General features: G+C 37.1%; 5 protein-coding genes, 2 long non-coding RNA genes, 3 other non-coding genes and 1 pseudogene across 19 annotated transcripts; 6 read left to right on the top strand and 5 right to left on the bottom strand.

Moving 5' to 3' along the window:
- Positions 1 to 13,983: 13,983 nt before the first annotated feature.
- On the bottom strand, positions 13,984 to 14,135 carry LOC143891488 (small nucleolar RNA snoR2/U65). Its single transcript, XR_013255370.1, has one exon. It is a non-coding gene; the product is annotated as a small nucleolar RNA snoR2/U65 (small nucleolar RNA).
- A 992-nt stretch (positions 14,136 to 15,127) lies between these two features.
- LOC143889358 (uncharacterized) lies at positions 15,128 to 18,098 on the top strand. The gene is made up of 2 exons (XR_013254814.1): positions 15,128 to 15,212; positions 17,493 to 18,098. It is a non-coding gene; the product is annotated as an uncharacterized LOC143889358 (long non-coding RNA).
- Positions 18,099 to 26,074: 7,976 nt separating this feature from the next.
- LOC143890105 (putative galacturan 1,4-alpha-galacturonidase SALK6) lies at positions 26,075 to 40,075 on the top strand. 4 transcript variants are annotated; one of them, XM_077394662.1, is made up of 12 exons: positions 26,075 to 27,110; positions 34,537 to 34,643; positions 36,191 to 36,455; positions 36,566 to 36,886; positions 37,473 to 37,762; positions 37,941 to 38,106; positions 39,042 to 39,137; positions 39,223 to 39,298; positions 39,387 to 39,485; positions 39,603 to 39,691; positions 39,793 to 39,897; positions 40,037 to 40,075. In XM_077394662.1, exons 4-11 carry the CDS (start codon positions 36,806 to 36,808, stop codon positions 39,799 to 39,801), a joined length of 906 nt encoding a protein of 301 aa, XP_077250777.1. In that variant the 5' UTR covers positions 26,075 to 27,110; positions 34,537 to 34,643; positions 36,191 to 36,455; positions 36,566 to 36,805; the 3' UTR covers positions 39,802 to 39,897; positions 40,037 to 40,075. The 4 variants fall into 4 exon arrangements, with proteins under 4 accessions (XP_077250777.1, XP_077250778.1, XP_077250774.1 ...); XM_077394663.1 differs by having other exon boundaries at positions 26,075 to 27,180; positions 39,603 to 39,640; XM_077394659.1 differs by having other exon boundaries at positions 26,075 to 27,180.
- On the top strand, positions 39,815 to 43,152 carry LOC143891253 (uncharacterized). The gene is made up of 5 exons (XM_077395874.1): positions 39,815 to 39,820; positions 40,037 to 40,174; positions 40,855 to 40,960; positions 41,357 to 41,556; positions 43,084 to 43,152. The coding sequence occupies exons 1-5, from the start codon at positions 39,815 to 39,817 to the stop codon at positions 43,150 to 43,152; spliced, it is 519 nt and encodes a 172-aa protein (XP_077251989.1).
- Positions 43,153 to 47,238: 4,086 nt separating this feature from the next.
- On the top strand, positions 47,239 to 59,584 carry LOC143890103 (protein disulfide isomerase pTAC5, chloroplastic-like). 5 transcript variants are annotated; one of them, XM_077394657.1, is made up of 7 exons: positions 47,239 to 47,943; positions 50,318 to 50,413; positions 50,620 to 50,712; positions 54,513 to 54,756; positions 55,492 to 55,529; positions 55,629 to 55,733; positions 59,062 to 59,584. In XM_077394657.1, the coding sequence occupies exons 1-6, from the start codon at positions 47,299 to 47,301 to the stop codon at positions 55,728 to 55,730; spliced, it is 1,218 nt and encodes a 405-aa protein (XP_077250772.1). In that variant the 5' UTR covers positions 47,239 to 47,298; the 3' UTR covers positions 55,731 to 55,733; positions 59,062 to 59,584. The 5 variants fall into 5 exon arrangements, with proteins under 5 accessions (XP_077250772.1, XP_077250771.1, XP_077250770.1 ...); XM_077394656.1 differs by lacking the exon at positions 59,062 to 59,584 and adding an exon at positions 58,709 to 58,972; XM_077394655.1 differs by lacking the exon at positions 59,062 to 59,584 and adding an exon at positions 58,347 to 58,707.
- On the bottom strand, positions 59,571 to 60,981 carry LOC143891252 (basic blue protein pseudogene; annotated as a pseudogene).
- Positions 60,982 to 70,215: 9,234 nt separating this feature from the next.
- LOC143890102 (ATP citrate lyase (ACL) family protein) lies at positions 70,216 to 82,906 on the top strand. Its single transcript, XM_077394653.1, has 12 exons — positions 70,216 to 70,572; positions 71,204 to 71,314; positions 71,902 to 72,013; positions 73,539 to 73,603; positions 77,144 to 77,221; positions 79,851 to 79,925; positions 80,085 to 80,237; positions 80,366 to 80,500; positions 80,726 to 80,890; positions 81,188 to 81,310; positions 82,413 to 82,484; positions 82,596 to 82,906. The coding sequence occupies exons 1-12, from the start codon at positions 70,471 to 70,473 to the stop codon at positions 82,671 to 82,673; spliced, it is 1,269 nt and encodes a 422-aa protein (XP_077250768.1). The 5' UTR covers positions 70,216 to 70,470; the 3' UTR covers positions 82,674 to 82,906.
- A 2,742-nt stretch (positions 82,907 to 85,648) lies between these two features.
- LOC143890101 (long-chain-alcohol oxidase FAO2-like) lies at positions 85,649 to 100,599 on the bottom strand. Of its 3 annotated transcripts, XM_077394652.1 has the most exons (5): positions 100,394 to 100,599; positions 96,482 to 96,485; positions 92,065 to 92,135; positions 91,545 to 91,823; positions 85,649 to 87,555 (listed from the first exon to the last, which is right to left on the bottom strand). In XM_077394652.1, the coding sequence occupies exons 1-5, from the start codon at positions 100,532 to 100,534 to the stop codon at positions 85,807 to 85,809; spliced, it is 2,244 nt and encodes a 747-aa protein (XP_077250767.1). In that variant the 5' UTR covers positions 100,535 to 100,599; the 3' UTR covers positions 85,649 to 85,806. The 3 variants fall into 3 exon arrangements, with proteins under 3 accessions (XP_077250767.1, XP_077250766.1, XP_077250765.1); XM_077394651.1 differs by lacking the exons at positions 92,065 to 92,135; positions 96,482 to 96,485 and having other exon boundaries at positions 100,310 to 100,599; XM_077394650.1 differs by lacking the exons at positions 96,482 to 96,485; positions 100,394 to 100,599 and having other exon boundaries at positions 92,065 to 92,355.
- Positions 100,600 to 103,277: 2,678 nt separating this feature from the next.
- Positions 103,278 to 103,429, bottom strand: LOC143891487 (small nucleolar RNA snoR2/U65). Its single transcript, XR_013255369.1, has one exon. It is a non-coding gene; the product is annotated as a small nucleolar RNA snoR2/U65 (small nucleolar RNA).
- An 11,580-nt stretch (positions 103,430 to 115,009) lies between these two features.
- LOC143891455 (uncharacterized) lies at positions 115,010 to 121,077 on the top strand. Its single transcript, XR_013255338.1, has 3 exons — positions 115,010 to 115,207; positions 118,797 to 118,844; positions 120,341 to 121,077. It is a non-coding gene; the product is annotated as an uncharacterized LOC143891455 (long non-coding RNA).
- On the bottom strand, positions 115,986 to 116,137 carry LOC143891486 (small nucleolar RNA snoR2/U65). The gene has a single exon (XR_013255368.1). It is a non-coding gene; the product is annotated as a small nucleolar RNA snoR2/U65 (small nucleolar RNA).
- Positions 121,078 to 144,179: the final 23,102 nt, after the last annotated feature.

The following is a 144,179-nucleotide window of genomic DNA, read 5'->3' as shown; positions in this document are numbered from 1 at the left end:
CCGGAATCAATGGGGTCGGATTTCGAAGTGGGTTTGGAAGACGATGAAGAGGGGTTTCGAGGGTTTGATGGATGATGGCTGAGATGGGTTTGGATTAGGGGTTTCTGAAAAATGGAGGTGATGGTGGTGGTGTTGGTGGTAGATGGTGGTGGCCGGAGATGGGGATGGAGAAGAAGAAGAAAAAGAAGAAGAAGAAGAAAAGGCCGGAGATGGGGATGGGTTTTGGGTGGTGGAGGTTGGTGGCCGTGATGGAAGGTGGGAGATGATCGGCTCAAGGTGGGTGGGGCTCAAGCTTTCCCAGTTCTCCCTCCCTCTCTCTGCTATTTCTAGAGAAAAAATGAGGTGCCTCCCTCTGTTTCTCTCTTTTTCTTCCTCCTTAAGAAAAACCTCTCTCCCTTGAGAGCCCTAATCGATGGGTTTTTAAAGAAGATGAGAAACGATATATTTGCACCCCCCCCCATTCTCCCCAGTACAGCCCTCTCAAGTGTATTAATTACTCTTTTAATCTCAGAGGGGGGGGGCTGGGTAGAACAGACCCCTGAGAGAAATGATATATTTGACCCCATTTATTCCTTGGACAACCTTCTATAATGCATATTTTCTTCTTTAATTCACTTACAGGGCACTCCTATGCATTTTATTCACCCCACCCTGCATTTCTTTTATATTAAGCTCGGATTAAACCCAAGACCATGGGTTGGGGTGCGACTTGGGCCAATTTGCCGAGCTCAGGGGTCACTCGCGCTTCAGAAAGGCTTTTAGCAATAACTTGTAAATGGGCATTTTTCAACTTCGGGAATTTATTCATCCATGGAAAAAAAAAAAGGGGGGGTAGGTCAAAATGGGGTGTCTACATGGAGGATCTGCTATTCTCTTGTGGACGGAAAGAAGAGCGAGAAGTAAAAACGAGTAAAAAACGACGGCTGGTCAACTTCTTCTCGTCTCTTGGCTACAATTTTGAAGAAATCCCGGATTCTAAAATCAGCATATCCAAACTGCCCCTATGTATTTTGTGTGTGAAATATCATGTTATTTTTTAGTGAAATATCATGTGCTTGTTATTTTATATGAGTTAAGTGAAGCTACACATACGTGTAGCTAACTTAGCTACACCGACGGCTTAAAATACAGTGGGCCCACATTATTTGGGTGATCCAAACCATTCTTTTGATAGGACCTCACATTGATAGGGTGTGCCCAAAAAATCAACTCCATTGGATGATCTCAACCCTTCAAACTGTGGAGGCAAAAATGGACAGATTTGTGAAGGTTTTTACACGTCCATTTTTGCCTCCACAAATCGTAGAGTTGGGATGATCCTATGGAGCTGATTTTTTTGGCACACCCTATCTATGTGAGGGCCCATCAAATGAATGGTTTGCATCACCCAAACAATGTGGGGCCCACTGTATTTTAAGCCGTCGGTGTAGCTAAGTTAGCTACACGTATGTGTAGCTACACTTTTCTCTTTTATAATATTGTGTGCATTTAATTTGATTTTTTTTTATCAATATCATGTATTTTTTATTAATATCATGTGTTTTTTAATTTAAATTTAAAGAAGATTATGTGCTTTAAAAAGATTCCACAATTATTTGCTATTAATTTGAAATATCATGTTTTTTATAATATCGTACGCTTTTAATTTGATTTTTTTGTAATAGTTTGGAACGGAAATGGTATAATTTGTTTTCTTAATGCCTTGAGTTGTGAGAGGTGTCCTTAAAAAACGGATAGGGATAACTGTAATACTTAGGGGCCGTTTGGATACGCAGATTTTAGAATCGAGGTTTTAGTTTGAAAACGGTGTAAAAGAGGGTTCATGATCAAGGTGTTGTATGCTGTCTTGCAGCATTTCTTGGATTTTTAATTAGTAAGAAATCCAGGTTTTAGAAATCTCTCCCCCATAGATTTCTAAAACCTGGAAACATGGGACGATCTTTTGCTCTCTTGCTGTCAGAAAGAAGGGCAAGAAATTAGAAAACGACGGCTGGTCTCTTTCTTCTCTCGTTTTCCATCTACAATTTTGAAAAAAATCAAGTATTCTAAAATCCACCAATCCAAACGGCCTCTTATAATTTCCAAAAAGGATTATATGTGGTGATTTTTACCAAATCTAGTGAGAGAATGAGAGGGGTATTTGGGACTTTTGAGACCACTTAAAATGACTGCTCAAAAGAGGTAAATGTTAAGTCATTTTAAACCAATGAGAGAGGAGAAATGGATTAGAATTAGATAGAAGAAGAGAGATTTTAGGAAATATATAGGAAACTAATTAGGGGACTTTTTAGGTCGATAAAGTTGCTTTGGAGAGAGTTTTTAGTTGCAAGTGTTTATGGAAAACTCAAATCGATTTTAAAAGATGGGTGGAATTTCGTTGGATGAAAATATATTAAGTTGGGTGGTTCGACCAAAAGATGGACATCAGATAGGTAGATTTTAGAGGAAAATTCATTTTTCTCCCTACCCTTTTAGCGAGCCAAAAATGGCCTTGAGAAATTAGTAAAGTTGATTTGCTATTTCTTGTGGGAGGAGTTTAAGGATTTAGGAAACTTAATATGTGGAGGATTTTCATAATTTACAATAATGCTAAATACGTATGCATTGAGGAGGGAGAGTTTTTGGAAAAAATTTAGGAATTCTTTATACAAAACGATTTACAAGAAATGTAGCCAAAAAACCTCTATATTTGGCCCAGAGTGGGAGAGAATGAGAGAAAAGGAGAGACAAAGAAGAAAAGTGAGACTGTCACGAAGGACCTTAGGACGCCGAAGAAACTCAAGGTAAGGAAAATGCTTGGAGTTCAGTTTAACATCAAATATTATGATTTCGAGTAGATTCATCAAAATTTCGGCGAGTCCGTTGGGCTCTTTGGAAACCTCCCGACCCGAGCCCAACCTCGTAAAATTCAGATATGTGAATCAACGAACCTAGAGGCTATTGAAATAGTGAAAATTTTGAAAGCAAAATCGCCTCGGGAGAAAACTCCCGATATCGTGCCCGATCGATCGTCGGGCCTGCGATCGACCGTGGCGATGGCTTGGGGTTTTTTTAATAAAAAACCTGAGATTTCATTCCCAGTCGACTGCACACGGTGCAGTCGACAACGGCAGGGTTTGTGGATTCTTTTTAAAAATCTGAGTTTTGGGACTTGGTCGATCGCGCCAAGGCTGGCCGACTGAGCATGGCTCCACTCCAAAATTTTGATTTTCCCTCTTTGGACATCTTAGACATACTTCTTGGAATCAATGCCATCACTTGAACTTATTTAATTAAGTCATATTTCCACACCGGATTATAGGTGATTGAAGTTCGACTTGGAAAAAGGGCATTTGGATTTCAGACCGAGGTGAGTAATAAGAGATTTCTTTAGTAGTTTGACACCAAACTCCTTTGATATCTCCCAGGACTGATTGTATTGATATCTATAGCCTTGATATATGTGATCTTATCTATACCCACTTTTTATGAACCTTTGGTCTAGCATGCATATGTACCTCAGTGATTTGTATTCCATATATTGCAGACTTGTCACATCATTGTTTTGATCATGAAGGTGTTTGACTAGTTGTCATATTGATTCATGTTATTTATAGTATATGCTTTTGTTAAGACTGTGAATGAACACACCTCCATGTTTACCGTGATACTGCATGATTGACGTTAGGTTAAATTCCGAGTCCCGCCAATGGGGCATTAATGCATGGGCAATTCTGTGTCCCTCCAATGGTAAATAAAACGATGGCCCTGTCAACACATATTTCCGTAGGAACGAGGTCCGACACCATGGGCCATCGGTGACAAAATAACAAGCTTTTTGTTTCTAGACTAAGCCTATGATCTTGAGGTGTTCTAATTTCTAGTTTCTGACCTACTTTTGTTCTGATCTATTTAGGTTTCAGTTCCATCTTTGGATTCAGTTTCAGTGCGTGACTTATGCATGATTCCTTACGGATTTTCTATTGCTTATACCCTTATTTTATTGAGCTTTTATTGAGACATCTTGGATTTTCTATTTATATTATTCTGACATTGTTCCCTTGGTATGCTTAGACACTACTGTAATAGTACCTTATTACTTCATTGAACGTTAGCTCACCCGTGGTAACATTTACAGATCCTGAAGTTTGTTCCACACGGATCTGAAGAGGCGGAAGCGTAATTTCTTTTGATTCTGGACATTTTTAGAATTTCTGATTTTACATAGAGTGAGTATTGGTTTTGGGACTGTGAAACAGATTAAATATTCATGGGATGGGTGTGAGGCCATGGCATTATTCTATTATTCATTGTGATTCGATTTTGATTTATATCTATGGAGTAAAGATAATCGTGGTTCTGAATAGTATTCTGCTTAGCCTTGCATGCTTGTAAGGTTTACTTTGCAAGTGTGTAGCGTTTGTTGCATACCGAGCTGTAGTGTCAGTTCGGATGTGACATGTGCATATAACTTTTTTAGATGAATTTTACCTATTGTTTATTTTCCAATAAAATTATAATATGGCGAGTTGATTTTGTAAAAACAGAAAGTAGATGAGATTAATTTGACCTTTTCCATGGATATGAGGCACGACGGACTAGGTGTGAATTTGCGTCTGTGGAAGAACCTCTAGTTCTGCGAACTCGAACACAATCACTCCCAGGATACAACAGCCTGACGCACTATCGATCTCTATTCGAGCTACACGTTCAAATAGATTTGAACAACCCACGCTAACACTGATTGCGCAAATAAAAATATAAAATCCAAGAAGAACATTAACAATGACCATTTACAACAGAAACAAAAAAGTAAGAGAAAACAAAGAACGTCATTGCTTTTTTTTCATATATAAAGAATGAAAGATAGCCCGTTGATACATAGCCAAAATGTTGTTGTTCAAGTGGTCCCTTAAAATCGTAAAGACACCATTTCAAAGCATCTCGCTATTAAGAATGTTTTCAACAACTAGGTCAAATAGACAATGAACAGTCTGAAACCTGCACCCGTGCCCACGACCTGACCCGACGCGTGTGCGCGTGTGTATTTTAGTTCATTTTAAAATAGGCTTACTCAAAAAATTCAATGCCTCTTGAAAGGCTCAAGCCTTTCCCTCCACACTACCTCTTATAAGGATACAAAAGTCTCTTCCACTTTCCAATGTGGGATTAAATGTTTTAGGAATGAAGAGAGCAGACTCAATTTTTAGAATTTGGGTGGCAAAACTGTAAATAAGAGGAATTTTTTGAAAAAGCAAAATTTGTTTTTATATTAAAATACTAATAATCTCCTACTTATTTTAATAGAAAAGTAACAAGCATAATGAAGGTGTCTATGACTTGAACCTTCACTCAGTTTTAGTGTATTTTAACTCTAAAGATCTTATAGTGACTATGCCTTGAACAACAACCTTTAAATACAGAGAGACGTATACTACAAATGATTCTAAAGTGTTCAATTTGGTTCTCAAAGCTTGCACGTTATGGCCATGTGCTAGATCCTAGTGGCCATGTAAGCAAGAGCACAAGCCCAAATTCTCCTTAGAAGCGGCCCCACATCATTGCATACATGTATTTCAATCTATCAAGGATAATCATGTCGCCTAGACATCCCACTCATATGAGCTATAGAACTCACTAAAAGTAAACTACTCACTTACAACTCTTCAAGATAACATGCTCAAGTTACACCATGTGGATGGACATTGAGATAATCTCATAACTAGCAAGATTGTCTATCAATTACTCTATAACTCATTTTTCGCATTTAACTTAGTTCTTAGATCTCTAATCCCCAGGTTGGGTATCCGTCATAGGCAACCCTTGCATATGGGACTAAATATTGCAGATTTTCTTTCATAATAAGGCCTTAGCTAAGGGAACTGTTATATTATCACTGGATCTCATAACGACAATGGTGACAGATCATTAGAGATTACCTCTATCACAACATTGTGCTTTTGATGAATCTGTCGAGACTTTCTACTATAATACTTATTTTGTCTCTTTTGATGGCTATTGTGTTGTCACTATGAATCAAAGCTGCAGAAACATGTCCTTCCTAAATAGGTATGTTAATTAAAAAGTTTCTCAACCAACTACCCACTTCACAAGCATAGGTTAGTACAATCAACTGTGATTCCATAGTGGATTGAGCATTTATAGTCAGTTTTTGGGATCTCAAAGTAACTGCACCATAATAAGTGCATAACCAGTCTTGCCTTGTAACCTTCTAACAGTCAGCATTGGCAAATCCTTCTTTGACAGTAGGAAATATATGATAGTGATCCCATTATTAACGCTGCATTTAAGATATCTCATAATATGTAATATAACATTCCAATGCTCTATACTATGATAACTATAGTACACCTGCTACATACGCAATATCAAGTCTAGTGCAATCTGTGGAATACCTTAAACTATCAATTATGTTAGCATACTTATTTTGATTAATTCTATCATCTTCAATAGTATAATCTAGTACTAGAATCAAAAGTTGTACATACAAGATTATCATCAAAGTACTTATATTTTTAAAGTATTTGCTCTATTAATGAGATTCATCTAAGGATATACCATTTTCAGTTCTTATTATTTTGATTGCTAAAATTACATTTGCTCTTGTAAGATCTTTCATGTCAAAGTTTTGCATAAGTAGATTTTTGGTCTCGTTAGCTACTTCAAAGTTAAAAAAGAAAATCAAAAGTTTATCTACACAAGGCAAATGATGCTACATTGCTACAACAAAAACCAAGATATTTATAAAAATGATCGGAAGCCATTTTAAGTAGGGTTTCCGAACTCGCCCAAGATTTCCCATGATTAGGGAAAGGTTTTTCTGAGAAAGAACATTTCCTAGGTCCAAACATGCCCAATGGCTTCAAGATAAGGTAGCTATCACGTCAACAATAAAGAGATACGGTTTCCATGTAGGTCGGACCTCCTGCCGCTTTAACCAAGGAGTAGCAGAAGATAGTGGGTCCGCATATGCAACGAGCTATGGTAAGTGAGAGCCTACTGGTTAAGTCTACCACTGGTACATGATATTTAATGAATAAAGTGAGACAACCCTTCCGATGTGTGTAAGCCTAAATTCAGGGAAATGTCTAAACATTCTAGGAATTAATTATGGGAAGTCATATATCAACACCCCCCCCCCCCCCCCCACGTCCCCTGGCTCTCTACCCTTGGCCACCCACTCAAGTGAATTATGACTACTCTTTTTCCACTACAAGGGAGTGGCCTGGGGAAGAAAAAAGGGCGACCTTACCATTTCCCTTAATTATATATACTCTTTTTATTAGTATATCATCCAAAGGTGTTTCACAATATATATGGACTGGTCTTGTTAATTTCTCTTGTATCTCCACTGCTCTCTTATATTAAAAAGAGGTTTACTGTTGACAGCTGATGTGGACAGTTCCCCTTTTCGCCATGTTGGAAGCCATTTCGTACGTGGCATCCAAGAGTTCCAGGTATACCTATTGTTGCTTATGCCTACTTTCCATTTAATGGATATCGGTTCAAATTCTTGAACGTATTCTATAAAGGGTTTTGCTAACGAGTGCCCTTAAGGTGTATTGGGAAAGGAATTTTACAATCATTTTACACGTACTTTCAGAATTTTACACCTGTTTTGAGACTTCTTTATAAAAAACAAGTGTAAAATTCCTTTCCCAATGCAGCTTAGGGCACGCGTTAGCAAAAACCCTTCTATAAATTTTGAACATTTCCACCTCCACCCAAGCAGATCGTTCCAAATTCCTGAACGTTTGCTCTAAATTCTGAACATTTCTGCATCCACCTAATTAATTTTTGTCATGTTTCAACACCCCACTCAAATCCCTTTTATATCTATATTAAAGACCCATTAAATCCTAAGTATATCCATTAAATCCTAACGTTTCCAATTATTCCAAGCACACCCATCAAAAACCTTTTATATCTACAATCATCCTAACGTTTCCAATTCTTTGGGACAAACCTGGTTTGACCCATCCAGGAAGCCGTAACCTCCTCCCGCTAGACCGTCTGAGCCTCGAAGCACCCTTGCCGTCACCGACGGTAGTTCTTGTGCAGGTGAGATTTGGATATAATCTTCTCTGTTTCGAAATGCTTTTCTTTCTTTTTTATCTTCCTTTCTTTTAATTTGTTCTTACTATTTTCGTTTGGGTTTTCTAGAATCTAGATAAACCTCTTTTCTTCATTTCAGCTTATATGTCACAAGAACTACTGCTTGGCTCGGTAAATTCCTACGAAAAAAGGTCATCACAGAACCAAGTGAAATGTCTTTCTTATCAGTTCATGTATATTTATTAGTAGAATATGGTAAACTATCCCAGCTTACCATGTCCTTTTTTATTACTCTTTTAGGATGATATTTTTTTATCACTGATCTTAGCCTTCCAATGAAATTGCAGGTATAAAACATTCTTACCTTTTTTCTGTGGCCTGTATAAACCTACACACTGTATTTGGAAATTGAAATTCCTCTGGAAGTATTTGAGGTATTATTTTAAATAGCTTATTACTTATGTTTCCTATTTTCAAGGTCTTCTTAATAAGGGTCTCATTTCTGACGTGGTTGATGAACATCACAACTTTTTCACACAAAATATACGTGTATAATGTTAATGATTTATTAGTGTTTTTCTGCTTGGACTTATGTACCTATGCTTCTTATGTTTGTTTGTTCTTTGTATCCATTTATTACATCTGGGTAATGTTTTTGATTTCTAGATTTTAATGTATGACTATTTTTTTTCTCTTATATCTTTGAGTTTGTTTTGCTTTCAGATTGTAATATGTTCTCATTTAGTGCACATGTTGGAAAAAAATTGACCCAGGATTGAATTTTTTGGTTTGTTGACCCAGGACTTAGGCCCCATTTGGATTGCAGGAAAAACACTTCTTGTGAAAATTTGTGCACTTTTGTTTAGCTGGATCCCATTTTAAATTAAAGGTCCCACTAAATAAAAACCTGAACTGAGGCTGTTCAAGGTACTATGGTTTCTTGTGTAATAAACCTATGGAAAAGTATGAAATTGTGGAAAAGTTTTTCTTTTCCTAGCTTTTCCAGAAGATTCCTGCTTTTAAAGTTTTTCTTGTGTTATCCAAACAATGCCTCAAGGAAATATTTTTTAAACTTAATTTTTTTTTGCCGGTAAAATAGAAAAAAAAGTAGAAAAATATGATTTATAAGTACAATCGCAAAAAAAGAAAAGAAAAGAAAAATCAGCGGCAGGGCGGAAATATTGAAAAGAGGGTGGACATATCATTTCTAAGATAAACATGCATATAAATTAAGAGGCAATAATCAGCTTCAAGGGTTCCCCTATTGACTGATTTTATGCAGTGTGGTACCGAAAAAAGGGGATGGCGCCGAAAAAAGTGGAAACAATGTTGACTTTGCAGAAATCAACCAATAAGGGCGCCCTTTAAGATGAGTTTTGCATGGGCGCCAATCGTTCTATCATTCTTAATGCACGGAGCTTAAGCTTTTGGATTAAGTGGTTGTTTCACAAAAAATTTATCAACAGCCAATTTTAAAAAGTGTTAAACAATGTGAGGAATTCCATTAACAAAACAAAAGAGTGAAGATATTACCCCATCTGGTATAGGATCCACACCCCCAGAAGCAAGGTAGAAGTTCTGAATGGCTTTGCTAGGTGGGTCCTCCTTGCCATTGACGTGGATATCATCTATTTGCAGAGATGGTATCAATGTCTCACAGATGGACGACACAGATTCCATCTCATATGAAGTAAAACCATGACTGTAACTCTCTTTTATCCTCCTCCCACTCAACAAAGGATGTCCATCCCTTCCCATATTCTCTCTTTCCACCACACAAATACTTCTCAAACTAATCAGATCTCTATCAATCTCCTACTTAAAAGTAGTCCGTTAATCTGGTAGGGCCCACTAAGATATTGCTCGCTGTCAATAATTGTGTAGATTAGACCCTACCGTCAACACACTATTAAATAGATGGTCCTTCTTATATATCAGTGGGTCCTCCTTTTTCTTCGATGAATGATTGGATGTGATAGCATGTTGCCCTCCTAAGGCCCTGTTCGTTTTAGATTATGAAAACCGATTGTGAGTTATAAACTGATTATTAGACTCAAATTTAAACGTAATTTTGCATTTAATAATAGGTTCGGCATTCACAATCGGTTGACATCATCTTAAATGAACAGGGCCTAAGTAAGGGGTGCAACTTGAGCTAGGCTCAACCCGAACCCGATGGGTTCAACCTAATTTCAGCTCAGGTTGGGTTTGATTAGGGTTGGGAAAAGCAAAACCAACTGTGTTTTAAATGGTAAGAGCAACTAGAGGAAGACCCATAGCTACAAAGCAAGAGAGGCAAATACAATTAAGAAGAGAAAAAAACTAGTCAACCTAATTTTGACTTGGGTTAGGGTTGAGGCTTTGAGCAACCTGACTTGACCCGGTCTCCCCAATTTTATCACAATTTCAAAATATTAGGATTATGATTTTATTTTTGTCCCTTTTCTCCTTTTAGTCTTTTACCTGCCCAACCCAACCCTAATCCGATCCAACTGGACCTAACCCGGCCCGATTTGGAAAATCAGGTTAGATAGCTTGGGTTAGGGTTGAGAGATTTAGAGGTGGTTGACCCCGAGTTAACCTGATACTCGAGTTAACAGGTTTTGGGTCTTCAGGTTGGTCTAGGGCTGACCTCAACCCAACCCAACCCAACCGGGCCCTAGTTGCAGCAGTACCTTGAAGCTGTTATTAAAATTAGGAAAAATTGCCATTGGGGGACATAAAAAAAGAGAATTGCCAACGAGGGACACTTTTGAAAACTTGTTAGAGAGAATTGAGAGCTTGATAACCCCATTTACAGGGTTGATAACCCCCTTTCAGAGATTTGATAACCCCCATTTTGTCCCTCTCTAACAATTTTTCAAAAGTGTGACCCCTGTTGGCAATTCTCGTATTTTGATGTCCCCTATTGACAAGAAAAATTGCCAATGGGGTACTTCAAAATACGAGAATTGCCAACAGGGGACACACTTTTGAAAAATTGTTAAGAGAGGAACGAAATGGGGTTATCAGTCTTTAAAAGTGGTTATCAACCCTCTAAATGGGGTTTCCGAACTCTCAAAAGGGGGTTATCAACCCTCTCTAACAATTTTTCAAAACTGTGTCACCCTTGGCAATTCTCGTACTTTGATGTCCCCCGTTTGGCAATTTTTCCATAAGTTATCTAAACCATTCAATTTTCGATCTCAGGCATCGACATGCCATGCCCAAAAATGAGGATGACCCCAACCCTTTGAATGTGAGTGTTATCAGTGAAAATAAAAGCCTTGTAAGATAATTAATTGACCAAATTAAGAAGTCATCCATACGTCCACATCATTCGGTACGAACACCTTTTCACCTATTTGTTTGAGTGAGGTGGGCATTTGTGGTACCACATACTCCGACCAGCCACTGGGAAATGAATGCAATAATATCGTGGGCATAGCTCAATTCTCACTACACATATGTATATTAAACCTTAATTGCAAATTAATGTGAATAAGTTTACCTCCGGCCATGGTGAATTAGTGATTAGATCTTCGGGCTTGGTTTCCGATGTGGGTTCCAATCCAGGAATGATAATTCTCTCTTATGCATCCGCAAACCATGATAGAATCACATGCGCTTTTCCTTCTCAAATTAAGGACCCCTTAAGATGGAATATTTTCAACTCTTATAAAGATCTTGATTAGAAAAAGTTGTGATTTCGCCACACTACTAATTTTGATTTTCTTTATTTATCTATAGGATATTGATGGAATTTATCATTTAAAACTCCTTTTCAAGGAGCATATGTACACATGCACCATAAAATTGTACAATTGGCCATCACAAGATCATCGAATTAAAATCTGAACAAAGGTCTCTAAATCCTACAGCGTAAAAGATTCAATCTCTCTCTTCCTCTCTCTCAACTTTATTCTGGCTTCCATCACCAACTTTAACATGGCATCAAAGCATGTATTTTAGATCTCTCTAAAACCCTTGATTATGTTCGAAATTTTCAAAACCCACACGAGTGTTCCAATGGGATGCCCTGCAAGGGCTCCCTTCCCTTTAGCATTCTTCAAAGATTTGTCATTTTTATAATTTAATTAGATTTCCTTTAAATGGCAGGGAACGTGAGAGCATTTAAGCATAGCTTGGTGAGAACCACCTTGTCATGTGCTTGGTGACATTAAGGAGGATAGCCAAAACAATTCTCAACCAAAGGTTGAGTAGGTAGCCCAACTGCCCAAAGCTCTTTTCGGACTGCCCAACTCTCTAAAAGGAGCAAGTACGGCTATCCGTTTTTCTCGTTCTCAACGCCCAAACTTGATACATGCTAAAAAGTAAGTACTTTTACGACCTAAGTTTCTGTGTGGTAAGAATAGAAACGTTTGACAAATGAATGATGGACCTACATAAGTCTGGTCACATCCGTAAGATCAATACCAATCGTTTACTTCTCCTTGGAGGGCTCTCAAAGACATCTTGTTCATCCATTTAAGGTGGAATCAACCACAATGAACCTTGGTAAGGTTTTCATTTTTCTACTAAAATATACCACGATATAATGAGGTAAAGGGAGATGATATTTCCACCCTCTTTTTTTTGTCCATTCCTCTTACAATAAAGCCAGAGGCAGAAATAATGCAGCCACCCTAGGAAAAAACAGAAGAAAAGGGGTGCAAACCAGGCCGAGTTTGGTTAGGCTGAGGACTATTAGAGGAATTAGGTCAAGCAAGAGGTTGCTTGAAGCATTACATCCAAGATATCTAGTTTGGAATACCAAGTTTGTTGCCTCCAGCCCCTATATATAGAGATATACTAGGGTTAATAACTAGTTAATGGACTCTAGCCTAAGTAGGCCCACTACACCTGTCCATTATCTTATTGGGCTTATATTAGAACATACATGGGTTATATCATATACCCAACAAGGACAACCCTAACCTAACCCGATGTGGCATTATTTCAACCCTAACCTGACCCAACTCGTTTAACTCAATTTTTTGAACCAGCTCTGGTCGGCTTCTGGTTGGCCTATGGCAAAATAAGAAAAAAGAGCACAAAAAAGATAAAAAGAGTACAGGGTTAGTTCAAGTTGCTTTAGACCACTAACCTGACCCAACTGAAGCTGAAATTAGGTTAAACCCATTGGAATCGGGTTGGGCCTGACCCAAGTTGCGCCCCTAGTGGACATGAAAAAAAAAGGGATGGAAATATCATTTCCGTAAATATATACTAAGTATATGGTCCTTTACTATAGTTGTTTCTTATGGAAGGACTTGATAGCTAAACAGAAATTTATATTTATATGGCGTTCCTAATTAAATACAAGAAATTTTCGTTTATAACATATCCTGTACCTATACATTTATAAGGTATTTTAATAGGTAGAGAGACATATATAGGGAAATTGGTTAAGAAAATTGGAAAATTGGGGGAGACAGAGACTATAAATAAAAGATAAACCTTACGTTCACGGAAACAAAACCAAGTAACTCCATGCTCTTGCTTTGGACATGGGGTGAAAGATTAAATCATCTTCTTTCCTCCGTATATGAATGTCATTTGCAGAATATCAGAAGTGAGGACTTAGAAGTTAGAAAATGAGAGTTTTAATATGGTGCCCGACCGTCAAGTACAGTAAAAACAGTACCCCCTCGATATTTGATCCAACAGCTGCCCACTTTTTAAGAGGCTGCTGTTCGATCAAATATCAAGGGTGTTACTTTTGAAGTACCACCTTCACGGTATTTGACGGTCGGGCATCATATAATTTCTCAGAAAATGAATTTTGACAAAGCGAAAACTGCAAAAGATATTTTCTTGTGAATACCAGGAGCATGGTAATTGAAATGCATAGGCGGCATTAAATGAAAGCTCCCAGGCACCAAGGCTTGAAAAAGATTAAAAAGAAAAAAAACCAATAGTAGAGTTACTTACGCATAAAAGAAAACTAATTGTAATCACAGAAATCAGATCCGTGGATACATAGAAATCGGTGTAAGATCCACAGGTGCCCATCAGAATGCGTAACAACAAAAAGTTTTGATATGTGCCTAATAATAGCTTCCTCGTTCAATGCACTCTTGGCTACCGTTACTTGTGCATACTTAACATATCTACAAGCTTCATGGTTGAATGCATTAATAACATGGAGGAAGAGCTGGTAAGCATCGATAATAAGAAATCAACGTTGTAAGCGAACTAGCAAGAGAAAAACAATAGGAAATCGCAATGTAGAATAATTTAATATGCTATTCACCATTCTTAAGAAGAAAAAAAACATTTAGTCAAAGGATGTCAGGGCCTCAATTGTCACAAGTGAGCAGAAAATAATAAGAACATGTACAATGTTTAATTCCTAAAAAATCTGCATTCAAACTCTAAACCTTGATCAATATTCACATATGTAAGGAAAAAAAAAAATACGACCGTTATAAACATTCCTGAAAGATCATTTTAGCCTAGGCCTTGTGTGGTCACATTTGGCCTTGGCATTTGTCTAAGAAACAAGATAGAGGTAGGCCCAGGCGTCCAGCACATCCAAGCTGACCTTGCCTCAGCTATTGACCCCTGGGTAGATTCCTAGGCAAATCATTTGACAACAATGATAGGGAGTTAGAGCAAGCGAGCAATCCAAATGTACAAGAGATATTTCCTGAAACTAAAAGATGATTATAGCAACAAGAAACCCATCGGACATTATTTTTTTCGCATAGAAAAGGGTAAGCAAGAAAACCAAAATTATTTAGTCTTCAAAGTTACACGAACAATTGGTTCTAATCCAATTAGGATTAGAAGTTAAAAGAAAGAATATGTACAAAAATATTGGTTTGCAGAAGGGAAAAAAAGCAAATTATAGAGAGAAGGAATCTGGATAAATGGAGGGGCATTCTGGGAATAAATGGAGTTACAGGCTGTAAGCCGTTGGATGAGAAATTATCGACGGTTAATAAGACCGATCCGCATCAATTTTATTATTCCTTTTACACCGTTGGATTGGTTTTTATGGACGGTGGTAAGAGTAGGACTTGTGAAACGGAGTATAAGAGCCTTAATAGTCAAAACTACATGTCTATATCTATATTCCCAAGCTGTTCGAGATTGGGCCTGAGAGAGAAGGGGGAGAAAAAAAAGAAAAGAAGGAGATGAGGAAGAAGAAACGGTGGAGTCCTTTTGAGAAGGTGAGGGTTTCCATTTTCTACTAAATCTGTCCATTTAACATTTGAGATAGCGTTTCATTCCTATTTTCATTCTCCCTTATCCCGATCTGTTCATTTTTAGGGTTTTTAGTTTTTCTCAATCGCCTTGAGATGGTGCTTTCTTCTATTGTCTAACTCATTTTGATTTCTTCTTTTCTGATTCTTTCATTTTACTTTGTCCTGGAACTTTCTCATTCACCTGTGAATGAATAATTATGTGTAGCTCTGTAAATTGGCTTAGGCCAAATTATGCATTTTGGATTGGAAATGGGCTTTCCTTTTGGCACTGTTTAGATTGCAGAAATTTTCAAGAAAAAGTTGGAAAAGGATTTTTCTTTTTTTGGCAAAGTTTCTTATTTTTTATTTGTTGGATAAGTATTGAAAAAGTAGCATGAAGCCTTGAACCACAACAGTTCAAGTTCAATAAAAAAAATTGACTTGAATTATTTCTTGCAATCCAAATAGGGCCTTTGTGAATCATCATTTGCATATTTAAGCATAGAGCAATATGTTTATTGTGTTAGATAATACATAACTTACCTCATCAGATTGGTGAAGAAATCAAGTTAGAAAAAGATTGGGGAAGAAATCAAGTTAGAAAAACAGATCACAACAAAGTCTATATTGCCTTCGGGGTAAAGTGTAATGCACTTGAGTTTATAATTTTAGATGTTGGAATTGCTTGACTGTCATAGCTTTTGAATAATAGTTGTACTATATGTATGTCTTTCTTTCTTATACCTTATTTGTGTTTTACAGTTATATATTCACACATGGAACAGGTGATATAGGAAAAAAGATAAGCAGGTATATTTGTACTTCTCTTTATCTTTTATGATTGGATGGAGTATATGGATTTTTTCATTCTTTTCTTCTAGAACCTTTCTAGAACCTTTAAACAATATCACAATTGAATCAGATTCTTTTGTTCATGAATGCCAAATATTTTAAGCTTGTATTGTTTATTACACTGCATTTTTTAAAGTAACTTTTAGTCTAGTTATTAGCAATATATAATATGACCAATCTTGTGACTAGTTTGCTGTCAATTTTTAGGAGTTATGCTACTTTTATTGAAAAATCTTATTCACTGATTTCTTTCTGGAAATGTTATCCACAGTATTGTATTTTGATGAGAGCACTCCTCACTTTATTAAAAGTACGGTATGGCCTGCACCATAGGATGATCCAAACTGTCCATTAGATAGGCCATAGCCTAAATAGGTTGCGCCCCAAAAATTATTTATATAGGTTGATCCTAATCCTCCAATCTATAGAGGGTTAGGATAAACCCTCTAATAGTTTCACATCACATCATATTGTAGATTCAGACTTCAGCTTAAATGGTTTCACATCACATGCCACTTGGTTATAAATGCATGATGCTTCAATAGCCATCAAATTTAAATCCTCTCTCCACCCCCTTTTTTTTTCTCCCTAACAGAAAACATGAAAATGAAAAGTGGAAATATCACTTCCCATTTCTGTCAATGTAAAATGGACGTAAAACAACATTTATCCCATTAAAAAAATATTCAATTTTTAGTTTTCAAATGGGCGTAAAATTTGTTTAACGCCAATTTTATGTTGAAAGAAACAGAGCCATAATAATATAATATAGAGGCAATTGGCCTTGCCAACCGTTTTTTTGATCATTTTGCTGCTCTTAAAATTCTTTCATTCATTCTAGTTAACTGAAGCTCTAACAAATAAGCTTTGAGTAAAAGAGAGATGGTAGAAGTAGTCAAAACAAGAGATGCAAATACCATTGTCTTTTTTTTCCCTCTTAAAAAAATAACCTCAGTTCATGGGTTTGATTTTGGCATAGATGTTTGGTTCTAATTTCGAGTTAATTTCTGTTGTGAATGGTTTAGAAGGTGATATCTGTTAAATAAATAGTAGAAATCAAATGATTTTCTTACCCCATGTTGTGGGTATAAATGGATGGATCGCTTGATTGCATGTTCTCTTATTGTTGTTTTCTTTTGTTTCTGGAGCATTTGTAAATTTCTCAAATTTGATATTTTCATATACTTGTTGGATATTTCCCTGTTGAGTTAACCCCTGGTTTTCATCTTTTGATATGAGAATGATGTGTTAAATGGAGAATGAAAATTTAATGATTACTGTGCCCCATATCGTGGGTACGAATATATCAATCATCTGAAATTATTTCTCTATCCCATGTCGATTTTATAAATAATCTTTCAAAGCTTTCTTGGTATTGTAATTGATTGAAGATTTTCTTATTAATTTCTTCAGGAGAAGGCTGTGATAGTTACAATTGCAAATGCCATTGATGAAGAAAATGAGAGATAAATGGAAATCAACAAAAATACACATTAGGTGTGGATGGATCGTGCAAAAAACAAAATGCTGGATATGGTGGCGTACTAAAAAATTTTAAGGGGGAAGTTTGTATGTTTTTCTACGGACCGGTGATGGAGACGCTTGAACCAACTTCTATGAATGGCGAGGCCCAGGCACTTTATGAAGGAATGTTATTTCTCTCAAAATTTAAACTCCTGAGATGTCACCGTAGAGAGTGACTCCGAGACCACTCATAAAGTAGATGTGCTAAAATTCGAAGTATAAGGAAGGATATGATTGAAGAAATATTTGCGATGGATGTTTACACCTCAACGGTGTTCAAACATCTCTCAAGGACTTATAATGGATCATCGCATTATCTTGGCGGCGTAGGGAGGGAAGCTAAATGTAAAGTGGTTTGCGAAGTGAAATGGGATGAGGATTACTTTCACTAAAGACGAGGTTTAAAAATGGTTCTCTATTAGTGCTGATCAGTTATGTGGACCAAGTTGATTGTAACCTCGTTTCTTGGATTTAAGTTTTTGAAACTTGCATGCATTGTTTCGTATTTTCTTGTTTCCCTCTTTTAATTGCTTGCATATTTTCTTGTTTCCCCTCTTTCAATAGTTATTACTCTTGGTCTTGTTGATTCTACTAAATTCGGTGTTCTAGGTTTAGGGTGTCATAATTTTCATGTGTGTTATTTTTGTTTCATTTGTTTTGTTGATTTCTGCTTACTGCCTTTTTGTTAAAAAAATTAGACGGTTCTTTGGAGAATTGTTAAATGGAGAGAAGGAGAAGAAAGGAGGTTCTAGTGTGAAACTATCGTTTAATGGCTTTGGGATATGAACAGGGACCAGAGAAAGAAGATTCAAGTAAAAAAGGTAGATCTGTCTCACCAAAATCCCATCAGAAAACTAAATCCCATCCTTCAAAGCCATCTATTGTTGATTGTAAATTCCAAACTAGATCGAGGGTGGTAGATGAAAAGCATGATCCCACCGGTTACCTTGCCAAATCTGCTCCTCAGGCTCCGACCCTGTATCAATCAATCACAGCAGCTTTTGAACTCTGTTGTAAAGTTCTTTACAATAGAGTTCAAAAGAAAAATGTATTTTGAATTCATCAAAGGAACAATGTGTGATATGTGCATGTTAGTGGGGTTAGTTAGATTGTGGTTATTAATTATGTGGTTATGGGTTTAAGGTTGTGGATGTTAGTTATCTCCTATGTGTTATGTGAGTGGGGTAGTGGGGTAGTGATGTAAAACTACCTTTATGCTTGTATTTAAGTTTGTATTTCAATGAAATGGAGAAGAAAAAGAAATTTACAGCAAATGAGACTTTGTTTAGGAGAGTCATGGTTCCTCTCGAATTGAGCTGTTAGGAGGTCCGGTTGCTTCGAATCAACCTTTTTCTCCCTCTCTTGTATTTCTTTTCGTTTATTTCCATTATGACCGATTAGGCACGTAACAAGTGGTATCAGAGTCATCGATCTTGTGCCATGGCTGCGCCTTCGGAGTTTTGGGAGTCTATACGTGAAGATCTGCAGGAGATCAAGGCATTGGTTTCGAAAATGATGGAAGAACATCGACGATTTGCAGAGGGCTTGGAGAAAATCAGCAAGGTGATCAAAGAAATCCACGAAGATGAAAAGTTCAATCGTGACAATGTTGATCTTTTAGTGAAGAAAAATATGAGAATTGATGGTGATGAAGATGATTCAGTTGAACGCATTGTCAAGGAACATCTTGATTTTGCCGACCCATTTGGTTGTTTCACCGTTTCAATTTGTATTACAATTTTGATCCCAACAAATTTTGAATGTAGAGTTCAAGAGATCGCGACCATTAAGATATGGGACCCCGGTAGATTAAAGTGTTTAATTCAATAATTCAACCTTGAGGGCAAGGTCGTTTCTAAGGGGGGAGGAATGATATGTGCATGTTAGTGGGGTTAGTTAGATTCTGGTTATTAATTATGTGATTATGGGTTTAAGGTTGTGGATGTTAGTTATTTTCTATGTGTTATGTAAGTGGGTTAGTGGGTTAGTGATGTAAAACTACCTTTATGCTTGTATTTAAGTTTGTATTTCATTGGAATGGAGAAGAAAAAGAAAGTTACAACAAATGAGGCTTTGTTTAGGAGAGTCATGGTTTCTCTCGAATTGAGGTGTTAGGAGGTCCGGTTGCCTCGAATCAACCTTTTTCTCCCTCTCTTCTATTTCTTTTCGTTTGTTTCCGTTACGGCCGATTAGGCACGTAACAATATGATTCATTCTTAAGAATAGCTATGCCATGGTTCGTAGGGAGTGTATTGTTAAATGCATCTCTCTCTCTCTCTCTCTCTCTCTCTGAATGGGCTCTGTTTGGATTGCAAGAAAAACATTTCTGATGGAAAACTTTTATTGGAAACTTTTTTTTCTTTCCACAATTTAGAGCGAAGTGACATGATTATGGTAATTTAGAGGGATATTATCATAAATCAAAGGTCTCTCTAAGTAAAAATTGAATAGGGTTAGTTAAAGTTTATTTTTCTTGTGTTAAAGAAGTAAAAAACTTTAGAAATAATTTTCTTTTTCAAACTTTCCTGTAAAATTCTTGCAAGCCAAATAGGGCCTTAATGTGTGCTTAAATATTTTTTTTCTTTGTTTTTGTACTCATGTCATCTTATGTGTTCAACATAATCTATCGATACTTTCTTTTAGTATTTGGAAATTGTACAGCTTAAGCTTTTGGAGTAATTGGCTGTGTCAGAGGTCTTAACATAAATCATTTGGAAAGTAATGGACATTGGTTAACCTCCATGGTTCATGTTATAGACCTCAATTTCGCTTAACATCCTATGGTACATGAAGTTAGACTAATCCACTATCTTTCTCTTTTCATTTCTTCTCCGTTTTCTCCTATGGTTACATGGATTGAAAATGTTGACCCGGTAGTTCTTCACTGAATTTAAAGAAGCACTACCAGTCATCAGTGCTGATCAGGCTACTATTGATGTAAGTATTAAAAAAAATTGCCTCTACTTTTTACAACTTTTTTTACATTGTTTATTGATTTATTATGTATATTTGTTTTGGCAGCCGAAAGATTGGCACGACACACCAGAAATCGCCATCCCAGAGAGGGGTTTGGTAGTTTTAGTAGTTGACACCAGCCTTACCACAAGCCATGTAGAGGTCATTCTTAATGATTGCAGACTCTCATTGCTGCAAAGAGGAACATGTCAGAGGGAAAATTTGTCCGGAAATATTTAATTCCAATAGAAGCTAATCTTCAAGATGTCCATTGTAAGCCCAATGGTTCCCACCTTGGCAATTCCCATCTTATTTTGATGATTCCAATACACAAGTGATTTATGATCACTAATGTGTTTGATTGTCTAAGTTGTAGATCACATTGGTGCTAAGACAAGATTGCTTGGATTAAGGCCAAAGAAGCTCGCATTTGATTGCTTATGAAGGCCAAAGACATCGGAGATCCAAGACGAATAAAGACTTGAAGAATCGCATTGAAGATCGAAGTCAATTTAGATTGTATAAGATCCAATCATAATTTAGATTTTAAGAGGCAAAAATTAAGTTAATCTCACACTCCCTAAATGTATAAGAGATTGTCTTTGTGGTGTTCCAACACCTTGGAACCCTCATAGCAATCTTAACTTAGTGTAGAGTTGGAAGCCCAAAAACAGAATTGAAAATCTGCTTGACATAGGCTTCTCGGAGCTCCGAGAAATGGTCCAGTAGCTTTTTTTTTCAATTTCTGTTTGTATTCCCGGAACTCCGAGATTTTTTCTCGGAACTCCGAGAACTCTATAACGGCCAGAATTATAGCCGTTGGGAATTTTCGCAGGAATTACCACAATGCCCCTGAACGGTCATATTTGGTGTTTCCTATAAATATGGGCATTCTAAACTTCAAGACTATCAATCCTAACACTCAAAAACTCTACTTGAACATCTTAAGAGTGATCAAAGCTTGTTTATGCCTCTTATCCCCTAAGATTAGGATTTGGATCATAGGCTTCAATTTGTACATCTTCTACAAAGTGTGTAAACCATTGTGAGGGACTTTTTGTTCTTTCTTTCTTATTCAAAGACCTTGTATTGGGCGAGTGTTGGGAGAAGCGCAGCCCACTCTCCGTGGTGAAGATTGCCACCAAGGTTAAAGGTGATCGGAATTGTAATCGGCATTGATCTTCGCCGAAGTTAAGAAGATCACATAGTGAAGCCATCAACGGGTTTGGTTGGTGAAGTGGAGTAGGCCTCGCGTTTTGAGGACAGAACCACTTTAAATCTCGGGCGCACTCTCTCTTAAACTCTTGCTCTTTATTTGCATTGCACCTTTAGATTTAACTTGTGTGCTTGAATTTCATTGTTGATCTCTTAATTTCCAAATTAGGTTTGAGGTTTTCAAAAGGTTAAAACTTGCTAGCAACCTAATAATTTTCACTCCTCATAGTTGCCATTTCGGGACCACCCTTGGATTTTCATCCATGCTATCCGTGACTCTAAGAAAGGCACGATTACTGTCACAGTCGACAGGCTTCGACTTCCTCCATGAAGGACACTTAGGATGGTTTTGAGTTCTATGGTTTGGAGTTCGATGATTTGGAGTTCGGTGGTTTATATGTTAGCATTCGACGTTGGACATCTAGGATGGTATGAAATTTGGTTTTTTAGGCATCTTTCAGTTTATTTTCAGTTTGCAATGTTGAACTATTGATCAACTATGGGAGTTGATACGGTTCCACATTAACTATCTTCATTTTCATTTAGGATGGCATATGAACAAAATGTTTATTGTTGACATTTAGGATGGTTTCATCTGGGAAAGGTCTTTTTGCTTGGGAAAGGCTTTCCGAGGAAAGCCAATTCTTTTCCTTTCCTTTCCACGGAAATCCTTTTTGTTGTTTGGTACAACAAAGCCAAAATAGAAAGCTTTTTCCTGGAAATGTATTAATCTCGTTTGGATGCATGTTATTTGGAAAAGAAATATGAGCACATTTGTTAAGGACTAAAGGCGGCCAATGGGCCCCACATGTATGCTATTCGGTTATACTAATGGGACATCTGTGCGATATTATGAAAAATAAGACATAATTTATCCTAGAGTACATCAAATGTAGACAGACTCAGTCAAGATCATAAGGCAATCTCCCAAAACGATTAGCAAACATCAAAGGAGATGATTAATAGTTAATATAATCTTAGAAAGTTGCACCGTTTAAGAAAACTCGGTTGTGGATCGACAAAAAGGACAGTTCACGCACTGGAGTTCTCAATGCAATAATACAGAGACGCTCAACACACTAACAAATATGATGACCCAGTTTATAAAACAAAGCTTTCAAAGCAACAAAAAACCCATCTTTCACAATAAAGTCTGAGAAGAACCCGAGGTCCCAATTTTAAATGAAACCATATATCATAATAACGTAAGAGGAAAAAAGAAGCAACCATAATTCTTTGCCTTTCCAAAAAAAAAAAGGAAGTAGAAGCAAACATTAGCAAAAAGTGGCGAGGGAATCAGAAAATAAAACACGATGAAAATCTGTAACGGCTAACCATTAATCTGAAGGGTATGGGGGAATATCATATGTATATTTGTACAGAGCAATGATAGATACAAGGGAGCCCTTGCATAAAGAGCCGCAAAGGGCTATTCATTGGATCCACGCCATTTTCAGTTACATTTTAAATTCGGTTGAAAATGTAAAATCAGTTACATTTGATGATGTGGATCCAATGAAGAGACCTTTTGTGGCTCTTAATGCAAGGGCTCCCTTGTATTAAATTTCGGTTGAAATTTCGGTGAAATATTAAATTAATTTTAAAAAAATAGGTTTTCTGGGTGAAATTTCGACTGAAATTCTGAAATTTCGGTCTAAATAAAATACCGTTTTGGGTTTTCGTCATTTCGGTGTCGGTCTCCACCGAAATTGGAAATTTTGGATTTCGGTCGAAATTTAAAACCATGCCTAAAACTCACCAACTTCATTTTTCTCCTTTAAAAATTTTAAAATGGCAAATTTACCCCCAACCCATTTAATCCGTTTTAGCGTTTTTTTATTTCCCTTCCAATATTTTCAGAAAAAAACTAGGAAATAAGCAACAATATTATCTCTTCCAATATTGACTTTCCCTTTGACATTCTTCCTTCTTCTTCTCCTAAGATTAGAAGCCAAACTCTAGTTCTTATTCTCAAAACAAAAGTTGGGAAAGGAAAAAAAAAATCTAAAATTTCTTATTTCTTACACATAAAAAAGATAAGGTAAACCAACCCTATTCAAATTTTCAGTTAGGGACCTTCAGTTTATGATGATATCCCTCTAAATCAGACATAATTCCTCAATGAAAAAAATTCCCATAGTAATAATTTTTCATGAGAGATATTTTCTTGCAATCCAACCAAGATAGGAATTTCTTAGAAAAGTTAGAAACGAAAAATATTCCTAAAATTTCTTACTTTATTTTTCTATGAAGAAAAGATAACTCAAACTTACCCTATTTAATTTATTATAGAGGGATTTTCAATTTATTTAATTCCTAAAATGTTTTTTTTTTGTTGAAGGTATTTTGACGAGAATATTGGAAGAGATAATATTGTTGCTTATTTCCTAGTTTTTTATTAAAAACATTGGAAGGGAAATATAAAAAAAATGGTAAAACTGATTAAATGGGTTTGGGGGGCTAAATTTGCCATTTTAAAATTTTTAACAGAGAAAATTGAAGTTCGTGAGTTTTAGGGACCTTTTAGCAAATATTTTCTAAAAGTAGGACTATTCAGCTAAGTTGCTTTTCTTAGGGACTAATAAGCAATTATTTTGCCATGTAGTGACTAATCAGCAAAAATCCCTTAATGGAAATGTTTATATTTGCAAATATAACTGAGGGGGAATACCATATGTATATTTGTAAATACACTGATTAAAGCAAAATCAGTTTTAGGGACCTCTAAGTTGAGAATATAGGGTTCATTGAAAATAACGCTCAAAATCATTTTACCAAAAGCAAACACAATACCCATGTAGTGAATCTATATCTGGTTGCAGGACACTGATTAAAGAAACCTGGAAAATGTGCTCTAGGCAGAGTTCTCCAACCATGTGTTTGATCACACATTGTTAAAAGCAAAAAATGCTTTGTTTTATTTACTTCTCTTTTAACTATTAATTGTAGTGATGTACACCTCTATCTGTTTATGAAAAAAAATCCATACTTGTTTAAGAAAAAGTTCCAAACCAACCTTAATTTTAAAGACAACACAAAGTGCCCTTAGGCGTGATATTATTTCCTTGATGGAGAGGTACAATTTTCTTTTCAACCGTACATTACCCTTGTGATGTAGATGGTTTATTTCTTAGCATCCATGGTGGCAGTTTGTAAAGATTTGTGATTTGATGAAGTCTAATAAGAGATTTTATATGAAAAATCTCGTCTAATAGAATCTGATGTGATACTGTAATATGCATAGTACATCGAGATACTCAGGAAACAGAAATTATATGGATAAAAATTGTTTCGTTAAATCTAAAACATATATTTCAGGTTACCTTTTATTCTGACAAAAAATTGATCCAAACCGTCCATGTGATGGGCCACAATGTAAATATGTAGTGCCCCAAAAATCAGCTCCATAGGATGATCCTAACTCTATGATCTATAGAGGTGGTTTCCATAATATGGAGTTCCTGTATAGATAGAAGGGTTGGGATCATCCTATATAAATGATTTTTTGGGCACAACCTATTTACGCTGTGGCCCATCACACGGATGGTTTGGATCATCCGATAGTCCTTGTTTCAAGTATCAATAAGATAGAGATATTGAAACCATTGTGTAGACACCCCATTTTGACTGAACCCTAATAAGCGTCGGTAGGATGAAAACCCTATCAAACTAGTGTTTTAGTGTCCCAAATTTGTTCCCAAGCTAGGTTAGGGTCCCACTGGAATCCCCTTAAAATTTCATCAAAATCCATCGTGGTCTGCCTAGCAGACGGACGACATTTGTAGAGTAGTGTAGTGTAGGAATAAGGGTGGCGATTCAGCCAGAAGCGGGGGTGCGCAGGAATCTAGAAAATCAGTTCAAATTTTTCGTAATGGATTGTCCAGGCAGAAACAGGGGGTATGCGGATTAGTGTGCAACAGAATTAGTTTTGGAAGAATCTTAGGAAGCTTCCTGAAAGCTTCCTAGGTGGTTAAAGAGCTCCAAATCTCCACCATTGAATAAAAAGGTGATTTGGATGGTTGAGATCATTTTTTAAAAGAAGATATTTTTGCAAATTTTTTTCCCCTATTTTTTACTTGGGCCACCTTTTATAGAATAATATTTGTCCTGAATTTGCCAAGGGGGCTGTCCTGGAGGGTTCGGGGGTATCAAATATATTATTTCTCGTTTTCTTCTTGGGCACCCCCCGTGTGTCAAAGGGTATTAAAAATGACCCGAAGGTGGTTGTCTCAGAGGAAAAAAAGGGGTCGGATTTTTGGTATTTTCGTCTCATAAAACCCCGAACGAAATAGGGTTTTAGAGAGCCTCATTTTCGTGGAGAGGAAAACCAGAGAAAGGGAGCCACCACCACTCTTTTCTTCTTCTTCTCCTTCTCCTTCGTTTCCCTCACCCACCGGCCAGCCACCACCGCCTCTATCCCACCACCTCAACCACCTCCACACCCATTTCCCCTAGTATCCAAACCCACCTCCACCACCACACCATCACCTCCGTCTACACCACCACCTCCATTAAACCCAAACCCTCTTCATCCCCCACCTCTTCAAACCCACTTCAATCCCCACCTCCACCACCAACACCATCTCTTATCTCAACCCTAACCCATCTACACCACCACTACCATTACCCATACCTTCAAACCCTCTTCCATTACACCCCTCTTTCAAATCCATACCAACAGATCCCATTCCCTTCATTTCTCATACCCAAGAACCCAAAACCCACTTCAATCTCTCTATTGCCCAAACCAACAAATCCTCTGCCACCCATTTCTATAACTTTTCCATCACCGGAGCTCCGGCCACCTACTCTCACCTCTGCAATTTCAGCCACCGTCATCCTCTCCATCACCAACACCATTAAAATCTAACCCCATCCCCATCAAATCCACTCCAATAACCATCTCAAATCACCCCATTAGGACCCATTTCAAACCTCATTACAAACCCTCTTCTCATTTTCGACCCATTTTCCGGACATCTTCTCCGGTGGCCATCACCGGAATCCGGCCACACCTTGAGCTACCATACCACCATTCCTTCCATTTTCATCCCCTTTTCCACTTATTTCAGCCATTATTAACCCAAAAACCCATTTCATCTCCCATATCAAACCCTTTTTCATCCCCATCTCTTCACCCTCACCACCAAAACCCTCCTCTTCAACCCCATTTTCTAATCATTAAAACCTTAGATCCAGGCCATTTCTGTCAGATTTATAGCTATGTTGTGAAAATCCGAACCTACTATCTCATCTTCCAGCTTTTTTTTTTTAAGTTGAGAGATCTGAAGAAGGAGGTGATTCAATTGGTGTTTCAATGAGCTAAGGTTCTATAAGGTAAAAAAACAAAAAAAAAAACGGTCATCATCTATCAGTTATTGTGGTAAAATCAAATGATCTAACTCAGGTAATTGTCTCAACATTTTCCTTTTATTGATCTAATACTCTTTATTATTCTTTGGTTTCCTGCATATTTATGATTTCAATTTCATGTTGTTTGGTCTGGTTTTTAGAAGCAAATGACGGACATGTGCTTTTTTTGTGCTTATACTTTTTAAGTGTAAAATGTTTGTGTGGTATTGAATTTTCATTTGATGTACTAGTTGCACTGACTGTGGTTTAAAGCACCATTGTTTGCGGTCATAATGCATTGGTTCATAACAGCCGGTTCATGATAAGGAAGGCAATTTGATGTCTACACTATTTTGGGTTAGTTCTGCCCTAGATTTGATATATGTATTATGCCTGAATTGTTTTGTATCTTTGTACGAGATATCAATACAATGCTGGGTTCTTCACTTTTGAACCGGATTTGATATTTGCACTAGTACGTGGGTATAATTGCTAGAATCATTTGATGTCATGTTCTTTTTCATGTTTCCAGGGCCTTTATGGGTGTCACTAGCTTGATATTCCCATAAGCTTGTTATGGCTTCCTTGTTGAATTAACCATTTGTCCTCACCTGTTGATAGGGAAGCGATACATGCCAAATGGGTAGTCGTGATTAGATGATTTTCTTGGCTCCATGTTGTGGATAAAAAAAAAAAAAAAAAAATGAATCATTCAAGGATTTCACATTTATGAATGGATCTAATCATATTTTGTCTCTCAAGATCATTTTGTTTCCCATCCCAAATGCCCGTATTGCGGTGTTCTTTGACGTTTTTTTTTTTTTTTCTTTCCCTTGGAATCCTGATTTTTGTTTGAATTTCGAAGTCTTTCAACTAGGAGAAATATGCGATCCTTTGGCTAGCATCATCATGTTTTAATAGTTACAGTCTCTGTTTATTTTAAACAGTGCTAGGTCCTCGCAACTAGTCAAAATAAGCTTTTGTCCTCTTTTACTCCATTTACCTTGCACATAAAGGGTTAAATTTCAGGTTTTTCTCAACTAATAGCTGTTCCCAATTGAATGGTATTGGATGTCATTGTAAAGTATAGGATGTAAGCATTTGAGGTTATCTTTAAAGTAGTTCATTTATACTTTATTTCAAGTAAGGCAGAGGAAGAGTGCTGCTGTTATGGCTGATTTTTCCTCTGAAAATTTGATTGTCATATCTTTTGTTTGTGGTTATTATGAAAGTAAATAAGGAGCCTGTAAAGCTGCCTTGAATTATTCACTCTTTCATAAATTTGCATTTTCCTTTTGGAATCTTTTAGGTATAATTATTGGTATAGCTTCTTGTGATCGAACTAGTATTTGGCTTAAAGTTTACTCATTGTGTTTTGATCATGATACAGTTTCAACATGTGTTTGTATTTGTCTGCCCAAAGCCTTTAAGAATGTTCATTGGAAGTTCCCATCCTTGCTAGCATGACCCTGTTAGAGTTTCATACGGAGTCTCTCTTCATGCTCTCCAATAGGAGCATTGTGAGGCCGTATTGAATTTTCATTATGCTGTATGCATTGAGATTATTTAGAATTTGGAAGCCAAATAAGCCTATTGGCTGCTGTCCATGAAAGGGCGTGCTAGATATTTGGCCATTTGTTTGATCATGTTTTAGTGATATCTTCACCATATTACATGGCACTTCTGAACTTAAAGCATCATCTTATTAGCGTACCATGACGCAGAGTATATTGATGTTAATTCCAAAGCATGGTAGTCCTATTGTTACTTCCCCAATTAAGTCTGGTCAGGTTTTTGATTGTTGTATAACCTCAACAAGGTAGAATAGCATGATGGTGAGGTTCAGGTTGTATCTTTAGCCCATGATGTGTTCATTCTAGCAGAGTGACTGGTCTCATTTCTGCCATCACTTGGGGGTTAAGTGAATAGAATAAGCAACAGTATGGCAAATTCCCGCTATAAGTGATAGTTTGTTTATAAAAATCCCTTGTAATGACATGGTTTTGAAGGTAAGATATGGTAAGTGGTATCTAGACATGGTTGTGAATAAAGTTAAATCCATGAGTTTTCTTTGTGATTACTTCAGTAATGACATGGTTTTAATAGTCATATCACTTATTATACCCCCTTCATGTCTATTCATAGGATAATCAGTTTTTTGTATGCCACTGTAGTAAAAAAAGTGATGAGAATGTTAGCCTCATCATGAGGCATTTGAGTTCATTCATTTCAAGTGGAAGGTGTCAAATTGAGAATATGATCTTACATACATGTCCAAGAATGTGTATTTTAACATCATTTTGTGAAGATAAATGTGTGGATAAGTCATAAAATTTGAAGGGTGAAACTAAATGTTCTAAATGCTAAATTTATTTTAACTATGGATATAGTGGCAGTAGCTTTAGATTCTCATTAAATTCATTAAAAAAAAAGAAGCATCTATTTTACTTGTTTTAAGTCATCGGATCCCTTTTATTGCGAGGGCAATGAGGGCGCTAGCCCAAGCCTATCTTTTAGGGGACTTAACTTTCTCCCTTCCCTTTTAGATGACTTTCCTAGTCTTTAAGGCGTGAGCCTTAGATGGCGGTTCCCTCATAGTGGGGGCGATGAAGGCGCTAGCCCAAGCCAATCCTTAGGGCACTTGCTCAGTCCAAGTAGTATACCCCTCCTTTGTATATATGAGACTTGCCCAGTCTCATCAGAACCCTTGTTTACGTCATTTGTGTCTCAGAGATATAGAGAGTTTCCCCTTTAGGAGGCTTACCTAGCCTCATGTTAGAGTGGCCTCCTCTTTTAGAGCGAGTCTTTGACTTGGTAGTGTTATTAGAGAGTCTCTGACTCATTTGTACTCCCTCCCTAGTGTTATTAGTTAGGAGTTTTTCCATTAGAGACTAGCTCAGTCATTTAGAGCCTTCCTTGCTTGGGATCTTAGATTGTTTTCTCTGTTCTTGGGACACTTCTTTACTTGTTGTAGATCGTCTCTTTGAGGCGTTAGTTGCTTGTTCGGGTTTCCCCTTTGGATTTAGGGCTTTGCCCTATTTTGTGGTATTACTTGCGTGTTCCCTTTAAGATTGAAAACATTTAAAGGTCCAGAGTATTGGAAAAGCTTTAAAATCCAAAAACATTAGAAATTTGAAACTCAAAAACATTTGAAAACTTTAAAAATATCAAAAACATTTGAAAAACATTAAAAACCCTTAAATCATTTGGAGTGTTAGGTTTTAGTTAGGAGAGTTCGATTTTCGAACTACGTTGGCTTGATCCTCTTCCACGAGGTACGTAGTGCAGCTTGGGATTCATGTCCCAAGTCCAGCCAAACTTTGTAAATAAATGTTTTAACCATTTTTCTTCAAAATCTTGTTTTCAACAAGATCTTCCTCTAGAGTTAGAAGTTTGTCCTAGATAGAGAGTTTTAGAGTTAGGAGTTTGTCTTTGATTTGTTGTGTGCTTGTTTGTGCTTGTTTTAGAGTTAGGAGTTTGTCCTAGCTAGAAGCGCCTCCGTCCGGTCAGTTGGCGATTTACATCGCCGACTGATGACTTGGTCTAAGATGCGTTAGTCAACCCTTTGTTTTCCTTAGGAAATACAGCCTAGTTACACATAGGTTGTAGGAACCACCTGCATTAGCTTAGGGCTAACCTGCATTTAGTTATGGCATATAGGGTGTCCTAAAATCTACAATTCACTGGAATTTAAATAATTGTTCAAGAAGCTTTAATAATTATTCTGGTCTTTTAGATCGAGTCTAAGATAGAGGTCTAGGTGTCTTAGGCATCCTAGCTTAGAATAGGTGCGAAGAACTACGTTGCCTTGATTCTCGTGGAGGCGGGGATACGTAGGCTTCTTTAGATGAACATCAGACCATCCAAAGACTCGGGCTAAATCGTTTAGAGTCTTATGATTTGTTGTGTTATATTGTATATTTTGATGTGTCTTCTTACTTTCTTGTACTAATCCTATACTTTTACCTGTAGCTTGCATGTGTATGTCCACCAGAACTTAGACACCAGTTAGGCATGTCACTCACAACCTAGTTGTCATTAGGTGACACATCTTTTATCTTACTTTATGTGTGCTTATTATTTCATCCCCGAGTCATGTATGATTAGTTAGACGTCCACTCGGGGATATTTGTTCCTATTTCACAGGATTTTTGCCCAAAACTCTTCGAGGTTAATAATAAATGACATAAGAGACCAAGTGTTCGCACTCGGGCGAATTGGGGGTGCTCTTCGGACCTTCTCCATTCGTCACCAGGCACGGACCTTTTGTATCTCTGGTTATCCATTGCAAACAGAGCATTTGTTTTTGGTTCCATGGTGTATCCATAGATGGCGACTCTGAGTTATTTTTAGATATATCTTGGTTTCGAGCCCTGGCTCTGGATCAGGATGTATCTCTTTCTTTTTATATCGCCACTCATGCTATGCTGTGAGGGTGGCACCCGTTTCGAGAGTTCCTTGGCAGAGCTCTCCTTCACGTTGTGGAGATCTGGAGGGTGTTGGGGGCTCGTCCCTCACATCATCTCAAAGATCGGGAGCCACACATTGTAAAGTTGTAAACCATATGAAATAAGAATAGGGTTATGATGTTGGGATTTTAATATCTTTACGATTTTAGTAACTATATAATCGCATTTTGAGAGAGATTTTCATTGGTTGGATTCCATAAATATAGAGAGAGAGTTGGAGGGTTTGTAGGCTTCTTCTTCTTCTTCTTTTTTTTGGGGGGGGGGGTGTATATAGTTTTATGAATAAGTTTCTATGTGGTAACTGGTAAGAATAGAAACCTTTGACAAATGAATGAGGGACTTACATAAGTATGGTCATATCCATAAGATCAATGCCAATCGTTTACTTCTCCTTGGAGGGCTCTTAAAGACATCTTGTTGATCATCCATTTAAGGTGGAATCAACCGCAATGGACCTTGGTAAGGTTTTTCATTTTTCTATTTAAATATACAACATTATAATAAAGTATACGGAGATGATATTTCCAACCTCTTTTGCTTGTCCATTCCTCTGCCAATAAAGCCAGAGGCAGAAATGCAGGACAGACCGAAGGGTGGACATTAGAGGTGTAACAAGGGTTGAGGAGAACCCTAACCCAACCCGAGGTAGAGCATTATTTCAACTCTAACATGTCCCAACTATAATCACGAGGGCCAACCCTAACCTAACTCGTTTTTTAATCTCTCAACTGTAACCCAAACCGTCTAACTCATTTTTTTAAACCAAATCGGGTCGGGTTTGGGTTGTTAAAGAGACGTGTCATGTTAAAGATGAGTCCATATCACAATCATAAGAGATGTGGACGTATCCTTTGTTGTTTTAAGTTTCCTATAGATATGGACTTATCTTTTGTACTTCTTATTATACTAATATATACAAGTAAATGGCCCTATATATATGATGCCAAAGGCAATAGGTAAAACCAACAACGGGATACTTTTAAATGTTACCACGTCCCGTCTTCATGATAGTTGCTTCTTATGTAAGGAACTTAATAGCTAAAAAGATCTGACCGTCCATTTTCATTGACCGAAAAAAGCACATCATTGAATGTTACGTAAGGTTGTGTGATTTGTTCCATTTTTTGAGCCATCAGACATTGAAACCAAGGTCCAATTTGTCATGTAGCTGCTCTCTATTGTGGATGTGGGTCCCACATCTCACGCCTCACAAAGTACACACGGGATTCTCGTGACCCACAGAAATAGTTAGTAAAAGCACACGGGATTCTCGTGAGCCGTGACTCGTGACCCGCAAAAATAATTATTAAAACAGGACGCGCATTCTTTTATAATGGTACATACCCAGCTTGTCTTTTCCTTATAGCTTTTTTGGCAACTATAATAAGGGTCGTGATAAATTCGCACCCCCGGTAGAATAATTCGCACCCCAGTTACTTGAATTGATGCGGCAGACTATCGTTTTTAGCTTTGTGTGAATTATCCTCATGGGGGGTGCGAATTTATCATTGCTCCTATAATAATCCTTAACAGCTCCAGTAGATATAAAGTCTTTTTAACCTAGCGCAAATCTCATCTTCTCTTTTTGAACTTTACCCTTTTCACTTTTCTGAAATTTCTCCTAGGCGGCGATCTAAACCCTAACCCTACCAAAACCTCTTTTGAAAAAAAAGAAGTCCTAATCCGTCTCTCTCTTTCTCCTCTTCTTGCTACTATGGTTTCCATATATTTGGTTGTTATTGGGAGAGAGGTTATGATAGTTTGCTCTTCTTTTGTTGAAGGTAAGCTTCATTACTACGATTTTCTTATGAATATGTTGATGAATGCTTGATGCTTTTGGTTTTTTATTCTTCTCTTGTTTTGCATTGTTTTCTTGTTTCTCCTGTGGTTATTCAAAATATTTGCTTGCCTAGCGTGAGAGGCAAATATGCAGTGTGTGTGGAGAGTATGTGACTGTCCTCACAAATCTCTCACCAGCCCTCTCTAACCTGCTTTCACCTTGGGTAAACAAATATTTCAAGTTTTTTTTTTTTTTTTTTCATGCTTGCCAAACATGCCCTTAGGCCTGGTTTGGATTGCAGGAATGTTCTAGAAAAGTTTGGAAAGGAAAAATAAGTATAAAATTTCCTACATTTGTTACACTTTAAGTAGATAGCTTGAACCAACCCTATTCAATATTTACTAGGGGGCATCAATTGTATAATTTCTCTCTAAATCTCAAAATGAAAAAAAAAAAATCCCAGGATAAACTTTTCCATAAGAAAGGTTTTTCTTGCAATCCGAACATGGCGTTGAGGTTTTGCATTCTTATCTATTTTCTGTGATGTTTACACTTTTCATCAACCGGGTTTGTATTATTATTAAACGTGACTTCTGTATAGTAGAAAATCTTGAATTTAAGGATATCTGTTCTTTTTTTTCTTCAACTTATCTCTTCATGTGACTCTTGCTTCATGGTTTATCAGTGATACGTGATAGTTTTGTTTCAACAAATCCCTCTCGTGTCTCTCGCTTTCTGGTTTCTGCTTATTATCTATTCTATATGGCTTGGTCTTTATCAGTGGTACATGTTAATTTTGTTTCCACAAATCTCTCTAAGTGTCTCTCGGTTTCTGGTTTCTGCTTATTATCTATTCTATGCCTTGTCTTTGTATGATGGTTTATCTTGATTATCTTTATTTCTACTTGCCCCTCTTTTACCTTTTGCTTTACGTCAATCATTTATTCTATATGGACTACTATTTAAAAAATGATTTTTGTGGATTATCGATTAATTCTTTGTTTATCCATACACCTCTTTCCCTATCTCTTTCTGGTTTATGTAGTAGATTGTCTATTCTATTTGGGATGGTTGTTTGCATGATTTTATTTTATTTTTCAAAACAATAACCTTAACTAGGAAGCTCACAATATTGTAATGTTTTCAATGTCGCAACCTACAGGTACACATGGCCATCAACCAATGAAGTCATATGTGCCAAGAGTGAAGATGAAGCAAGTATTTTACAATTAATATATCAATGGAACAGGTGATATAGGAAAAATAAAGGTAAATTCTTACTTAAGATGCTATTGTAATATTTTAGAAATTATATTTTGTGATTATGTTTTAGAGTAATCAATTTTGGGTTTTATATGTTTTTCAACACATGCATTAACAATTAAAGCACCTTCTTTTCGAGAAAGCACTACGAGAAAACACTACGTTTTTTCTTTTTTGACTGGCTGGAATAGTGGAATTAAATTGAATGATCTATTTTTCAAAATGGAAGGTACAGCCCACACCATAGGATGATCAAAACCGTCCATTTGATGGGCCACAACGTAAATAGGTTGTGCCCAAAAAATCATTCACATAGGATGATTCTAACCCTCTAATCTAAAGAGAGATTCACATTATGGAAACTTCTATAGATTGGACGGTTGGGATCATCCTATGGAAATGATTTTTGGGGCACAACCTATTTACGTTGTGGCCCATCAAATGGACGGTTTGGATCATCCTATGGTGCGGGTTGTACAGTCTATTTTGAAAATTAGAGGGTGAATTCATACATAGAAGGGGGTGAATTTGTCACCGCCCAAAATTGCAGGTTTCCCGCAGCCTGACCCAACCCATCCGCAACGGGTGTGGGTCACCTAAGTGATGACCCGTAGGGATGCGGGTCATTTTTGACCCGCACCGGCATGACTCGCGGGTAACCCAACCCAACACGCCCGTTTGCCAGGTATATAATTCAGCATTTTTTAGAATGTAGTGTACGGCCCACTTTGTAGAATAATCCAAATCGTTTATTTGTCAAGCCACAACATAAATACGTTGTGCCCCTAAAAATCATTTCCATAGGAAGATCGTAACCCTCAAATCTAAAGAGGAACTCCCATTATGAAAACTTCTTTATATTGGACAGTTAGGATCATCCTATGGAAATGATGTTTTTTGCATACAACCTATTTACATTCTGACCCAACACATGAAGGGTATGGATCAACCTATGAAGTGAACCGTACATTAGTTTTGAAAAATACTAGACTGTACGGCATAAAACTAGAGTTTTGAAAGAAAAAGAAAAAAAACTAGAGTTTTGAAATTCCATGACATGCACAAATGATCTATGATACGACTTAGGACTAAAATAGAGAAAACCCAACAACGCTAATTGTGGCAAATAGGACTAAAATAGAGAAGATTAGTTGTGTTTTGTAAGAGGGAGAGAGAGTTTGTCGTTGCACCGATTAAAAAAAAAGGGAAAACAACCGAGAATTGCCTTAAGATAGCAAAACCAAACATTCCCCTACGAAAAAGGCTAGCTTTAGGTTGAAAAATAGTTGCATGTTTCATAAATTTAGTGGTAAGGACGTAAGGAGAAGATAATATAAATAGCATAGATGGCTTTGGTTTTTCTCATTCGAGTTGGGGTCGATCTTGAGTCCCGTAAATTTAAATTTAAGGGGTTACAGGGCTGGAGTCCCACGTACGAGTTCGGTCCCGGCTCACAAAAAAATCATATTACAAAAGATTTAAAAAAAAGATGGGTTTGAGTAAGGAATTGAAAGCTATTTGCTTAATCTTTCTGCTTATTTGTGCTGTAGCAGAAGCATCTGCTTATTTGTGCTGTAGCAGAAGCATCTGATAAACGCAAAAAGGCAAAAAAAATCAGTAAGGGTGGCCATAAAGAAGTAAAGCAAGGAAAGATATCTAGTCCTGTTGGTTCACAGAAACCGGGTTCTAGCGATGATGGTGGCAATGACAAAGGCCAAGATGCTCCGGCGAAAGACTCAGGTGGCTCCGGTGGTCCTGCACTAGATTAATGTGCAAGCATCACTCATTGTGGATAAAAAAAAAGGATTATAATACAATGTAGGCAACAATTTTCTGTTATTCCTTGTTGCTATTATGAATATCAAATTGTGAAATATATGTAGAATGCCATTTCCATATTAAGAATGCCATTTCCTATATATTTGCAGGCTTTCACAGATGCTTGGACTGCTGCTTGTTCCTTCCCTGGGACTGCAACTTGGCTCGTCCCCACAGGTACATTCCTCGTAGGTGAGCTCAAGTTCAATGGCCCATGCGCTAATGAAGCCCAATCCCCAGCGGCCGAGATAAGGGGAACCCTAAGAGCTCCGGGGAGCCTCTCATCTTTCACTTCTGATGCCTGGGTCTTGTTCCGGAACTTGGACGGTCTCACAATTAGTGGTGGTGGAATGTTAGACGGTCAGGGAGCAGCAGAAGCCTGGCTAAAACCCACATGCCAATCTGGGGGGAAATGCAAGTTTATGCCTGTTGTAAGTACATATAAAGCCCCTTTTCCATGCCTCCCAACAAATTTTGGATACATGCATCTTTTCATCGTATAAACTAACCATTTTTCTTTCCATCGTCATTGGTTTTCTTTCCAAACATTTATACCCAAGCATAGCATGGGTAGGGCCCACCATTTTACACTTGATCTGGTGGGCCAACCAAATCTATCCAAACCCATGAATATGGTGGGGCCCACTATTTTACACCTCATGGTATGATAGGGTGGGGCCTGTCATTTTATGACCATGTCTAGCATGGGTGGGGGCGCACCATTTTGCACTTCATGTTATTGATGGGATGGGGCCCACCATATCTAAACAAGCCTATGCATAGGGTGGGGGCCCACCATTTTACTCCTAATGTCATTAATGATGTGGTGTGGGTGGGTCCCACCATTTTACAACTCTTGTTTTAATGGTATGGGGCCCACTATTTTCCACCTGAGCATAGCATGGGTCAGGAATGCTATTGCTAGTAATCTTATATGCAAATGGTTTTGAAGTCAAATTCGATTACTAAATTAAAAGAGAATGAAAGGAATGATTTTTGTTTTATGTGTGGGTGCAGTCTCTGAGATTCATTGGGAACAACAACGGGAAGATCCAAAACATAAATTTCCAAAACAGCAAGTCCTTCCTTTTGGTTATCAACAACTGCATAGGAGTGGATATCTCTGGTGTCCATGTCACAGCTCCTGAGGATAGCCCCAACAATGATGGCATCCATATCAGTGGCTCCTCCCACGTCCACGTTACAAATTGTCAAATTGGTGTGGGTGACGATTGTGTCTCCATCGGAGATGGCAACACTGATATCTCCATCGAGGGTGTCACCTGCGGACCAGGCCACGGCATCAGGTAATGTCAACCCTAACAAACTAGTTGAACTATTTGAAATAGTAAAAGAAAGTGAATTTGTTAATAAAATGATAATGAAACAACTTTAACTTTACCTCAATTATATTCAACTGATTGGTTTAACAAATATTATGACATTGAATAGAATTTGATGATAAATTTCTGCAATCTTTCGCAGTGTGGGCAGCCTCGGCAAGTATGCGAGGGAGACGGGTGTGACAGGTGTACACGTAAAGAACTGCGTCCTTACCGGAACCACTAATGGTGTTAGGATCAAAACATGGAACAGATCACCTACGCTTAAAGCTTCTAATTTTACCTTCGAAGATATCACCATGAACAAAGTCTCTTTCCCTATCAGCATCGTATTGTTGTTCTTTTTATGTATTGTACTTTTTTTTTGCCTGGTTTTGAATTTTTTCATCATGTGATTGTGGCATTCCATCCTACTAGTATTGGTGCAGGTTAATTCCTGCATTAATTGTTATTGGAGCAGGTTTGGTTCCGTATCAATTTTTTTATTATCAATGAACCCATTTGCTTGACTAGATCTAAGTCACATAATCTCATCTTTGTGTTTGAGTCATCCATACAGCATTACCACAGTCATCTCTTGCAGCCACGGTCAAAGAAACAAGTTGACATGGAGTCAGAACTTTCTTTGGTACTAAATTGATGCTTGAAAATTCAAGAGTACACAGTAGAGAATTTATACCCTATGCAAAAAATCAGATCAAGCCAATAGAAGGAGAGAGCTGCATACAAAGCTATATCGGACAGCAAAGTGAATCCTCAAAGCTAAAGAAAAAAAATCCATTAACGTAATGTTCTGTATAAAAGGCCTTTACAACTTCATAAAGTCCGTCAGTCCCTTACCTTTTCATCACGCAACCCAAACTTTCTGTTGTAGTTTTTACTAACTCTCAAATTCACCATAAATTCACTTTTCTAACTCTTCTATTCTAGATGAAATGAAAGCTATACCCCAAACCTACTATTTATGTGTTGCTTGATGGCTCCACCAAAACCAACTTAAAAAACATCCAAAAACTAATTTAACAATCACCAAAATTCATCAGAAATCAGAACAACTCATTCCACCAATTTTTTTCAGTAGATAGACCCATTTGGCCAACTTCAACACCTTTGCCTGCATCCGTCATCATTATTATTATTTTTATCTTTTATTTTTATTTTTGCTAATATCAGTCGATTGTACTTTCATAAATATATCAATATGTGGCTCAATCTGATTGTTGTGATCTGTATATTACCGCAGTCCAACCCGATTTCACTTTCTGAAGTTTCCGCTGCTGTATCAGTGTTACTCGGTTTTGCACCACCACCTCCACTTCCAGTCGAGTCGTCATCCAAGGTTTGTGGGATAACTCGTGCTAACCTCTTTGCTTAGCCCTCATCTTGCTTCCTAAGTTGGGTCAACTGGTGCGTTTTTCTCTCAGTTGGATGAGGTTCTCTTGCCCAACCCATTTGATAGGCCTCGTGCTGTTTTAATGCTGGAAGTAAAAGGAGTTAAAGGTTGGTAAAACTTGATCTCTAAAATGCTTCTTAACTGGTCACCTGTTTCTTTATGGTTATAATACCATGAAGTTTCTTTTACATGCAGATCCATCACTGTTTATTGACAACTCAAACTCCCAAGTTAGCAGTGCCTTGAGAACCAAGATTCTTCTTAGTTCAAGTAAAGCTGAAATCCAACTTCCAGGTAATCAAAGTGCCCTTATCTATCTCCTGGATGGGCTTAATTTATTAATTGCAGTTGCATGATTGTTTTCATTCTAACTAATCTGTAAATTTCTGCTTCACTTGTTTTTTTTGGCAGATGAGGATGAGGTTTCGTTGGTTTTGCTAGATGAACCCGTAAGTCTTGAATGTGATGCAGCTTGCACTGATACAGAACTTCGTGAATTTGTTAGTGCCGCATTGCTTGATTCCTTTTGCTGTTGACACCAATAACCTCTTAGGTCTTTATTTTGGCATTCATTTTAAAAATTATGAACAAATTTATGCAGGCAAATTGAATAGGTGGATCATATGTTGGTACATTGGAGTCATCGGATGGGGAGTTGACTATCCCCTTGGCTAGTGGCACGTCTTTGTAACTGCATATTTCAAAGGTGCTTTTCCCTCTTTTTTCTTTTTGATCTGAGTTTCTCTCTGTGATCTAATTTTGTTACGCTCATGCAACTAATCCGTCTATTTATGTATGCGTGATTTGTTTTGGTCTTTATTTGATGAGTTGCGTCTGTTTTACAGGAAGCAGATCGGGAATTTGCATTAGGTCTTGCTTCTCTGCTTCATAATCTTAAAAGGGCAGTGGAGATGCACGAGGATTTTGCTGGAAGCATGCAGAACCCAGCCGAATTATTGATGGGCTGTTTCACAGGCATTCAGGTATTTTAGCTTCATCTCTTCATTGGTTCTTTTTCTTTGGTAGGTTAGCTGGGTTTGGGCAGGATCCCAGCCAGATCATTATGCACAAATAATTCTGAACATTGGCTAATAATATAATTCGTTCAGTGCTTAGTTTTGATATTGTGATGCTAGTACATGTTGTGGATTTAAAACAAAAACGAAAAACAAACTCCATGTTGTGGATGTTTCAAGGAGTGGGAGGAGTTTACCTGAAATAAGCATCCAAATATTCTCCTTGCTCGTTGTGGCAGGTATCTCAGCCTGACAGGAGGGTTGCATGCACCGTTTCAGTGTTATTGTTTTGTGTTTTTCAAATGTAAACGTATTATTTCTGTTACTTTAAATAGCCAAGTGTTTTTCAATTGGAAACATGTTATTTCTGCTAGCTTTAAATAACCATTAATTGAGTATTAGCAAAGCTAACACATCACTATAAGCGATGCGATCGTGGTAGCAAGTAATCACAACACAACTAATGAGCTTCTTTTACCATTCAAAAAAAAAAAAAAACTAATGAGCTTCAACTACTGAAGTACTAGTTAGGTGTTCATTCCTTGTTTTGATTAGGGATCTGTTTATATTTTTTATTTATTTTCATGGTGATGTTTTCTATGCATTTAGTTCTATTTGGTCAATTGATTAACTTGAATTCGTTACAGGCTTTGCAGGAGCAATATGGTCCAGTAGGCATTTCTGAGCAGGGAATGGAGCTCTTTCTAACTGCACTGTCCAAGTTATTTGATTCATTACAGGTGGCTTACAGAGGTCAGCTGTTGTTGTAACCTTTAAAGATTCATTCTTGATAATTGATACATCAAATATACAGACAACTTCTGTGTATTCCCACACCCCACGGAATAACTTCAAAATAATGAAAACCACTTGAGTTTCCTTTCTTCCCCTCCATGAAATGACAATTAAGTTTTCAAAATGATATTCTATGAATTTTGAGAACAGCCCTGTGCTCACACCTTCTCCCAGTTTCCATGTGGCTAATGTCCTGCTAATGAGTGGTTTTTCACTTCTTGAAAATTTATGGACAAATCAAGCACTGGATTCTTGAAAACCTGTGATCATTTTTTTTTATTGTTTGGATGCATTTTTGTAAAGATTCTTAACTCTAAAGCGTTTGAATGTTTCAATTTGCACGAAAAATTGCAGGACTTGTCATATTCAACGAGAAAGCTTCTCCCAATTCAGGGTTGGTATTGAATGCAAAATCTTCAATGCGGTCTTCACGTTGGTTGGAGGAAGGAAGTCCAGAAAGTCCAATCGATTTAGCTACCCTGGAGATGCTATTGGTTAGGAAGGTTCTTGCTTGGATAACTGGAATTATCCTTCTCATATCAACTCTCATTGGGGTGAGACTAAACTTATTAAGATTACACAATTTGTTATGATGTCCCAATTATTAAAATGGTCAAATGTGGTCCTCAATTTCTGTTAAGCATTGAAAATTCCTGCAGTTCCCAAACTTAGTGATGACTCAATTATTAAAAATTCTCAAAAATGCCCCAAAATTTTTATTAAGCATTGAAATTCCTGCAGTTCCAAAACTATGATGCTTTCGATGCATTAGAAAATGTTTAGAACATTGATAGTTGCTAAACATCATGTTATGTGGAAAAGAAAGTACTATAACTTTTAATTATGAATAAAATAATTTTAAAATGTTTTGAGAAGATGACAGTGATTCCAGATCCATCTTGTCAGTCACTCTATTGTTTTCTCTATGTTGGTATTGTGGCCATCTTCTCAAAAGCAAAAGGTGTGCCACATGTTCACAAACCCAGATGGCCAATTGAGAATTCCTTTCTTTATCGGAAAAAAATGAACTTGATGTACTTGGCATAAGACAAAATCAGGGAACTAGATTTATTACTGATTTTATTTCTTCTTCAATATCATGGAACATTGCCCGTTGTTGGAAAATCAGGTTACATATTTTTCTGCAGTCTAAACTCGGGATAACTTATCATTAAAAAAAAAAAACCCCGAATAACTGGGATAAATACTTAATGCAAAAATCACATCTTTAGGAAAGAAACACAAAGAAGGTTCTTGAGCTGGTGATTTTGTTTCTTGAACTTCATTTTACAATTAGTGACTTATGAGCAATGATGTGTATGAGAAAGTACCGTAGTAACCAATGTTTCGTACTAAACAAACATAATCCATAATAGACGTGTATGTTGAGACGTGCATAAATTCCTGAACTAGGAACAACCACTGCCTCTTCTTCATGCAATTGTTTCCAAAACATGAGACGATGCATCTTTTAACTTTTCAAACAGGGGTATCCCTACTCGGTCAGATAGGGCACCCCCACTGTATTAAATATCTACCAACTGCTCACTATTACAGAAATGTCGGGCTTGTTTGGGTACCTTTAAAAAGTGTTCCCATATGATCCCTATATGCAAATGGTTTTGAGGTTAGTTATGATTATTTGCAAATGATGGTTATGATAGTTTAGAAGTGATATGTGCAAACCTTTCATTCAAAAAAAAAATGTGATATATGCAAACCTTTAAATAGTGTTTGCATATAATCTTATATGCAAATGGTTTTGAAGTTAGATGTGATTATTTGCAAATAGTGGTTATGATAGTTTAAAAATGATATGAATAGCTTTCAAAGAGGTCTTAATGTCTCATTTGCAATTTAGATTTACTTAATTTATTTGAAATAAGGATTGATATTAGGATTAATATTAATGGAATCCAATGAGACTCTTACTCCACCAATTAATAACTGTATGGTTTGAATAATTCCTTCCATCTAAGATGCATTAATCTTCTTTTCCCTGTACAGGCCTTTTTAATTGCTGGTTTCTATAAATACAGGAGTGTTGGATTACTGATATCTTTGCTGCTTTGGTCTTGCAGATCTATTTTCTAGTCAATATGCCACTCACAAGGGACACTCTTCTTTATTCTAATGTCAAGCTTGATTGAGTGTGTAAAGAACGAGTCTCCCAACCACAAAAAGCCCTCAGGTATCAAGCCTCATTTCTGTGGCATTAGTCTCTCCACACTTTGGCTTTTTTAAGTCAAATGTCACTTCTGGTGTTGTTGAATTAGTAGCTTATTGCGCACTCTAGAAGGGAGAAAAGAAATGGGAAAAGGAGGATGCAGGAAACAGTATGTTAAGTTGTTTCTTCATTTTATTACTGAGAAAGTATGATGAGGACTTGATGATTGTATATGGCTTATCACTCGTTCTAAAAAAAATGTATTGGCCTAACAGTTCTAGTACAAGATTATGATTTTATTGTTTGAATACAGTCATAAACGAGACTTTTATGAAGTAAGGGTTTTTGAAACAGGATTTTTCTTGTTATCTGAATTGTGTTATTTAGGGCATGTTTGGGAACCATGAAAAATATTTCATGAAATATTCATTGTCCAAATTGTAAAAGAGGAGCTAAGTGTGAAGGACAGGAAGAGACTTTTGAGTGCAGGAGTGGAGAGAGCATGAGAAACCACTAAAACAGTGGGAAAAATACCCTACTTCAAATTAGATTTTTTTTTTTTTTTTGGAATGATTCAAATTAGATTTTTGTTTTTCCTGTTTTTCAGGGTTTTTTCATTCTTCTCTCCCTCACTCTCTGCCCATCACTCTTAGTTCTGATTTTTTAGTTTTCCTCAGTCCATGCTAAAAGGTTCCTGAATTAGAGTATCTGGTATTTGGAGTTACAGCGTATCATGATTTTTGGTTTGTGCTTCTTAGTTAAATTTGCATGATTGAATTTTTTGGGTCTTGGAGATTCAAAGCAAGGCTTATGAAATGGATGGTTCAGAACAATCAAAGGTGGGACCCACTATCAATCAAAGGTGGGACCCACTATCTGGGTCTGGGAGATTCAAAGCAAGGCTTATGAAATGGATGGTTCAGATCATTCAAAGGTGGGACCCACTGTCCTGTAGTGATCAACTGTTTTTATTACAATGAGGTTGCAGAATCAAAGGGGCTAAATATGTCAGAATCTGATTCCTTACCCGAAAGGTAGTATTCTGATTCTGCGCCGGTCAGAATGAAATTTTTATTGGAATTTTTTTAAAATAAATTCTTTACTTCAATTTTTTTTCCACTTCGTTTACCATGTAAAAATGTAATAGGGTGCTGATTCTGATTCTTTATTCTGGCAATTCAAACACAGTTCATGGTCTCATGGAGATGCAGCAGATTGTCTTTCACCTATTACACTTTGCCACATTAGATTGTCCATTCACCTATTATTAATATTTATTTATTAATAATAGGTGATAGTGTGCAGGATCTGTTTGGATAGTGTGCAGGATAGTGTGCAGGATCTGTTTGGATTGTAGAAAAAAACATTTCTTGTGGGAAAATCTTTCTAAGAATTTTTTTTTTTTGTTTCCACAATTTAGAGTCAAATAATAAATTTTAGGGATAACATTATAAATTAGGGATTTGCTAGGGTCCATCGGAAAAGGCATTTCACGGCATGGACCCTAGCAATTTCCTATAAATTAAGGGAAGTGATATTTACGCCCCTTTTGATAACCAGGGACACCTAGTGCCATTACGTGGCAATCAAATCCACTGGATTCTTTTGACATCAAGTACATGAGCCCTCCTTTAGTCATTGATATGCTGGCATTGGGTGTTCCTAGTAATCAAAAGGGGCGTAAATATCACTTCCCTCGTTTGGATACCTCATGTTTTTGTATTCATTTGAATTCTAGTTTTGGATACAAAATAGATCTATCATCCTCATGCTCATGTTGTACGAGAGACGGAGGCAGGGACGTCTTGTTGTTGCTGCAAGGTCGAGGAAGAGCAGCGAGGGTGAAGGTAATTGCCACAAATATTGATTTCATTATAATTTCTTGCAGAAAAGATTTGAAAATCAGAATTTGTTTTTCATTGTTGTAGCAGATTTAGAAATCAAAGGATCCGATCCAGTTCCATATCTCAACTGCAAATGTGAGAAATCCAAATCTAAATCTGGGTATCCAAACGTGGCCTACCTGAAATTCAAACATCCGCGTCCTCAACTTTTTCTACTTAGGATTTTTTATTCGTCTCCAATTGTTTTCTTTCACCCCAAGCACACATTGGCAAACTACCAGCTACACGCAACATCAAATAAACTCTTTTCTAATGCAATAAACTTCTATTGATTAATTAATTAGTTAAATATTCATTTTACATTTAATTATTATTTCAATTAACTTATATTTTTGTAAAAAAATATTCAATTTATTCAATTATAATTATTGCACAAAAATAAAATATTTACATTTATACACAAAGTTGTTATTTTTTAATTTTTTATTATTTTCATTTGGTTAAACTTTTATTATCCAAGTCACTAATCATTGGCTAGGATATTTTGATATTTTTATTATGTATATATAGGGGACTGATATCCACAGTCATCTTTTGATAATGGCACTACTCACATTGTTTCACACCTTTTTATTAGCTTTTTCACACAAAGTGAGCAGTTCCATAATAGAAATATCGTAGTGTTGGTAATCAATCTCCTCTATATATTCCAAATTTTTATCATAATTGTTTGGAAGAGAAAAGGGTAGCTGCGTGCTGCGCTCGAGCACAGAAACAGGGGGGTGGGGCTATTGGGGGGTGATCCTAATCATTCATTTGGAAGGCTCCATCATGGATTGGGGGGGGGGGGGGCGCAACCAAAAATCAGCTCCATTGGATCACCAATGGTGTCCATTTGTGCGGCAAAAAATGGACAGATACTGTTTGTCCACAAATCTGTTCACTTTTTGCCCCACAAATGGACACCCTAAGGTGATCTAATGGAGCTGATTTTTGATGGACACCCTACCCATGAAAGGGCCCATAAAATGAATGCTTTGGATCCCACCCAAAATGTGGCCGCACCCTATGTTTCTCTGCTCTAGTGCAGCAACTCTATCCTCTTTTTGGAGATGTTCACTATTTTTTTTTTTGAAAATTTTAAAATTTTGCCACCCTTAACTTTTCTTTTTAAAAGATTTTATGTCAAATTGATATAATACTTGGAGATATCTAAACTACATTACAATCTACTATGTAATAATTTATAGAGGAATGATAGATACAAGGGAGCCCTTGCATCAAGAGCCACAAAAGGGCTCTTCATTGGATCCACGTCATCAAATGTAACTGATTTTACATTTTCAACCGATTTTAAAATGTAACTGAAAATGACGTGGATCCAATGAATAGCCCTTTTGCGGCTCTTTATGCAAGGGCATAGAGCAAGGGCTCCCTTGTATCTATATCATTGCTTTAATTTATAATACATGGCTTTCTTTAGGCTACTGATAGTGGCACTAGCATGCTTTAATAATCGCACAAACTCAACTTGTCTTTTCTTTTTAATTGGTTTATAAGAGGTTTTTATTTGACAGATGTTTAAATAATAAAAGAGAAAGCTGATCCATTTCAAAAATTAAAAAATAAAAGAGAAAGCTGAGTTTGTGCAATTATTAAAACATAGTAGTGCTAATATCAGTAGCCTTCCTTTAACATATTTTTTGTTATTCAAGGTGTTTAATAGCTATAAAGAAATGCATATTTATAAGCTATTTAATAGACAAAATTTAACCTTTATAAGATATGTAATAGCTTTTTTTTTTTTTGAATGGTAAAAAGATTTATTAAGAAGGGAGAAATACAACCACGACCACACCACGACCACGACCACGACCGAGATGATCACTATATGAGAAAAAAAGAAAAGAAAAGAGAGGACAAAACTAGAAAATTAGGCAAGGATAGAAAATCAAAAACCTCCAAGGGGGTCATGTTCCTTGGGCAACCGCCTACTAGTATATTATAACTACTCTTTTTGCACTATAAAGTTGTGGCTAGGGCGAATGTATCATTTCTCTTCAATAAAAATTTGTACAATGAAAATTTTTACATTGAATTACGATGAAAATATTTACGATGGAAAAGTTTTCAATGGAAATATCTTCGACAGAAAAGGTTTACGCAATGAGCGCATGTTAGACTCCCGCCCTTTTAAAAATAATATGAGGTGCTTAGATCAGCGTTATCTATCAAAGTATCAAATATCACACACAAACCTTTTCTTTCTCACTTATCTATTCTTCATGGCTTCTTCTCTTCCCCTCTCTTTTCAAATTCTCCCACCTCTTTATCAAGGATTTCAAACCTCTCTAAAATCCACTTCTTTCCCATTTCAACCCCGAAGAAACCCTAACCCTAACCCTAAACCTAAACCTAAACCCTTACATAGATCTCCCATTTCTGCTTGTTTATCTTCCTCAAATCCTTCCTCTTCCTCCTCGTGGGAACGAGAAGAAGCCCGATGGATCCGAGAAGAGCAACGGTGGATCCGAGAAGAACAGCGATGGATCCGAGAAGAATCTCGGTGGAAATCCGAGCGCGAATTCCTCCTCCGAGAAATTTCCTCACTGAAACTCCGAATTGAAACCCTAGAACGCGAAAAATCATCACAAGGAGCTTCAATTTCAGATACAGTGGCGAATCTCGGATCGCTTTTGCAAGCTTTGAAGGATAAGGATTTTAAATCGGTGAAGAATCAGATTCCTGAAAGCGGTATGGGACCGCGTCCGATTCTGTTGGAAGAAGCAGAGGTTAAGGAGATGGTTTCTGAGGAAATTAGGGGTTTGAAGGAAATTAGGGTTTCAGAGAGTGATAAAGAGGTCGAGAAGAAGAAGAAGAAGAAAGCGTTAAGGAAGGGTTCGGAAGGCAAAGAGATCTTAGCGATGCAGGTTTGCGCGGAATCGGTGTTGATTTCTTGAATTTCTACTTCAAAATTTAAGGCGAGTTTTTAAAATTATTACTATCAATATTTTTATTATCCTTTTCATTGACACAGTTTCTGTTGAATTTTGGTGGATTTTTGCGATTTCTTTTTAAACTGACACACGCAAAGAGAATGGATTTTTGTAGAAGCTGTTTGATTTAGTAGTAACCATAGTTTATGATCTGATGGCTGGAGATTGATGCTGTTTTAGAAATGATACTGAGTAACCTTGTTGAATTTTGAGGCTCTATAGTAGCAACTTGTCTCACTGCTTTTTTAGACTCTTCCACAGTGCTGATTCTTTATCCTATGGTGTTTCTTGTATTACTCAATAGTCTAATTTGATAATTATTACAATAGGCATGCTAAACTCCTCATAGTCATCATGGACTCCCCCGAGTCGACTCCCTTTTACCTTGGACGCGTTCCGTGTTTATCACTATTATGACCGTGTTAACCAAGTACTCGGCCACGTCAACCGAGTACTTGACTGCGTCGTGCCAAGTTGACTAGGATTTTCTTCGGCCGCGTTTCGTGCCGAATCTGCATTTTTTAACACTATGGGTACAATTGTGGGTCTTGAGTTGAATCCTGGCAAGTGCACTAAAAGGGGAAGGTGAGGGCAATAATTTGGTGTCCTTGATGACATGGCTTCCCTTAACCTAAATTCATGATACATATGTATGAGATTCAGATCATTCATCAAGCTAGAGACATCATGGATGGGACATGCAATAAAATCTCACTTGAATGTGATATATCAATATATCATAAAGATAATGAAAAGGTAGAAGAAACTAATTGTGGATTCATAATTCAGTTCCTTCCTTTCAGTAATAATAAAATAAATGTCATAATTGATATTTACATGCCATTATTCAAAATGACCAAAATACTCCCCACATGAATTTCGACAAGTTCTAACTTCCAACACTCACCCCCAAGCTTTCAGAAGTAGAGAAATACCTCAAGGCGTACGATTTTTCTTTAATTCCAATTCGCAAACTCAATCATCTAAGTAGAGCGGGATATGCTTGAACATTACACTTGAACATTAACCTAATTCCTCTAATTTTGTATCTCAAATCCGGAATTTAGGCCTAAATATGCCTTGTCTGTTCAATCCCCTGGTCCCTTGAAAAATTCCTAGGTTTCTCAACCACTTTAGACATCGTGATCTAATACTCTTCAATTGTTACTTTCTATCATAGGTTTCAACTTATGGTTGAATTCTTTTATCAAACCCATTGGTCTCCCATTGTGGCAGACATCTAAAAAATTTTGAGAAAAAACAAGTGATTCCGCAACTACCACATCCACCACATAATCACGGTTCTTCTCCTTTGTCAGAGGCTCAAAGCCCTTGCTGCCAATGCAGCAACCTTCTTCTTCATTACTACGAATCATATACGAAAGACGATAACTGTATGTTAAGCTCATTTGCTGAGTGATAATGGTGATTAATTTCCATTTCAAAAATGGTGATTAATTGGAATCCCCTTGGCGAAGATACTGTAGTTTGTTCATAACTTAGTGGATGTTATTATTTTACATCTAACCAATTCGATGAATCACTGCTAATGGTTCACATCATAATAGTGCTTAACATAATAAGGAAATACTTCACTGCTCTCCACTTTCTCACAAATGATATTCTAGTCGATATCAATATGTTTGGTCATGACATTGAAGATTGAGTTCTGTGAGAGTTTAATGAAACTTTGGTTGTCTCAAAGCAATACATAAGGCCATACCTGAGATGGATCTCCTGCATAGCATAGAATTTCTCAACCATGTGAGCTCTGCATTTAAAAATGGGATGAAAGGGCGCCCCATTGGCTGCAGTCACCAAAGTGCATTTATACTATGAAAAAGTCAAAGAACAATAATTGCACTTCGGTGACGTGCAACCAATGGGGGCACCCTTTCATCCCATTGTTTGCAAGGGCACCCCTGAGTTTAGCATTCCTCTTTTTAAATATTATTTATTATTTTTAATACAATAATTTATGTTTTATTATTTTTAAATAAAATATATAATTTTCTTGCATTCCCTAAAGTTTCATTTTAAATTTTCATTATTTGCATATGTGTCCATCTTTTTTTTAAATGATGAAATTTAATTAACAAAGAAGGGCGATGCCAAATGACCGAGGTGGTCAATTACAATGCATAAATTAAAAACAATATTGGTGGTTCTTTTGTTGTGAATAATTAAATCTATTGGGATGGTTTCATGACAATAACTGTTTGGTAATTTTCAGATGTATGGGTTGATGTAACTTGGTAAAATTTTAGTTTGGCTGCATTCTAAAGCATGATTTCTACATTATTGTCAGGAAGCATTGCAAAAGTTGGGGTTCTATTCAGGTGAGGAAGATATGGAGTACTCTACCTTTTCAAGTGGGACAGAACGTGCTGTAAAAACATGGCAAGTGAGTATTTACTACCCTTGCTACATCCTATTTTGAAAATGAAGTGCAGAAGGCAACACATTAGGGCCTGTAGCATGTCTTAGAAGAGGGCCAATATTATATCATTTTAGCAAAATGACTAAAATACCTTTTATAAGTTCCTCCTTTATACTTTCTGTCTTTGTTCCCTCGCATGGGCTGAAGTCTGAGATTGTCTTGTTTTCCAGGCAACATTAGGTGCTTCTGAAGATGGCATTATGACTTCAGAACTCTTGGAAAGGCTATTCATGGAGCTAGAAATGGTTGATATTGGTTTGAAGGTAAATGAGGATCAGAAAGGAGATTCTCACTCATGTTAATTTTTTATCATTTCTATTATTGCTTATTCGGGAGTAACTATTTAAATTATTGACTTCTGACGTGCCTTTGTCTAATATGCTGCTAGAGTTTGAATTTTGGAGCTTGCAAGTTATGATCTCTAGATATGTTATTGGATATTGATTCAGTTATCAACATTGTAACACATTCGTTATATTTTCATTTTATTTTTTTAACGTAATTTCTGTGTACATTCTGGTACATATCCACTTTCATCATATGAGACCTAAAATTGCATATCAACAGATCTACCCTGATGTCAATGTCTAACCCTTAAATTCATCTTGGAGTTTTGGACTTACCTCAAAGACGAAAGAGAGAGAAGGGGGAAGGAGTTTAGGCTCCAAAGGACAAGAGTTAGTGTGGGCTCCAAAGGAAACTGTTTAATATACAGCTGTTGTCAGCACAATGTTGTCAGTGACCTACTCTCAACTTTTAGAATTCCTATTTTTAGTTTAGTTTTGGGAATTATTAGTATTTTTCCAGAATTTTTCAGAAATAACTCAATGGCTTTCTAGAAAACCAAGAAAGCCATGATTGAACACAAGTTTTGAAATTGGATTAATTCCTAAATTGGAATAGGGGAATCGAAGGAAATCTAAGAGTTTGGGGCAGTGTTCAAAACACGTATGCAGGTCAAAATGTGGCTAAAGCAAATCCTAACTCAGGTGGGTCAAAAGAGTATTGATCGACTTTGTAGTGCAAAATGCAGGCTTGGACAAGAATGCGGCCAACATAAAAGGGAGTCGACTCGACTCCCCCGAGTCGACAACAGTGCAGGGGAGTTTTGAAATTGTGGTTTGGGGTATAATCAAGGCTGAAAATGGAATTCAAGTTGGGTTAAAATTGAGAAGTTTGAAGAATTGTATTTTAGGTGTTCTACTAGAACAAGTGTAGGTTTCTGGGTTTCCATCCAGATGCAAAGTAGCTTGGTAGTTCTTTTATCTCTAATGGTTCTAAGTTAGGAAATTAGATATGTACTGTTATTCGTGGAACTGAAGTAAGAATTTGTTTGTTTGGAGCTTGGGTACTGTTATTCGTGGGGATCTACTGTAACAGTTCATGAAGTTTATTATTGTAGTATTTTCTGCTGCTTGAAATTTGTAGGCACTTCTTTCTAAGTTTCAAAGCATGATTTCCTCCCTAATTGTTTGTTGTGCTTTTTATGGTGTTTTGTATAGTATCTTTGGGTTGAATTCAATTCCTAGAGCCATTTTCACCTCTTTCAAATTTCTGGTTCTATCTGTGGGAATGCTCTACGATGGAACAGACCCCTTTCATGTCACGTTTCTATCTTTTCTTATCATCTTTTTTCCTCTCTTCCCTTTTCATCTTTGTTTCTTTATTTCAAACTATATGAGTGTATCGTACCAGAGCATCGATCTTGAAGCAAATCTGAATATTTTCTAACCCTATCAAAATTCAAATAAGTTGAGTTTTCTGTTGAAGTCTTGACGAAAGAAAGAACCATCTCCCTTTAGGCCACACAACTGACATCATCAGTCGTATAACTCCTCATCCTTTAGATCTGCAAGGAAAATCAATTGATTGAAGGATACCATCCTTGAGGTATGTATTTATAGATAGTTTTCATTGATTTTTTGTTTGATTTCATAGAGCATACGTGGAGTATTTCAATTTTCAGATTTCTGTAAATATAGAGGCTAGATCTAGATTATCTTCAATCAGATCCAAGCATAGGTTACTAGATTTTGAAGGAAAAACAGTCACCTTCCCATCACTTTTTTGGCTACCTAGAGGATGCGCAAGTGGTTTGGATCCATTCCGATCTGTTTTTATTCAAACACTGGAATAATTTATTTGAAGGATTTTTTGACCGATCAAGGGGTATTTTTCAAGATTATTTTTGAAAAATTGAATGAGAAATCAAATCAACCACCTTGTACATTTCTTTAAATGTTTACGGCAGGAAACTCTGAAAGTGCATCATCGAGCAGTTCCATGACCATTTTGATCCCTCCTCTGACCCAAGGAAGTGGTCAGATGGACTACTCTGGAATCCACTGCACAGCCGTTAGACTAGACTGATCGAATTATTTGGAATGGTCACAGACATCCAAGATGTCCCCATTACCAGCGAGTCTTAATTGGGTTATATGAGTAAGAGAATAAAAGAACCAAAGGAATACGATCCCAACTATGACAAATGTGAATTAGAAATACTTACGGTCATATTCAATGCAACCGAGTATTAGTAAGAGATTACTTTTTCTTTGCACTTTCAAAAAAGTATGAGACACAGTAGTACTAGACAATAGTAGATGCATATTCTCATAAATACTGCTAGAGTATATCAGTTACGCCATAAAATAGCAAATCTTACTTAGGGGAGATGTCATTTGAGTAATATTATGGGATGCTCAAGAGAAAATGGGAAGAGTTGGATCATTGCCAGTCCATTGCTCCCATTGTTGAGGACATTCGTGGAATGTACAGGAAGAAATTTTAGTTCCTCATAGGATTGAACCGCAAGCTTGAGCTTTAGAGGGTTCAAGTCCTAAGAAAGGACTATCTTCCACCACTTGTGACAGTGCACAACTACATCAGAGGGAAAGCAAGCAAAAGAGCCAATGCAAAGCCTCCTCGCGTAGTTACTTCTTTGTCTGAGCTATCCTGCTAAAGAATTTGAATCAAAACATGGTGGCAACTCTAGTCTGAGCGAGCTGCACCCTCTCATGTTCAGGAACCATGGACTCTCTCATGACCTGTCTGCACTCCATCTTTTACCTTTCGGTCTTCCCATATGCTGGATATCCGATATCATCTCCGTCATGATTCAATTGGATGCAATCCATTCCATCATGGGCTCTTTCTAGCACATATTCCTAGAAATTCTCTTTCCTCCTTTGCCTCTCATGCCTATCAAGTTTGGACCCCTTCAACACCTTTGTTGTTGCTTCCATAACCTCCTTCGGGCACGTTGCCAGTCATTGCAGATAGACTTCTATCTATTGTCATCGAACTGATGCCCATGTTGCCAATAATGTCATCATCTCTTTCTTGACATGGTAGCATGGTAAACACCACTATCATTCACATTTAATTAATAGTCATAAACCCTATAAGTTTGTAACGTATACTAAGCAACTCATAAAACGTACACACATATTAGTATATGTCACATTACTTTCAAATAATATATAACACATACAAACTATTTACACATAATACATACACACCACGCCACATGTAATTCATATAAATATAATTATATAACACATACCAGTATACTACATAATACAATAAATGACAAAAAAATATCATAAAATCTTTATCATTTTGTTCTTGAATTGTATATGTTTTATATATTTTATTTTTCTATTATTTCCAATATATACCCAAGAGGAACAAAAAGATTTAAAATACTCCAATATATACCCTCCCGAGAAATTTCCCAGACAAATATTTGTGACTATGACATTAGTTGATAATATGCTGATAAAGAGGAATTATATGGTGCCCGAGCGTGTAGTCCAGTGTAGGAGGTAGGACAGAAGTATCACATGATATTTGATCCATCAGCTGCCCACTTTTAATGCATTGTCCCCTTCAGGGATTCATGTCTTGATTGTTGCTTATGAATATATTTAGAAGCTCTTGTCTCATTTATTTTAATGGAAAATTATTCATACAGGCCTCAATGAATGAAAGTTTGCAAGTCTATTATTGTGGTCAATTGGCAGTTTAGTAACGCACGGATGTGGCTTCTATTTTCTGGTAGGATGGTGCAAATGGAGCTGCATTTGCTCCTGTAGCAAGGATCGCTGAGATCCAGAAGACTGTTGTGAAAGAAAGTGATGTTGCAGAAGTTGATGTATCTCAACATAGGGTGTTTCTTCTTGGAGAGAATCGGTGGGAAGAGCCATCCAGACTTACAGGCAGTGACATACAAATAATCGGAAACAATGCTGGGGCTGCTACAAAGTGCCTTACTTGTCGTGGGGAAGGCCACTTACTATGCACAGGTATTTGCTATATAATATGAGTTAAGAAATACCCACTCGAGTTTTGGCCAGCTTAATAGAGAACAAACATAAAAGTCGCCCATTGTTTTCCTTTGGCGAGGTTACTAAGGAAAAAGAAGAATAAGTCAGAGAGAGATTATAACCTTTCTTATCTTGAATCTTATTAATAATGAGGCACAATTACGAAGCTTCCCTTGATTAGTCAACTAATTGGAAGAGGGAAATGTATATATAAGCATAAACACTAAAGAATAAATAAAACATAAAAAATTCCAACTGTCAACAATAGTACAATACGACATGTTGCTAACAGAGACCATCCAAGTCTTGGATGCTTCTGATTCTAGCCTAGATTCTTCACAGGCTAATGGTGCTGGAGTCCTTGAAGTGTTTGATTCTCACTTGTTCATATTAAAGACCACCCAAGTCTTGGACACTCCTGATTCTATCTTAGGTCATTCACAAACTAATGATGCTGAAGTCCTTGATTTATTAGATGTAATTGACTCAAAACTATTAAGCTGTGAATGGATGTCATAGATGTATGATTACATCTTACCTATATGGGGGAAGGCATATTTTAAAATTAATTGAAAGAGGGATTTTTATGTGAAAGTCGGAGGAAATCTTGGTTTTTTGGACTTTCGGGACATTTTCCAATAAAACATTACATCACTTATCGTCTCAAAAAAAAAAAAATAATACATTGCTTATGAATCCTTTATTTTGTCACAGAGTGTGATGGGACTGGTGAACCGAACATTGAAGAGCAGGTTCGATGGGCTTTGACATCTTCTGTCTCTGTTTCTCCTTTGGTGTTTGCTGCATTATATTTCGCCTTTGTTTTTTTATTTCTGAATTTTATGTCTCAGTTTTTGGAGTGGGTGGATGAAGGAGCAAAGTGTCCTTACTGTGAAGGCATGGGGTACACCACCTGTGATGCATGCGAAGGGAAACGGATGATCCCAATATAAGAGGTAACCATACATATTTTTATATATCTCTTTAATATAGATTTAGTTATCATGATATCTTTAGGATTCGACCAAGAAATGCTAAATGTCTGATTTTTGTAGTCTTTTATCTTAAGCATTGGATGCCCGTTCGGGATGGGTCCAAGACCATGCCTGTTTCTATTTTAAAGCAGCTATACCTGCATATACATGCATTTAGATCATGTATATGCATGCCTTGCAGTCTTTTCCTTTTTATTTGTTATATGTATTATCTGTGTGTCGTACAATACTCCACTAAAATAGATAACTGTATTAGTGTCCATATCTAAGTGCTGAAATAACCATATTCCACTAAAATTGTTGTCTGTATTATGGTCCATGTCTTAAGTGTTGAAATAAATTGATGAGGTTCTTTTTCCATCAGAGCTGAACAATGTTGTTGTTTTTTTCTTTCTTTTTTAATATGAAGAAATAAAGAGGCACCATATTTTTTTATCCCTTATACTTTTGTTTTGAAGTATTCGGTATTCACTATGGAATAGATACATGTTCTACAAGATCAATGTCCTTAATTTAATATACATGCTCCCTATGCTTCCTTGTAGGACTAAAAAATACATTTTACATTGTAATAAAAGTCTAAGCTCAACCTAACCTTAGCCTAAGGCTGAGCAAGAGGAGATCCTTCGAGTATCCACGTTGCTTACATTAGCAAAGAGATTACAGGAGGTGCAATGCCTTATCCATATGAGTGCACGATGCAGGGCAGTGGGCTGTAGGGCAATAGAGGCATATGTAGCACTTTCTGGCGCACTTCGCACGTATGCATCTTTGCGAGGTCTGATTAGATGCCTTAAAATTTCTATATTGATATTTAGGTTGTTCATCACGATCGGGCTTGGTTCTGGTTAGTCATAGAGCATGGTCACCATCTATCGTGATTTGAACCACATGTTAGCGGCCAGGCATGTAACGACAGTTAGGTTAGTGATCGGTCGTGAAGCAATGGTTAGATAGCTAACTAACTGTTCTCTGATGGTCAGACTGGTGAATCAGGGGACGGTCTGGATTGTGTACTTGTGATTGAGAATTCATCTTGCATCTAGCGAACCAGATGTAGAGGAATATATGGATTAAAACTGTGATTTCTAGAGCTTTCAAATGGCTTTTTGCTTTGTTCTTTTTTGCGTTAAATTTCTCTTTCGTTATGGTTTCTGTTTTCTGCATAAGAAAAACCTAGTTTCCAGTCACAAATTAAATTCAAGGGTAGTTAGGACTTGGGACCTATTTCCGTTAGTGCATTATGTCAGGACATTCTATGATCTTCTGGAAAAAGGTGAGATCAATGTTATTGCTGCGGAAGAATAGCTTCTCATTCCATGCATTCTATCAGTACTCTGTGTTTTTTTTCCTTTCTGTTGCTTCCGATTGTATTTACAAAAAAGATTTGGGCTGTTGGGTCATGAAAGAACTAAATTGGTTCGATTCTGAAACTTGAGAACCACATTCTTTCTTTGAATCAATGTTGTTGCTTCTTCAGTCAATGTTGGGTATTTCTTGTTTAACCCGTGGGGGCTGTATGACAGCTATTATAAGCTCTGCTTGGATTACCTGGGGTGCCCCAGTCTCACTTTGCTTAGAACTTATCCAGTCTTTTGAAGTTAAACAGCTTATATGTTAGGCATTTCAGTTTTTTGGATTACTTAAAGCAAGTTTTTCACTTACTCTTAATACTGAATCAGCTTAGTTCTTGAGCATTTGAATAGACCCATGTATTTCAGCCTATGAAAATACCCCTTCTTTAAACAATTGCAGTCCTCTTTGTTTTACACTTTTCTATTACCTGTTAAAAGGGTGTATGATTTCCTAAACGCTATCACCAGCTAATCACACAAGTGTTTAATAAAGTGAGGAGTGTCATTATCAGAACAAGGGAGTGTGGATATCATTCCTGTAAAATACATAGAGAAATTGGTTGGAAGATGTATAAAAGATGACTGGTTCATTGATCCGAATTTGCAATTTTAATAGCAAATTAAAAAAAAAACATAATAGCTCTTCCTTCTTCCTTTGTAGACTCTCAAGTCTCAACGATCTCCTCTAACCAAAGATTAGACAATGATTCTATCAAACATACCCACCAAAAGAACAACGTAACAAACATGAAATTCACATGTGGTAATTCTTCAGCCCAAGCTGCACTAATAACTTAATTGATTTTGAGCTTAAATAATTGTTATTTTTTTTATATATTTTCTTTGAATTAAGAGAAATTCCCTTATGTTTTATGAGATCAATGAGGGTGGCAATAGAGGGCAATGGGTAAGACTTGTGATGGCCAACAATATTCATGGACCTGCTTGCTTTACTACGGCAATGGATCCATGCTATAAATGGCCGATTTCCTTTTGCCTTGTTCACTTTGGATTTTTTGAGAATTGATTGAGTCCAAAACTGATTATTGGACAAAAAAATTAAACGCAATTTTGAGTCTAATAATCTGTTTTGGAGTCAAAATCCAACTGAACAGGGCCTTAATAATGAATAAATGGTCCAGTAGTGTGTAGCTGGCACTTCTGAAGGTTAATGATAGTTTACAGCGGACCAGTGGTGACACTAATGAAAAATCTTCAGGTGGATGGAAAACAAGCCAAGGTGGAGATTGTTGGGAAGTTGCCTTGTTTCCTCCACGTTGAGTGAGAAGCAAAAATAGAAAGTTGCCTTCATTCCTGATTATAGGGGGAAAGTATGCTGGTTTAGGTTTTTACAAAACCTGGGTATAAAAAGATATTCTATTCACGGCCAAAATTGTAGAAGGCTAAGGGGCAGCAAGAGCGGGTTTTCTCTTGAGAGAGAGAGAGAGAGTTGCTTCTTGGGGCTTTTTCTCGGGTTGCACTTATGTACGGTCTTAATTGAGATGATAAGGAAAAGGGTTTGTGAGTTTGTAGGTTTGTCGGTTCATCTTGTTGTAATCCTTGTATTTTGATTTCTCACAGCGAAGATTGTGTTCTCGCCCATATTGTTCCCTAAGCACTATGAGGAAGCGGATCTCAACGAATCTCCAATCTCCACCAGCCAATCAATCTTTGAGACGTAGGCAATTTAGCTTAACCTCATAAGATATGGTGTTCATTTTGTGGTAGATATGGTGTTCATTTTGTGGTTTGTGTTTATTTTTATTTCTTCGTTTAGTTGTGCATGATCGAATCGGAATTGCCCCGCAGATTTTCTCAACAAATATGATTACCTCTTGCATGTGATATATTTACCTATTGGTTCTATGTAGTCATGATAGATGTACCCATGCTTAAGGTCTTGATGGGTTTAACATGGTTTGTATATGGTGCAGATGTACTCTCTTAGCTTCCCCTTGGAAAATAAATTTCCTTGGTCTCTTGAAAAAATTGGTAGTCAATTGATTCAGGCAAGTGATCAAACGGGCAACCGATAAATCATCTGTTCGCGAGCGATTGCACCTTTAATTTGGTGCTTTAACTTGAAATTAGCTGAATATGTTGAACTGCTACCAGTTTTGGCACATTTGCGCACACACCATCAGCCAACAGTTTTGGCACATTTGCACACACACCATCAGCCAATAGTCTCTCTCTCTCTCTCTCTCTCTCTCTCTCTCTCTCTCTCTCATATGCAACAAGAGTGTTCAAGCAAACCTTATATATCTTATTCATAATTCACCCATACATATTATATAGATATAGATAGTTCATACATCATACTACCAGTCTACCAACAACGATCTTTATTGAGAATCATACAAGAGTGATCGCCCTTCAGGGTCTTAATCCCATGCTAAAACATACCTTAAAAGTAATCTAAATGACAAGTAGCGCCTTTCCATCAGTTTGCATTGACCTGGATCTTCATCCCGGCCTCACAGTGGCCTGGAAGACTGCAGATGAAGAAGTTGGCCCCCTTCTTTAGACTGAACTTGTCGTTCCCACTCGTTGCAGCCTTGGATGTACCAGCCTTGCAACTTCTATACTCCGCAATATTAGCTGGAACCACGTTATGTTGCCCAGCTGCGTAGTTGAATACTGCAGTAGACAAGGATCCTACAATTAGTAACTTTGGATTGGTCTGGAAATTATTTTCTAGAGGGAACCTAATGAAATATTTAAGGGGCACATGTGTACTATAAGCAAACCATTTTAAACCGTCGAGTCCTTGAAATGGGGTCCATCTATCATGACTATACAGAGCCAAACAGGTAAGTATGTCAGAAGTGTTGCCCACTAAGTGTCTTTTAGGTAGGTGCCTAACCGTGACTTTCTTTTTAGTGTTTTTCCTTCCTGAAAATGACTTCATTTTTAGGGGAAAAAAAACAGAAACACAGGTGTGGAAATATTGCCATTGTAGGGGCTGTTAGGATTTTAGGGAAAATTTATATTGGAAATTTTTTTCAATGGAAAATGCATTTTCCAGCCTTTGGTTAACTCATTTCACATGGAGTTTTTATTTTCTAAAATTGAAAATTTTCCATGTGTTCAAGGAAAATTGAAAACCTACTATTCCACAGAAAAATTTATTTTTCATAATTTTCGTTTTTGTAGATCCATTAGTCCCTGTTTTGATTTTAAGAGAAATATTTATGGCTGGAAAAATTTTCATTTTCCACAATTTAGCGGGTGATCATATGATTGTGGTTAAGAGGAATATTATCGTAAATTGAAGGACCTTTTTCCTGCATAAGTGAAAATAAGGCTCTGTTCCTTTCAACGTAATATGGGTGTAAATACAAATTTTGAAGTCACTTTCACACTTAAAAATGAGCATAAAATTTGTTTCACTTCCATTTTACGTTGAAAGAAACAGAGCCTAAGGCCTTGTTCATCTTGCTGGAATTTTCTGGAAAAGTTTTGAAAGTAAAAAATATAACTTGAACCGACCCTATTCATATTTTATTCAGAGGGGCCTTTAATTTTACAATGATATCACTATAGTAATATCATTTCCCTCAAAATTGTGGAAAGAAAAAAAACTTTCCCAATAAAAATTTTCATCAGAAATGCTTTTCATGCAATCCAAACAGGGGAAATGAAAATAAGTGGGTACAAACAGGGAATATACCGAGAGTGTCTCCTATAGCAAAGGGTCTTCCACTAGCCCAATCTTCATATGAGACTGAGAAACCCCACCCTTGTGAGTCCCCAACCACATGGGTCGTGGAAGCACTTGTGCCACTCGACCAACATATTACTATGAAAGCAAGAAACACAGCCACTATGCAACTGCCTCTTCCCAGAGCCATTTCCTTTGCTTGGTTTCCTACTCTGAAGAGAAACTCAAGTATGATATTTATAAGGTATTGGAGGTGGGGGCATTGTTAGTATTTCCAATATTTAAACTGATCTTTGCTTGATAGAGGAGGTCTCTTTCATTCTCATCTCATCCCTATGTGTACCCACTACTGCAAAAGGAACACTTTTGCATCTCTAAATCAAGAGATGATGAGAAATTATCACCTTAGGGATTATATCCTCTAATCTAATTTAATATAACAAATACAAAATCAATTCACATGTTAGAAGCGAGCCTCTAAACCATGATTTAGGCAGTGTTTGGCAACCATGAAAAATTATTCCATGGAATACTCGTGGGCTCAATTGTCTGAGAGGGGCAGCCCCAAACATGGCCTTAAGATTAAGAGATTATTTCATTGACGTTTACTTTATTTCCAACACGACCAATCTCCAATTTTCAGCAGATAAAAAATAAGTAATTATTCAATCACGAAGTTGATTTGGGGCTCTATAATAATGTTAAGATGAAGATAAGAAAATAGTATTAGTGCAAATCCACAAGTTAGGCACGATTAGCAGGGCTAATGGGAAAAGAAAACAATTCAGATAACATTCTATGTGAGTAGATATGCATTTGCCTTAGCATCCGTATCAATCTTAAGCATTAGTAAAATTGCTCGGGTGATTTGGCCACTTGGAGCACTTAAGACGAATCTTTTGTTTGACAAATAGGATCTAACCAATGTGTTGGGTGGTGATATTAAATCTAGGCTATGTTTTGATAGGAGACGCTCATGTTTCTTGTCTTTTAGTATTTACTTGTACCCTTTTACAGCTCTTTAAATACTAAAAAACAAGAAAGATGAGCGTCTTGATATCAAAAATGTTTGTGTTGAAATCATTTCCCTTTGTTTATTGTAAGAGGGATGAGACGTATTACCGTGATGGGATTTTGCTCAATTTCTTGTCATGTGAAAAGCTCTTGTGAGGCCAAAAGTCAAAATGAGCCGCTTTATATTAGGGAAATGATATCAGCACAAATATATTTTGATATTTGCACAAATCCAGCTGTCTTTTCTTCTTTAATTGGCTCGTGAGAGCTTCTTGAGAAATGTAATAATCTTTTGACGGCTCTTTAAATACTAAAAGACAAGATGGGTTAGTAAAAATATCAAAATATGATTGTGCTGATATCACTTACATTATTGTTTCGACGCTGCAGCTTCTAGCGCAAGGAAATGCAAAAAACAAAATAGGGTTTTTGCTCTTGGAGAAGCTAAGTTTGCATCTCTGTTTTCTGTTTGTAACTTGTTGCTGCCATTTTTTCTCACATACATAGCTCATTGTTGACAACGTTAAATCTATAGTCTGATTTGTGTGAGTTGCATTTGTTACTTGCTCTATTTTTTTTTCTTTCTTTTGCTTGTGTGGGTACTATATATACTGATCTATTTTTTGCAACTATTCTAGTCTCTACTAGGGTTGTTCTGCCTAATATTTGGTATCAGAGCTATAAGTTTTTAGATCAGTGTAGAGGAGTGTTTATCTTGTTGTAGAATTGTCCCAGATGAATGACAAAGTTACACCCAAGTTTGAGATTCCAAGGTTTCATGGCATAAACTTTACATGGTGGAAACAAAAAATGTATGTTGTGTTAGTCAATGATGGTTGTATTGTTACTCTTTTGGGGAGAGAAAAGAAACCAAAAGAAATAAAAGATGAGTTTGATGAAAAGACCAAATTGCACATGCAAATTTGCTTCTTGCTTAGGACGATACCATATTGTTCAATGTTGAAACTAAGACAATTGCAGAGGGGAGGTGGGAGAATTTTGAAGAAGGTATACGAGAGAAAGTCATTGGCAAGCAAGATCTTCTTGAAGAGGAACAAGTCAAGATCAAAATCCAAAGGGAGAAAGAAAGTAAAATGTTAGAATTTTGGCAAAATTAGTCATGTGAAGAGAGACTGCGACTTAGAAAAGGAGTGGTGGAGAGGACTCAAAACCTGGTTCTAATACTTCCCAAAGGAAATTTGTTAGAAGAGAACAATTCCAATGTTCTAAAAAGTGGAGATGTGATGGCACTGTTAGAGATGGTTGATAGGATGAAGCATTAGATTCTTAGCTCGGGTGCATCTTTTCTTATGACACCCAATTTGGATTGGTTCCATACACCACTCGTGCGATGGCGGTGTTTTCTATATGGGAGACAATAATTAGTGTAAAGTAGTGGGACTTGGAGATGTGAGGATCAAGATGCTTAATGGTGCTGTGTGCACCATATTGGATGTTCGCTATGTAATAAAGAAAAGTCTTCTATCACTTGGAAAGTTTGATCAACATGATTTAAAATTCACAGGAGAAAATGGTCATTTGAAAGTTGTTAAAGGCAAATTGGTAGTGGCAAAGGGGGATTTTGCGGGCTGCTTATACATGTTGGCTGGAGAAACTTTGGTGGGGGTGCAGTTGTTACAAGCACTAGGATTGAGTCTTTCATATTATGGCACAAGCTGTTAGGTCACATGTGCGAGTGGATTTTAGGTACTCTATAAACAAAATCTTCTTTCTAATTTAAAGTCTACTTTAGATTTCTATAAAGATTGCTTGTTTCAAAACAAACGTAGGTTGTCTTTTTCTTTATCATCCAATAGAAGTAAAAGCTTTCTTAAATTGATTCATGCCGGTACATGGGAATCACCAGTAGAATCTTTAAGTGCTTGTTCATAATTTGTCTCTTCCATTAATGATTTTTCACAGAAACATAGATTTTATACTTAAAAGAATTGAATTTTTTGGAAAATTTACGAAATTAAAAGCATTGGTCAAGAACCACAAGTTTTTGAAGATCAAGTGTCCAAGGACTAATTAATTTTCAAAAAACAAAAGTGTCCAAGGACTAACAACAGAGGAGGGTTTTATTCCAATGAGTTTTAATAAATTTTACAGTGAGCATAGTATTCAAAGGTACTTGACAGTTCCGGGCACACCACAACGAAATGGTATGGGTGAAAGGATGAATCAAACTCTATTGGAGAGTACATGGAGTACTGTAAAATTTGATAAATACTTTTAGGTTGAGGTTGTTAATATAACTTACTACTTGGTGAATATGTCACCTACCATATCTCTTGACTTAAAAATTCTGTAAGAGATTAGGACAAGCAAGCCTATAAATTGCTCTTCCATGTCCGTGTTTGGTTGTGATGCTTATATGTGGGTTCCTAAGGAGAAGAAACCCATGATAGATATGAATTCTAAGAGACGTATCTTTCTAGATTATGAAAGTGTGACAAAGGGAGATGGATTCCAGGGTCTTACTGCCTGCAAACTTGTTATTACCTGAGATCTTGTCTTTCATGGTTGTTTGGTTGCTCATTTTAGGAGGGATTGTAGGAGTTTCAAATGCTTGAGATCTTCCAAAGATCTCCCCAAAGCATGTTTGGTTGTCATTTAGACCTTTGATCACTAGACAACTTCTAGACATCATTATTGCATTTTATCTTAGGTGGCGCCTACGTGGCGGAGATGCCCCCCCCCCCCCCCCCCAATAATTTTCTCCCCTTTTTTCACCAAAATGGAGAAATTTGTGTGGAGAATTAGGAGAAGATTCTTGTCTTATTCTCTCTCTCTTTCTCTCTCTTCCCTTTCTCTCTCTTCCACCCTATATTTTGATAACGACACCCTACACCTTCCGCTAATTTTCTTGCGCAACCAAACATTACTCACAAATCTTCCTCCTAATATTCTTCCCATCTTCCATGCTTGTCTTTTTCTCTTTGACTTATTCTTCTCCTAATCTCCCAGCCATCTATAAGCAACCAAATAGAGCAGAAGAGTTTATGTAGAGGAATTCAAGTGATCCAAAAGCAAGAGTAGTTGAATTTGAGCTTGTTGTTGATAGAGATCGGGGATAGCCTGATGCTCTTGAAGGTCAACAAGAGATTGTTCAAGATTAAGAACTTGAGGTTGAGCATGAAGAACTTTAAGATTTACACCAAGATGAGACTCCACTTATGGAAGCCCATGTCAGTTCTAGTAGGCCTAGAAGGTCAATCAGGCCTCCCACTAGGTTGTGTGATTATGTACGTCTTTCAAGTCTTAAGATAATAATGCTAGTGCTCATCAGAGGAACGTAAGCCAACTTCTTATATATACTCTTGTGAGGCGGTCAATGTTAGTTAGTTGAGATGCTCCATGGAGGAGGAAATGAAGACCTTGCTTATAAATAAGATATGAAGTCTCGTGGAGTTGCCCATAGGGCGCATGGCAATTAGTTGTAGATGGGTTTACAAGTTGAATCACAGGGGAACGCCGACATATACAAGTCTTACTTAGTGATAAAGGGTTATACTTAGAAGGCAGGTATTGATTTTGATGAGATTTTTTCTCTGTTTGTTTGTACTACTAACATTAGAGTTGTTTTAGCTTTGGCAGTTGTTCTAGATTTCAAGCTAGAGCTATTAGATGTAAAAAAATATTTTTACATGGGGAGCTCAAGGAAGAAATTTATATGACGCATACTGAAGGATTTGGTGAGAGAAACAAAAGAAATTTGATTTGTCAGTTGAACAAGTCGCTTTATAGTTTAAAGCAGACCCCAACGTATTGGTACACGCAATTTGATTCTTTCATTGTAAGCCTTGGTTTTCATCAATGTGAGGCTAATCAATGTGCATATTTATTGTAATTATAGTGATGGTTACTTCAGAGTATATTGATGACATGATTGTTGTAAGAAATAGCAAGAAACGCCAAGGCTCGATTGGCTAAGGAATTTGAAATAAAGGATTGAAGGGTCGTGAGTAAAATTCATGGGTTGAATGTAATTAAGGAGAGGAGGCATAGGAAAATCTGGTTAAGACAAAAAAGTTATGTTGAGAAGATTATGTGATGCTTCAATATGCAGTGTTAAATTTATGAGTAGTCCGTTTCCAACCCATATTATTGGTACAGTAACCTAGCGCACAAAAGTAGGGAAGGCAGCCGTGTCTTAAGTGTTATTTTAAAACATTACTTAACGATCCCTTTGGATCTTTGGAAATGAAAAACAAAGAAAAAGTTGATTTTAACGAGATGGGTTTGATGTACCTTTCAAGATGGCTTGTGCTTGAACGTGTGTAATTGACCATCCTCGTAGCTTTCTCGAGCACGGCAAAGGCCCGGAAGCGCCCCTTGATACTTCTCTTGCCTTACACACCAATAGGTCTATGAGAAACATCTCAAAAGTGAACTCTCTCTCTCTCTCTCTCAATGAGTTCTAGTGTTGTGGTGTATAGCAAGAGGGGCAAAGGGTCTCCTTTATAGGCAAAAGCTCCCATAGAGCTTTCCTAAAGTGCCCAAATTCGTTTAGCAATTAAACCTTAATTAGAAAGTGCAATTAAAGTCATCTTTCTCTTCCCAAATGTTTCCAAATTTAAGGGATTACCCTATAAACATGAAAAGTTACTAAACATACAAGGCCACACTCAAATTAGCAAGCCTAAACATAGCAATCATTGTCTTTTAGGGATTCTATCAAGTTTAGAAACTTTCCAATAGTCCTCACTTGGCCTGCATAGGCTTTATTCCTTCCATATCAACAACTTTATATTCCGTTCAATAAGTGTACCAACAATGGATCATGTAATCATTGGAAAGTTAAATTATCCAATGACCTCCCCACGATCATAATGCTAGCAAACTTATCGATATGAATTAAACATGGTCCACTTTATGTCATTACTGACATTCTGCTTACAAAAACATCCATTCAATGTGCGCTATACAAATAATGGAAAAGCAGACAACTTTATTAATCAGGATCAAGCTCAAAAGTGATCACATTACAATATCTATAACCTTTATGCAAACTCCCACCAATCAACGTAATCGGACTTACCCACCAACCTTATGCGCACTTTATGGTCATTAACGACCTTAAGTGGTAAGCCTCTCGTTATTGGATCTGCTAACATAAGTGCGGTACTTATGTACCCAATAGACTTTAATTGATCATGAATTATCTTCCTCAAGACAATATGTCAAAACATTAACTAAGGAAAAAATAAAACTGCAATGGAATTATCACAACACATTCTCAGTAACTTGTTGAACACCCTGAGACAAAATTTCACAACTACAAGGCATAGTTTAGGGCCTTGTAACACACCATAAACTCCAAACCCTAGGTGGAAGCAACTAATGGTGCATATATATCTTACGTTCTTCCACCATTTAAGAATTTCTGCCAAAATATGCTTAAGCAGAACTCTAGGTGTCTGATAATTACAAAATCGAAATCAGATCAACCAATTTCCTTAGGGTCATCTGATTTACTATACGTGAGTCTTCAGTCCCTTGCAAACAACACACAACCTTCTTTGCAGCTTCCCAATGATCCATTCATAGGATCACATTGATACCTTCTAAGCTGGCCCACCACATAAGTTATGCTGAGATAGGTGCAAACTTAACCATTAATGAGATTCCTAATAGTGGAACTATAAGGGATTCTCTTCATTTACTCCTATTTGATCCGGGGACTTGTAAAGTTAACTGAATATATTCTCACTAACCGTAAGGGAACCACTAGTGGGGCCTTATCCATGTTGACAATTTAAGGACCTTTGTCATTGTAGGCTTTCTAATATATTCTAAGTAATCCTTAAGTCCCAACTATGTGATCATAGATTTCTGTCATACAAAAAGTTCCACCTAAATCTTTTACACCAATATTCCTTCAAAGACATAGTCAATATGGAACTACAGTAATTCATCACCTTTGGGCAGAAAAATTACCCATGCCAGGAGCCAACACTAGCTTGCTTGGTCTCATTACAACATGGAAAAAATATTGTTGGCCAAGGAGGGAAGGTGCATTTTGCTGCCAACATTTTCCCAATTTTGGATGTGACAAATAAGATTTCCTCTCTCTCTCTCTCATGCAACGATAATGTTCAAGCAAACCCCATATATCTTGTTCATACTTCACCCATACATTTATATATAGATTGGTCACACATCATATACATTACCAACAAGGATCATTAGCCATGCTCAAACTTACCTTAAAAGGTAACCCAAATATTCCATTAGGTTGCATTGACTTGGATCTTCATGCCTTCCCCCATTCAGTGGCCTGAAAGACTACATATGAAGTGATTGGCTGAGATTATTGGTACATAGAGCCATTATTGGTACATAGAGCCAAATAGGTAAATATATCACATCATAGAGAGAGAGAAAGAGAGAAGCAAATGATAATTCCACCCCATTTACTGAGGCTGTTTTACCTCCGCTGTGACCAAGCGTGTTGTCCAAAATCAGCCCGTTCAGTTTTCCGTGAATGGCTGAGATTAAAAAATGGGTTTTCAAGATCAGCGGTAAAAGGCAATTTTTGGTCCCACGTGATCTTGCCAAATGGACATTCCACGCATTAGAGCCCGTTTGGATTGCAAGAAAAATATTTCTAACGAGAAAGTTTTTTTTGACACTTTTTTTGTTTCCACATTTTAGTGGGAAATAATATCATTATAGTAACTTAAGGAATGCTAAACTCACAGGAGCCCTTGCAAAAAATGAGGGAAAGGGCGCCCTAATTGGTCAAAACTCCTTTATGGCAGTTATAACCATGATTTTCTGAGCATCCTAAATTGGTTTTGACCAATGAGGGCGCCCTTTCCCTGATTTTTTGCAAGGGCTCATGTGAGTCTAGCATTCCTCTAGTAACTTGTAGGGGTCTCATCATAAATTGAAGGTCCTCCATGCAAATAATTGAATAGGGCTGGTTCAAGTTATATTTCTTTTAGAGATATTTTTGCTTTCCAAACTTTTCCATGAAATTTCTGCAATCCAAACAGGGCCAATACAAAAATCAACTGCTTTTCTTAGTGGAACCCCAAACGAGACTCGATAGGTTCATCTGATCAAAGTGTTCTCAATGGGCCATTTGGTCGAACTTATGGTTCTCTTTCTGATCTGATCACATATACTAGGCAGGAATGCCTAGTATATGAGGATGCCTAACTATGATTTTGTTTTTAGCATGTTCCTTCCTAAGATACTTCATTTTCAAGAAAAGACGAAGGATAGAAATGTTGTAATTGTAAGGGCAGTTTAGATTTTAGACGATTGGGAGATTTTTATTGAAAATTCTTTCCATGAAAAGTTCATTTTCAAGAATTTGGTTAACTCATTTTCCATGGATTTTTTTTCAAAAAATGGAAAATTTTCCCTAATTTTAAAGAAAATTAATTAATAACCTACTAGACCTTTTTTTCTTGGAAAAATATATATTTTCCATCAATTTCTTTTCTTAGATCCAAACACCCCCTCGCGTACGGTGTGGATTGCAATGATTTTCTGAAAAGGTTTGGAAAATAATAACTTTTCTAGAATTTCTTGATTTCCATTGTTTGATTACACATGAAAAACCAAATTCCATTTATCTATAGGAGAAATTATATGATGAAAGGCCGTATGAACACATAAAGGTAGTACCATAAAGATACTACCCTTGAGATATGATGAAAGGCCGTATAAATTCTATATTTATCTCCTTCAACTAAATAATATATCCTTTTAAATAATATAAGCCATAAAATGATTTTTTTCCTTTTTAAGTAATGGAAATGAAAAACTTTCTATAAAAGAATTCCAAAAGAAATGTTTTTAGCCCAACCCTAGACTCGGCTTGAGGATGGCCAACCCGCCTCTAAGTCTCTCAACGCAGCCCAACCCAACCCATCTAACCCCTTTTATCAAAGTTGGTTCACGTTGGATCAGGCTGGGTTCAGTTTCACCTAGGGCCAAACAAAAAACCCAAGACAAAAATATAATCCTAAGAAAATCACGATAAAATTAGAGGACGGAGGTCAGGTTCAGGTTTGGGTTCGTATCGGGTTGCCAAGGCCTCAATCCAAACCCTAACCCAACTCAACCTGAGGAAATGCCAACCCAACCTCAGCCAAAATCGGGTTGAACCCTTCTGTTCGGGTTGAGCCGAGCCTAAGTTGCACCCCTGTGTATTGGCCTAACCCCGTTTTAGAAGTTTTTCCACTTTTTATTGCATTTATTTAGATTTTTAAGGGTGATAATAAATTCAAACCCTCTGTAGGATAATTCGCCCCCTTGTTAAACGTAAATTGTGGCAGACTTTTACTCCTTTTGACGTTTAACAGGGGTGCGAATTATTCTAAAGGGGTGCGAATTTATCTTTGCCTTTTTTTTAAGTTGGAGGAGAAAAGTCGAGTATAGAGAGTCTCAGTCAAGCTTTCTCAAAGAGTAATGGCCCTAACAATGCGACTCCACCACGACTCGTCTAGGGTTTGAATCAAAATAAGCATATTAGGGTTTTGAAAATAACCATCCTCCTCTGATTAAAGGATTTCCTAGGGTTTCTTTCTCTCTCATCTCGATCTCGTCTTTCCCCTTTTCGAGTTCGTATTTTCCTTTTTCTAGGGTTTCTTTATAGGCTTATTTCTAGGGTTTCGATTCGATCCTAGATCTAGATTTTGTTTTAATGGCGAGAGGATTGATTAACCAGCTTGTCTCTCGGACTTTCTCAATCGCCGGAAAATGGCAACAACAGCAGATTCGGCGTCTCAATATCCATGAATATCAGGTCATGATCTCATCTTTTTTAATCTCTTTTTGTTTATGCGTTATTCTGCAATTTGTTCTGATCTATTCCGATCTCAACTTTCCTTCACTGATTCTTTATTTCTATCATTTTTCTCTTTGCCACTATTTTCTTCTTCTTTATGAGGCCATTTGGATGGAAATTATAATCAACTATTGTAAAATCCTGGATTTTACATTCTAAAACCTTGATATTATAAGTTTAAACCTGGATTGGATTTTACAATCCTGAATTATAAAATCTAGGTTGTAGCTTATAAAATCAAGGCTTTGGCTTGTAAAATTCAGGATTTTACCATCCTGGAATATAAATCCATGTTTCCAAACCCTATGTATCATTCGTTGCATTTTTTTATATCATTCGTATAAAGTTCTCTCTCTCTCTCTCTCTCTCTCTCTCTAATTTTTCACTCATTTTTTTTCATTTTTAAGGAATATTTCTGCAGTTATCTCATACTCTTTAGTGTGTTTCTATAAAAAATTCTACTTTTGTTATCATTGAAATCCTAGTATTCATGCAAATTATTGCATACTTTTTACTATGATTGTATAAAATTTTCAAGTTTTGTTATCATTGAAAACCTAGTAATGATGCAAAATTGTCTTGCAAACAGGGTGCTGAGTTAATGGGCAAATATGGGGTAAATGTTCCGAAGGGTGTTGCCGTTTCTTCCATTGAAGAAATGAAAAAGGCTATCCAAGATGTTTTTCCCAAGGAGCAGGAGGTAGATGTTTGTATTTATATTTGAATGTAGGGTATGGAGGGATGCTTTATTAATTGTCTTTGATTAGTGCCTGTTGATTGCAAGCTGAGATTTCATTTGACCTAATTGTAGGTTATAGTGTTCCATTTACCATACTATGGATACAGATAATATTGTGTTGTGTACTTGCACGATTATAGCATTATATTTGGATTTAGTTTTTGTAGCTTATTATTGTTTAGGGAAATGATATCAGCACTGCAATGTTTTAATATTTCCGTGGAAGCTTCTTGTCCTTTAGTATTTAAAGGGCTTGTAAGAGCTTTTTGGGAATCATTCAAAAAAAAAAGAAGAGCTTTTTGGGAACTGTAAGAACCTTTTGACAGCTCTTTAAATGCAAAATGACAAGCAGCTTCCTCGGAAATATCAAAAGATGCCAGTGCTGATATCGTGTCCCATTGTTTATTGTTCGTAGATTTTTTTTAATCAAGTGTTCTGTTCTGAATTCTTTTGTAAGTGTTCATACTTTTAGAGTCAACTTGGCTAGCACTCAACATCGAGTAAGTCATCCCACATTTAAGTACATCTTGTGTTTATGACTGGTGCAGTTGGTTGTTAAGAGCCAAATTCTTGCTGGTGGGCGAGGCTTGGGAACCTTCCAAAATGGATTTAAGGGTGGAGTGCATATAGTCAAACTTGACGAGGTTGAAGCAATAACTGGTACTGGGCTTTATTAACTGCTTACCCTAGCTAATATTGCCTTATGTTGCTTATTTGCCTCTTTCTTTTTATTCATTATCTATGGCTTAGTTGAGATATAACATGGACGGCCACCTGTTCCTCTATGGGCACTTTTTGTGCCCCATGAGGTCAAAGGAGTGAACATTTTCTGTTTCTGAATAAAACCTGCTTTTACTTGATTAAGAAAAATCACTTGAAAATTTGAATGGGATTTGAGCTGTAAACTTATATAGTAGCTATCTAAGTGTTCGTTAATGCCAATGTTTTTTTTAAAATGATTGTTAATGCCGATGTTTGAAAACTCATTATTTGTTAAAATGGACATATTGGCATTTCTTTATATATAGTCTGAGGCAATGATTGAATCTTCCAAGCCCCCATGTCAATAAAAGGCTTCACATAAATGCTGAAAGAAGTATCGGAAGGGTATTATTATGATTACTAATGCATTCTGTTTGACCCTTGAATTATTTTAGGCTGTGGTCACCTAAAGTAATTCAAGAGTCAAACATAATACCTTATTAGTCGTACTACCACTCTTCAGATACTTCTTTTGGCATTTATGTTAAGCCTAGTGTTTTTTTTTTTTGGTGATTGCTACTAGGCCACAGTTTAGAACCACCAACATAGCTGCACATCTGCAAGAATCTGCTATACCTCTGTCAAATCCAATAGCATGATGGGTTTAGTAATATTCCAAATACATTGGTATTTCCTTCAGATTATTTATACAACTATCTTTGTTTATCTCTTGTTGAACGTATAACATCCTCATTTTCGTTGGCCTCTACTCAGGACTGCCCTCATGTTTATTCAAATGTGAGATAGCTCCAATCCTGTAACCTCTACACACGTTCAATTTGTATGTGTCTGTCTCTCCATATCTCCCATCTTTTGTTAGCCCCTCCCATCATCTTCAGATTCTCTGTCAAGCTTCGTGTCTACTTTGAGGCAAAGAGAGTATATTGAGTCATTGCTGTTGCTATCTCATCCTGATCTATATGACCGGTCCATGTTTTGACAATTTGTTTTGGATGTCAAGATCAATCTATTAGTCAGCACACCATATTTGGAGAGGCTGTTAATGCTATTAAATCATTTTGAGAACTCTACAATCATACAGATATCCCATACATTTCCAGATGCTGGAAAAGAATTAAGTTCTAGGTTTCTATATGATGTGAAAAATCACGTGCTGGGATAGAAGCTATTTGTTGACGGTAGACCATGTGGATATTATGTTTGCTTTCCTGGTCAAATGAAAGACTTCTGTGAAATTTGCTGAATTGTCTGTTTCAATTTGCATGAAAAATTACAATGTTCCTGTGGGCACCAAATGTGATATTTGAGGGGCCCTTTCAAGGAGCCTGATCGTATGATGGTAAATTCTTTGAAAGTTTGCATGGGTTTTATCTATATTGAGCTGAGAGATTATTAGAACTCATGTAAATTCCTCATCTTGAGGACTGTGCTTGCATTTACCAGTCACTCTTATTATCGGCAGGGAAAATGCTTGGGCAGATACTTGTCACTAAACAAACTGGACCTCAAGGGAAAATTGTGAGCAAGGTTAGGCATTGTTTATCCTTTCGCTCTGTAATTAATTTCACTCTATTATTGAATTATCTCAAGTGCCTCCCACTTGATGCTTTTACACCATTTACTCATCAATTTTCTCCCAGTACTTTGTACAAACTATAGGCTATTGACTTTCAAATTAATTTAGTTTATGTTTTTTCGATGGAGTATAAGGGTGTGTTTGGCAACGATCATAAAAATCGTTTTTATGTTTTTTTTTAAATTTTAAAAACAAAAAAACAGAAAAATATGTTTGGCACGCTTATGTAGAATCGATTTCGTGATTTTTAGCGATCCGGAATCGTCAAAAGTGAAACAACTTTTTTACGTTTCTCGCACGGACGAATCGATTTGTCGGGGATAGGAAATATCACGTCTAAAATAAGAGGCATAACACGTTCCCTCCAAATCTACCTTCTTCTCCCCAAACCTACCAGTCTGCATTGCATCTTCTCCTAGGACCCAGCTCCATTGAAGACAACGATCACCTGGACCTTTGAATCGTCCAGGTCTCTCTCTCTCTCTCTCTCTCTCTCCCCAAACCTTAACACGATGCTTCTTCAACATCCCCAATCTTTCATTTTCCCTCCTTCAAAACCCTAACCCTGCAAAACCCAGATTTCATCTCTGTTCTTTGGTTTTCCTTTGCACATTCAATTTTTTGGGACATAGATGATGGTAGGAGAATTTTTGAGTGCCAATTTGGGGATGTAGTATCCTTCACGTCCACGATCAGAACTTACGCTCAATATTGGGAAAGAGAAGAAACTCTCAAGCTTTTCTGTGAAATTCTTGATAAGCAGCTCAAGCCAGATCAGTTTGTTTGTAGTAGCCTCCTCAACGCTTGTGCAAATTTATCAGCCTATTGAAAGAACCGGCTGTACCTTTAACTTGCAGAAAATCCGTTCTACAGAAAAACAGAGTAGAAACAGTAAAAAAGATGATAGGAGGAAAATAAATTATTGAATCATGAAATAAGGAAGGTTATACATGAACCCTTAAATTTTTAAAGAGAAATCCCAATAATTAACGATGAGTCTGCATTTTTTTAAAGATATTTGGAGAGGCTTGGCAAATCAATTATCAATAGAAGAGAAAATAAGTATTTTGTTGTTTGGCAAATTTCCAACTCGTATTTCTCTTGTTTAATTACTCAACAAACTCAGGCCCTCATCAAGTCCAAGTTTAGTTTTGAGTTTTGATGTAAGTTCAGCTTCACCCAAAACCCAGTTTTCTGGGTGGTTTTCAGCAGCCACCGAACAACCTAAACCCACATGAATCTCAGCCCCAATACACCCCTAAAAAAAAACCAGCCACGGCCTGTCCCTTTATGTGCTGTTAATCGCCCAATAATGGTCGGAACTATTAGTGACTTTGAGTCTGTCAATCACAGTCACTAACATCAAAAGGGTCATTGACATATTCAGCCAGCCACTATAGGTGCTGACCCATTGGTTTGGGAAGGAATTCACACATCAATTTAAAGAGAATACTTGCCAACCGACAGACATCCATTATAAGTTCAGAAACTCTCCATTGGGGTTGGAAATTTCAGTTGAATGTTAAAAGTAGCCGTTAATGGAGTTCTGATAGAAGAGCAGCATTGATCCCTTGAGTTGAAGAGCTTCAAATCTCATTTTTTTTTGAAAGAAACCAACTCATCAACAAACCCCCTCTCGGCCTCTCCTACTTGACAACTGAAGATTCAAAACGTTGACACATGGATAAAACAATATTTTTTTGTGTGTAAGTTACCAAACACGGTTCTAATTTTTAGATTCAAAATTAAAATAAAAAACAGGAAAAAATCAAGCAACAGAATCAGAATTGTTGCCAAACACACCCTAATATTCTTGGTATGCCTGTTGCCATATTTGAATTTGGTAAAGCAACATCAAGTTTTGACTTTTGGTCAAAAAAGCGGTGTTTATAAAAGGTGATTCTTGTTAATCAATTATAACACAAGCTTGCCTTGCTGACTTGCCTCTTTTTTTATATTGAAGCATTTGGTTGAGTTTACTGTTTTGGTTCTCTAGTGGTCAAGAATAAAGACCGTGCTCTGTATGATAGATAAGACCATGGGGCAGTAAGAGTCTTCATTCTTTTAAGAAAAATATATACGTTAATGCCTTAGGATCTTCTATGCTTTGGAAGGCCTGTCCTGTTTTACTTTTATATACTATAATAGAAGCATAGATTGGAGGTTACGAAATATAACTTCAACCGGTCCTCTTCCAGGCTTGTGTCATATAAGGCATGTGTCACATAAAATGTCCAGCATTGTTATGCATGAAAGTTTGATGTAGATAGTAACTGTGCTATCTATAAACCAAAAGAACAGATGACTTCTTCGGTGGATAGGTATTGCTGTACTTTGAAGTTCATTGCTAGGGGATGCATACTTTTGCCCCTGAATTTTGAAGTTCGAACTTTAACGATCTCAAGGTGAACACTGCAGGCTCTAAAATTAATGCTGGTAAAATCTGATTGTCATAATGTGCACATCTTAGATTTCAAGCTAATTATGATTACGTGCAGTGTGGTTCTTCTCCAAAGGGTCATTTGCTGTTGTCATACTATAGTCCATTTAACAAATTTTTGTTGGCTCATGTCCAAAAGTTATATAGTATAGTCAGGTCCAGATTCCACTTGTCTTTCTGAAGTGTAGTCAGGTCCAGATTCTACTTGTCTTTCTGTATTCTTTATCATAAATGAGATGTATTTTAATTATTACAAATGTACAAGTGATTTTTTACTGTAACGTTTATTCGATAAAAGGGATTTATGACTCAACTCAGAGTCTTGAGTGCTGACTGCAGCCTTTTTATCATTGGCCTTTAGAGAAAATTCTAAAGTTGCATGGTGTAGGCTTAATCCTGTTATCTTCTATGCAATTTAAGATGTTTCACTGTGATAAGTGCTCAGCATGTTTTGGCGGCAATACTAAAGACACATAAAAGACTTATGTAATGATAGATGACACTGGCTACCTTGAAAATATAGAATGAGAAATGGAAAGAGGCAAAACTGTTGGGTTGGTGTCATCCTCCAACATGATATACCTTTATTTAGGCACATTCCTATTAGCCCTAACGACATAGTTGATACATTGGCTAGAGGAGTTGATTAGGCTGAATTTCACATGGGAGATACCTCTGCCCTCCTTTCCTGGACTGTTCTTGTAGTACCTGACATCTTTTTTATATTATGTGGTTTTGATTTAAACTGGAGTTCTTTTGCATCTTGCCTTGGGGTCTCCATGACCCCATGCCTTTATTTTTCTTTATAAACTTATCACTGCTATTATTTGAAAAGAAACACGATGTACCTCCTCTAAAATTCTGTCTTCACTCGAACATGTTTCTCTTTCGAATGTTGACATCTTATATTTTTTCCATATTCTATATTAACCCACTGCAATCTTAGTAATGTCTCCTGAAAGTTCCAGTTGACTTCTGTTTGTTTGGGTACTAAATTTTTTTTATTTTGATTAAAAGGACTCAAAATTTTGTCATTTGTTTTTTCCCACAGGTGTACTTGTGCGAAAAGTTGTCACTTGTGAATGAAATGTACTTTGCTATCACTCTTGACCGTACAACTGCTGGTCCAGTACGTTCTTTAATTCAGAATTGGATTTATCTTTACTTTCAACAATATTTATTTGTGTATAAAATAAGAAGTGTATGTTTGGCATTCCGCCAATAGTGATTCTTGCTCGGACGGGAGTTGACAGATATGCCGATATTCACTGCATTGGATTTCTCTTTGTTTTTGCTTTTCATTGTTTTGCCTCTAGTTTGCTGTTGCCTTTTTGCTTTGTTGTTTTTAGACCTCGGTCTTGGTGTCTTTTCTCTCATTTAATTTTATCATCGTTGAAAAAAAAATAGTGTTCATTCTGTTGGTGAAATGTTTGTTTCTATTTCTAGAGATCTCTTCAAAAAGGCATTTTTTTACTGAGTTGTCTTGATGCATCTCACACCATGTTGATGCTGATATACTCTCTGAAATCTTGTATGTGAAATAATTGTTTTCCTCTCCCATAACATATAGACTTGGAAGAAGGTGTACCTTAATTATTTGCACTTTGGAGCTATTAAGTTATTATCAACGTATCCTTGTAATGTGTCAAAACTGCAGTGTTTTATAGGAACTTAAGCAAAAGGAATGACATGGGAAAAATAAATGGTTATAATCAGGTGCATGCATATCTAAGATTTTAATTTTCCATCGAAACCGACGTGAAACGACCGAAATGTTTCCATTTCTATCCCCATTGAAACGATACCGAAATTGAAACATATACCAAAACCAAATTCGTAAGTTCATTAGTGATGTACTATATCAGCTTGTATCACATAATTATATTTATGTGAATTACATGTGAAATATGGTGTACTGTATATATTATGCATAAATTTTTATATGAATTACATGTGAAATCTGATATGTAATGAATTATCAGACATGTGCGACAACACGTGTCACTAGTTGTTCGATGTTATTAAACCATTATGGATGAATGTCTTGCTTATATGATGTTTTCTAAGTGTGTAGCTGTTCTTATTCTAGCATTTCTTGAAGTATTTTTTCCTACCATTCAAAAAAAAAATGTTTCTGTTTCCATCACCATTGAAACTGAAACCGAAACGACTGAAATTCATAAAACTAAATCATAAGTGCAATAGAGGTATATTATATCAATATGTTTTACATCATTATATTTAGATGAATCGTATGTGAAATGCGGTCCATGCACCATGTATTACAAATAAAATTTGGTATGTGCTAAATTATCAGACGTGTGACAATGCATGTCACTAGGTGTTTGATGTTTTTAAACTAGTATGGACGATTGTCTTGCTTATGTGATGGTTTCTAAGTGTTTATTTGTGCTTATTCTAGGATTTCTTGATGTTTGATCTTTAAATTCCATCATTTGCATATGTTCATTTGTTTCCGTGATTTTATAGTATTTCCATCGAAATCTCTAACTGAAATCGAATTGTTTCCATTTCCATGGCGACAATTTGGTATGTGCTAAATTATCGGACGTGTGACAATGCATGTCACTAGGTGTTCGATGTTCTTAAACCAGTATGGACGATTGTCTTGCTTATGTGATGGTTTCTAAGTGTTTATTTGGGCTTATTCTAGGATTTCTTGATGTTTGATCTTTAAATTCTATCATTTGCATATGTTCATTTGTTTCCGTGATTTTATAGTATTTCCATCGAAATCTCTAACTGAAACCGAATTATTTCCATTTCCATGGCGACTGAACAAAAGTTAAAACCTTGTGTTAGGGTTTAAGAAATAGGACAAGAAGGGATTGAAAGGTGGGCGATTAGCTTAGTTGTGAGTTCGAGATTTTAAACTGATTTTGCTAAGCTATTAGGGAATGCAGAAAAGATGTCAATGGCGATTGAAACCTAAACCGAAATTTAAAACCTTGGTACCAACCTATGTCACAAATATCGTTCTCGGAAATTTCTCGGCGTGGGAAAAATATCATGCTATATTATTTTTTTCGGGTTTATATCAGGAAAAACTGGTAAAGTAAATTTATTTAAAAATATATAAATTAAGAAAAAAAAAATTGTGATATTATCATGATAATTGCAAATATCCCTATATAGTTTAAATTCTCGGGATTATTGGGGATTCTTTCGTTTTATCAAAATATCGTGATAAAATCGCTATATTTTGAAAATATCAGGGTTATTTGTGACATGTACCGACTACCATTTTAGATCAGGCATTCATATGATACATAGATACTTCAGTTGGGCCTGTGGCCTTGTATCAGATACGTATCTCATATTGGGATGATTATAACACTTAGACACCCGACATGAGCATAATCATGGCTGTGTTATATGCGCATAGATGTATATTATGCAAAAGAACCTGTTATTGTCCAAGGTTGATTAATTAATCAGTGTTTGTTTTCTGGAATGAGGAGCATCTATGGGTTTTATTGCCCACTTGCGAAAGAATAAAATGTCCATGCTTATATCTGTTTCTTACTAAAGCTGTATCCCTGTAGCCCAAATTTATGTTTTGCCATAGTTCATCTCTGCAACTTACCCTGATCATAACAATTGTGTGAAGCTATTTATATTGAATGACATTAATTAGTCGTTTTTTTTTCTTATGGTTTTTTGCATTCTACACCTGATTATAATTTAGAAAGTGAATTGTCTATAGCTGGATGCTTAATTGCATATTTATTCTGTAGATCATAATAGCCTGCAAAAAAGGAGGAACAAGCATTGAAGACCTTGCAGAGAAGTTCCCTGATATGATTATCAAGGTCATTTCTTATCCATAATCTTTTATTTTTGTAAAAAAATCTCGTCACTTCTCCTTCTCCCTGAGATAATTACGAAGACATGGACATAATTTATTTGTTTTAGTTTTTACTGTTTCTACCATACGTTTGTGAACACTAACATTTTATTTTGATGACCAGGTCCCAATTGATGTCTTCAAAGGAATCACCGATGAAGATGCTGCCAAAGTTGTAGATGGTTTAGCTCCCAAGCTTGCAGATCGAACTGCTTCAATGGAACAAGTAAAGAAGCTTTACAAACTTTTCTGTGAATGTGACTGCACGCTGTTGGAGGTAAAATTTTATATATCCAAATATAGTCTATAATTTAGTTTTTAGGCATGCGTCTACTTGCCTTTTACGCCACCGCATCTTCTCTTCCGTGTAATTCATTTAATTGTTGTCATTCTGTCTTTTGTCAGATAAATCCAATTGCAGAGACTTCTGATAGCCAGTTAGTAGCAGCTGATGCAAAGTTGAACTTTGATGACAATGCCGCTTTTCGTCAGAAAGAGATATTTGCTCTTCGTGATTCATCACAGGAAGACCCCAGAGAGGTCTGGAAAAATATGAGTTGTAATTTAATTTTGTTGAATCTAGAACTTCCCAATTGAATACACCCGTGTTTATCCAAAATTGTTGTTTTGTAGACGTAATTATTTAACTTTGATTTGGGCTTTCTTTTTCATATATTAATGGACTAAGAAAATTGAGAAGAAAAAAACCCTACATATCAGTTACATCATTCTTTTCATGGTCGTTTTTTTTTTTTGCTTCTACAGGTCGTTGCTGCAAAAGCAGATTTGAACTATATTGGCTTAGATGGAGAAATTGGATGCATGGTAAATGGCGCTGGACTGGCAATGGCTACTATGGACATAATTAAGCTGCATGGAGGAACACCTGCCAATTTTCTTGACGTTGGCGGTAATGCATCAGAAGGCCAGGTATAAGTTGAATTTCAAAATTGACATTTGGAACAGGCTCTAGCAAAATAGTCTATTCTTGGTAGAACAAATTTCAACTCAAATGGATATCTCTATGATTGGCCCTTCATCATCTAATGAAAGGGCATAATAAGTTAATAACCATAATCTGATTCTTAAGCAGAATTTTTTCCATTTTATCATGCCATGAAACTAAGCCAATTTAGAGTAGCTTTCGTTCAGTATTCACTTTTGATGCATCAGTAATTGCTAGACGATATATGTTAGCTCTAATCTGTATTTGATCATTTTTCTCAGGTGGTGGAAGCATTTAAAATATTAACTTCTGATGATAAGGTGAAAGCAATCTTGGTAAACATTTTTGGCGGGATCATGAAATGTGATATAATAGCAAGTGGAATAGTCAATGCTGCCAAACTGGTAATTTATTATGCCAGATTGATTCTGTTTCTTTCGTTAGATTTATGATGACTTCAATATCTTTAAATCTATGATTTAGCTGACACTTTGAATTTATTGCTAACACACATGTCGTGCACGCGTGTCGACACTTATAAATGTATTTCAGACTTAATGTAGGCATTTCCACACATTTTTGTACGGTGTCAAGTGTGACATTCTGTTTTGTTATTGAATATTGTACTTACCTCTTTTATTATTAACTTTTCTTATATTATAAGCACTTCTTTTAGCTCTTCTTTAACTAATAGTTGCTGTTATATCCTCTCTCATAAACCTAAAACCCCAGACAAACTCTTATTCCAATATGATATCCATTGTATCCGTTTGGTTTTTCCGTGTCCCCTTTTTTGGTTTAACCGTGTCCCCATTTCTAAATTTGGGGGCTTTGCCGTGTCTGACACTCCGTGTCCGTTTCGACATGCGACACTCGTGTCCTTGTCCACAAATCATTGCTTTAAATTGATTGCATTCTATTTAAGGAATTTTTCTGTAAGTGGGATCCCATTTACCCAATTTGTTCTCCAAATTACATGTCATGTAGTTCTCCTGCTAATTGATAGACTGTTTTCTCTATTTTGTAGCTTGGGTTTCATTCAAAAGAATTTTTAAAATGCATGATGAACTTCCCTGAAATTTCGGAAATACAAATTGATAGACTATCATTCACACACACCCAAAAAAAATAAATTGATAGACTGTATTCTCTGTCTTATCACTTGGGTTTTATTTAAAAGAATTTGTAGAATGCACGGCGAACTATTTTCCAGAAAATTCGGAAATCCAAATTTGATGAAAGCTCTATCAGGCTGTTGAAACTTCTATAAAACTATTATGTCTTTGCATGTTCTTCAAAGACTTAGGTTTCTCTTTAACAAGTTTTCACTGATCAGTAGCCTTGTGCAGTTGACAAAACTATCAGGCCTTTGCATAGTGTCCTAAGACTCGAGTTGCTCTTGTAACAATTTTTCACTGATTAGTTGTCTTGTTTCCTCATAACAACATTTGCTGAATATTGAACTTTAGCAGATAAAATAAGAGGAATTTTCTTTTCTGTTTGCAGGTCAACCTGAAAGTACCGGTTGTTGTTCGTCTCGAAGGAACCAATGTTGACCAAGGAAAGAGAATTCTCAAGGTAAAGAAAACATGAGTAAAGCAGTAACTTCTAAATTTCAGTTTGTAGCCACTATTGCTTTCTGCTTTCTGTTTAAAAAAGAGGTATTACCTTTGTGATGCGAATTTGTAGGAGAGTGGGTTGGCATTAATCACTGCGGAAGATCTGGATGATGCTGCTGAGAAAGCGGTTAAAGCGGCGGCGAGTTAGCAATTTTATTATTGCACTGCTTTTCACTCAATTTTTTGACGGAAGAAATCTGTAGCTCTTAATGTTTTATTCTAAGCAAACGTAAAGTATTTTCGGGCGATGGAATCAGTCCGAAGACGATTTTCGAATTGGAGTTATGATTTCTGAATAAGGCTGTTTTGTTATGCAATGAATGATTATTAAATCTTTAAATTAACAAGATGAGTTAATTGGCATGAAGAAGATTTTTCGAATTTGCGGTGTGATTTCTGAATAAGGATGTTTTGTTATGAAATGAATGATTATTAAATCCTAAAATTAACATGATGAGTTAATTAGCTTGGGGCACCTTAATTGGTACCATTTATTTTTATTAGAGAATGCTTGATGGTACCTAAAATCAGATTGTTCAATTAGTAAGTTTGTTGCTAGGAACGCAGGATTCGGATTGATACTATTTTAAGCTATAGCTCAAGTCACTACTCACTAGTATCACTGGGACAGTTATTATTAAAAAGGGAAGTGACCCTCTCGTATGTGGGGTTCTGCACAGGTTAAGTCTGTGAGAAAAAGAAAAGGCCACACTCGGCATTGTGGCTTCAACTCTTATCGTGTATGGGCCGCCCTGTTGAGGGGCCATACCTCACCAGTTGTAGTAGCCAAACATTCAAAACTGTTTGTTTGGGGTCACTTAAACTATGGGGAGGAGGGCCACTAAATATTTGTTACTGTTAAAAAATGCAGCTAAAGCAAATCTTAGTCGGCGAGGTGCAACCGCAACCGAATACTCAGTTGACACGGCCGTAAGTAGAGAGAATCCAAAATGTCGACAGGGAAGTACTAGCTCCTCTAAATGGGATTTGGATGTTGGATCAAAGGGAGTATGATAGCTCTTCTAAGTGAGATTCGCACAAGGTTGTTAGATGGCTGAGAAGATGTTCTCTCTCGTGAGATTTAGATTTTTGCCAGCATCATTGAAGAGGTCTTGGATAATATAGAGGGGCATAATGTCATATTCCAAATGTGTAGAGATCCACCAAAAGCGAGGCTGATCGTCTTGCCCGGGAGGATGTCGATAGATAGCATCACTCCTTGAGGATTGTTTCTTTATTGTTTTCTTCAACTTTTATTTATTTATTATTTATGTGCGCGCACGCTGGTGGGGTGGTTGGGTTTGGGTTTGGGGGGTCTGCTTATATTGGACTTTCTTGTGTTTATTTTGGATTTTGAGAACCGATTGTAAGTCCAAAATGATTATATATTGGACTATCTTGTGTTTATTTTGGATTTTGAGAACTGAAAGTGAGGCCAAAATGATTATTGGACTCAGATTTACGTTTAATTTTGAGCCCAACAATAAGTTTTGGACTCACAACCGGTTCTCAAAATCCAAAACAGAGCCAAGATCAATGTCTTGATTTGTTTGGTATGATAGAAGGGCTTGAAGAGCTGCGAGATGTGACACCGTAGGACCCCCCCCCCCATACCAACAGAAATCGTTAACTTTTAAGCCTTTTGGAGTTGGCGGTGGCTCCTCCACCCTTTGTATATTATCCTAACGATATCTGTCAGAGGGGGCCGGGGGGGGGGGGGGGGGGGGGTGGGGGTGGTGGAATACCACTGCCCTTTTTTTTAACTTTCTTGGGTCTTAAGATAAGGTGGCATGCCTCCCACTTGCATTTCGTTTCTATTAATAAAATTTAAGGCTCCAGCCCGGGTTCTTAGATAATTTCCTGGTTAAAAAAAGAAAAGGATCGATGTCTTTATCAGACCTGCGCCCCTTTACAAAAGTATCAAGATGGAGGGAAATGCAAGTCAATCAGAGAGAGAGAGAGAGAGAGAGAGAGAGAGAGAGAGAGAGAGAGAGAGAGAGAGAGAGAGAGAGTGTATGTTGTCCTTTTCAAGTCAACTACTTGAAAAAATAATCAAGGGTTAGGGAATGAAGCATGAATTTAGATAAACGCATAGGGTTTTTAAGCTTAAGAGGGCTTATGTTGGTGCAATTATAGGAATCAGTGACTTAAGTGAGAAAGTTGCTTTGGTTTAGAAGGAGTTGTTAGGCCTTTTGGCTCTTGTAAACTGAATGTAAAAAAAAATAATTAATTAATTAAAAAAAATCAAATAAAACTTTTATTCCGGAAGAATTAGAATCCCATCTCTTGGGGTGAGAAACATATTCTAGAATTTCCCCCCATTTCTCCCCTTCGGTGTCAATTCTGCCCCCTTATTCTGTTTGCCAGAATCGAGCAGAATCGGAATAGGATGTTGATTCTAGCAAACCAAACGCAATGCAGCAGAGAAATTATCCATGTTCTTTATGTGATGAAAGTATCTGCCATTCTTTTATCAGGACTGAGAATTTCTTTCTTTTGGCTCTTTGAATGGTAATTTGAAAAAATTATTTAGAAAGTAGAAATCCATTATTTATCTATATTCTCTACTATATATGCTTGGTAGCCCCGAGGTTATTTAAAACCTCATAAATGTAGAGTTTCCTTTAACTATTAAACACCTTAATGATGTATACATGTAAATTTTTCTACAGCTATAAAATAGCTTATAGAGGTTAAAAAAAAATTAGACTAAGTTTGGCCACCATGAAAGCTTTTTCCATGAAATATTAGTTTATCATGCGGTGGGAGAGGGGCAAGGAGAGTGGGAAGTGGCTGAAAAGCAGGGAAAAAGAAAAACTCTACTAGAATAGAGTTTTTACTTTCCGTAATTTTCAACATAAGCTAATATTCCATCGAAGAAAAAAAATTCATGGTTGCCAAACATGGGCTTAGTTATTAAAAACCTTGCATTTTTAAGCTCTAACTCTATTTTGCCTGATAAAAAGTAAGTCATAAATGCACTTATTTTTCATGAATAATGTTTGCATGTAACACATACCCTTTTCTAGTTGTATCATAAAAGAAAAACATTCCACAGTTACTACCAATACTGATACAGTATCGTAATTTCCTAAGAAATAGTAAGGGAAGACAACATGGATAAATAGGCACATGGACAGAGTCCATGATATCATATGAAGGAGTAGAAAGTTATATTTCCATATTTTCTCTATCATGACAATAAATTACAGTAACATGCATATTCTTTAAACACCCCTATCCAAACCTAGAAATGGGATTTAATTATACAGAAAATTTCTTTAGCTCCTCTTCAAAGACTCTGCAATCTTTTTGGAAATACAGTAAGCAATGGACTGAATGGTGATCATGGGATTAACCCCAACTGCATTTGGCAAAACACTCCCATCACACACAAACAAGCCTTCTGCTTCCCAACTCTCCCCATTTTCATCAACCCCACCATCTTTTTCACTGGCACCCATTCTACAACTCCCCATCTGATGAGCAGTAGAGTAGAGAGTCCAATACTTTTCCCTTGACAATGGCCCTCCAACTGCACTAACATCATCTAAAAACTCCTCCAAATCTTCATCCTTAATCCCTCTACATTTTATCCTTTGGCCATCACTCCGATAAGTACCCACCTCAACTGCTCCCGCCGCAACCAAAATCCTCAACGCCGCTCGTAATCCCACGACCATATTCTCCTTATCAAATTTATCAAACTTGTATTTTATCCTCCCCTCTACCTTCACTTCACCAGACCCTCGATCTCGGACCAGTGAGAATAAATGCGCGGTCCTACCATATTTTAGCATCCTCTCCTTCATATCAAGTCCGGATACCCAAGGGAATAGCGCACCAAATGACGAAGGCCCAACCAACGGTGCTTCTATCACAGCCCGAGCGTTACCATCTTCCGAAACCACCTTATGTAATGATGTAATAATCCCTCCCTCGAACATTTTGCCTCGAAGATCTGTTCTCGAGTCCGGGAAGTATCCCCACACCATCGAAACAGGGTGAAGATGAAGGTTTTTCCCAATGTTGGGGTTCTTTAATCCACTAGAGATCATTAGAGGGGGTGTTAAGAGAGACCCACATGCTGAAACCGTTATTTTCGCGCAAATTTGTAGTCTCTTTGTGATTTTAGGACTGAAACTTCCGGCCATCACTCCCAAACATCTGTTAGGTTTTTTCTTCTCTCCGGTCTTCTGACTATCCAGGATAAATCTCTCTGCTTTGCATCCTGTTAAGATCACTGCACCACAATCCACAGCATCAACTAACCAAGTACGGTCTGTACCTTGTTTCTCTCCAGTTTTACAACCATAACCGCAAGTACCACAGTAATGACTTTCCGAAGAATTTCGTGGAACGTATTCTACTTTCAGACCAAGATTCTCACACCCTTTTCGAAGAACTTGATTTTGAAATCCTTCCTTTACACAATTCTCCGTAACTCCAAGCCTCTTACAAACATTATCCATTGCTGAAAGATAATCAGAGCTACCAAACAGTGGGAGTTTGTGTTCTTCTTCCCATTCCTTAAGGACTGAATTTGGTGTCTTTATCGAGGCCGACCAGTTCACTGCTGAGCCACCGCCAACCGTTGATCCTGCTACTACCATCATTTTCCCATCGACGGTTGATAAAACTCCACCTGATTCGTACATTTGAGTCAAGGAGGGAACCTCTAGAGAAGAATAATCTTCGGGAGTGTAATAGTCTCCTTTTTCGAGGATGACAACTTTTTGTCCTGAGGTTGCAAGAATCGCGGCTGCAACTCCTCCACCTGAGCCTGAGCCTACTACTACTACATCACAATCAATTTTATAAATGTTGTGGATTGGATCATCTGTTACTTTGAGGCCTTTTTGGGTGAGGGATTGGAGAAGGGATGAGTCTGTTTGATCTGCGGTGTTTATGATTCCATTTTGTAGGCTTCTCCAACTTTGGCTTTTGGACAATTTTTCTTTGTCTTCATCATCATTATCTATGGTATATCCCATTGCATTCCATGTTGGGTTTTTTGAATTTTCGTCGGTCTAAAACAAAAAAAAAAGGAGGGTAAGAATTAAAAGAGGTTGAATCTTGGAAATCTTAATATAAAGACAAAGTGAAAAAAGAGAAAATTGCCAATTGAATACTACTTACACTCCATGGTGAAAAATTCATTTTCCATTGGTATCAAGTATATATTTCTCAAAAGGGAGACAATATATTCTCAACTCAACTCAACTCAACAAAGCCTTTGTCCCAAACTAGCTGGGTTGGCTAAATGAATCCTTCAGAAAAAATATTAAAGAAAGAAATTCTAGTGGAGTACTATCTGCATTCCATGATGGAGTTCAAAGTTTTCACCAGCTAATAACTACATAGAGGTAGCACCAGATTTATTATATTGGGAATGACAATCGATCGGTTACGAAAAACTATCTATATAGACATTTAAGTAAAGAATTATCCATTGACTGAGATTATATATTAGTGTAATAAATTACAGCTGAGGCTCTAATAATTAAGGCTCTATAAATTCATAATCTCTTCATTTTATTTAAAGTTTTATAGAAGGTATTGGAAAGTTTTCACCATCTGATCGCACAGACTAGGAACCAACATTGTCCTATTCCTGATAATCGATACTCTCTTATTTCTAATAAAACAAAAATTCAGTTTTATAAGATATAAGAAAGTACCTCCTTATAAAACATTAGTCAAAGTACATACAAGTGAATGATAATGTTGTTCAAAATACATACTATATGTAAGTACATATTGTATATAGGGACATAGGAAACATTCATTAGTCTCTTCAATGGAGTTTTGGGGTGGTCACAATAGTCATGGACTCCAATGTGGCTATGACACCGACACTAATAGTAGATACAAGCATCGTAGTCGCATCAGACTGCCTGGCAGTGGCAGTAGGAGGTTGCTCAGTTTTTTTCTTCCTAGACAGACAAGTAGAAACTCTGGTGCACCAAAAACATAGACAGGGCATAGACTGACAAAGAGTTGGACGAAGGAAATGCCAGATGGCTAGAAGCAAGAAGGGGGTGATGGACATCGCATTTATCCAATAATTAATACTCTCTAATACCTTATATAAAATGCGGCCACCAGAAATATTAATTATTAGATCTTTTACAGTATTGTAAAAAAATTATAAACCAAAAATTTAAGAATAAAATAATTCGTAAGTAACAAATTGCATTAGTTTAAGCACTAAATTAAATCCAAATGATGCAAGTAATAAAATTACATACTGAAAATTTAAGTTAATATATTATTCTACCATCCAAGAAATTTCAAAACTTTCAATCAAAGACTTGAGAGAAATTGCAGTTGTAGATTAAAAAAAAAAAACAAACAAACAAAGCAACAGTATCGTTTGTGGCAACCAATTACAGGTTTAGTTGAAGTGGCATTATTTGAAAATTTAACTCTTAACGAAGGGTATTTTAGTCATTTCTTGTCGTAGTTTTTCTTTCCAAAAGAGAGCCACTTTTTAGAAGTGTTTTACTTCAATAAAAAAAGGGTTTTTGCAAATGAAGTCTCTTACTTTACATTATTTGCAAAAGCAATCTTGGAAATTTATTATATGAACCAAATGAAGTCTCTTACTCACAGGCGCCCTTGCACAATTGGGGGCAAAGGGCGCCCCATTGGTCAAATCTCATTTAAGATCACATGGAAAATTGAGATCATAAATGTCTTTAGTGGAATTTGACCAATAGGGGCGCCCTTTGCTCCCATTTTTGCAAGGGCGCCTATGAATGCAGCATTCCTCTACTTAAAATATTAAATTTATTAAAAATATTCTTTGATCATTGAGATGAGTAAAGATGAGAAGAAAGAATTAGAACGGAGATGAGTAGGGGTGGTAGAAATAGTTAAAAATAGGGCTTAAATGAGTTTATATAGGGTTTTTCTTGTTTGAGAAGTAAAAAGGATAGAAAATATCCTTCAAGTGGTTATAAAATGCTAAAAAATGGTTAAATGAGGGTAAATAGTAAAAAATAAAAACACGGTTATCGAGGGTAATTATCTAATGTTTCACCAGGACACGAAAGAGGCGGAACAGTTGGACGAAATTTTGGCCGAAACAGAATAGAAGGTGTTTCTGTTCCATTTTTTCTGGCCGAAACGAAATGGAATGGATACCTTAGGTCTTGGGTAATTCGGTCACAAACTAATGGCGCGATTGAATTTGCAAAACTGTCGAGATGCAATGTCTTCATTTGCAAATTGTTAGAAGACTGTATTTGTAAATAAGCCAAAGTACAAAACTTGTTTTGCAAAACCCCCCAAAAAAGAAAAATCATTGGCCACCAGAGAATGCAACCTAGTTTGCTCCTAGTGTACATAGGAGAAGACATTTCGCGGATGGGCTGTTGCATGTGAGAGCAGCCACCTCGTGAGTTACATGGTTTTAAATTTGTTCCGGAATCCATTTCGGCCTTGGTCCAGTACATTAATAAAAAGCAATATTTTATTCTTTACCATTTTCGCCTGAAATTTCCGAAATTTGGTAAGTCCGAAATTTCTGATTTCGGTCTCAACCGAAATCTGAATTTTGGACGAAATTTAAAACCATACTGAATGAAGACAAAATCTGCTGAAAAGTGAGCCTGTGTGTCTGGCTGCTCTCACATGCAACAGCCCATACACCAAATGCCTACTATGGATGCTAGCAAATCCCCACCGACAGACCTCAGTTGAATTATTAAACAAAGGGAATTCCTAGCGTCCATGCAAAAGACATTTTCCAGCTAATCATTCAAGAGGTGGCTGGTTTGACATGCGACAGATCAGCCGCGAAATGGGTTTTGCAATGGAGCCTAGCAAATCCCATAAAAACAGTAACAACAGTAACAGTGGCCGGTCTGAAAGCCTTGTTACTGTATTTTCCTGCAAAAGTGAGCCACAATATGGCTTTCAATGAAATTGCCTAACAAATCCCTAGTAGAAAATTTACAAAGGAAGGGAAAATATTGTACCAAAAGTGGGGTTTGTCAAATGCAGCCCCCTTTGATAATGAGGAAAACTGTCACATTCTTAATAAATGTTGTTTATGGGTCAAGAGACTACGTTGATGCCAAAAGTCTGTGTGTAAAAAGTAAAGGAAAAGGGGACCATCTAGAGCATGTTGAATGATATAGTCGGAAAAAAACAAATCACGGGTACCAAGTGGACCCACCTGTGGTTTTTGGAACGTACATGGGTATGATATCGGCACTCCTCTCAATTAGAGAAGTTTGAGTCTCCCCCATTAGAGACGTTTATGAGTCGGCTACGTCAGATACATTAATGCAGTACGTGTCGTTTATCTTCTTGGAAACGTCGTACTCTTTACAAATAGCCCTCCCACTGCATTCTACCGGTGGGTCCCACTGCATCAGCCAACAACATGCAGTGGGACCCACTGTAACATCCATCCTTCTTAAGTTTCCAAAAATAAGGCTAATGATATTGGCACTAAAATGTTTTGATAATTGCACTAACTCATCTTGTCTTGTATTACTTGGAGAGCTGCTAAAGTTATAACGGTTCCCAAATAGCTCTCAAAAGTCAATTAAAAACAAAAGACAAGATGAGTTTGTGTGATTATCAAACAATGGTAGTGCCAATATCAATAGCAAAAAAAAAAAAAAAAAACACAGGAAGTAAATCTACTATTTCCACCCTCTTTTAACAGCTAAATCTTTCTCGCATTCCTCAAATTAACAAGAGAAAACAATCCGAAAAACAAACAAATAACCAAAAGCAAAGTTAATTTTTTTTTAATGAAAGCTGATAGAATAAGGCTACTTCTATTGGCACTACCACGTTTTGATAATTTCACTAACTCTTCTTGTCTTTTCATATTTAAACAGCTGCCCAAAGTTAATATATTACACAAAAAGCTCCCAAAAAACTTTCATAAGCTGATTTAAAAAGAAAAGACAAGCTGAGTTTGTGCAATTATTAAAACATGGCAGTGCCTATATCAGTAGCCTGCTTGAGTTAATATTTTATGAGGAAGGAGACTTACTATAGAGCAAAAGATGAAGAAGCAGAAAATTTTGAGAGCCACAAAAACGAGTCTCAAAGGTGTCCCAAGCCTAGACCTTTGGCTTGACCATTTCTTCAAAATCTGTTCTCTTTTATCCACAGAAATCTCTGAGAAGTTGTGAATGAAAGGAAATTTCCCACTCAAACATGCAGATCCACAAAGAATAAGTGTCCCCAATCTTGTAGCTAAAACCCACAAAACCACTCTAACTAAATAAACAGATTCAGGCAATCCCCTCTTGCTCAGAAGTTGTGCAACCTGTCCCAAAAAAAAGAAAAAATCATGTATGTTATTTGAGACTACAAAGAGAAAACAAAAGTAGATGAAAGAGATTAATCAATATATAAACTAATACCCAGAATTAGTTTTCTTGTGTGATTCAATAAGACCCACAAAATAAAACTTAGAAATAAGATAATAAAAAACCTCAAACTAAAAACCCATCAAGCCAAAAACTATAAAAGGGACAAAAAAAAGAAGAAACAAATGCCCAAATCACCTCATTTGGCATTGGGTGTTCAGATCCAGAAGCAAGATAGAAGGACTGAATAGCCTTGTTTGGAGGGTCCTCTTTACCGATGACGTGGCCGTTTTCTATTGGGAGAGAAGGGATGAAGGTCCCACATATAGCAGAGAGAGATTGAATCTGAGATGAAGAGAAGCCATGACTGTACAAGCCTTGTTTTGGAGGAGAATCCTTTCTCTCCCTCATCTTCTCTCCTTCCATGACTCCTTACAAGCTCTATTGGGACTTTTAGCCTTAAAAAAGGCTTCTTCAGTTCAGTATATAGTATAAAATTAATTTTAGCCATTCAATGACTTTCGTTTGGTTGGGCTAAGCATTAGTCTTTTCTGTGATTATCTCTTAATTTATTATTATGATTTTAAAATCTCGGTTTGTTATTTGATCGTTGTATTATATATTAATTGGGATTTGCTAGGGATAATAATATTATAAAGGGATATCCTTGGAATGCAATGTCAAAAATACCCTTTGCTTCATGAAAGACAATATGTGAGAGAGAAGGGCCATCTAGTCTCTCCTAGGAAGATCCTAACCTTCGGATTTGTAGATGGACGATGCGATAGGAACACCAATAGATCAAAGGGTTAGGATCATCCAATGGAGATGATTTTTGGGCCATAGCCTATTTACGTCTGGGCCAGATAAATGAATGGTTGAGATCATCCGATAATATGGGCCCAACTGTAATTTTTTTACTGTACTTGAATGCATGTACATAGAGACACCATTTAAAAACTTCTCTTATCATGGACTTCAAGGGAAGCTTTTAACATTAATGGCCTTGCTAATTATAAAATCATCTTGGAATCAAATTAACAAAACATGAAGGAAAACAATTTTGTCTAAGAAAAAAAATCCAGCAAATCCATCAATGCTTGATTTTGTTTTTGTAAACCCTAACACATTTTTTTTAACATTGCAAAACAATCTTGGATCATCCAACATTAATGGCCCTGTGGCTGGTTTTTGCAAGGGCGCCCTTCAGTTTAGCATTCCTATAGAAAGATAGGTTGTGAGTAGTACACATGCTTGACCACATTTATAGCACATTCTTTTGGTTATCTTCTTTGGGTGTTACAAAGAGACATGTCATGCACTAGGTTTCCCAATGGAGCAATAGGATTTTCATAGTTCAGAAAAGTTGAGGAGTAAAATATGTTTTTGGTTAAACTGGTAAGGCCCCATGGGTTGTCATATTAAAATGGAGAAGAAAAAAAATTTCAACCATGATGCAAGACACCGACTTTCACGTATGTTTAAATGATGAAAGCATTAATATAGGCTATTGATTAGGGCTGCAACTCGGGTCGGGCGGGTCGGGTTTTGGAGAACTCAACCCTACGCGAGAAATATCTCGGGTCGGGTCGGGTTTTTTTTCCGGAAAACCCACGATTCCCAAACCCGGCCCTACCCATACCCATGATAAATCTCGGGTCGGGTCGGGTTTTTTCACGTTGACACAATTTTTTAAGGGAAATTCTTGTTTGGCAAGGCAACTCAACTCATAGAAGCAGAAATTACACTCACATTACACTTGAATCAAACAATGATGTAAATTACACTCACATTACACTTGATCAAACAATGTTGTAATCAAACAATGTTGTAATTACAATCAAACAATGCTAAATCAAACACTTGAATCAACTCAACTCATAGAAGCAGAAATTACACTCATATACAATGACCGTGGGTGTGTGGGTTTTCCCTTTTAACTTTTAACTAACAATAGAAAAAAATGTACATACTATAACTTATGTAACTCGGGTCGGGTCGGGCCCCTTCAAACCCGGCTTGACCCGAGATTCATGCGGGCTTTTGAATGCTCAACCTGGCTCGACCCGAAACTCATGAAACCTGAACCCAACCCAGGCTATTTTTAGGTCGGGTCGGGTAAAACCCGGCTCGAGTTGCAGCCCTACTATTGATATCCCCATTACCATGTTTTGATGATGGAAGAACATAACTTGCCTTACACTATTAATTTGCCACTTTGAGCATTTTTCAAAATTCTTAAACAATTACTTAAACAAGGAAAATACTTCAAAAATGGGATTTTGTTGGAAAATAAAGACGAAAGTGGAATTGACTGACGATTTGGTAAATTCCACATCTTATTTTTTGCATTTCGCAGGGATACGAGCTCGCTTCCTTGTCATTTTGTGCATGTGGCCTTAGCAAAACATGGCTTGGCTAAAAGACGGGATGTGAAAAATCCAAGTTTAATACAGCATTGGATCAAAAGAGAATTTATATGATGGGTGGCCGTGAAAACACATGAAGTCTAAAAAAGTAGGTACGGCCCACTTTTTTCGATGATCCAAACCGTTCACCTGTTTGGGCACAACGTAAATAGGGTGTGCCCCAAAAATCATTTCCATAGGATGATCCTAACCCTCCGATCTGAACTGATCTGAAAATGGAGATTTCCAAATGATTTTTGGGGCACACCCTATTTACGTTGTGCCCAAACAGATGAACGGTTTGGATCATAAAAAAAAAGTGGGCCGTACCTACTTTTTAAGACTTCACATGTTTTCACGGCCACCCATCATATAAATTCTCGGATAAAAAAACGTAGTAAAAACTGGAATCACAAAAAAATGTGTTTAAAATTTTGTCATTTACAAAATATAGTAGGTGTAAAGTTGGAATGATGACCCGAAAACGCATTTAAAACGTTTTCCTACGAGTTTTTTTACGGTTAGAGTTTTAAACGGACTATTAGACAAAACCAAAAAAAAAAACAGTTTTTTTAAGGAAAAAAAAAAAAAACTTGGTTTAAAATGGCATGTTGCTAAGTATAGTCATAGCATGGGGTCTTCCAAACAAAATCCTGTTCTGCTAGCATGCCCCTTGAACAATATAAAAAAAAGGTGTGTTTACCCGTTATCAAAACAATAGTGCAGTACCAATTGCCATTATTTATTGCCAAGTCGAAAATAATATTAAATAAGAATAATAATAGGTTCGCCCCCTTTTTCTTCCACGGGCCATCATATTCTAGTGTAAAAAATTGGAAGAATTGTTGGTTTGGTGATGTAAAATCACTTGGGATTAACTTCTTTATAAAGGACCAGTCTTGGAATATGTGTTTTTTAAGTCTACTAAAAGGGGATTTTTTTAATCTTTAGTAGGCAGGGCTTGATTCTAAGAAAAGAAGTTAGGACCGTTTCTCTACAATAGGATTTTCTTTCTCTACAAGGGTTTTCTTCTTCTTCTTCTCTTGCAAGTGCTTGATCCAATGTTGTTCGGTTCCTTTATGGTGCTTTCCAGGTTGTGAAGACTTTGTCAAGAGGGAGTTAGGTTTTTGCTTGGGTTGCAACAAGAGGGTGTTGGTGGGGTGTTCACCATTGTTGGAGAGGTATGGATTTTCTCACCCTGTTGTAATTTCCCATTATTGTTAATGAATCTTTACTTGCCGGATTACCCGTGGATGTAGGGCAAGTGCCTAACCATATAAATATCTTGTGTCTATTGTCCTGTTGTTTCATTTCTTTATATCACTACACACTTGATTTGTTGCACATACTCATTTGGGCTAATTTCGTGGGTTACTAGCTGCCATTTGTTGTTGTTTGCTTTGAGTGGTTGCCGGTAATCGGAGTTCTAGCGGCGAGTTCTTGCATCAATGACAATAAATACACCAGGAGGGAATTGAGCCTCTAGCTCAATGGTCAAGGCTTTTTTCTTCGACCCGGAGGTCAGAGGTTCAATCCCAGCTTACCTACCCAAAAAATATACACCAGAGCTTGGTGGTTAAAGGAAGAAAAGGGGGCGAACATCACTTTCCATGGACTGGTGGCTAAAGGAAGAAAAAGGGGCGAACATCACTTTCCATGCACTGGTGGCTAAAGGAAGAAAAAGGGGCGAACATCACTTTCCATGGACTTTGTTTCTATTAAATAAAGTTTGAAACTAAACATGATAAACTAACCAACTTTTCTCCTCTGTAGACAACTGTGGCCTTCAAAGGATGACCAGGAAAAAAATTAAGAAACAAAGAAAAGAAAAAAGGTCTTTATTCATGAAGTAAGCCCCTAGAAATCAAAGGATTAGAATTTATAATTTGAGAGCGGAGAAGTTTCGTGCACGGCTGACGCTTACATCATATGACAACTCTTTAAAAAAATAGTTGTGATCAGATAAAAAATAGATAATAAAAAAATTATTTTGCCATTTGAAAAATAAAATAATGATAAATCCGTCATATAATAATCATAGGTAGCTTCCCATGTCATGCATCAAATAGAACAATAAAAAAAAATACAAAAATCCAATAACTCTGTCAATATTATAAGGGAAATGATTTCTGCACTCCAGTGTTCTGATAAACATGCGCTCCACTTGTTTGTCGTGTAGTATTTAAAGGGATGTCAGAGGATCTTACGGTTCTCAAAAAGCTCTTAAACCACTTTAAATACTACACGACAAACAAGTGAGCGCATGTTTATCAAAACATCGGAGTGTTGAAATCATTTCCCTATTATAATAGAGCTCTTATTTTAATACTCCTTGCAAAATAGGAATCAAATCATAGCCTTTGTCACTAATAGTGCTCTTATTTGATGGGTGTCCAAATGTTATTTTGGGTTAGTGAATGTGGTCTCTACATACACTTCTACCCAAATTTATATCCTTACCGAATGGTTGGAAAAATTGGTCATAAAATTGTAAAACTTATACAAAAAAAGAGTTTTGATGGTATAACCCATTCATGGCAAGCCCTATAAAGACCTATCAAATATTAGTTTGAATTATTAGATTTGGATCGCCCTGATGTAAATAAGTTGTGCCACAAATTTCATCTATATAAGATGATCCTAACCCTCTAATCTGTAGAGGAATAATAAATTATTGAACATGTATAGATCAGGGGGTTATGATCATCCTATTGAGATGAAATTTGGGGCACACTCTACTTACATCAGGATGATCCAAATGAATGGTTTGGATCTTTGAAGAATGAGGGTTCACACTACTCTCTAAAAAACTACACGCAAACATGAATGGGGGCATCATATAAATGAGGAATACTAAACTGAGGGGTGCCCTTGCAGAAGAGGGGACCCCATTGGCTCGACATCACCGTATTGACGCCATTATAAATGCATTATGGTGATATGCATCCAATGGGGCGCCCTTTCATCTTTTTTTTTTTGCAAGTGTGCCCCTCTGTTTAGCATTCCTTCTTAACATAAAACAACTAACATCCCTATACTTTTGCCACCTACATTTTTCCAACTAAAAATTTGAACATCGCTCATACAACAAATCATCAAAATAACAAAATATTTATGGGTGCATGATATTTTCACCCTCTCTTCCATCATTTCCAGTCCCTTTTGCTTGTCTTCAATTTCATTATATAAAAAGCAAATAAAAGGGGTAGAAGTACAGTCAATTCTATGATAAGGCATACGGATAAAGAACGGGTGGAAAAATGGATGCATGGAAAAAAAACACAATTGGTTCCATCTAGGGGTGTAAACGAGCCGAGCTTGGCCAGGCTCGGCTCGGCTCGGTCAGGCTCGGCCAGGCTCGCGAGCCTTACCGAGCTCGGGTTATATTAAGTTCACACCCCTCATCTTCCCTGGACAGCCCTATCTAGGGTAATTTGACTACTTTTTTTACACTATGGGGGTGGTCCAAGTAACTAATTGGGTTCCAAAAATGAAGTGACATATTTTGCCTCCCTCTTTCACTCCCTGGATAACCCTTTTAGTGTATATATTAATATATATATATATATATATATATATATATATATATATATATATATATATATATATATATATATATATATATATAGAGAGAGAGAGAGAATAGAGTTCCTAAGGTGTCACCTCATATAGCTTATATGAGGTGGCGCTCACAAAACATAAGGGGCCCACATTTTTGGGGTGATCCAAACCACTCATTTGAAAGGCCCTTAGATGGGTATGGTGCCTACAAAAAATCAGGTCCATAGGATCATTGTAACCCTTCCATTTATGGAGGTTAAAAATAGGCAAATTTATGGAGGTTTATACCCATCCATTTCAATCTCCACAAATGGAAGGGTTAGGATGATCCTATGAAGTTCATTTTTTGGGCACACCCTATCTATGTGAGGGCCTATCAAATGAATGCTTTGGATCATCCAAACAAAGTAGGCCCCTTTTGTTTTTAAGCGCCACCTCATATAAGCTATATGAGGTGACACCTTAGGAACTCTATTCTCATATATATATATATATATATATATATATATATATATATATATATATTAAATTCTTAACGAGCCTTAACGAGCCGAAATCGGGCTCGGCTCGTTAAGCTTAATGAACCTGGCAAGCCGGCTCGGCTCGGCTCGTTAAGGATTCGAGCCGAGCTTTTTTCGAGCCGAGCTCGAGCGAGCTTCTGAGCCCGAGCCAAATTGACACCCTTAGTTCCATCGACCCTTGGGCCTTGGGCCCTGTCGGGATAGCAGGAATTTTATTGAAAAGTTTGGAGAGAAAAGTTTTTTTTCCTAATATTTCTTGTTTTTTTCTTCTTTACACACGAAAAAGATTACTTGAACCAACCCTGTTCATTTTTTATTTAGAGGGACCTTCAATTTATGATGATTTCCCTCTAAATTAACCATAATCATATCATTTCCGTCTAAATCGCGGTCAGAAATCTTTTTTCCTTCAGAAATATTTTTCTTGCACATTCAAATAGAGCATTGAGGTATTTTTCTCAACATATAATGGCCCAAAAGAAATTTACCCAACAAGACTAATATACAAGTTATACAACTATACAAGGAAGGATGCGTCCCTTTCAATCCAGCTACCCGAGTGAGGTCTAGTGGTCTACACTCATTGTTTTGGAAACCTATCCACATTTAATGGTTGCATTTTGGCGATCCATCTTGACCCGATATTTGGGGCGCCCCGAAAGAATATGAAGCATACAATTTCTCTTGCATTTTATGTAATCTTATTTAAAAAGGGGATTCTATAATATGTTCTAAAAAGCTGGTGATTGAATCCGTTAAATCACCAATATATGATTTTCTAATTTTTTCTATTTAATTAGTCGGATCAAAATTTTAGGAAAATGATATCACAACTGCCGTATTTTGATGATCGCACTCCTCACGTAATTAAAAAGTACAGTATGGCCCGCACCATAGGATGATCCAAATTTAAAGAGTAACTTGCGGTGAAGAAATAGATGGGATTTTTGTCTTAGAATTTTACTTTTGTAATCCAAATTTACCTCCAATCCGTTCTGAAGTAATGATTTGTTTGGCTGTAAAGAACTTTTAGTCTTAGAATTTCTCTTATAAAAATAGTTTCAGTTTCATCCGACAAAAATAAAATAAAATTGGAGAAAAAAAACCATGCTTTTAAAATTACTCGGCCATAGTTAGCCAAATAAGTTTAGGGGAGTAATAAATCGACCCCCAAATATCTTAAATCGACCCCTATGTGTCTTCAAGACACATAAGTTTATTATGTTACAGTAACTAACATTTGGGGACTTAGGCCCCATTTAGATTGCAGGAAAAACTCTTCTTGTGAAAATTAGTGCACTTTTGTTTAGCTGGATTCCATTTTAAATTAAAGGTCCCACTAAATAAACTATGGTTTCTTGTGTAATAAACCTATGGAAAAGTATGAAATTGTGGAAAAGTTTTTCTTTTCCTAACTTTTCCAGAAGATTCCTGCTTTTAAAGTTTTTCTTGTGTAATCCAAACAATGCCTCATGGAAATATTTTTTAAACTTAATTTTTTTTTGCCGGTAAAATAGAAAAAAGAAGAAGAAAAATATGATTTATAAGTACAATCGCAAAAAAAGAAAAGAAAAGAAAAATCAGCGGCAGGGCGGAAATATTGAAAAGAGGGTGGAAATATCATTTCTAAGATAAGCATGCATATAAATTAAGAGGCAAAAATCAGCTTCAAGGGTTCCCCTACTGACTGATTTATGCAGAGTGTGGTACTGAAAAAAGTGGATGGCGCCGAAAAAAGTGGAAACAATGTTGGCTTTGCAGAAATCAACCAATAAGGGCGCCCTTTAAGATGAGTTTTGCATGGGCGCCATTCGTTCTATCATTCTTAATGCACGGAGCTTAAGCATTTGGATTAAGTGGTTGTTTCACAAAAAATTTATCAACAGCCAATTTTAAGAAGTGTTAAACAATGTGAGGAATTCCATTAACAAAACAAAAGAGTGAAGATATTACCCCATCTGGTATAGGATCCACACCCCCAGAAGCAAGGTAGAAGTTCTGAATGGCTTTGCTAGGTGGGTCCTCCTTGCCATTGACGTGGATATCATCTATTTGCAGAGATGGTATCAATGTCTCACAGATGGACGACACAGATTCCATCTCATATGAAGTAAAACCATGACTGTAACTCTCTTTTATCCTCCTCCCACTCAACAAAGGATGACCATCCCTTCCCATATTCTCTCTTTCCACCACACAAATACTTCTCAAACTAATCAGATCTCTATCAATCTCCTCTTTGGCCTTACAAATTTTCTTCAGTGTATACAAATATTTATACACTCTTTAAGTTGCTATTAATAGCTTTCAAAGGACAGTTCGTGGTAGTTGGGTTGTGACACGGCCATGGATTTCATGGATGGGTCCTACTTAAAAGTTGTCCGTTAATCTGGTAGGGCCCACTAAGATATTGCTCGCTGTCAATAATTGTGTAGATTAGACCCTACCGTCAACACACTCTATTAAATAGATGGTCCTTCTTATATATCAGTGGGTCCTCCTTTTTCTTCGATTTATGAAGACCGATTGTGAGTTATAAACTGATTATTAGACTCAAATTTAAACGTAATTTTGCATTTTATAATAGGTTCGGCAGTCACAATCGGTTGACATGATCTTAAATGAACAGGGCCTAAGTAAGGGGTGCAACTTGAGCTAGGCTCAACCCGAACCCGATGCCACACTACTAATTTTGATTTTCTTTATTTATCTATAGGATATTGATGGAATTTATCATTTAAAACTCCTTTTCAAGGAGCATATGTACACATGCACCATAAAATTGTACAATTGGCCATCACAAGATCATCGAATTAAAATCTGAACAAAGGTCTCTAAATCCTACAGCGTAAAAGATTCAATCTCTCTCTCCCTCTCTCTCTCCCTCTCTCTCAACTTTATTCTGGCTTCCATCACCAACTTTAACATGGCATCAAAGCATGTATTTTAGATCTCTCTAAAACCCTTGATTATGTTCGAAATTTTCAAAACCCACACGAGTGTTCCAATGGGATGCCCTGCAAGGGCTCCCTTCCCTTTAGCATTCTTCAAAGATTTGTCATTTTTATAATTTAATTAGATTTCCTTTAAATGGCAGGGAACGTGAGAGCATTTAAGCATAGCTTGGTGAGAACCACCTTGTCATGTGCTTGGTGACGTTAAGGAGGATAGCCAAAACAATTCTCAACCAAAGCTTGAGTAGGTAGCCCAACTACCCAAAGCAATGCACTCTTTTCGGACTGCCCAACTCTCTAAAAGGAGCAAGTACGGCTATCCGTTTTTCTCATTCTCAACGCCCAAACTTGATACATGCTAAAAAGTACGTACTTTTATGACCTAAGTTTCTGTGTGGTAAGAATAGAAACGTTTGACAAATGAATGATGGACCTACAGAAGTCTGGTCACATCCGTAAGATCAATACCAATCGTTTACTTCTCCTCAAAGACATCTTGTTCATCCATTTATGGTGGAATCAACCACAATGAACCTTGGTAAGGTTTTCATTTTTCTACTAAAATATACCACGATATAATGAGGTAAAGGGAGATGATATTTCCACCCTCTTTTTTTTGTCCATTCCTCTTACAATAAAGCCAGAGGCAGAAATAATGCAGCCACCCTAGGAAAAAACAGAAAAAAAGGGGTGCAAACCAGGCCGAGTTTGGTTGGGTTGAGGACTATTAGAGGAATTAGGTCAAGCAAGAGGTTGCTTGAAGCATTACATCCAAGATATCTAGTTTGGAATACCAAGTTTGTTGCCTCCAACCCCTATATATAGGGAAACACTAGGGTTAATGACCAGTTAATGGACTCTAGCCCAAGTTGGCCCACTACACCTGTCCATTATCTTATTGGGCTTATATTAGAACATACATAGGTTATATCATATACCCAACAAGGACAACCCTAACCTAACCCGATGTGGCATTATTTCAACCCTAATGTGACCCAACTCGTTTAACTCAATTTTTTGAACAAGCTCTGGTCGGGTTCGGGTTGGCCTATGGCAAAAATAGAAAAAAGAGCACAAAAAAGATAAAAAGAGTACAAGGTTAGTTCAAGTTGCTTTAGACCACTAACCTGACCCAACTCAAGCCGAAATTAGGTTAAACCCATTGGAATCGGGTTGGGCCTGACCCAAGTTGCACCCTTAGTGGACATGAAAAAAAAGGGATGGAAATATCATTCCGTAAATATATACTAAGTATATGGTCCTTTACTATAGTTGTTTTTTATGGAAGGACTTGATAGCTAAACAGAAATTTATATTTATATGGCGTTCCTAATTAAATACAAGAAATTTTCGTTTATAACATATCCTGTAGCTATACATTTATAAGGTATTTTAATAGGTAGAGAGACATATATAGGGAAATTGGTAAAGAAAATTGGAAAATTGGGGGAGACAGAGACTATAAATAAAAGATAAACCTTACGTTCACCGAAACAAAACCAAGTAACTCCATGCTCTTGCTTTGGACATGGGGTGACAGATTAAATCATCTTCTTTCCTCTATATATGAATGTCATTTGCATAATATCAGAAGTGAGGACTTAGAAGTTAGAAAATGAGAGTTTTAATATGGTGCCCGACCGTCAAGTACAGTCAAAACAGTACCCCCTCGATATTTGATCCAACAGCTGCCCACTTTTTAAGAGGCTGCTGTTGGATCAAATATCAAGGGTGTTAGTTTTGAAGTACCACCTTCACGGTATTTAACGGTCGGGCATCATATAATTTCTCAGAAAATGAATTTTGACAAAGCGAAAACTGCAAAAGATATTTTCTTGTGAATACCAGGAGCATGGTAAATGAAATGCATAGGCGGCATTAAATGAAAGCTCCCAGGCACCAAGGCTTGAAAAAGATTAAAAAGAAAAAAAACCAATAGTAGAGTTACTTACGCATAAAAGAAAACTAATTGTAATCACAGAAATCAGATCCGTGGATACATAGAAATCGGTGTAAGATCCACAGGTGCCCATCAGAATGCGTAACAACAAAAAGTTTTGATATGTGCCTAATAATAGCTTCCTCGTTCAATGCACTCTTGGCTACCGTTACTTGTGCATACTTAACATATCTACAAGCTTCATGGTTGAATGCATTAATAACATGGAGGAAGAGCTGGTAAGCATCGATATTAAGAAATCAACGTTGTAAGCGAACTAGCAAGAGAAAAACAATAGGAAATCGCAATGTAGAATAATTTAATATGCTATTCACCATTCTTAAGAAAAAAAAAAAAACATTTAGTCAAAGGATGTCAGGGCCTCAATTGTCACAAGTGAGCACAAAATAATAAGAACATGTACAATGTTTAATTCCTAAAAAATCTGCATTCAAACTCTAAACCTTGATCAATATTCAAATATGTAAGGAAAAAAAAAATACGACCGTTATAAACATTCCTGAAAGATCATTTTAGCCTAGGCCTTGTGTGGTCACATTTGGCCTTGTCATTTGTCTAAGAAACAAGATAGAGGTAGGCCCAGGCGTCCAGCACATCCAAGCTGACCTTGCCTCAGCTATTGACCCCTGGGTAGATTCCTAGGCAAATCATTTGACAACAATGATAGGGAGTTAGAGCAAGCGAGCAATCCAATGGGTTTAAATATCACTTCCCATTTCTGTCAATGTAAAATGGACGTAAAACAACATTTATCCCATTAAAAAAATATTCAATTTTTAGTTTTCAAATGGGCGTAAAATTCGTTTTAACGCCAATTTTACGTTGAAAGAAACAGAGCCTTAATAATATAATATAGAGGCAATTGGCCTTGCCAACCATTTTTTTTATCATTTTGCTGCTCTTAAAATTCTTTCATTCATTCTAGTTAACTGAAGCTCTAACAAATAAGCTTTGAGTAAAAGAGAGATGGTAGAAGTAGTCAAAACAAGAGATGCAAATACCATTGTCTTTTTTTCCCTCTTAAAAAAATAACCTCAGTTCATGGGTTTGATTTTGACATAGATGTTTGGTTCTAATTTGGAGTTAATTTATGTTGTGAATAGTTTAGAAGGTGATATCTGTTAAATAAATAGTAGAAATCAAATGATTTCCTTACCCCATGTTGTGGGTATAAATGCCCTTGTTGTGGGTATAAATGGATGGATCATTTGATTGCATGTTTTCTTATTGTTGTTTTCTTTTGTTTCTGGAGCATCTGTAAATTTCTCGAATTTGATATTTTCATGTACTTGTTGGATATTTTCCTGTTGAGTTAACCCCTGGTTTTCATCTTTTAATTTGAGAATGATGTGTTAAATGGAGAATGAAAATTTAATGATTATTTTGCCCCATATCGTGGGTACGAATATATCAATCATCTGAAATTATTTCTCTATCCCATGTCGATTTTATAAATAATCTTCCAAAGCTTTCTTGGTATTGTAATTGATTGAAGACTTTCTTATTAATTTCTTCAGGAGAAGACGATGAGGTCCAAGCACTTTACGAAGGAATGTTACTTCTCTCAAAATTTAAACTCCTGAGATGTCACCGTAGAGAGTGACTCCGAGACCACTCATAAAGTAGATGTGCTAAAATTCGAAGTATAAGGAAGGATATGATTGAAGAAATATTTGCGATGGATATTTACACCTCAACGGTGTTCAAACATCTCTCAATGACTTAGAATAGATCATCGCATTATCTTGGCGGCGTAGGGAGGGAAGCTAAATGTAAAGTGGTTTGCGAAGTGAAATGGGATGAGGATTACTTTCACTAAAGATGAGGTTTAAATATGGTTCTCTATTAGTGCTGATCAGTTATGTGGACCAAGTTGCATTGTCAATTTTGCCGACCCATTTGGTTGTTTCACCGTTTCAATTTGTATTACAATTTTGATCCCAACAAATTTTGAATGTAGAGTTCAAGAGATCGCGACCATTAAGATATGGGACCCCGGTAGATTAAAGTGTTTAATTCAATAATTCAACCTTGAGGGCAAGGTCGTTTCTAAGGGGGGAGGAATGATATGTGCATGTTAGTGGGGTTAGTTAGATTCTGGTTATTAATTATGTGATTATGGGTTTAAGGTTGTGGATGTTAGTTATTTTCTAAGTGTTATGTAAGTGGGTTAGTGGGTTAGTAATGTAAAACTACCTTTATGCTTGTATTTAAGTTTGTATTTCAATGGAATGGAGAAGAAAAAGAAATTTACAGCAAATGAGGCTTTGTTTAGGAGAGTCATGGTTCCTCTCGAATTGAGCTGTTAAGAGTTCCGGTTGCCTCGAATCAACCTTTTTCTCCCTCTCTTCTATTTCTTTTCGTTTATTTCCGTTACGGCCGATTAGGCACGTAACAATGTGATTCATTCTTAAGAATAGCTATGCCATGGTTCGTAGGGAGCGTATTGTTAAATGCATCTCTCTCTCTCTCTCTCTCTCTGAATGGGCTCTGTTTGGATTGCAAGAAAAACATTTCGGATGGAAAATTTTTATTGGAAACTTTTTTTTCTTTCCACAATTTAGAGGGAAGTGACATGGTTATGGTAATTTAGAGGGATATTATCATAAATCAAAGGTCTCTCTAAGTAAAAATTGGATAGGGTTAGTTAAAGTTTTTTTTTTTTCTTGTCTTAAAGAAGTAAGAAACTTTAGAAATAATTTTCTTTTTCAAACTTTCCTCTAAAATTCTTGCAAGCCAAATAGGGCCTTAATGTGTGCTTAAATTATTATTTTTTTCTTTGTTTTTGTACTCATGTCATCTTATGTGTTCAACATAATCTATCGATACCATCTTTTGGTATTTGGAAATTGTAAAGCTTAAGCTTTTGGAGTAATTGGCTGTGTCAGAGGTCTTAACATAAATCATTTGGAAAGTAATGGACATTGGTTAACCTCCATGGTTCATGTTATAGACCTCAATTTCGCTTAACATCCTATGGTACATGAAGTTAGACTAATCCACTATCTGTCTCTTTTCATTTCTTCTCCGTTTTCTCCTATGGTTACATGGATTGAAAATGTCGACCCGGTAGTTCTTCACTGAATTTAAAGAAGCACTACCAGTCATTAGTGCTGATCAGGCTACTATTGATGTAAGTATTAAAAAAAATTTGCCTTTACTTTTTATAACTATTTTTACATTGTTTGTTGATTTATTATGTATATTTGTTTTGGCAGCCGAAAGATTGGCTCGACACACCGGGGTTGGCAGTTTTAGTAGTTGACACCAGCCTTACCACAGGCCATGCAGAGGTCATTCTTAATGATTGCTGCAAAGAGGAACATGTCAGAGGGAAAATTTGTCCGGAAATATTTAATTCCAATAGACGCTAATCTTCAAGATGTCCATGCTATCCGTGACTCTAAGAAAGGCACGATTACTGTCACAGTCGACAGGCTTCGACTTCCTCCTCAGAATCCCTTAGGCATTGACATGAAGGACACTTAGGATGGTTTTGAGTTCTATGGTTTGGAGTTCGATGATTTGGAGTTCGATGATTTGGAGTTCGGTGGTTTATATTTTAGCATTCGACGTTGGACATCTAGGATGGTATGAAATTTGGTTTTTTAGGCATCTTTCAGTTTATTTCCAGTTTGCAATGTTGAACTATTGATCAACTATGGGAGTTGATACGGTTCCACATTAACTATCTTCACTTACATTTAGGATGGCTTATGAGCAAAATGTTTATTGTTTTACATTTAGGATGGTTTCATCAGGGAAAAGTCTTTTCGCTTGGGAAAGGCTTTCCGAGGAAAGCCAATTCTTTTCCTTTCCTTTCCACGGAAATCCTTTTTGTTGTTTGGTACAACAAAGCCAAAATAGAAAGCTTTTTCCTGGAAATGTATTAATCTCGTTTGGATGCATGTTATTTGGAAAAGAAATATGAGCACATTTGTTAAGGACTAAAGACGGCCAATGGGCCCCACATGTATGCTATTCAGTTATACTAATGGGACATCCATGCGATATTATGAAAAATAAGACATAATTTATCCTAGAGTACATCAAATGTAGACAGACTCAGTCAAGATCATAAGGCAATCTCCCAAAACGATTAGCAAACATCAAAGGAGATGATTAATAGTTAATATAATCTTAGAAAGTTGCACCGTTTCAGTGAGTTCGGTTGTGGATCCACAAACAAGACAGTTCACGCACTGGAGTTCTCAATGCATAAAACAAAGCTTCCAGAGCAACAAAAAACCCATCTTTCACAAAAAAGTCTGAGAAGAACCCGAGGTCCCAATTTTAAATGAAACCATATATCATAATAACGTAAGAGGAAAAAAGAAGCAAACATAATTCTCTGCCTTTCCAAAAAAAAAAAAAAAGGAAGTACAAGCAAACATTAGCGAAATGTGGCGAGGGAATCAGAAATTAAAACACGATGAAAATCTGTAACGGCTAACCATTAATCTGAAGGGTATGGGGGAGTATCATATGAATATTTGTACAGAGCAATGATAGATACAAGGGAGCCCTTGCATAAAGAGCCGCAAAAGGGCTATTCATTGGATCCACGCCATTTTTAGTTACATTTGATGATGTGGATCCAATGAAGAGACCTTTTGTGGCTCTTAATGTAAGGGCTCCCTTGTATCTAACATTCCTCATTTGTAAATACACCAGTATTTTTTTGAGAAAAATAAATGGAAGGGATTTTTGTAAATGGAAGGGATTTTTGCTGATTAGTCCTTATATGGCAAAATAATTGCTAATTAGTCCATAAGAAAAGCATATCACAGTCCTACTTTTAGAAAATATTTGCTAAAAGGTTCCTAAAACCATGGTTTAAAATTTCGGTTAAAATCCGGTACAACAAAGAAAAGATTATTTTATTCAATATTAAATTTCGGTTGAAATTTCGGTGAAATATTAAATTAATTTTTTAAAAATAGGTTTTTTGGGTGAAATTTCGACTGAAATTCCGAAATTTCGGTCGAAATAAAATACCGTTTTGGGTTTTCGTCATTTCGGTGTCGGTCTCCACCGAAATTGGAAATTTTGGATTTCGGTCAAAATTTAAAACCATGCCTAAAACTCACCAACTTCATTTTTCTCCATTAAAAATTTTAAAATGGCAAATTTACCCCCAACCCATTGAATCCGTTTTAGCGTTTTTTTATTTCCTTTCCAATATTTTCAGAAAAAAACTAGGAAATAAGCAACAATATTATCTCTTCCAATATTGACTTTCCCTTTGACATTCTTCCTTCTTCTTCTCCTAAGATTAGAAGCCAAACTCTAGTTCTTATTCCCAAAACAAAAGTTGGGAAAGAAAAAAAAATCTAAAATTTCTTATTTCTTACACATAAAAAAGATAAGGTAAACCAACCCTATTCAAATTTTGAGTTAGGGACCTTCAGTTTATGATGATATCCCTCTAAATCAGACATAATTCCTCAATGAAAAAAAATTCCATAGTAATAATTTTCCATCAGAGATATTTTCTTGCAATCCAACCAAGATAGGAATTTCTTAGAAAAGTTAGAAACGAAAAATATTCCTAAAATTTCTTACTTTATTTATCTATGAAGAAAAGATAACTCAAATTGACCCTATTTAATTTAGGGAAGTGATATTTACGCCCCTTTTGATCACTAGGGACACCCAACGTCAGTTTATCAATGGCAAAAAGGGAGATGATGTACTTTATGTCAAAAAAATCCAGTGGCTTTGATTGCAAAGTACACTGGCAAATAGGTGTCCCTGGTGATGAAAGGGGCGTAAATATCATTTCCCTTAATATTCCTAAAATGTTTTTTTTTGTTGCAGGTATTTTGACGAGAATTTTGGAAGAGATAATATTGTTGCTTATTTCCTAGTTTTTTTTCGAAAACATTGGAAGGGAAATAAAAAAAATGCTAAAACTGATTAAATGAGTTTGAAGGGCTAAATTTGCCATTTTAAAAATTTTAACAGAGAAAATTGAAGTTCGTGAGTTTTAGAGACCTTTTAGCAAATATTTTCTAAAAGTAGGACTATTCAGCTAAGATGCTTTTCTTAGGGACTAATAAGCAATTATTTTGCCATGTAGTGACTAATCAGCAAAAATCCCTTAATGGAAATGTTTATATTTGCAAATATACCTGAGGGGGAATACAATATGTATATTTGTAAATACACCAGTATTTTTTTGAGAAAAATAAATGGAAATGTTTATATTTGCAAATATACCTGAAAAGAACTAAATGCACTAATTTCTATTCAACTCAAATCACATAACAATATGCAAACCCATGCTAATAAAAACTTGGAAAATGTGATTTTATCTAGCTGTGCTAGTAAAAACCTGAAAAATGTGTGGACTTTCAAGGTTTCTCTAAGTTGAGAATATAGGATTCATTGAAAATAATGCTCAAAATCATTTTACCAAAAGCAAACACAATACCCATGTAGTGAAGCTATATCTGGTTGCAGGACACTGATTAAAGAAACCTGGAAAATGTGCTCTAGGCAGAGTTCTCCAACCATGTGTTTGATCACACATTGTTAAAAGCAAAAAATACTTTGTTATTTACTTCTCTTTTAACTATTAATTGTAGTGATGTACACCTCTATTTTTTTATGAAAAAAAATCCATACTTGTTTGTGAGGAACCACCATTTATACCCCGGAACCACTAGGAAACCACATTTTATAACTCAGAACCACTAGGGAACCACATTTTATAGCCCGGAACCACTAGGGAACCACATTTTCTACCCTGGAACCACTACGGAACCACATTTTATACCTCAGAACCACTACGGAACCACATTTTCTACCCCGGAACCACTAAGGAACCACATTTTATCCTCCGGAACCACTAGGGAACAACATGTTATACCCCTGAATCACTAAGGAACCACATTTTATACCCCGGAACCACTAGGGAACCACATTTTATACCCCGGAACCACTAGGGAACCACATGTTCAGCAGTAAAAAATGTCTTCGAACAACTAAATTGTGTTTTCGAGGCCTAAGTAATGGTTCCAATAGGTTTTAAACACCAATGATACGTCTATGATGACTTTTAAAACCACTAAAATACTGTAATAATATACCAAACACTAGTTGGACTCTTGGAACTACAATTTTGAGTCTTTGAACCACTATGTAACCTCTCGAAACCACTAAATTGTGGTTCCAAGGCCTACGTAATGGATATGTTCCAAACACTAATGATACAGTCATGATCCCTTTCACAACCAATAAAGTAGTATTACAATGTACCAACCACTTGGGAACCATAATTTACATTTACAGTCATGAAACCACTATTTAACCTCCGAGGAACTACTAAATTGTGGTTTCGAAGCCTAACTAATGGTTCCAAGAGTCCAAGTATACATACGATGTCCAATCAGGCTTCTCTCTATACACACACACACACAGAGAGAGAGTTAGAGAGAGAGAGGGGTCAAGATAAACATGGTAATATCCAAACAAAGAGGTTGGTAGACCATGAAAACATGAAAACAACGCACAAATAACATGAAAAACATGAAACCCCAAGAAATCATGAAAACATGAAAATAATATGTAAACCCTATTCAAGTAGAGGAGAATGGCCATACTTGGAGCAATGTTTATCAACCAAGAAGAAACAAGTAATGGTGTTTTTTTTCCAAAAGACTATGGCTGCTATTCACGTTGGATGAGCTACCAAGGTATCCAACAATGGTTGTTTTTCACGTTGGAAGTTGGTTGGGGAAGAAGAAAGAAAAAGAGAAGGTGGTAGGTCAAATAGCTTAGGGATTAGAGCTTATAAAGTTGGTGGGAAAAAGCAAGGGGTATATTTGTCCTAAAGGCCTATTTTCGTACCCTGACAGCCCATTTTTTATAAATTTGAAATGACTACCCTTTTTTCACAATATAATGAAAACTTTGCATTTTTCTAACAATTTTTCCATAATAAGAAAGAAAAAGAGTTTTTATATGGTGGCCGACCGTGTAAAATACAAGGGCCCCATATTGATTTTTGATCTGCTTTTCCAGTAAAAAAAGGTGGTTTGACCAGATCAAAAAATCAATGGGCAGGGTTTGTTTTGACAACCCGCCCTTGTATTTTACAAGGTCGGCCACCATATAAATTCTCATTAAAAAAAAGCACAAACATGGCATCAGAGCCTATACACATACACCATAAAATATCTATAGTGGGCCACACAACATATAGGAAATATCTTATTAGGAGCATCAAGTTTGTTAAGGAAAACCACTATATACAGCATTGACATACTGCCCACATGTATGACGTTTGGCTCCATAAATATTGTTGGCCATCACAAGATCATCCAATTAAAAATCTGATCTAAGCTCTCTAAATCCCACATCATAAAAGATCTAATCTCTAAATCTTAGATCCTCTCTCTCTATCTCGACTTTATTGTGGATTCAATCACCAACTTTAACATGGCAACAGGGCACGTATTTTAGATCTCTCTAAAACCCATGATTATATTCGAATTTTACCAAACCCGCATGAATAGTCCAATGGGGGCGCCCTTGTAGCTGGTTTTTGCAAGGACGCCCTTCATTTTAGCATTCCTCTAAGTTAAATGTCATTTTTATAATTTAATTACATTTGCTTTATATGGGTGGGAACATGAGAGCATTTAAGCAGTTGGTGGCAACGACCATGTCATGTGCTTTGTGACATTAAGGAGGGTAGCCAAAACAATTCAATTCTCAACCAAAGGTTGAGTAGGTAGCCCAACTGCCCAAACCAATGCACTCTTTTCCGACTATCCAATGCTCAGTACGGTTATCCTTGTTTCTCATTCTCAATGCCCAAACGTGATATATGCAAAAAAGTACATAGTTTTATGAATAAGTTTCTATGTGGTAACTGTTAAGAATAGAAACCTTTGACAAATGAATGATGGACTTACATAAGTAATTAAGTATGGTCATATCCATAAGATCAATGCCGATCGTTTACTTCTCCTTGGAGGGCTCTTAAAGTCATCTTGTTGATCATCCATTTAAGGTGGAATCAACCGCAGTGGACCTTGGTAAGGTTTTTCATTTTTCTATTTAAATATACCACATTATAATAAAGTATACGGAGATGATATCTCCAACCTCTTTTGCTTGTCCATTCCTCTGCCGATAAAGCCAGAGGCAGAAATGCAAGACAGACCAAAGGGTGGACATTAGAGGTGTAACAAGGGTTGAGGAGAACCTTAACCCAACCAGAGGTAGAGCATTATTCAACTCTAACATGTCCCAACTATAATCACGAGGGCCAACCCTAACCTAACTCGTTTTTTAATCTCTCAACTGTAACCCAAACCGTCTAACTCATTTTTTTAAACCAAATCGGGTCGGGTTTGGGTTGTTAAAGAGACGTGTCATGTTAAAGATGAGTCCATATCACAATCATAAGAGATGTGGACGTATCCTTTGTTGTTTTAAGTTTCCTATAGATATGGACTTATCTTTTGTAGTTCTTATTATACTAATATATACAAGTAAATGGCCCTATATATGATGCCAAAGGCAATAGGTAAAAGCAACAACGGGATACTTTTACATGTCACCACGTCCCGTCTTCATGATAGTTGCTTCTTATGTAAGGAACTAAATAGCTAAAAAGAATTTTCTATGAGGTATTCTAAACTCAAGGGCACCCTTGTAGAAGAGGGGGGGGGGGGGGGGGGGTGTTTGGTGTTTCGAGAGCGCCCCCATTGGCTTCAAGGAGCAGCTGTGCATTTATTATGGGATAAATTCAAAGTACATTAAATGCATAACAGCCCTTTACAGGCAATGGGGACGCCCTTCAGTTTAATATACCTCAATTTATATTTATACGACATTCCTAGTTAAATATGCGCGAGAAATTTTCATTTATAACATATCCTACAACTATACGCATTAAATAGTTAGAGACGTGTAGGGAAATTGGTTAAGAAAACAAGGGGGAGACAGACGATACACAAAACCCACTCCATGCTCTTGTATTGGACATGAGGTGAAAGATCAAATCATCAATTTTCCTTGATATATAAATACTATTTGCACATGTATGTTGTTTATCTTGGTATAGTGTAAATGTAATTGAATTACTTCGTGGATCAAATAATTGTTAGGCCCTGTCAGTTTTGGATTTTGGAGAATTGATTGATTCAAAAACTGATTATTGGACTCAATTGGGTTCAATAATTAGTTTTGGGATCGCAATCGATTCTCAAGATCCAAAACAAACCGTTATCAGTGGGGTCACAAACATTTTCCACAATATGGTTAAAGCAATAGGGGCAGTCAATGGAAGTGAACTGATGATTACTAGCAAATAAATGTTTAATTATAAACAAAGGAATGCTAGCTAGCTCTTTCCACACCATATAAAATCCAGTCTTATTCACTCAATTGTCTACATAAATCCTATAAATATGTATGATAACTAGGGCTGCAACTCGGATCGGGCAGTTGGGTTTTGAAGAACCCAACCCACATGAGAAATATCTCGGGTCGAGTCGGGTCGGGCTTTTTTTCCAGAAAACCTACGATTCCCAAACCCAGCCCTACCCATGATAAATCTCAGGTCGGGTTTTTTTAACGTTGATGCAATTCTTTTAGGAAAACTTTAGTTTGGCAAGGAAACTCAACTGATAGAAGTAGAAAAACTCATGCATGGCAAACTCTTTAGTGCATTAACTAATTACTAGTCCAAAGAGAAGAAATTGATACATTACCAAATGAAAATGATTATAGTCGTATGAGATAAACAACAAACTATTTAGTGCATTCACTATTTAGTTGAAACTTGAAACCCTAGAGCTAAAGGGGGAAAACGAATAGAAGATGGAAAGAGTCTTGTGATTGAATGCGTGCGTGAGTTTTATTTTTAAGTTTTCACTTTTAAAGTAACAAACTTTTAGAAGAAAAAAAATACATACTATAACTTAAGTAACTCGGGTCGGGTCGGGCCCCTTCAAACCCGGCTCGACCCGAGATTCATGTGGGCTTTTGGATCCTAGACCCGGCTCGACTCGAAACCCGAGAAACATAACCCAACCCGAGCTATTTTTCGAGTCGGGTCGATGCTTACCCGCCTTAATGATAACTGAAATTTAATTTCGTTTGCACTTCTCTTTCAAAAGAAACATAAAGTCAGGCAAGAGTACAAGAGTTGGGTTGCGTGACCGAAAAGATCTGACCGTCCATTTTCATTGACCGAAAAAAGCACATCATTTTTTGAGCCATCAGACATTGAAACCAAGGTCAAATGAATGGTTCAGATCAATCAAAATTGAGATCCAATTTGTCATGTAGCTGCTCTCTATTGTGGATGTGGGTCCCACATCTCACAAGTCACAAGTACACACGGTGACACGGGATTCTCGTGACTCACAGAAATAGTTAGTAAAAGCACACGGGATTCTCTTGAGTCGTGACTCGCAAAAATAATCATTAAAACAGGACGAGCATTCTTTTATAATGGTACATACCCGGCTTGTCCTTTCCTTATAGCTTTTTTGGCAACTATAATAAGGGTCGTGATAAATTCGCACCCCCGGTAGAATAATTCGCACCGCAGTTACTTGAATTGTTGCAGCAGACTATCGTTTTTAGCTTTGTGCGAATTATCCTCATGGGGGGTGCGAATTTATCATTGCTCCTATACTAATCCTTAACAGCTCCAGTAGATATAATAAATACCCTCACCCTCTCGAGTCTTTTTAACCTAGCGCAAATCTCATCTTCTCTTTTTAACTTTACCCTTTTCACTTTTCTGAAATTTCTCCTAGGCGGCGATCTAAACCCTAACCCTACCAAAACCTCTTTTGAAAAAAAAAAGTCCTAATCCGTCTCTCTCTTTCTCCTCTTCTTGCTACTATGGTTTCCATTTGGTTGTTATTGGGAGAGAGGTTATGATAGTTTGCTCTTCATTTGTTGAAGGTAAGCTTCATTACTACGATTTTCTTATGAATATGTTGATGAATGCTTGATGCTTTTGGTATTTTTTTCTTCTCTTGTTTTGCATTGTTTTCTTGTTTCTCCTGCGGTTATTCAAAATATTTGCTTACCTAGCGTGAGAGGCAAAGATGCAGTGTGTGTGGAGAGTATGTGACTGTCCTCACAAATCTCTCACCAGCCCTCTCTAACCTGCTTTCACCTTGGGTAAACAAATATTTCAAGTTTTTTTGTTTTTGGGAAGTGATATTTCCATTTTAAATAAAAGATAAACCTTACGTTCACGGAAACAAAACCAAGTAACTCCATGCTCTTGCTTTGGACATGGGGTGAAAGATTAAATCATCTTCTTTCCTCTATATATGAATGTCATTTGCAGAATATCAGAAGTGAGGACTTAGAAGTTAGAAAATGAGAGTTTTAATATGGTGCCCGACCGTCAAGTACAGTCAAAACAGTACCCCCTCGATATTTGATCCAACAGCTGCCCACTTTTTAAGAGGCTGCTGTTGGATCAAATATCAAGGGTGTTAGTTTTGAAGTACCACCTTCACGGTATTTAACGGTCGGGCATCATATAATTTCTCAGAAAATGAATTTTGACAAAGCGAAAACTGCAAAAGATATTTTCTTGTGAATACCAGGAGCATGGTAAATGAAATGCATAGGCGGCATTAAATGAAAGCTCCCAGGCACCAAGGCTTGAAAAAGATTAAAAAGAAAAAAAACCAATAGTAGAGTTACTTACGCATAAAAGAAAACTAATTGTAATCACAGAAATCAGATCCGTGGATACATAGAAATCGGTGTAAGATCCACAGGTGCCCATCAGAATGCGTAACAACAAAAAGTTTTGATATGTGCCTAATAATAGCTTCCTCGTTCAATGCACTCTTGGCTACCGTTACTTGTGCATACTTAACATATCTACAAGCTTCATGGTTGAATGCATTAATAACATGGAGGAAGAGCTGGTAAGCATCGATAATAAGAAATCAACGTTGTAAGCGAACTAGCAAGAGAAAAACAATAGGAAATCGCAATGTAGAATAATTTAATATGCTATTCACCATTCTTAAGAAGAAAAAAAACATTTAGTCAAAGGATGTCAGGGCCTCAATTGTCACAAGTGAGCAGAAAATAATAAGAACATGTACAATGTTTAATTCCTAAAAAATCTGCATTCAAACTCTAAACCTTGATCAATATTCACATATGTAAGGAAAAAAAAAAATACGACCGTTATAAACATTCCTGAAAGATCATTTTAGCCTAGGCCTTGTGTGGTCACATTTGGCCTTGGCATTTGTCTAAGAAACAAGATAGAGGTAGGCCCAGGCGTCCAGCACATCCAAGCTGACCTTGCCTCAGCTATTGACCCCTGGGTAGATTCCTAGGCAAATCATTTGACAACAATGATAGGGAGTTAGAGCAAGCGAGCAATCCAAATGTACAAGAGATATTTCCTGAAACTAAAAGATGATTATAGCAACAAGAAACCCATCGGACATTATTTTTTTCGCATAGAAAAGGGTAAGCAAGAAAACCAAAATTATTTAGTCTTCAAAGTTACACGAACAATTGGTTCTAATCCAATTAGGATTAGAAGTTAAAAGAAAGAATATGTACAAAAATATTGGTTTGCAGAAGGGAAAAAAAGCAAATTATAGAGAGAAGGAATCTGGATAGAGACTATATACCTCAGAATTTGTAATATTATAAAAGGAACACGAACCATCATCATGAGCAAGAAGAACAGATTCACCCTCAGAGACAAACCATCCACCAGTAGCAGATTTACTTACTGTTTCTCACAAGCCATTAATGATAGTCTTCAGCATTGATGCATATGGAAACTGCCAAGAACGTGCGGCATGGAAGAAGTTTCCTATTTTTAATTATTATTTTCGTCACTAAATTAGTAATTTACGGGCCTGGGTCACTAAATTAGTTACCCGTTGAAATTTGACCTGGCCCAGCCCAACCCGTCAAAACTAGGCCGGGCTAGATAAACCCGCGGGTGCCCACAGGTGCTCATAAAAACCCAAATGATCGAGATTTTCTTCAGTGTAAGCCCTTATAGTCTCGTATTTTTCAAAAGTACTTTATAGACCACATCATAGGATGATCTAAACCGTCCATGTGATGGAACACAACGTAAATAGGTTGTGCCCTAAAAATCATTTCCATAAGATGATTCAGCCCTCCGATCTACAGAGGTTTCCATAAATAATATTATGCAATTCCTCCATAGATCAGAGGGCTAGGGTCATCCTATGGAAATAATTTTTTGGGCACAACCTATTTATGTTAATGCTCTTCACATGGACGGTTTGGATCATCCTATAGTGTAGGAATAAAAAAAAAAAAAAAAAAAAAAAACTGTGACCCGTGGGTCCACCTGGCCCATATGGTTGGGGTCTGTTCCGGGCCCTTTGTGACCCACCCGTTTGCCAGGTCTCCTACGCTAGTACTCTGCTCTCGTAACATTCAATAATGTGAAATTTGATGTAATTGGAATGGGCATTCTGGGAATAAATGGAGTTACAGGCTGTAAGCCGTTGGATGAGAAATTATCGACAGTTAATAAGACCGATCCGCATCAATTTTATTATTCCTTTTACACCGTTGGATTGGTTTTTATGGACGGTAGTAAGAGTAGGACTTGCGAAACGGAGTATAAAGAGCCTTAATAGTCAAAACTACATGTCTATATCTATATTCCCAAGCTGTCCGAGATTGGGCCTGAGAGAGAAGGGGGAGAAAAAGAAAAGAAAAGAAGGAGCTGAGGAAGAAGAAACGGGGGAGTCCTTTTGAGAAGGTGAGGGTTTCCATTTTCTACTAAATCTGTCCATTTAACATTTGAGATAGCGTTTCATTCCTATTTTCATTCTCCCTTATCCCGATCTGTTCATTTTTAGGGTTTTTAGTTTTTCTCAATCGCCTTGAGATGGTGCTTTCTTCTATTGTCTAACTCATTTTGATTTCTTCTTTTCTGATTCTTTCATTTTACTTTGTCCTGGAACTCTCTCATTCACGTGTGAATGAATCATTATGTGTAGCTCTGTAGATTGGCTTAGGCCAAATTATGCATTTTGGATTGGAAATGGGCTTGCCTTTTGGCACTGTTTAGATTGCAGAAATTTTCAAGAAAAAGTTGGAAAAAGATTTTTTTTTTTTTTTTTGGCAAAGTTTCTTATTTTTTATTTGTTAGATAAGTACTGAAAAAGTAGCTTGAAGCCTTGAACCACAACAGTTCAAGTTCAATAAAAAAAAAATTGACTTGATTTATTTCTTGCAATCCAAATAGGGCCTTTGTGAATCCTCATTTGCATATTTAAGCATAGAGCAATATGTTTATTGTGTTAGATAATACATAACTTACCTCATCAGATTGGTGAAGAAATCAAGTTAGAAAAACAGATCACAACAAAGTCTATATTGCCTTCGGGGTAAAGTGTAATGCACTTGAGTTTATAATTTTAGATGTTGGAATTGCATGACTGTCATAGCTTTTGAATCATAGTTGTACTATGTATGTCTTTCTTTCTTATACCTTATTTGTGTTTTACAGTTATATATTCACACATGGAACATGTGATATAGGAAAAAAGATAAGCAGGTATATTTGTACTTCTCTTGATCTTTTATGATTTTGATGGAGTATATGGATTTTTTTATTCTTTTCTTCTAGAACCTTTCTAGAACCTTTAAACAATATCACAATTGAATCAGATTCTTTTGTTCATGAATGCCAAATATTTTAAGCTTGTATTGTTTATTACACTATGCATTTTTTAAAGTAACTTTTAGTCTAGTTGTTAGCAATATATAATATGACCAATCTTGTGATTAGTTTGCTGTCAATTTTTAGGAGTTATGCTACTTTTATTAAAAAATCTTATTCACTGATTTCTTTCTGGAAATGTTATCCACAGTATTGTATTTTGATGAGGGCACTCCTCACTTTATTAAAAGTACGGTATGGCCTGCACCATAGGATGATCCAAACCGTCCGTTAGATAGGCCATAGCCTAAATAGGTTGCGCCCCAAAAATTATTTATATAGGTTGATCCTAATCCTCCAATCTATAGAGGGTTAGGATAAACCCTCTAATAGTTTCACATCACATCACATTGTAGGTTCAGACTTCAGCTTAAATGTTTTCACATCACATGCCACTTGGTTACCTTACATCAGAATTAATTAAATGCGTGATGCTTCAATAGCCATCCAATTTAAATCCTATCTCCACCCCCTTTTTTTTCTCCCTAACAGAAAACATGAAAATGAAAAGTGGAAATATCACTTCCCATTTCTGTCAATGTAAAATGGACGTAAAACAACATTTATCCCATTAAAAAAATATTCAATTTTTAGTTTTCAAATGGGCGTAAAATTCGTTTTAACGCCAATTTTACGTTGAAAGAAACAGAGCCTTAATAATATAATATAGAGGCAATTGGCCTTGCCAACCATTTTTTTTATCATTTTGCTGCTCTTAAAATTCTTTCATTCATTCTAGTTAACTGAAGCTCTAACAAATAAGCTTTGAGTAAAAGAGAGATGGTAGAAGTAGTCAAAACAAGAGATGCAAATACCATTGTCTTTTTTTCCCTCTTAAAAAAATAACCTCAGTTCATGGGTTTGATTTTGACATAGATGTTTGGTTCTAATTTGGAGTTAATTTATGTTGTGAATAGTTTAGAAGGTGATATCTGTTAAATAAATAGTAGAAATCAAATGATTTCCTTACCCCATGTTGTGGGTATAAATGCCCTTGTTGTGGGTATAAATGGATGGATCATTTGATTGCATGTTTTCTTATTGTTGTTTTCTTTTGTTTCTGGAGCATCTGTAAATTTCTCGAATTTGATATTTTCATGTACTTGTTGGATATTTTCCTGTTGAGTTAACCCCTGGTTTTCATCTTTTAATTTGAGAATGATGTGTTAAATGGAGAATGAAAATTTAATGATTATTTTGCCCCATATCGTGGGTACGAATATATCAATCATCTGAAATTATTTCTCTATCCCATGTCGATTTTATAAATAATCTTCCAAAGCTTTCTTGGTATTGTAATTGATTGAAGATTTTCTTATTAATTTCTTCAGGAGAAGACGATGAGGTCCAAGCACTTTACGAAGGAATGTTACTTCTCTCAAAATTTAAACTCCTGAGATGTCACCGTAGAGAGTGACTCCGAGACCACTCATAAAGTAGATGTGCTAAAATTCGAAGTATAAGGAAGGATATGATTGAAGAAATATTTGCGATGGATATTTACACCTCAACGGTGTTCAAACATCTCTCAATGACTTAGAATAGATCATCGCATTATCTTGGCGGCGTAGGGAGGGAAGCTAAATGTAAAGTGGTTTGCGAAGTGAAATGGGATGAGGATTACTTTCACTAAAGATGAGGTTTAAATATGGTTCTCTATTAGTGCTGATCAGTTATGTGGACCAAGTTGCATTGTCAATTTTGCCGACCCATTTGGTTGTTTCACCGTTTCAATTTGTATTACAATTTTGATCCCAACAAATTTTGAATGTAGAGTTCAAGAGATCGCGACCATTAAGATATGGGACCCCGGTAGATTAAAGTATTTAATTCAATAATTCAACCTTGAGGGCAAGGTCGTTTCTAAGGGGGGAGGAATGATATGTGCATGTTAGTGGGGTTAGTTAGATTCTGGTTATTAATTATGTGATTATGGGTTTAAGGTTGTGGATGTTAGTTATTTTCTAAGTGTTATGTAAGTGGGTTAGTGGGTTAGTAATGTAAAACTACCTTTATGCTTGTATTTAAGTTTGTATTTCAATGGAATGGAGAAGAAAAAGAAATTTACAGCAAATGAGGCTTTGTTTAGGAGAGTCATGGTTCCTCTCGAATTGAGCTGTTAAGAGTTCCGGTTGCCTCGAATCAACCTTTTTCTCCCTCTCTTCTATTTCTTTTCGTTTATTTCCGTTACGGCCGATTAGGCACGTAACAATGTGATTCATTCTTAAGAATAGCTATGCCATGGTTCGTAGGGAGCGTATTGTTAAATGCATCTCTCTCTCTCTCTCTCTCTCTGAATGGGCTCTGTTTGGATTGCAAGAAAAACATTTCGGATGGAAAATTTTTATTGGAAACTTTTTTTTCTTTCCACAATTTAGAGGGAAGTGACATGGTTATGGTAATTTAGAGGGATATTATCATAAATCAAAGGTCTCTCTAAGTAAAAATTGGATAGGGTTAGTTAAAGTTTTTTTTTTTTCTTGTCTTAAAGAAGTAAGAAACTTTAGAAATAATTTTCTTTTTCAAACTTTCCTCTAAAATTCTTGCAAGCCAAATAGGGCCTTAATGTGTGCTTAAATTATTATTTTTTTCTTTGTTTTTGTACTCATGTCATCTTATGTGTTCAACATAATCTATCGATACCATCTTTTGGTATTTGGAAATTGTAAAGCTTAAGCTTTTGGAGTAATTGGCTGTGTCAGAGGTCTTAACATAAATCATTTGGAAAGTAATGGACATTGGTTAACCTCCATGGTTCATGTTATAGACCTCAATTTCGCTTAACATCCTATGGTACATGAAGTTAGACTAATCCACTATCTGTCTCTTTTCATTTCTTCTCCGTTTTCTCCTATGGTTACATGGATTGAAAATGTCGACCCGGTAGTTCTTCACTGAATTTAAAGAAGCACTACCAGTCATTAGTGCTGATCAGGCTACTATTGATGTAAGTATTAAAAAAAATTTGCCTTTACTTTTTATAACTATTTTTACATTGTTTGTTGATTTATTATGTATATTTGTTTTGGCAGCCGAAAGATTGGCTCGACACACCGGGGTTGGCAGTTTTAGTAGTTGACACCAGCCTTACCACAGGCCATGCAGAGGTCATTCTTAATGATTGCTGCAAAGAGGAACATGTCAGAGGGAAAATTTGTCCGGAAATATTTAATTCCAATAGACGCTAATCTTCAAGATGTCCATGCTATCCGTGACTCTAAGAAAGGCACGATTACTGTCACAGTCGACAGGCTTCGACTTCCTCCTCAGAATCCCTTAGGCATTGACATGAAGGACACTTAGGATGGTTTTGAGTTCTATGGTTTGGAGTTCGATGATTTGGAGTTCGATGATTTGGAGTTCGGTGGTTTATATTTTAGCATTCGACGTTGGACATCTAGGATGGTATGAAATTTGGTTTTTTAGGCATCTTTCAGTTTATTTCCAGTTTGCAATGTTGAACTATTGATCAACTATGGGAGTTGATACGGTTCCACATTAACTATCTTCACTTACATTTAGGATGGCTTATGAGCAAAATGTTTATTGTTTTACATTTAGGATGGTTTCATCAGGGAAAAGTCTTTTCGCTTGGGAAAGGCTTTCCGAGGAAAGCCAATTCTTTTCCTTTCCTTTCCACGGAAATCCTTTTTGTTGTTTGGTACAACAAAGCCAAAATAGAAAGCTTTTTCCTGGAAATGTATTAATCTCGTTTGGATGCATGTTATTTGGAAAAGAAATATGAGCACATTTGTTAAGGACTAAAGACGGCCAATGGGCCCCACATGTATGCTATTCAGTTATACTAATGGGACATCCATGCGATATTATGAAAAATAAGACATAATTTATCCTAGAGTACATCAAATGTAGACAGACTCAGTCAAGATCATAAGGCAATCTCCCAAAACGATTAGCAAACATCAAAGGAGATGATTAATAGTTAATATAATCTTAGAAAGTTGCACCGTTTCAGTGAGTTCGGTTGTGGATCCACAAACAAGACAGTTCACGCACTGGAGTTCTCAATGCATAAAACAAAGCTTCCAGAGCAACAAAAAACCCATCTTTCACAAAAAAGTCTGAGAAGAACCCGAGGTCCCAATTTTAAATGAAACCATATATCATAATAACGTAAGAGGAAAAAAGAAGCAAACATAATTGTTTGCCTTTACAAAAAAAAAAAAAAAGGAAGTAGAAGCAAACATTAGCGAAAAGTGGCGAGGGAATCAGAAAATAAAACACGATGAAAATCTATAACGGCTAACCATTAAGCTGAAGGGTATGGGGGAGTATCATATGTATATTTGTACAGAGCAATGATAGATACAAGGGAGCCCTTGCATAAAGAGCCGCAAAAGGGCTATTCATTGGATCCACGCCATTTTCAGTTACATTTGATGATGTGGATCCAATGAAGAGACCTTTTGTGGCTGTTAATGCAAGGGCTCCCTTGTATCTAACATTCCTCATTTGTAAATACACCAGTATTTTTTTGAGAAAAATAAATGGAAGGGATTTTTCCTGATTAGTCCTTATATGGCAAAATAATTGCTAATTAGTCCATAAGAAAAGCATATCACAGTCCAACTTTTAGAAAATATTTGCTAAAAGGTTCCTAAAACCATGGTTAAAAATTTCGGTCGAAATCCGGTACAACAAAGAAAAGATTATTTTATTCAATATTAACATGCCTACAACTCACCAACTTCATTTTTCTCCATTAAAAATTTTAAAATGGCAAATTTACCCCCAACCCATTGAATCCGTTTTAGCGTTTTTTTATTTCCCTTCCAATATTTTCAGAAAAAAACTAGGAAATAAGTAACAATATTATCTCTTCCAATATTGACTTTCCCTTTGACATTCTTCCTTCTTCTTCTCCTAAGATTAGAAGCCAAACTCTAGTTCTTATTCCCAAAACAAAAGTTGGGAAAGGAAAAAAAAATCTAAAATTTCTTATTTCTTACACATAAAAAAGATAAGGTAAACCAACCCTATTCAAATTTTGAGTTAGGGACCTTCAGTTTATGATGATATCCCTCTAAATCAGACATAATTTTTAAATGAAAAAAATTTCCACAGTAATAATTTTCCATCAGAGATATTTTCTTGCAATCCAACCAAGATAGGAATTTCTTAGAAAAGTTAGAAACGAAAAATATTCCTAAAATTTCTTACTTTATTTATCTATGAAGAAAAGATAACTCAAATTGACCCTATTTAATTTAGGGAAGTGATATTTACACCCCTTTTGATCACTAGGGACACCCAACGTCAGTGTATCAATGGCAAAAAGGGAGATGATGTACTTTATGTCAAAAAAATCCAGTGGCTTTGATTGCAAAGTACACTGGCAAATGGGTGTCCCTGGTGATGAAAGGGGCATAAATATCATTCCCTTAATATTCCTAAAATGTTTTTTTTTTGTTGAAGGTATTTTGACGAGAATATTGGAAGAGATAATATTGTTGCTTATTTCCTAGTTTTTTTCCAAAAACATTGGAAGGGAAATAAAAAAAATGCTAAAACTGATTAAATGGGTTTGAGCGGCTAAATTTGCCATTTTAAAAATTTTAACAGAGAAAATTGAAGTTCGTGAGTTTTAGGGACCTTTTAGCAAATATTTTCTAAAAGTACGACTATTCAGCTAAGATGCTTTTCTTAGGGACTAATAAGCAATTATTTTGCCATGTAGTGACTAATCAGCAAAAATCCCTTAATGGAAATGTTTATTTTTGCAAATATACCTGAGGGGGAATACAATATGTATATTTGTAAATACACCAGTATTTTTTTGAGAAAAATAAATGGAAATGTTTATATTTGCAAATATACCTGAAAAGAACTAAATGCACTAATTTCTATTCAACTCAAATCACATAACAATATGCAAACCCGTGCTAATAAAAACTTGGAAAATGTGATTTTATCTAGCCGTGCTAGTAAAAACCTGAAAAATGTGTGGACTTTCAAGGTTTCTCTAAGTTGAGAATATAGGATTCATTGAAAATAACGCTCAAAATCATTTTACCAAAAGCAAACACAATACCCATGTAGTGAAGCTATATCTGGTTGCAGGACACTGATTAAAGAAACCTGGAAAATGTGCTCTAGGCAGAGTTCTCCAACCATGAGGAGCCCCCTTTAGGTACTATTAAACCCATATAGGTAGCTGAAAACCCCTGATTTGAAACATCAACACCATGGTGTGTAGTTGATTGCCACCCTATGGGGACCTATCTTCTGGACCATTTAAGGTCCCATATTCCCTTCTTTAATACCATAAGGAGTTTCCCACCAATGCCCCACACAATCACCCTTTCGTACTAGTAACCCCATATAAGTATCTGAAAACCCCTAATTTGGTTTGTGTTGTCTTTAAAATTAAGGTTGGTTTGGAACTTTTTCTTAAACAAGTATGGATTTTTTTTCATAAAAAAATAGAGGTGTACATCACTACAATTAATAGTTAAAAGAGAAGTAAATAACAAAGTATTTTTTGCTTTTAACAATGTGTGATCAAACAGCATTAGAGGTTGAGTCTACATGTTATTAAATAAGGTTTCACATGGGGTAGAAAAAGTCCCATAGAGGGCCCATCAACTCCACAAGATGGGCATCACATTCTAAATCAGGGGTTTTCAGATACTTATATGGGGTTACTAGTACCAAAGGGTGATTGTGTGGGGCATTAGTGGGAAACTCCTTATGGTATTAAAGAAGAGAATATGGGATCCTAATTGGTGTAGAAGATAGGTCCTCATAGGGTGGCAATCAACTACACACCATGGTGTTGATGTTGCAAATCAGGGGTTTTCAGCTACCTATATGTGTGATGCCCATCTTGTGGAGTTGATGGGGGGCCCTCTATGGGACTTCTTCTACCCCATGAAAAACCTTATTTAATAACATGTTGACCCAACCTCTAATGCCCTTGAGGAGCCCCCTTTAGGTACTATTAAACCCATATAGGTAGCTGAAAACCCCTGATTTGCAGCATCAACACCATGGTGTGTAGTTGATTGCCACCCTATGGGGACATATCTTCTACACCAATTAGGGTCCCATATTCTCTTCTTTAATACCATAAGGAGTTTCTCACTAATGCCCCACACAATCACCCTTTCGTACTAGTAACCCCATATAAGTATTTGAAAACCCCTAATTTAGAATGTGATGCCCATCTTGTGGAGTTGATGGGGGGCCCTCTATGGGACTTCTTCTACCCCATGAAAAACCTTATTTAATAACATGTAGACCCAACCTCTAATGCCCTTGAGGAGCCCCCTTTAGGTACTATTAAACCCATATAGGTAGCTGAAAACCCCTGATTTGCAACATCAACACCATGGTGTGTAGTTGATTGCCACCCTATGGGGACATATCTTCTACACCAATTAGGGTCCCATATTCTCTTCTTTAATACCATAAGGAGTTTCTCACTAATGCCCCACACAATCACCCTTTCGTACTAGTAACCCCATATAAGTATCTGAAAACCCCTGATTTAGAATGTGATGACCATCTTGTGGAGTTGATGGGCCCTCTATGGGACTTCTTCTACCCCATGTGAAACCTTATTTAATAACATGTAGACCCAACCTCTAATGCCCTTGAGGAGCCCCCTTTAGGTACTATTAAACCCATATAGGTAGCTGAAAACCCCTGATTTGCAACATCAACACCATGGTGTGTAGTTGATTGCCACCCTATGGGGACTTATCTTCTACACCATTTAAGGTCCCATATTCCCTTCTTTAATACCATAAGGAGTTTCCCACTAATGACTTGATTTTGAGGATTGTAGTCCGTACAGATCGCAGTCCAAACAGTTGTCGTATCCACGCCGTGTTGTTTTGAGGATTGTAGTCCGTACAGATCGCAGTCCAAACAGTTGTCAAATCCAGAAGAAAGTCCTGAAGTTGAAAGTCATGGGTTTTCAGCTACAAAAAAGGGGTTATTAGTACCTAAGGGGGGCTTCTCAAGGGCAATAGAGGGGAGCTATGCATGGTATTAGAGAAGGGATTATGGGCCCTCAAATGGGGTAGAAGAAGTACCCTTGGAGGGTCCATCAAATCCAGAAGATGGTCGTCAAGTTGAAAGTCATGGGTTTTCAACTACAAAAAGGGGTTATTAGTACCTAAGGGGGCCTTCTCAAGGGCAATAGAGGGGAGCTATGCATTGTATTAGAGAAGGGATTATGGGCCCTCAAAAATTCAATCCCTACACTCTTCAAACTCATGTCTGTCTTCTTTTCGCAAGCACTTTCACATTTAACACCAAAGCTAAATGGGATAGCATGAGTTTTGAATTACTAATAATAGCAATATCTTATGGAGCACAACCACCCTTTGCGCATTATCATATCACACTGCCACATTTCTCTTAAATAAAATATTTGCAAATTATTTCTTTCAGATAGTAAAGAAAATAATATGAAAGATAACAAGGGGGTGAAGGCAACGGAGAAAGATATGTGATTGTATAAGAATGCCATCTGGAAACATGTACCCCAACTGTAAGAACGGTGTGTTTGCCACAAGTGGTTTATTTTTTCTCTAAATATACACTCAACTCCTATTGTTAAAGCATCAATTTCTTTAATGTTAATCTTTATTTGTTAATTTCAAGAATTTGTTGCTCAAAATAAATGGATGTTAAGAAAGCTTTTATTCATGGAAAGTTCAAAAGCATAAATGTAGTTCAAAAGCTTTTAGTATGAGAGGTGAGACTACAAACTACATCTACATCTCTACTATGACAGGTGAGAATACAAATTTGTCAACTGACTACAAACTATATCTCTACTTCGTACTCACACCGAAGACAAATCATGAAAAATAAACTGAGACCAGGTAGGGTTTACTGTTTTCTAGGTTTCATACGTGCTTTACCTTCGTCGAGATCGCCGGAGAGATTGCCTACAGCTCTGTTTGGTTGTCAAAAATCAGGCATCTCATTAGAATTTCGTGGGAATTTTAGATGCCGGCACGTCGTTTGGTTGTGTTTTTCAAACCCGATGGTCAAAACACCCACAACAATGTCGGGATACGGTCGGCCCACGTGGCTCTCCAATGAGAACCGAATGGAAAACCCCCAAAACCGAGTTTCTATATTAGAATTTCAACAGGAATGGCCTTCTCAAACGACGGATGAGGCTCCACGTACTGCTTCGTCGCATATCTTCCGCTAAATTCTTGTAACCAAATGGCATTTGGGAATTTAGTTCTAACAAAATCCTAGTAAGCATCCCTACAACCAAACGTTACTTCAAAACCCCACCCCCATAAGGTCCTTTCTTTGCCATTCTGCACAAATCCCCTTTCACTTCCCCTTCCCGCCGAGATTCACGAACCAAACAGACCCGTAGAGATCGCCGGAGAAGAGGACGGAAAAAAAAAAAACACTGACGGGTGGAGAGAAGAGGGAAGAGAGAAGAGGGAAGAGAAAGAGAGGGAAACTGAAATCAATCTGTGGGCCCGTATCACGTCTTCCGCACGAGACAAAACAACACGGCGTGGATACGACAACTGTTTGGACTGCGATCTGTACGGACTACAATCCTCAAAATCAAGTCATTAGTGGGAAACTCCTTATGGTATTAAAGAAGGGAATATGGGACCTTAAATGGTGTAGAAGATAGGTCCCCATAGGGTGGCAATCAACTACACACCATGGTGTTGATGTTGCAAATCAGAGGTTTTCAGCTACCTATATGGGTTTAATAGTACCTAAAGGGGGCTCCTCAAGGGCATTAGAGGTTGGGTCTACATGTTATTAAATAAGGTTTCACATGGGGTAGAAGAAGTCCCATAGAGGGCCCATCAACTCCACAAGATGGTCATCACATTCTAAATCAGGGGGTTTCAGATACTTATATGGGGTTACTAGTACGAAAGGGTGATTGTGTGGGGCATTAGTGAGAAACTCCTTATGGTATTAAAGAAGAGAATATGGGACCCTAATTGGTGTAGAAGATATGTCCCCATAGGGTGGCAATCAACTACACACCATGGTGTTGATGTTGCAAATCAGGGGTTTTCAGCTACCTATATGGGTTTAATAGTACCTAAAGGGGGCTCCTCAAGGGCATTAGAGGTTGGGTCTACATGTTATTAAATAAGGTTTTTCATGGGGTAGAAGAAGTCCCATAGAGGGCCCCCCCATCAACTCCACAAGATGGGCATCACATTCTAAATTAGGGGTTTTTAGATACTTATATGGGGTTACTAGTACGAAAGGGTGATTGTGTGGGGCATTAGTGAGAAACTCCTTATGGTATTAAAGAAGAGAATATGGGACCCTAATTGGTGTAGAAGATATGTCCCCATAGGGTGGCAATCAACTACACACCATGGTGTTGATGCTGCAAATGAGGGGTTTTCAGCTACCTATATGGGTTTAATAGTACCTAAAGGGGCTCCTCAAGGGCATTAGAGGTTGGGTCAACATGTTATTAAATAAGGTTTTGCATGGGGTAGAAGAAGTCCCATAGAGGCCCCCCCATCAACTCCACAAGATGGGCATCACATTCTAAATTAGGGGTTTTCAGATACTTATATGGGGTTACTAGTACGAAAGGGTGATTGTGTGGGGCATTAGTAGGAAACTCCTTATGGTATTAAAGAAGGGAATATGGGACCTTAAATGGTGCAGAAGATAGGTCCCCATAGGGTGGCAATCAACTACACACCATGGTGTTGATGTTGCGAATCAGGGGTTTTCAGCTACCTATATGGGTTTAATAGTACCTAAAGGGGGCTCCTCAAGGGCATTAGAGGTTGAGTCTACATGTTATTAAATAAGGTTTCACATGGGGTAGAAAAAGTCCCATAGAGGGCCCATCAACTCCACAAGATGGGCATCACATTCTAAATCAGGGGTTTTCAGATACGTACGTATATGGGGTTACTAGTACCAAAGGGTGATTGTGTGGGGCATTAGTGGGAAACTCCTTATGGTATTAAAGAAGAGAATATGGGATCCTAGTTGGTGTAGAAGATAGGTCCTCATAGGGTGGCAATCAACTACACACCATGGTGTTGATGTTGCAAATCAGGGGTTTTCAGCTACCTATATGGGGTTAATAGTACCTAAAGGGAGCTCCTCAAGGGCATTAGAGGTTGGATCTACATGTTATTAAATAAGGTTTCACATGGGGTAGGAGAAGTCCCATAGAGAGCCCATCAACTCCACAAGATGGGCATCACATTCTAAATCAGGGGTTTTCAGATACTTATATGGGGTTACTAGTACCAAAGGGTGATAGTGTGGGGCATTAGAGGGAAACTCCTTATAGTATTAAAGAAGAGAATATGGGACCCTAAATGGTGTAGAAGATAGGTCCCCATGGGTGCCAATGAACTACACACCATGGACCTCAAGTTGATTATTTGGGATTTTCAGGTGCCTATATAGGGTTACCAGGTATATATATGGGGTTTTGGGGCTTCTCTAAGCCATTATTTGGGAGGGGAGGGGAGGGGGATGGGGGTCATCAAGAACCTAAATACACTACACTTTTGGGTCATACATTACACAAACCAAAAATAACACACTTTTCATTACTCTCTTCTTCTTCTTCTTCCACCCACATACAATAAAGAAAACAAACCGTAAATAACAAAAACAACATATTTTCATTGATATAAGCAAGAAAAGAAAAAAAACATAAGCTGAAATGTGCAAAATACTATAAATAAACCTCAAATAACATTGGAAAACAACCTAATCTTAATCCCCTACTATCTTCTTTTGCACGAGGAAGACATTCAATGTCTGACGTTCAACATCTTTTTCGCCAGTGGCCGGACGTGCAGCGGCAAGAAACAGTGCTCAAAGCTCTAAAATGGGTTTAATGGGGAAGAAGATAAGTGGTAAAGGAAAGACAAAAAGAGGAGGGAAACAGTGGGTTTTACGAAGAGGGTTTTAAAAAAAAACGACAAAATGAAAAGAGACGAAAAGGGTTTTCAAAACTTCAAATGGGTTTAACGGAGGACGTTAGACCTGGCAAACGGGCGGGCCGGGCCGAATTTGACCCGGCCCGTACGGGTCCGGGTCAAACGGGCCGGGTCAAAGTGACCTGGAAAATTCTCCGGGTCATTGACATTGGACCCGCACTCGGCCCGTACGGGCCGGGTCGACCCGCGGGTCACCTGGATTTTTGACGTATTTTTTAAGAGTTTTTTTTTATTTAGGGATTTGCTAGCCACCTTCTCCTGGGCTATTTTTCGGCTTGTAGCCCCTCCTTTGCTGCAAAGATTGGGTGAAGTACGGTCTGGGGCAAAGGTGGCTAGCAATAAAAGAGAATAAAGAGAAGTAATCATTACGGATTTTTGAAAGATTCTAAGAATTTGTAAGTTTGAAATGAAAAATTACCGCAAAACGGTCAAAAGTTAAAAAATTACATATAAAATATGACAATTACCGAGAAAACTACGGAAAAAAGTAAAACAATATGACAATTATAAGAAAAAAACCGTCTTTTGCACTTTTCTACTAGCACCCGCGGGCACCCGCGGGTCCACCTGACCTGGCCCACTTTTGACGGGCCGGGTGGACCCGCGGGTCAATTTCTAACGGGTCACCAATAGGTGACCCGGACCCGTAAAATTACGGGCGGGCCAGGTGGACCCGCGGGTCCGGGTCACTTTTTGCCAGGTCTAGAGGACGTGCTCGCCGGACGTTTGTAGGCAAGGAATAATGCTACAGTGGGTTTAATGGGGAAGAAGATAAGTGGTAAAAAAAAGACAAAAATGGAAGAGGAGGGAAAAAGTAGCAGTCATGTCACCTGAAAATCTGAAAATAAAACAAATATTTTTAAAAAGTATAAAGCAAAAACGTGTCTTCATTGGAAGGGTATTTTCGTCCATAGCAACTTTGAAACCCACGTTTTGACCCCCTTATGTCATTTTTGCTATAGCTAGACCCCTGTGTCATTATACGATTTATTTGACCCCCCTACGTCAAATCTTCAAAACGATAGTCTGCCGCATCAATTCAAGTAACTGGGGTGTGAATTATTCTACCGGGGGTGCGAATTTATCACGACCCTTATTATAGTTGCCAAAAAAGCTATAAGGATTATAGTCAAGCATGGCAAACTCTTTAGTGCATTAACTAATGACTTGTCCAAAGAGAAGAAATTGATGCATTACCAAATGAAAATGATTATAGTCATATGAGATAAACAACAAACTATTTAGTGCATTCACTATTTAGTTGAAACTTGAAACCGTAGAGCTAAAGAGGGAAAACGAACAGAAGATGGAAAGAGTTCTGTGATTGCATGCGTGCAAAAAAAAATACATATTATAACTCAAGTAACTCGGGTCGGGTCGGGCCCCTTCAAACCCGGCTCGACCCGAGATTCATGTAGGCTTTTGGATCTTAGACCCGGCTTGACTCAAAACCCGAGAAACATGAACCCAACCCAAGCTATTTTCGAGTCGGGTCGATGCTTACCCGCCTTAATGATAACTGAAATTTAATTTCGTTTGCACTTCTCTTTCAAAAGAATCATAAAGTCAGGCAAGAGTACAAGAGTTGGGTTGCGTGACCGAAAGGATCTGACCGTCCATTTTCATTGACCGAAAAAAGGACATCATTGAATGTTACATAGGGTTGTGTGATTTGTTCCATTTTTTGAGCCATCAGACATTGAAACCAAGGTCCAATTTGTCATGTAGCTGCTCTCTATTGTGGATGTGGGTCCCACATCTCACGCCTCACAAGTCACAAGTACACACGGGATTCTCGTGACCCACAGAAATAGTTAGTAAAAGCACACGGGATTCTCGTGAGCCGTGATCGTGACCCGCAAAAATAATTATTAAAACAGGACGAGCATTCTTTTATAATGGTACATACCCAGCTTGTCTTTTCCTTATAGCTTTTTTGGCAACTATAATAAGGGTCGTGATAAATTCGCACCCCCGGTAGAATAATTCGCACCCCAGTTACTTGAATTGATGCGGCAGACTATCGTTTTTAGCTTTGTGCGAATTATCCTCATGGGGGGTGCGAATTTATCATTGCTCCTATAATAATCCTTAACAGCTCCAGTAGATATAAAGTCTTTTTAACCTAGCACAAATCTCATCTTCTCTTTTTAACTTTACCCTTTTCACTTTTCTGAAATTTCTCCTAGGCGGCGATCTAAACCCTAACCCTACCAAAACCTCTTTTGAAAAAAAAAAGTCCTAATCCGTCTCTCTCTTTCTCCTCTTCTTGCTACTATGGTTTCCATTTGGTTGTTATTAGGAGAGAGGTTATGATAGTTTGCTCTTCTTTTGTTGAAGGTAAGCTTCATTACTACGATTTTCTTATGAATATGTTGATGAATGCTTGATGCTTTTGGTTTTTTTTTTCTTCTCTTGTTTTGCATTGTTTTCTTGTTTCTCCTGCGGTTATTCAAAATATTTGCTTACCTAGCGTGAGAGGCAAATATGCAGTGTGTGTGGAGAGTATGTGACTGTCCTCACAAATCTCTCACCAGCCCTCTCTAACCTGCTGTAGACACCCCATTTTGATCGTACCCTGAACCTCCCATGTTTGAGCAAAACCTAACCAAACCAATGCTTTAGGACCCGGAATTTCGCCCCAAGGTAGGTTAGGGTCCTAGCTAGGTCCCCATAAAATTTCATCAAAATCCGAGCACGTTTGCCTAGCGAACGATCAGAGAGAGGACCGTAGTGTAAAACAGGAAAGGGGGGTGTGTTTATCCTAAGAGGGGAGCGAATTTATTCTGGAATGGTGCGATTTTTTATCCGAATGGGACACGATTGTGTCGCGCGCTCATCAAAAAATCGCGCAAAACCGCTCGCCAATCAAAGGGGGTAGTGCCGATATCAGCCCCATCTTTTTCTTATATAAAAAAAAACGAAGGATCTGCAGAGAGAGAGAGAGAGAGAGAGAGAGAGAGGTTTTTGATTTCCTTCCCTGACGATCTCGCCGGAGATCCGACCGTCATCCTCCACCACCATCACCTTCCTCAATCCATTTTCTCCTCAACCTTATCTCTTTTCCCTATTAGATCTAGTCAAACATCTTCAAACCCTCTAAATCCAAGATCTATGCAGAGATTTGTGAGAGGGAGTGAGAGATTGAGATATTTGTAGAGAGAGATCAAAGAGAGAAATAGAGCAGAAGGAAAAAGAGAGGGAGAGAGTACAGAAAATCTCTTAGTTGAAACCCTAACTTTGCTTTCCCTTCTTCTTCGGCTAGGATCCGGCAATACTCCGGCAAAGCTCCGGTCAGTTATTATAGGGATCTATTGATTTTTCAATTGATAAGGAAGAGAGAGTGCATCTATAGATCGATCGGCATCTGAGATCTTCGATATTGGCAAGGAGTTTTTCACTCTGTTCAGATCTAGCACTTCAGATTTTGGAATTAAAAAGAATAAAGGTTGGAACAAAGAAAATTGAATAGAAAAGCATACTCATTGATAATCAGATCAAGGAAGGGGAATTGATTGCATCAGAGAGGTAAGTTTACATGATTTTGTTACATGATTTGTCGTTAAATTTTTGTAGATCTGAGTTTTATATGATTTAGTTTGAAATTTCTATGGATTTGAAATCACTATCTAAAGTATAGCAAAGACATGTAGTGTAGACTAATTTGTGAGATTCGTCATGAAAATGATATGATTGTTGCAGACCTTGAACTTGTTTTTTTTTTAAGTAGTATATTTTTAGAAATGATATCAACTCAATCATGTTCGGTGGTTGCATAATATGTGCTTGTCTTCTCAACTTCAATCGATTCCTTAGGTGGTTATGGATGTTGTAATAAGCCCAAATGTTTGTGTTTATGATGAATCTTGAAGTGATTTTGTGCAACTCCTAAAAAAAAGGGGGGTCCTTATGTTAGTAGCCTTGTTTAAACACTGTCCGGTTTTGATTGTTACAGCCAGTCTACCTGTCTCTATTATCTTAATTGACTTCCCAACTTTTGTTCTTTTAAGAGTAATAACTGTTGTAGTTGCCCAGTAAAGAGTACGGGGTTCTAGTGTGGTCCTCGGAGTATGCTTGAGGCAATACTATTTCCACAGCACCCCTCATCTGTCCGATGCCAAAATCTGTTTTTCTTTTTTAGGTGTAAAGGCAAAGAAGGTTCAGCCCCCTTTTATTCCTAGTGAAAAGTGATATTGGTACACTTATGCTTTGATGCTTGTACTACTTTGGCTTGTGTTTTTTTTCTTTTTAATGGATTTATGAGAGTTTTTGGGAACTATGATAATGTTTTAGCAGTTCTTTACATTTAAAAAAAACGAAGTGACCTTCTTGGCAGTGTTGTGTGCATGAAGCAATGGAGGGCTAGTGATAGAGAGGAAGAAATACTTTGATCAAATGGGTAGAAATGGGTTTTCATCGAAGGTTGAACACTAAGGATGTAGGATTGATCTCTTGGGTCTGGCGGGGTTGGTAGAAGCAGCCTATGAACTAATAAAGATATTGCTTATTAAGAGGGATATGTTCAAAAGCTTGTTAAAATACAGGGAGGGATGATAAGAAATCACAAGACATGCATGTTGTGATCATTTCTTATATGTTTGATTGTGCATTTTTGTTCATTAAAAAGGGTATTAGTTATAGTCACATTTTTTTGTTTTGATGGTTAACTGAAGCATGTAGCTGCTGCCTTTGTAGGTAGTAGGGTCAATTTTCCAAGTTTAATTTGAGCTTGAGTAAAGACAGAGGAGGGGTAAACTCCTAGTTCTGGTCTTATTAAGGTCATTTGGATATGTATTCTTGACGTGGTTGGGATATGCCCAATATCTTGCTATCTTATACAGAAGACTTTTCTTTTGGGAATACATTGAGGGGATAACAAATAAAAGGGTTAGATCATTTGACAAGGTGGGTTTGTGATGTTCATAGTGTCAAATAATGGGAATCCAAGTTTTAAAAAAATAGGGGGAAATGATGGGAATTGTCACGGATAGATCACTAAGTTACTTCAGGATAGTAGTAGTGTTATGGATAGTAAAATTTTATTGTGAATCATCATTGTTATTATTTACGTATTGTAGCTTTTAGCTAAAATGTCTGAATTCATGTCTGAAATATTTTGGAGTAGATGAGATTATTGAGTGAATAATTTTAAAGAAAACATGATGGATTTATGCCTAATATGTTGTAACATAATTTTTTTTTTTAAAAGGAAAATTGATGATGACTGAGTGGAATTTTGCTTTATGATTATATAGGCAGGCTAATGTTAGACTTGGTTAGCTTATTAAATGTATATTGAGTGATAATTGTGGTCCTCTTGTATGCAGGACTAAAATTCTCATAGTTTATCCTAGTCCAACAGTTAAGGCTGTTATTAAAATAAATAAGTGGCAGATCTTGTTCTTTATCTTTAAAGACAATGCATAATGTAAGTTCTATGGTTTTATCCGCGAATGTATCCCTTCTCCTCATATGCCTAGGTGATGATAGAATGCTTCTAGTATTAATCCCATTCATTTTTTTGTCTTAATGTTTAGCAGGTTAAGAGATTTCATTCTCTTAGTGCCATTATATGAGTTTAGGAGTTGGTCTATTGTTCATAGGGTTAGAAAGATTGTCTAGAAACTTATTTTCTTCACAGGGCGATGAAGGCGCTAGCCCAAGCCCGTATTTAGAGGGACATACCTTGTCATGGTAGTACCCTTTTTTTTCTTTCTCCTTCTTTAGATAGAGGTTTCTTAGCTCTTTAGACACCCTTTGAACCCTTGCCCTTTCTCATTATGAAAGGGCGATGAAGGCGCTAGTCCAAGCCCATCATTAGAGGATTTGCTCAGTCCAAGTAGCACTCTCCTCTCTCATTTAAAAGACTTGCCCAAGTCTTTTAGATGTACATTCCTTAAACCTTAGGTCTCTCTCATTGCAAAGGCAATGATGGCGCTAGCTGGAGCCAACCTCTTAGGAGACAAGCTATGTCTCATGTGGTAAAATTCAAACCCTTTAGGGAGACGAGCTATGTCTCAGCAGAGAGTCATACTCTTTAAGAGACAGGCTTTGTCTCATTAATGAGTCACGCGTAGGAGGCTTGCTTAGCCTCATCATTAGAAACTCCTCTCTTAGTTGAAGACAGACTTGGTCTGTTAAAAGCCATGCCCATCTTGTCTTTGAAAGGGCAATGGAGCCCATCTCTGTGTTTAGGAGACTTGCTTAGTCTCACTAGTCTCATTGGCACTCCCCTCTTAGGGTTGTGCACTAGGAGTCGGTCATTTTGTATATGAGTCAATCTTTAGCTAGAGAGTCTGTCTTTAGTTAGAGAGTCAATCTTTCAGGAGTCTGTCCTATCATCTTAGGGGTTAGGATTTTTTTTCCAACCTCTCATCAAATCATGTGATTTTTATCCACTCCTGCAAGGTATAGGATGCTGTCCAACCCTTGCAGAGTTGTTATTCTGTTCATTTCCCCCGCAAAGCATAGGATGCTGTCCAACCATTGCGAGATATCAGGAGTCAGTCCTGCCCTTATGATGATAGGATTTTATCCTCTTGTGTCAAAACAACAAAAACATTACAAAAATACTTGAAAATTCAAAAACATTGCAAAAACCAAAAATTTTAAAATTTTTGAGTCTTTTAGAGTAGTTAGGAAATTTTATTCCGAACTACGTTGGCTTGATCCTCTTTCACGAGATACGTAGTACAGCTTGGGATCCACATCCCAAGTCCAGCCAAACCTTTAAAAATAAACATTTCAAACCTTCTCAAAAATACAAAAATTCTTCAAAACCTTTTCAAAAAGTTCTTCCCCTAGAGTTAGGAGTTTGTTTTAGCTGTTTGGGGTGTTTTAGAGTTAGGAGTCTGTCTTGATTTGTATTGATATGGTGTGTCCTGTCGTGTGAGTGTCCCTAGAGTTAGGAGGCCTTGAGTCGATCGGTTAGACATTTAGTCGAACTGATGGCTAGACTAGGAAGCATATAGTCAGCCCATGGTTTTCATTAGGTTGCACAGCCTAGATACACATAGGATGTAGGGCCCACCTGCATTAGCTTAAGGCTAATCAACTTGCATTAGTTACGGCATATAGAGAGTCCTAAAAATTACAATTCACTTAAATTTAAGCAATTGTACAAAAAGCTTTAAAAATCAGTCGAGTCTAGCGGATCGAGTCTAGGATAGCGGTTCTAGATGGTTAGGCATCGTAGTTTAGAATAGGTCATCGAACTACGTTGACTCTGATTCTTCCCGAGGCCGGGATACGTAGTGCAGCTGGGATGGACTGCCATCTTGGTCCGAGTCAAGTCCTGCTTTAGAGTTTTAGGATTTATCTTGTCTAGTCATGTATATAATTGATGTGTTGTGTGTTTTCTTACTTTCACGTACAGGTCATATACCTTTAGTTGTAGCATGCATGTGTTTGCACACAAGAACTCAGACACCAATTAGGTATGACATTCATAACCTAGCTATTCTTAGGCGACACTTCTTTCATTTATTTTGTGTGTGCTTACTTTTCATCTCCGAGACATGCATGATTAGATAGACGCCTTTTCGGAGATATTCGTTCCCATTTCATATGACTTTCGCTCAAAACTCTTCAAAATCAATAATAAATGGCGTAAGAGACCAGGTGCTTGCACTTGAGCGGATGATGTGCTCTTCGGACCTTCCAAATTCGTAACCAGGCACGCACCTTCCTTTTTTATCTCTGGTTATCCGTTGCAACAGAGCATAGTAAGGGATCCTTGGCCCACTTCCTTGGATGACGACTCTTCTTTGTTTAAGATACGCCTCAAATCTGGGCTAGTCCCCGAATCGAGAGCTATCTCCCTTTGTATCGCCACTCATGCTGTGAGAGGCACATTCTTTCGAGAGTTCCTTGGTAGAGCTCTCCATTTCACGTGGATGATCCTGAGACTGCTCGTGGGGGCTTGTCCACCGCCTCTCTCGGATCGGGGTCCACACCTGCTTTCACCTTGGGTAAACAAATATTTCAAGTTTTTTTTTTTTTTCATGCTTGCCAAACATGCCCTTAGGCCTGGTTTGGATTGCAGGAATGTTCTAGAAAAGTTTGGAAAGGAAAAATAAGTATAAAATTTCCTACATTTGTTACACTTTAAGTAGATAGCTTGAACCAACCCTATTCAATATTTACTAGGGGGCATCAATTGTATAATTTCTCTCTAAATCTCAAAATGAAAAAAGAAATCCCAGGATAAACTTTTCCATAAGAAAGGTTTTTCTTGCAATCCAAACATGGCGTTGAGGTTTTGCATTCTTATCTATTTTCTGTGATGTTTACACTTTTCATTAACCGGGTTTGTATTATTATTAAACGTGACTTCTGTATAGTAGAAAATCTTGAATTTAAGGAAATCTGTTCTTTTTTTTCTTCAACTTATCTCTTCATGTGACTCTTGCTTCATGGTTTATCAGTGATACGTGATAGTTTTGTTTCAACAAATCCCTCTCGTGTCTCTCGCTTTCTGGTTTCTGCTTATTATCTATTCTATATGGCTTGGTCTTTATCAGTGGTACATGTTAATTTTGTTTCCACAAATCTCTCTAAGTGTCTCTCGTTTTCTGGTTTCTGCTTATTATCTATTCTATGCCTTGTCTTTGTATGATTGTTTACATTGATTATCTTTATTTCTACTTGCCCCTCTTTTACCTTTTGCTTTACGTCAATCATTTATTCTATATGGACTACTATTTAAAAAATGATTTTGTGGATTATCGATTAATTCTTTGTTTATCCATACACCTCTTTCCCTATCTCTTTCTGGTTTATGTAGTAGATTGTCTATCCTATTTGGGATGGTTGTTTGCATGATTTTATTTTATTTTTCAAAACAATAACCTTAACTAGGAAGCTCACAATATTGTAATGTTTTCAATGTCGCAACCTATAGGTACACATGGCCATAAACCAATGAAGTCATATGTGCCAAGAGTGAAGATGAAGCAAGTATTTTACAATTAATATATCAATGGAACAGGTGATATAGGAAAAATAAAGGTAAATTCTTACTTAAGATGCTATTGTAATATTTTAGAAATTATATTTTGTGATTATGTTTTAGAGTAATCAATTTTGGCTTTTATATGTTTTTCAACACATGCATTAACAATTAAAGCACCTTCTTTTCGAGAAAACACTACGAGAAAACACTACATATCTCTTATGATGTGATTGAAAACTTGGAACCTTATCTTGGTAATCCTTAGATTGTGAATGGAGAAAACACTTCATAAATAGTGATATTCGAAATCAGTGATATTCAAAATTAGGTTGATTTCGGGCAATCTTGAGGTAAAAGTGGTGGAGGCACTCTGACAGTGAGTGGACGGAGAGTTCATCTGGAAGTTTCTCCTGCCAAGGTTTCTGAGCTCGAGCTCAAGCTGAGCTAGTGTTTGACTCATCCAACCCATTCATTCTATATGATCGAATATAGATAGGGTGTTCCTAACAAACCATCTCCATACTATATGGCTAAATTGATAAGCTAACAAGGTGGTAGGTATCTGTTAAGTGGAAGAGAGGATCGTTGACAGAAGAATCTCTAGTTGTTTGGAGCGGGTTTCACATAAACTTCTCATCGAAATGCCGGACTTTCTAATCCAGCATATCTTGGACGAATTGGAGAAGTGTGAGGCATAGATGAGCCGGTAAGGTGAAGTGTTGCTAAAATTTTTGCCTTTTTGGGTGGCCTGTTGTTCCAATGGAAGATTGCTTGAATCTTTAAGTTTTTGGGAATTTGAATATATTAGCGAGACCGGGAGAAAGAACTGGTATTTGTTGCAATAGTTCAGAGTATCCTTTTAATCTTCATTCTGGCCTAGAAGTATGCTTCTAGCCAAATAAATATGAATTGTTGCTATGTAATGTAAGTTGGGACCTTGGTCCCCGATGTACTTTTCATTTTTTTGTTGAAATGGCAGGATAATTTCATTAAAAAGGAAGAGGGCCGAGATAGACCCCAACAATAAACCACCATCACCTCGGCCTTCGAGGCATCACAAACACCAAGAGGGCCGGAATAAGCCCATAGAACTTCCCCACAAGCATCGCGACACAATCTACCAATTTCGGCTGGGCTCGGGTTTCCAAAACTCGACCCATCAAAGTTGATTTTGAACATTTCAATTAGCGGAGCCTCCCATCTCTGAAAGGTTCGAGACCGGCACTCCGACCTAAAACAAACAACCCTCCAACCCTCCCATAAGTCAAAAGCCGATGCAAAACGAAATGCCGGTAAACTTCTCGCCCATGAAATAGTGAGGGCGATAATTTTCATATATAACCAATACGGAGGTTTTGCAACTCCTTCAAAGACATGAGAGTTTCTCTCTTTCTATATCACCCACCATGTTGCAAGAAGATCAAATTCCACAATAACCTGCCTTTCTTCTTCCATGGCACAAAGGCCCAATGAAGCATCAACTTCGGAATTGAAGATGTAAAAATCCATGTAATACCAAATCTCAGAAATATCAAACTCCAAATCTGACGCGTAAAGGAGAAATGCATGAAGAGATGGCCCACAGATTCACCACCTTTCAAGCAAAGGAGGTAATGGTCAACAAACATCATACCACGCTTCCTAAGGAAGTTGATTGCTTGAATTCGATCTCGACATACAGCCCGCCCACCCGAAGATACCAACTATAGTATCAATAAAATTGTACTTTTCATAGTATCAATAAAATTGTCATCTTTCAAAAAAAATGTGAAAACCCTAAATAAAAATGTAGAACCTCTTACTCTCATTACCATTGGAAAAAAACTCTTACTCTTATTCTTGTATGAGATAGGCTGGATATGGTTGCTACGGGTCTATGTAAGATGAGGAGAGGGTTTACTTAAGAAAATAAGGGGAAGTCTAAAATCCAGATGATAAAATACGGAAGGTGTAGACACCCCATTTACCTCACCCCAAATTTCCAAAGTCGAATGAAGGATCCTAAAATCAAATAAGTTCTGAAACCTTAACCCCAAAATTTCTTGAAACCGAACCCAAATGTGACGAAAACTCGAATTTCTGCTAAGTCACTGTTTCTATTCATAGGTACAGAATCCCCAAGAGATTATGGCTATCCCCGAGAACCTTCATGTAAAATTTCATTGAAAATGGATGAAAAATTTCAGAAAAGATAAGACAGGTTAGTACCATTATAAAAAAACACAGTTATATGAATATTATTTGTAGATGGGGAGTGAATTATCTAGTCTGAAGTTGTCTAGAGAAGGAAAAAGGATAAATTACTTTCTATATTAAACAAAAAGGTGGAACCGAAGAAGAAAACGGGAGAATATCGTCGTTTCTTCTCATTTAATGCAAGAGGGGGTGAATTCGTAGATTAGGAGTCTGTTAGGCCTAAAATCGGTAACAGATATGGCAGTGACGTAAGAGCTGAGCTGGAGGACTTGAGAAACCGAAGTGAAGGAGCTGAGTCCTGCACAAGAGCACACGAGGTCAGAAGACCAACCCGGAGTCGTTGCTCCGGACGGGCCCTTCGACACTCAAGTCAGTATGAGCGGGAGTGCAGAGCCAGTAATTTAGGATTGGTAGCTTAGAAGTTATTACCGTTTGCTTTGAGCCTTGAGAGGCCTTTTATAAAGGGAGACCTGGGGTTGTTGGATTACCTACCCGAGGACAGGTGTCCGCCCTTTTGTGGGTTTAGGTTTACCTACTCCTTGGTAATTACCGGATTGCCCCTGGGCCGATGCTGGATTTGTGGTGGGCCCTTCTGGGGCCACGTGTCGACAGGTAATTAGTTGTTTTTCATACCCCATCAGTTGCCCCCTAGTTCTCCAAGTCATTATAGTGATTTTGGGAAATGTGATGAGTTATATTCCTGAACGGCAGAATGAGCTGACGTTCGGGACGGCTTGATGGAAAACCTGTCCGGCCAAGCCGTTTGTCCGCCTGGGGAATCTGTTCGGAAACTCTGTCCGGCTAAGCCGTCTGTCCGGCTAAGCCGTCTGTCCGGCCTGGGAAATCTGTCTGGCAAAGCCATCCGTCTGACCAAGGTAATCTGTCCGGCAAAGCCGTCTGTCCGACCTGGGGAATCTATCCGGAAAAAGCCATCTGTACGGCCTGGGAAATCTGTCCGTCTTGGGGAATCTGTTCGGCCAAGTCCTGTCCGGCTTGGAGCGGGCAGATTTTTGTCGTCTAGCGAATGCGTCATATTTTGTCCGGCTTGGGCCGGGTAGATTTTTCTCGTCTAGCGAATGAGTCATATTCTGTCCGCCTTGGGTCGGGCAGATTTTTGTCGTGTAGCGAATGCGTCATAATCTGTTCGGCTTGGGCCGGGCAAATGTTTGTCGTTTAGCGAGGGCGGCATATTCTGTCCGGCTTGGGCCTGGTGGGCCGGGCAGAAGTTTGTCGTTTAGCGAAGGCATCATATTCTGTCCGGCTTGGGCCGGACACAATTACTCCGAAGGTACCCGCGCTCAAGCAGTTTAAATAACCGATCGTTTTCTACCTGTGTATTGAACGTGCGTTTTCTGCGTCGGAGTGTGAGCCCTTCATTAATGAGGAACACGTGGCACCATGTAAGGGCCCTCGAAGCCCGTGCCTTTCATTAATGCGAACCGCCTTAAGCCAAGGTCTATAAAAGGAGGTTTTCACTTTTCACATTTCACTTTTACTCACTTGCTCTCCCCCCTTTTCTTTTTTTCTTCTTTTTCTTTCTCTGCCTGTTCGGCTGTGATAGCCCGGGGTTGTGGTCGTCTGCGAGTTAGGAGCCTTTCTCTTCAGGCCGGTAATCCTTCTTTTAGTGTATCTATTTGATTTCTTTCCACGTTCTTTATGTCCAGTAGTGCTTCAAGTTCTGAGTCCGGTTCTAGGTTTGATTCAGGGGAGTCCGCCTCCTCTAGTAGTTCGGCATCTAGCTCGTCGGAGAGGACTCGAACTATTCCGACCAGGATTTTCGGCCCCTATATGGCGAGTCCTGATGTTACCGTAGAGGTCATAGATAGTGGGGATGAGGTGATTTTGGATTTGAATAATACTCCGCCCCCAACGGATAGTTACTTCCGAGCAGAGGCGAGCGTTGGTAGCGACACTGCTAAGGCGTCCACAACATTCCTCCCGGGCCGGCCCGTTGAGGTCGTAGCTAGGGCCCGGATGGACGCCAATCCCTAATACAACGTTCAGGCTCTTTACGAGGAGAATATCCTTGATGAGTCCAGGCTGGGGGATATTAGGTAT

This window comes from Tasmannia lanceolata, unplaced genomic scaffold (genome assembly GCF_043159265.1).
Source record: "Tasmannia lanceolata isolate RefF3 unplaced genomic scaffold, GAP_Taslan_0.1 ptg000013l, whole genome shotgun sequence".
Taxonomy (NCBI): Eukaryota; Viridiplantae; Streptophyta; class Magnoliopsida; order Canellales; family Winteraceae; genus Tasmannia; species Tasmannia lanceolata.
This window is presented reverse-complemented; position numbering and strand designations above follow the sequence as displayed.

Excerpts from the sequence above, each read along its gene's own strand:
- LOC143890101 (XM_077394650.1), bottom strand. The coding sequence starts at position 92,292 with ATGGAAGGAGAGAAGATGAGGGAGAGAAAGGATTCTCCTCCAAAACAA. Across the intron at positions 91,824-92,064 it reads AACACCCAATGCCAAATGAG|GTTGCACAACTTCTGAGCAA; the intron begins GTGATTTGGGCA and ends TTTTTGGGACAG. Across the intron at positions 87,556-91,544 it reads TCTTCATCTTTTGCTCTATA|ACCGACGAAAATTCAAAAAA; the intron begins GTAAGTCTCCTT and ends TTTTTGTTTTAG.
- LOC143890102 (XM_077394653.1), top strand. The coding sequence starts at position 70,471 with ATGGCGAGAGGATTGATTAACCAGCTTGTCTCTCGGACTTTCTCAATC. Across the intron at positions 70,573-71,203 it reads TCAATATCCATGAATATCAG|GGTGCTGAGTTAATGGGCAA; the intron begins GTCATGATCTCA and ends TCTTGCAAACAG. Across the intron at positions 73,604-77,143 it reads AAGGGAAAATTGTGAGCAAG|GTGTACTTGTGCGAAAAGTT; the intron begins GTTAGGCATTGT and ends TTTTTCCCACAG.
- LOC143890103 (XM_077394657.1), top strand. The coding sequence starts at position 47,299 with ATGGCTTCTTCTCTTCCCCTCTCTTTTCAAATTCTCCCACCTCTTTAT. Across the intron at positions 47,944-50,317 it reads AAGAGATCTTAGCGATGCAG|GAAGCATTGCAAAAGTTGGG; the intron begins GTTTGCGCGGAA and ends CATTATTGTCAG. Across the intron at positions 55,530-55,628 it reads AACCGAACATTGAAGAGCAG|TTTTTGGAGTGGGTGGATGA; the intron begins GTTCGATGGGCT and ends TTTATGTCTCAG.
- LOC143891253 (XM_077395874.1), top strand. Across the intron at positions 40,961-41,356 it reads ATTACAGGTGGCTTACAGAG|GACTTGTCATATTCAACGAG; the intron begins GTCAGCTGTTGT and ends GAAAAATTGCAG. Across the intron at positions 41,557-43,083 it reads TCATATCAACTCTCATTGGG|ATCTATTTTCTAGTCAATAT; the intron begins GTGAGACTAAAC and ends TTGGTCTTGCAG.
- LOC143890105 (XM_077394662.1), top strand. The coding sequence starts at position 36,806 with ATGTTAGACGGTCAGGGAGCAGCAGAAGCCTGGCTAAAACCCACATGC. Across the intron at positions 37,763-37,940 it reads GGACCAGGCCACGGCATCAG|TGTGGGCAGCCTCGGCAAGT; the intron begins GTAATGTCAACC and ends AATCTTTCGCAG. Across the intron at positions 39,299-39,386 it reads GGAAGTAAAAGGAGTTAAAG|ATCCATCACTGTTTATTGAC; the intron begins GTTGGTAAAACT and ends TTTTACATGCAG.